At 42.6% G+C, this 144,179-nt stretch overlaps 1 protein-coding gene across 3 annotated transcripts; it reads left to right on the top strand.

Annotated features, from left to right (window-relative positions):
• Nucleotides 1-333: 333 nt before the first annotated feature.
• Nucleotides 334-59,596, top strand: LOC126470037 (steroid receptor RNA activator 1). 3 transcript variants are annotated; one of them, XM_050097529.1, is made up of 4 exons: nt 334-524; nt 9,307-9,617; nt 36,200-36,305; nt 58,641-59,593. In XM_050097529.1, the coding sequence occupies exons 1-4, from the start codon at nt 500-502 to the stop codon at nt 58,769-58,771; spliced, it is 573 nt and encodes a 190-aa protein (XP_049953486.1). In that variant the 5' UTR covers nt 334-499; the 3' UTR covers nt 58,772-59,593. The 3 variants fall into 3 exon arrangements, with proteins under 3 accessions (XP_049953486.1, XP_049953487.1, XP_049953485.1); XM_050097530.1 differs by lacking the exon at nt 334-524 and adding an exon at nt 528-648 and having other exon boundaries at nt 58,641-59,596; XM_050097528.1 differs by lacking the exon at nt 334-524 and adding an exon at nt 565-701 and having other exon boundaries at nt 58,641-59,596.
• Nucleotides 59,597-144,179: the final 84,583 nt, after the last annotated feature.

Consider the following 144,179-nt stretch of genomic DNA (forward strand, 5'->3'; position numbering starts at 1 on the left):
ACCGACACGAATTAATTTGACTTTGAAGCGGTAACTCTAGTCAAAAACGAAAATCTACACTCGCACGAAATTTACGTCTAAAAAACGTAAACAAAACTGGCGACTACCGGCCTTTTACGAAATACTTCCTTTTCGATCTAAATACGGCCAGAAAAGCGAAACCTTCAATAGACAGCCTAGAGAAGACACTAGTCTAAAATGTAATATTAACTAAATTAGCTCTTATTACAATATTAATCACTTAACTTAGCGAGAGCGTCCTTGCTGTCATGTATGTATCCAATCGCCACAACATACGTCATACAGCCTGCCTTTGGCAAAGGGCACATATTATTTTGACAACTGCGACGTAATATCTTAGCAAGATTCGAATGTTAGTAGTGGATTAGTGGTGAAAAGCGCGTGGGCTCTGGGCTGTGAGCTGCCCGTAACAATAGTCTGAAATGATAATCGCGTTAAAAAAAGTTTAAATTGTAAACTTGAGAGAGGATATAAAAACATGAACAGTAGCACTGTACCAAAAGGTATAACATGTCATGTGACACTTATGTGACAATTGCTAAAGGATAACTAAGTAGTGTCGTTGTGCTTTTAGATTTAATTTCAGACGCTTTCAGTATTTTGCTGGAGAACGCATGGTTTCAAAAAGTTAGTTTGACCAAGTCCTTCCATGACTGCAGTGGCTAAAGGAGAGACATATGGCATGTAATTTTTAGAAGTGTGTATTCAATGAGTCAAGGATGTGTTTAAGAGCGAGTAACGTACTATAGAGACAAGATTTTATTTTTCCGAAAACTCATGTTATAGTTTCCAACTTACGCTTTCGAATCCATAACATGCCCCACATATTCGTTAATCACTGTCTGATGACGTGCTAAGAATGATCATTTAGTGAGCACTGACAGTAATTTTTAATGTATGATCTTTCATGATTTGTTGTCCTTCGTTTTTCTTACAACGCACACACAGTTAGCGCTTGCTGGTTTTGGAATACCCGTGAAGGAATTAGTTGTTTGACGGCCCTAATTGCCAGATAATTTCCTCGTAATGTATTGGAATAAGGTGACATGAGTCACAATTTGAACAAGTAATTTCACATTGTTAGCCCTTGTAACTCCCTTATGCCATAAGATAAATTTTATACCAGATATTTTTTCAGTGTCGTGGGGAAAGTCTCTAGTCTTGAAGCTTAGTGGGTTTTGTGATAGTGCTTGTATTATAAGTTACGTGATAGAGCAGATTTTTTTGAAGTGCTATTGTGTGTGTATGTGTGTGCGCGAAAATTGCTTTTTGCGTTACTGAAAGAAGTGCTCTTGTAGATCTGTAGTATGTCTCTGTATGATATTTTTTTCTCTTTTTAAATATAATTGAAATGGTCTTTATTGTATTGTGAATATTCTTTTCGTTCCTGTGACGACAATGTACAAGAGCACTTTATTTGCATAGTGAGCCAGTTGTTTGATTACATCACTGTGTGTGACAGTGGAAACAGTGTCTTGATGGAATGTCGTATCATTCTACATAGAGCACACTTGAATGTGCATGTCCAGTATTCTTTCATCTAAAATTACTTCCATATGTTCCCCTTTTTGTTTATTGTTGACTTCCTTGCATCTTCATATGTTAGTTTATAAATAAAATGAACTAAGTACAATATACTGTGGCAGTTTCCTGGGAGCACAGGATTCTGAAGCCAGATGAGCAGGGACCTGTACAGATTGTACCCCTTGCCAACCTTAGCTAGCTGACAGTACAAGCATGCCATATCAGTATAGCATTGCAGTACACATTCCTCATACAATGTTGATTCCAGTGAGTTGCTTGCCCTCTGTACAAGGAGACAGTGTATCTGCCTAATGCGCATCTCTCTTAACATTATTTTAAATATGGTGATGGATGGTTGGTTGCCAGTTATGATCAATATGTGAACTAGTCACAGAAACTGGTTTCCTCTTTTTTTGGTTTTATTGTGATGATACAGAAAAATAATGTGATTTAATTACATCCTGGTTTTTGTCATAATATTCCTCATATAGAATTGTGAACCCACATCTTCATGTAATTTGAAATCGAATGCATCCACTCAACCATCCTCACTTTATATTGCTTACTGTCCACTCATCTTACCATTTTGTGGTGACTATATTCTTTATTACTGTCACTGGGTTGGTGTATGGGGGGTGAAACTAAATAATGTTGTTGTTGAAGCCAGCTTCTTTGGGAAGGTTATCACCTTTCTCATTGAATTATGCATTATACTGAACTCTTATCCACAGAAACTTTACTCTTTTTATCCTTGCTACAAGATTCTTCCACCACCTGACCAATATTTGCGATGTATCTCTTTGAAGTGTTGTTCTAGTTGTGGTTCTAAAGTGTTCTGATAATGAATTATTGTGTGTAATACAACTCAACCTCCTAAGTTTCCTCCTATAATTTTGATGGTGTAGTTCAGTATGTGAACCAACAATGTATTCTTTAAAGTTTGATGTCATATGTTACGTAGATGGTGTATGCAGTGATTTTGTTTTTATGTTTCAATTGTAGATGTCATTAGTGTGTTTTGTTTGCAATGGGTCATTTAGTTATAGTGAGTTGTGCCTTAGATTGCGTTGTTCCTTAGACTTCCTTGGATCTATTGGAAATAGTGATGCAGTGAGGGATGATAATGAGTTAGATTGCACATTGAAGATGATAATAAAGCAGTTTTCTTTGACTAGTGGTGTCGAACAGATTCGTGTGTAGCATAGGTGTAAATGTAGCTGGAGTTCTAGGTTAGCTTGGAACTGGAAAGTACTACAGCATATTAATGTTTTTGAAGCAGCAAATGTAGTGACACTACCTTTTTTTACATTTTTCATTCCACTTTTAAGTTCCTGATAAAACACTAATTTTCCCACTTTGGTATGATATTTTCAAATTACTGAATTTGAAAGTTGTTATTCGTCACTCATTACAACAGCAAACAAATGTAAAAGCACACAAAAATTTAACTCCAGAAATAGAATGAAACCAATGGGACAAACATGGGAAATAGTGCGGTTTTCGATGGAGACAAACTAAGTATATGACAATAAGAATGATGAAGTCATTTCAAAACGGATATTAACCCAAAAAACATACTCTCAGAATTTTCAACATTCATCACAACCAGAAAATGTAAAAACAAAAAAGCCCTTGGCATCATCAATTTTGCTTGGCATATATACTGAGGTGACAAAAATCTTGGCCTACCACCTCATACCATGTCGGACCTCATTTTGCCAGGTGTAGTGCAGCAGCTTGATATGGTGTGGGCTCAACAACTTATTGGACGTCCCCTGCAGAAATGTGCCATGCTGCCTCGGTAGCAATACATAATTGTGAAAGTCTTGCCAGTGCAAGATTTTGTGCACTAATTGAGCTCTGTTATGTTCATAAATGTTTGATGGCATTCATGTCAGGCAATCTGGATGGCCAAACCATGTACTCAAATTGTCCAGAATGTTCTTCAAACCAGTCACCAACAATTGTGGCCCGATGACATGGCTCATTGTCATCTATAAAAATTCCATTTTTTGGTTGGGAACAGGTAGCCAAACGTACAGAAGACCCAGTTCATTCATTGTAAATCCAGCCCACACCGTTATGAAGCCAACACCAGTTTGCATTGTGCCATGTTGAAACTAGGGTCCATGGCTTCAGGGGACTGTGTCACACTCGAACCCTATCATCAGCTCTTAACTACTGAAATTGGGACTTGTCTGACCAGGCCACAGTTTTGCAGTTATCTAGGGTCCAACTGATGTGGTCATGAGCTCAGGAGAGGCACTGCAGACAATATTGTGCTGTTAGAAAAGGCACTTGTGTCGGTTGTCTGCTGCTGTGGCCCATTAATGCCAAATTTCACCACACTGCCATAATGGATATGTTCGTCGTATGTCCCACAATGATTTCTGTGGTTACTTCATGCAGTGTTGCTTGTCTGTTACCACTGACAACTCTATGCAAATGCCATTGCTCTCTGTCATTAAGCGATGGCCATCGGCCACTCTGTTGCCTGTGGTGAGAGGTATTTGCCTGAAATTTGACATTCTCAGCATACTCTTGACACTGTGGTTCATGGAATATTGAATTCCTTAACAGTTTCCGAAATGGAATGTCAACTGCATCTAGGCCTAGCTCGAACTACTATTTTCACATGAATCACCTGAGTACAAATGACAGCTATGCCAATGCTCTACCCTATTATACCTTGTGTACACAATATTACCATCATCTGTATATGTGCATATTGCTATCCCATGACTTTTGTCACCTCAGTGTATAGCTCAAAGAAAGGTGACAATACCAGTAAACTTCACACAACTCAAAGATCTGGTACTTCAAATATCATGTGACCAATATAACTCAAATGAAACCCTCAATACCAGGAGCCCACATGCAACACAAAAAACCAGTACCGCAAATTTCACTTGACGTACATAGCTTATACAAAGCCCTCGGTACCATGAAAAATTCCGATACTGCAGATTTCACTTGACCTATATGGCAGCTAAAATGAAGCCCTCAGTACCAAAAACCAACACATGCAAACTGTCAAAACCATTATCCAAACCTTCACTTTCCCTACCTAAAACGAAGTGCACAATACAACAAACCAAAATTCACGTAACTATATAAAAAAATAACCTAACCAATGGTAGTAAACCAATATCCATGATACTTACCTACCAAAATCTAACAGACTTACCAAACACTAAAAAGAAGAACCCTGAAATTCATGAAAATTTAGATCACCACCTATTTCAATATATACATGCAACTATAAACACACATGCCATACATTCTACAAATAAACCATATACTTGTCAACCAAAGCCACTTTCAACACACACACTCCTGTGTTAAAAACAACACAAAATCGTCCACAGTAAGTGCAAATAATTGTAGTTACTTGATTTTAAACAAAGACACCCACTGCAACAAGCAATGGCTGACTTGTAAATATCTCTCACGTATCCATGACAGACAAAAGAAGGAAGGGAATAATAAATCCCCCCCCCCCCCCCCCCAACCTACTGCAATAATAATCACAAACACAAATCCATCAGTCACAATATGCAGAATTAAAGTAACTCACAAGCAATCTGGAACTAACTATTTCATCAACAACCTGACATACTCAATTCAGTGTCAAATGTCTCATTCTCATAACTAAGAAACAACTTCGAAAATAAACATTGAGCTCGAGAGTGCCACCAAATGACACAACAAACTGTGACCCAACTCAACAACACTGCACCAGTGTGACATAGCGCAAGCCAACACAGTTACATTTTGGGTCAAAGTGTGGTGAAATTGCAACTTTCTGTGGACCTTTCAAGCTTTTAACATGTTTGAGGGTGTTAACAAGAACAACATTGCCACTCAGACCCTTCTTATTCTTGTCAAGGTTTCATTAGGTCGGTCTCTCTCTCTCTCTCTCTCTCTCTCTCTCTCTCTCTCTCTCTCTCTCTCTTTTAGTGACGACATCCATCGACAGTTTCTTGAGAATCCTATCTCCACCATGTTAGTGATGTCATTGGTGTACTGCATTGTGTAGCATTGTTTACTAATTTCACTTTGGGAACCATGGTGTAGGTATCCAATGAACTGCGCTAATTTTCTTCTTTGTGATTCAAAAAGACACAAATTAAGCTGATATTAGGCTGCTGGCCTACATATAATAAACTGGAATTGTTTCAGAGAGATGTTTATACTGGCACTTGAATGTTGGTAGTTTAATAAAAGAGAATATTTTTAGACAAAAATATAGTGCCATGTAACTATTGTCTAAATAAGGATATTTATGCATGGTCTAAATTGTTGTAGATGTTTAATGCATCTATTAATAACTAAGTTTGGTTAGTAGGAAAATTGTTGAAGTTAATTTCTATGTGCAGCAACATTTCTTTTTCTCCGAACAGCATACCATTTTTTTGTGTTGATCTCATAGCTCCCAAACCAAAGCAGACAGTAGTCCATCAAATTTTTCCAAAAGTGCGTGGTTTGCCATATTATGTGAGTTACATTCTGGATGTCATTTATTATTGATGTTTTTGTCAATAACAAAGCTGGGGTATGTTCACCCCCACCAAAAAATCTATCATTAATCAAAATACATAAATGAGTTTATTACAAGTATATATTTAGTTCAAAAGTGTGGTATCTATCTCAGTTGTGATTCATATATCATACCCATACACAATAATACATTACACAAAATTTGTCATCTTCAAACATCCTATGATTCTGGATAACAAATCAACTGTGAAATGAAATGAAATGAAATGAAATGTCGTGTGGCTAGTGCTTCCCGACGGGTAGACCAGTCTCCTGGTGCAAGTCTTTTGAGTTGACGCCACTTCGGCGACTTGCACGTCGATGATGGTGGTGGTGGTGGTGATGGTGGTGGTGATGGTGATGGTGGTGGTGATGGTGGTGGTGATGGTGGTGGTGATGGTGGTGGTGATGGTGGTGGTGATGGTGGTGGTGATGATGATGATGATGATGATGATGATGATGATGATATGATGATGAGGAGGAGGAGGAGGAGGAGAGCACAACACCCAGTTCCTAAGTGGAGAAAATCTCTTACCCAGCCGGGAATCGAACCTGGGCCCCGTTGCATGGCATTCCGTCGTGCTGGCACTCAGCTATTGGGGAGGATGGTTGTCAAATGGAATTACTGTAGAGTTGGTTGTTTTTATACTAGGGCAAATTTCAAAGAGGAGTCTTTTGACTCTAGCCATAGTTGAAGTCAGTATACTCTGTTTCTAACAATGCTTGTCAGCAGTGTAGATGTAAAAGTCACTCATACTTTATGTATGTATTGTGGAGTTTGTACTTTCATTTCCAAGTCACTTACGTAAATGATACACAGTAATGGATTTAATGTAGTTCCTTATGGCAGTACCATATTGAAGATTCTCAATCCTGATTGATAATTCTTATATTTAATAAATATTTTACAGTTTGAAGTCACCATGTTAGACTTAATGAGGAACAACAGTGTGCAAGGTATTGACTGGATATATAACTTGTGATAAGACTTCATCAGCAGAGAGTAATACTAGAAAGAAAAGGATATTCATTCAATGGGCTCACCAAATGTTGAAGAGAATATTGAGTGAAAGGAACAAGTGGTATAATTAGTCAGACGGTAATACACACCGATTATTTGTAAGTTTATCCAACTGTACCACCATTAAAACAACACTAATCAGTTCTCAACACTTTCTCTTGGAATTCCTGAAAATCCTTGTGTTGCTCATGCACACTAAACTGACTGGTTAAAACTGTAGCACTACTCCTGTAAATGTCTTTGAATTCTGTCTTCAGACCATCTCTATGACAATACCAAAACCTACATGAACAGTATGCAGGAGTTGGATGGTTCTTCCTTTGCAGGTGCTGTGCACGTTCCCACAAGCTTTTGAACAACCCAGTCTTATGAATACTGCAAATAGTAGTTTCTGTACAAAACTTCCTGTCAGAATAAAACTGTGTGTCAGACCAGGACTTGAACCTGGGACGTTGTCTTTAACAGGTAGGTGCTCTGTCACCTGAGCTACCAAACTGCAACTCAAGACCCATCCTCACAGCTTTGTTTCTGCTGGTACCTCATCATCTACCTTACAAATTTACAGAAGTATTCCTGAAAAACTGCCAGGAAGTTTTGTATGAGGCATACTCTGCTGCAGAATGAAAATTCATTCTGGAAACCACACTTGGGGTCAGTGTATTTTTCTGGATACCAGACCACATAGGAATTTGGGGAAACTTATTAGCAGATGTAATAATACCATCTCAGGTAAACACTGATGTCCAATTTGCCATCCCACAATGGGTTGTGTCTCAACTGTTTACCTACAGAGTCATGTCAGTTTGATGAAGTGTTACCGGAAGTAATGGACAGTAAGCTGCAGTTGCTGAAGCTAACCTCTTCTGTGTACATGTCTATCTTCAGTCACTCAAGTGAGATGAGGTTTTACCAAACCAATTCCATTTTTGTATTGGTTTACACTGTAGTAAGAGTGCTGAAGTACTGCCAAAGACCTGTCTCCTTCCTTAAAAATTTGTTATTTCAAAGAAAATCAATCAAGAACATGGAATTAAAAAAAAAGTTTTTGTGAACATTGATAATAATGTGAGCTGGGTGTTGCATATTTCATATTTTCTCCAAATGTCCAATTTGTGGCATCTTGCTATGGGTAATATCAAATTTTAGAGATGAAAGTGATAGAAAGTTGGCCATTTTGCTGCTTTCCATTCCTTTCTGTTTTATGTTATTGCATGGCAGCTTTTCAGTGAGTAAGATACTGTCTGTGTTGTCTAGAAGTTAGTGTCACAGCCTACAGATGTGGAGAACCTGAGTTTGGTTCTGATTACCTCAGATTTTTCTTTGATGGGAAGATATGGAACAGTGGCCATTCAGTCTTGTGAGACCAAATGAAAAGGTGATTGAATAGATAACAGCTGAATTGACATGACAGTCACCAAAATTGCCTCAAAATGAAAGATTTTCACCAGTCTGGGAGCCACATGGTGATTACTTGCCTCTTCAGCCGGGGTCACTAAAATACGCTTCTATGGTGGTACTTGATTCAGAGGTTATTGGTTTTAACCCTGATTGGGTGAAAAAATTTTGATTGGCAGAGTGTAGACAGCAAAGGTAGGAGAAGTGGGGGGTATAAAATTTCTGCAAATGGATGTCGTGGTTTATATTCCAAACCTCTCCACAGTGTCTATGGATTTAGGGCACATGACTTTGTTGATAGTGGTGACGTTAAGCTCACTAGCCCCATTGCTATTAACTTACATGAATGCAAAACATTTACAGTTAAGACTCCTAGTACTCAAACTGCCCAAGTGCATCTACTAAAAAGGACTTATTTCGTGCTATTATCCTCAAGATCAGAGGGAGGGGAGAGGAATGAGGGAGTGAAAGGAAGGGGGGGGGGGGGGGGAGAGAATGAATGAGTGAGTGAATGAGTGAGTTAGTGAGTTAGTTAGGTAGTTAGTTCATTGCTCAGAAATACATAATATGGTCATCCTCAAGCTTATTCGTGATGGCTCTCTAGAGATGTTTGTCTCTCAATAACAGCTTTTAAGTGTGTGTGTGTGTGTGTGTGTGTGTGTGTGTGTGCGCGCGTGTTTAAATGGTTGATAATGCTGTAATATACAGAGTGAATTTGTTGAACTAGAGTGCAAGTTTGCTTTCAGACTGAATCATATGTGTTTGTGAAATTGTATTCACTATGGCTATTATTTTTTCATCTACAGTTGCCACTCCTGGTTGGAATGATCCACCACAGCTTTCGTATGACCCATCAAGGCCTCAACAAACAGCATCAGGAAGAGCTAAACTGACAAAGAGGGTGGCATTCCCAATACAAGGAGCAGAGCAGACATCATCACAGAGAGTTCAGACAGTACTTCCTCCTTTGTCAGCTCCACCTGTTAGCTCTGTTACGTTGGACAAAAGTAAAGAAACTGAGGCTTGCAGGCCTGAAGAATTAAGTATTTCAAATGAACAGTGTTCAAAGGTGGTCAGAAACCTCTCTGAATGCCTGGACCGCAGTGGTTGTGACAGGGTTAGTTCACTTAGCTGTTATTGGGCTTCAAAAATAGGCTTAGTGTAACATTTATGATAGTGCTTATGGGTCATTGCTTTATAGTGCCAGCTTATATTTTTGTGTAATTATTTAGTCTATAAATGACAATACATCATTAGCTACGAATTTTAAGTGTTGATTCTATTTAGTTCAGTCTTCTACTTTTATAAAACCGAATGAACATGTTAATTGAACAACCACCTTCAATCACAGGTGTGATTTTATTTCAGTTTATGATGCATTTTGAGCCCTGTGGGCTCATCTTGAGGTGTTTCAACAGTATACATCAATGTATGTGCATTTATACACTTATGGATTATGTGACAGAGTGGATACATGGTTTTCAGCATAGTATGAGTAAACATGTTTATGTGCACATATATACATAAGTGTAGTGTTTCAACAGTATACATCAATGTATGTGCATTTATACACTTATGGATTATGTGACAGAGTGGATACATGGTTTTCAGCATAGTATGAGTAAACATGTTTATGTGCACATATATACATAAGTGTATAAATGCACATAAACATGTTTCCTAATACTGTGCTTCAAAACCATGTATCCATTACTGGAAACATGAAGTTATTTTTCTATTTGTCTTAAGTTTGTAAATGGATATTTACAATCTGCCTCTTTGTAATATACCATTGTAATCTTACCACGACCAGAATTAAACTAAATCTGAGATTTAAACAAAAATTATATGGGCTGTTAAATCACCTGAAGATGAGTCGCCAGGTCTTGGAATGTATTGTGCACTGAAATAAAATCACGATTGTGGTTGAAGGCAGTTGTTCTTTATTTTATGAAAGTCACGGAAGAAATACTTAACAAAATACAGCTTAGTGTTTTAATATAAGGTTCACTATTGTGGGGAAGAAGGATCTTCGTGTTGAGTTGAATAACTTATAAAGTTAAACGGGTTCAAATATTTTTTTGGTAATAGCTATATTTCTCCTACACTCTTGTATTTGAATTTTCAACTTACCTGAAACCATGTCAGAATTTCTTGAGCAAGTAAAAACATTCGAAGTTCTTCAATTCAGCCTCAAATTTAATTAAAGTATCTTTCATTTCATTAAAATTCTTCAATTTCCTTTAGTGATCAAAAACTTTTTAATTTTTTTTTATTTAAACAGTTAACTATAGCAACCAAATTTATTTATAAATCAAAACGGGATACATAGATACTGTGAGCTGCAGTATTGGGATCTTAACACTGATTCATGCATTAATGTCAGCTTGAGTCCGAATGCATGTGACATCATAAATGTGCCTGTATTTATCCATTGTAATATGGTTATATAGTCTTTGATGCTAATAAGCTCATCTATGATGTACAAAATACATTGTTATTTATATGATTTTTATGTATGAATATATTAGTGTTGCAATGGTTGGACTCACTGTTCTGAGGATATTATGACTAAGACATTTCACAATAGAACATCATTCTTGTAGTAAAACTTGATGCATGATGTATCACTGTTCTACAAATGAGCCATCTTTATGTACAGAACATAGTACAAATCGATGATTGCTAGCCACCTTCCACTGTAAATGTGGGTTTTCGTGTCAGGAGTCTCTGAAGACATGTTCGGCTTGCCTTCGATGCATCTTTTCATTTAAACAGAGAGGCTGCATATTTAAGGGAATGTGATTCTGTCAAGAAAGAAAGGTATTCGGAAGGAAATGACTGTGGCCTATTGTAAGGGACCAACCCCAGCATTTGCCTAAACTGCAGATTGGAAACCACAGAAAACAACATTCACAGCTACTGGATGATAGATTCCAACCACCAAGTCTCTAGAATCCAGGGATTGCTAGCTCAGCACCTCAAGGCACAGAGCTACCCCAGTTGTTGAAGAATATGAAAAAGCTGGTTGTACGTTGTTTTCAAATAAAATAAAATGCATCACAGCAGAAGATCAAATTCTGATATTGCAAATTTATCCTTTGATTGTGGATGATTCATCAGTTGATAGTGCATGAATGCACACATTTTAAGATTTAATTGTGTAGGGAATTTGTGACCTCAGTTGTTATATTATTACAAGGGCGTAAATGGACTTAGGATGAAGACGGAGTGGGAGATGAAGGATACAGTCAGCTCAGATGAATTAAAGTAGCTTCTTGAAAAAAATCTTTTAGAAATGAATGAACTATAGACTTTGTTGTCATCTTGTACCCTTCTGTTCCCCACAAACACTTCCCCATCATTCCATATCAGAACCGATTTTCATAATTGGGCACTTCCCAGATGACCAGATTTGGATGAATAATGACAGAATTTTGAGCCAATTTTTTTAAAGAAATGAAACCATCACTTTTTGGTCAATATTGTTGTTGATCAACGAGATTTTTGGGTGACACAGGCAAATCCAAGTGTGGTTATATGGTCTGATTTTGATGTAATGTTATTTGCAATGATGATTACCACTCCACTGCCTGAAATATTTTGCCCCCTAAGTTCTAACAGTCTCCAAATGATGACTCCAGTGCTAACATTAAACTGTAACAGATGGGTGATTTGCCAATTATAGTCATACGGACATATTTTTAACTAATCATAACACTAGTGGAAATATTAAAATCAGTTTTTCTTTTTCGTTTTGCAATCTTATCTGTAATTAGAAGCTATCAGAACAGCATACAGCGCAAAAATAATAAATGGCAGCACATACATTAAATTAAACTGAAAGTAAGAACTGAAGAAGTGTGCAACTGCCTGCTGCACATCCTCATCTGAAAGGATTTATTGACCCTTCAAGGTGTATCTTAAGGGACTGAAGACATGATAATCGCATGAGGAGAGATCAGGACTAGAGGGGAGTGTGCTCCAATGTTCCCACTTGAGTTAGTGTAACTTACGCAGTGTGGGAATGTGCGTTATATGCTGCCCCATACACATTCTTCATTCTCCTGTGGATGTCTACCAGTATCTGTCCCTCACCAGCCAAGAAAAGAATAACAGCATGTTAACTGTGTTTGGATGTGTTTGTCGAAAAGACACGAATGCCAGACTAATCCCTTGCTGATATGTCGGTTCTTATATTCCTGTGTCGGAGTCATGCTACATTGCATATATGCCGCAGCAATGCCCCTGCACAGAAACTTTTTGATAACCTCTTATATCCATCAATTTGATTATATGGCATCTAAGTCACGTGTAATTTCGTTTAGGTTACGGGGGGTCCTGACCCCCTGGACCCCTCCTTTGGCTACGTCCTTGAGATAGTGCCCCACAATGATCTGAAACTCAGGGATATACTTTTAGGTTGTTTATTATTTCATATTTTATAAACACATTTTAAGGTAGTATTATATCATACTTTTGAGGAGTTTGACAATAACAAAATTTTTATCTGATGCTCAACTCTCTCCGTCCTGTGCCAGAGTAAGACTGAGATGGCAATAATGAACATCAATTTTTATCCTGCTGTCATAATCTGAGTGCTGCCGTATACCACCTGTAACAGGGTATTAATGACAGACTTCAGAAATACAGTGCTTTCCAAAAATGAAAGAAAAATTTTGAAGCAGCGGTAACTCAAGAAATAAATGCCATTAAAGTGGAATATATCACTAACACAGTAATACTATTCACAAAGACCACATGCTAATCAGTGATGCTTAAGTTCCTTTGCATTCTCTCTGCATATATGAGGCAAGGGGAATAAGACAGTGATTTGAGCTGTGTCAGTGATAGAAGACAGTCAACTAAGATGAAGTTGAGTCGTCATTTACCAGACAGACTGTAATTTGGGCTTTCGACAGATTGGAGCCACAGCAAACCAAAATAGAGGTGGCTAAGTGGTTAAATGTTTGCTTTTGAGTTGCTTGTAGACTGTAGATGTGATTTGAAACCGCAGATTCAGTGTCTTAGAAGTTTCAAGCGAGGCTCACTGTGTGTCAGAGATCCTGGCAAGAATCTGGATACAAGCATTCCAACAGCTCAGCCCAAATTGGGATTTCTTCCTAGGGATTTATATAAAATACAGTAGTTTGTTGATAGCAGCTGTATTGAAACAGTGGTATCTCCAAACATCTGGAGACGTTGCCCATTCAGTCGTGAGGCATGTCGCCCAGCCCAACACCTCAGCAATCCTGCAGTCAGCATCCTATCTCTACACCCCCAGGACACTCTCAACACTTTCGTGAGTACATGGATGGTGAGCACGATGCCCCAAGCCATCCTCTGACTGTATCTTTTCCCAGACTTGTCTACGACAGATTCCCTGCGGACAACGTAGCTTTGTCATAGGACATCTATTAAGGCTTTACAGATTTTTGTTTCTTTATTTTACACCACCTATTTCAGTTAACTCATGTTTGATCTCCACATCTGGGTTTGCTCTCCACCTTTCAAAATTTGTACAGAATTGTGGGCCATGGGGTGAACGTCACCCAGTACCCAACATGGGAACCAGTCCACATGGGGATTGTCAATTAACTGCATGGTGTTAGCTCCCTCTCCCCATCCGACTAAGCAGGGAATGCTCTATTTATGCCCAAGGTGTTACCTCCTCACACATATTGAGGAGTGGGTGCCTGTTGGTTTGGGGGCACTGGGCAGTGTCTATCAAGCTAGGTGGCCATTGCTCTGTGTGGGTGATGTCTGTGGGGAGATCACTTGTTTGGAGTAAGCAGTGTCAAGGCTGATGTCTAACACAGTGAAAAGACCAAAATTACCAGCTATTGGCCATGAGGCTATGACTGTCTCTTCAGACAGACCAGAATTCTTCTGTGTAGATCATAACGAGCTTAAGAACTTTCCCTACTTGGCCACACCATGAGAGAAAAGCAAAATCAAACTAATTACAAAAACTTACTTCTCTTAGTTCCTGGTTGCATCTTTACTGATGGAGTGCCCTGTTGACCTACCAAGCCAGTGTTCTTTGTGGAAAACACTGAAAATATTTTTTGAGAAATATCTTTCCTTATTAAAGTATGAAATGGTTCTGTTTTAATTAAAACAGTGAATCCTATCTCTTATAAGAAATCTTGCTAATGTACATGTTACTGTAACACCCAACAAGAACCTGAGTAATCTACAGGGTTTAATTTTTCAGTTGGACTTACCACTGCAGAAATTGAAGTAGTGAGGAGTCCACGTATCATGTACGTCGAGGCTAATCAGAGTATAAGGTTGACATCAGAGCAGTCATCCTCACTTTTGAGGGGGATGCACTTCCCGAGAAACTGAAAACTGTGGTCTTTCATTGTGACTTGAAGCCATATTTCCTATCATCGATGCGGTGTTTTAAATGCCAATAGCATGTGTTTCCCCAGTGTGTGAACAACTTGATTCGTGGAGAGTTTGGTCAACCACTTCATCCCCCCTGCGGGTCCGAGGGTTACAAAAGGCCCGAGGTATTCCTGCCTGTCGTAAGAGGCGACTAAAAGGAGTCCTCACCTTTTGGCTTTTATGTGATGGTCCCCGGTATGGTTTGACCTCCATTCTTCAAAATTTTCCCGAAGAGCGAGCCAATTGGGGAAGGGCACCTTACGTGGTGCGTCATGTCCATCTTGCATTGAGATCTTTAGCCAACTTTCTCGTTGTGGCATTGCAGTCCTGCTCATCCTTCATCTCTTGGGCGAGGACATCTTCTGGGGTGCGTTTTCATCCACCCACTATGCAGTGTCGTTTTCTGCACCGACGATGACCATGGAAATCTTTGCACCGCATATCCAGCACGGTAGCCAGTCCATTGTGGTACCATCTTGGTTGTAGCCCCCTGACTACACAGGGATCGCTCTCCTGATGACTGCGCCATTAACTCTCCACGTATGCCAGGTGGCCTTTGCTGTGGATGGGTGGCGCCCATGGGGAGGGACCCTGGTCAGAACAGGTGGCATTAGGGCACATGACGCACAATGAAGCGTACCAAGTCATCACTTGCCGGTGATCAAACTCCAGCAGTCTCTAAGCATTTGAAGTCTCAGTACAATGCAAGGAAGTATGATCATAAATCGTCCCCCTCCGTGGGCACACCATGGGAGGAACGCCAGGCTATGGATGGCAGCAAACCTTATTCACCTCGGTACCTCACATGTACGATAAGCAGGTTGCCACCGGTGCCTTCATCTTGGCATTCGAGGGTGACACATTACCCGAGTAGGTCAAGGTGATGGTCTACCACTGTGATGTCAAGCCCTATATCCCTCTCCCAATGCGGTACTTTCAGTGCAGGAAGTTCGGTCATAGGTCTTCCCACTGTACTTCCAGCATCACATGTCAAGATTGTGGGTGTCCATCCTATCTCAATACTCCATATGCCTTGCCTCCCATCTGTGTCAACTGTGGAGAGCATCATTCCCCTTGCTCACCAGACTGCACGATTTTACAGCGAGAAAGGAAAATCATGGAATACAAGACCCTGGACCAACTGACCTACATTTTGGCCAAGAGGAAATTTGAGCGCCTATGTCCTGTGGCTGTGACCTCCACTTATGCCTCCGCTACGAGAACAGTTGTACTCCCATCAGTTCTGCAAGTTTCAGTCGGCTCTCGATGAGTGCTTCCCTCCCTGTTACTCCCGTTCCACGTACCTCAGGAGCACTGTCTCCCCAACCATCGGGGACACCAGCCCCTACTTCTCAGCCGGAGAAGCGTAAGTCTTCTTTGGCTCATCTCGCTAGCAGGGGGTCCTTTGGGTCACTCCCTTCCCAGGTTTCTGCTAGTGGGAAAGATGACACCCACCAGTGGCTGAATTGCCAGAAAGCAGTTGGTCGAAGGGCTTCACGATCATCCTCAGTCCTGGAGACTGAATCAGTGAAGCCCTTCCAGCCAGAGGAACCCAAGGAACAGCATGAGAAATTCAGAAAAAAGACCCCCAAGACCAAGGGAATTGCAGTGGCACCCACCCCAACTCTGGCTACAAGTTCTGCATCAGAGGACGAGGTGAAGATTCTGGCATCCACTGAGGACCTAGCTCTTGCCAGTCACTCAGACACAATGGATATAGCCTGTTAGTAAATAAGTCGGTGGCAGCAGGTGACCCTGAGGTGTAGACTGCCTCATTGAGTGCTTCATGCCTTCCCAGTCTCACGATCATGTCGTCCTCCAGTGGAATTGTGGCAGTTTTTTCCACCACCTGGCTGAGCTGTGGCAACTGTTAAGCTTTACACTTGCTTTCTGCATTGCCCTCCAGGAAAGCTGGTTCCCGGCAATGTGGACCCCTGCCCTTCACAGTTGCTGGGGATATTACAAGAACCATAGTGAATATAATAGTGTGTCAGGTGGAGTTTGTGTTTATGTCCTGAACTCAGTATGTAGTGAACCTGTTCCCCTTCAAACTCCTCTTGAAGGTGTGGCTGCCAGGAGGATGCGGACGAGGCAGGAAATAACTGGCCACGGTAGAGATGTCGAAAATTTACTGTCCCATCTCGGCCTCTGCCTCTTAAATACTGGGGTTGCCACACATTTCACTGTGGCTCATGGTAGTTACTTGGCCATTGATTTATCAGTTTGCAGCCCAGGACTTCTCCCATCTATCCACTGGAGAGCACATGACAACCTGTGTGGTAGTGACCACTTCGCAATCTTCCTGTCACTCCCCCAGCGTCATGCCCATGGACGCCTACCCAGATGGGCTTTAAACAAGGCAGACTGGATAGCCTTCACCTCTGCTGTCACTGTTGAATCCCCCCGCCCGCCATAGTGGTGCCATTGATGTTGTGATTGAGCAGGTCACTACAACAATAGTTTCTGTGGCAGAAAATGCGATCTCTAGGGCTCCCCCAGCAAAAGACAGCCCCTTGGTGGTCGCTGGAAGTCGTTGAGGCAATTAAAGTGTGTCGGTGAGCTCTGCAGTGACATAAGCACATAACAGCACCCTTACATAGAGCACCTAATAGCCTTTAAGCAGATCCGCATCCATGTTCAGCTGCTTATAAAACAACGAAAACAGGAGTGTTGGGAGAGGTACGTGTTGATCATTGGGTACCATACATCACCTTCCCAAGTCTGGACAAAGACCGGAGGTCTTTGTAGGTATCAGACCCCAACAGGTGTCCCTGGCATTAACATCAATGGCGTGCTCCCTACCGATGCAAACGGTATTGCGAGCACTTTCCTGAGCATTATGCTTGAGCCTCTGTGTCCGAGAACTACCACCCAGCATTTCACACCCTCAAACGGTTGATGGAAAGGAAAGTCCTCACGCCACAGTGAACCATATAACTCCCCATTTACAGAGTGGGAGCGCCTCAGTGCCCTTGCACATAGCCTCGACACAGCTCCTGGGCTGGATTGGATCCACAGTCAGATGATAAAAGATCTCTAATCCCACTATAAGCGATATCTCCTTGCCATCTTCAACCGGATCTGGTGTGATGGCGTCTTTCCATCACATTGGTGGGAGAGCACCATCATTCCGGTGCTAAAACCGGGTAAAAATCAGCTTGATTTGGATAGCTATTGGCTCATCAGCCTCACAAACGCTCTCTGTAAGCTGCTGGAACGTATGGTGTGTCAGAGTTTTGGTTGGGTCCTGGGTCTCTCTACCACTGATAATCTTGTGTCCCTTGAGTCTGCCATCCGAACAGCCTTTTCCGGCGATGTCTTATCCTTGCCACATTGCATGAGTGGGGTCTCCGGGCCCTGCTCCTGATTTTTATCCAAAACTTCCTGTCGCTCCATACTTTCCATGTCCAAGTTGGTTCCTCCCATAATTCCCCCTGTATTCAGGAGAATGGCGTTCTGCAGGGCTCCGTATTGAGTGTGTCTCTATTTTTAGTGGCCATTTACAGCCTAGCAGCAGTTGTGGGGCCGTCGGTCTCCTCTGTATGCGGATGACTTATGCATTTCGTATTGCTCCTCCAGTACTGGTGTTGCTGAGCAGCGCCTACAGGGAGCCATTCACAATGTGCAGTCATGGGCTCTAGCCCACGTTTCCAGTTCTCGGCTGCGAAGTCATGTGTTCATGCACTTTTGTTGGCGTTGTACCATTCATCCAGAACCTGAACTTTGTCTTAATGACGATCCGCTCACTGTAATGGAGATGTATCAGTTCTTAGGACTGGTTTTCGATGCTCGATTCACTTGGCTACCTCACCTTCACTGGCTTAAGCGGAAGTGCTGGCAGCACCTCAATACTCTCCGCTGCCTGAGCAACACCAACTGGGGTGCAGATCGCTCTACGCTGCTGCAACTCTACAGAGCCCTTGTTCAATCCCACCTTGACTATAGGAGTCTGGTTTATGGTTCGGCGGCACCCTCAGTGTTGCATTTACTCGACCCAGTGCACCACTGTGGTGTTTGCCTAGCAACTGGAGCTTTTAAAACGAGTCCGGTGACCAGTGTCCTGGTTGTGGCCGGAGTCTCTCCATTGTGGATCCAACGTGCACAACTGCTCGCCAGTTATGTTGCACATATTCGTAGTTCCCCGAGCATCTAAATTACCGTCTCCTTTTCCCACTGACGGTAGTTCATCTCCCACATCGGCAGCCCAGGTCAGGGCTCATGATTGCAGTTTGCGTGCAGTCCCTTCTCTCTGAAGTGGAGTCCTTCTCTTTATCACCTCTATTTGAGGTCCATTCACGTACACCTCCATGGTGTAAACCTCGGCCGAAGCTTCGCCTGGACCTTTCGCATTGCCCTAAGGACTCTGTTAACCCCTCCACTCTCCGCTGTCACTTCCTCTCGATTCTTGACGTGTTCCAGGGCTCTGAAGTTGTTTACACTGAAGGCTTGATGGCTGATGGTAATATTGGCTTCGGCTATGTCCATAAAGGCCATATTGAACAGCATTCCTTGCCCACTGGCTGCAGTGTATTCACTGCAGAGCTTGTGGCCATATCTCATTCACTTCAGTACATCTGTTCCTGTTCTGGTGATTAGTTTCTTCTCTGTTCTGACTCTCTGAGCAGCTTACAAGCTATCGACCAGTGCTACCCTTGCCATCCTTTGGTAGCAAACATCCAGGAGTCCATCTCTGCCCTGGAATGGTCCAATTATTCAATGGTGTTAGTGTGGACCCCAGGGCACGTCGGAGTCCCAGGCAACAAACTTGCCAACAGGCTGGTCAAACAGGCTACGTGGAAACCGCTCCTGGAGGTGGGCATCTCTGACACTGACCTGCGTTCTGCCTTATGCCAAAGGGTTTTTATGCGTTGGGAGACGGAGTGGCACAACACTATGCACAACAAACTGCATGTCATTAAGGAGACTGCAGATGTGTGGAAGTCTTCCCTGGGGGCTTGTCGCAGTGAATCATTTGTTCTTTGTCAGCTCTGCATTGGTCATACATGGCTCACACCTGGTTACCTCCACCATCACGAGGACCCACCTTAGTGTCGCTGTGGCTCCCAATTGACAGTTGTCCACCTCTTGCTGGACTAGAGCTTTTAGGGTGGAGGTTTTAATGTGTTGCAGAGTGGCTAGCTTCTCCTTTTTTATTTTCATGGTCAGCCAGCCATGGCAATCTGCTTTCTTGTTTTTACTCTCGTCTCCCTGTTCCTTGCGTGTCTCTGTGGTTTTCTTTTCCTGATTTGTCTATTGTAGTGTTTGTTGTCCTGTCGTTCTTCTGGTTCTTCCTTTCTCCTGTTATTGTGCCGTATGTCTTCTTTTTTTTCTTCTTTCCCTTGGGTAATTGTTCTATTGGGAACAAAGGACCAATGACCTAGCAGTTTGCTCCTCCCCCCCCCCTCCCCCACCACAACTTTTAAACCAACCAAACATTTCATGAAAGCTCACCATGTGAGCTACCACAATTCTGTGTCGCCCTCACGGGCTCAGCATTCATTTGCTGGGTACAGGTTTGGCTGCACTGGGATTCCAGAGTTGTGGAGTGGTAAGCGCCGCCAGTCCCCTGTCACTGTAAGCTCTGGGCATGCTTCAGCGACCACCATCCAGTGCAGCGGTGGGACATTGTGTGTGTCAGGGAACAGGGATCAGTCTCAAGGTGTGCTGTGCGCTGATGAGATGCGTGGCTGTTGAGGTGGAACAGTCATTAGCAGGAAACCTCTGGGGAACCTGCCACACCTCAGCTGTATGAGGCTTACACAGGCACGCGAGGCTCTGTCTGAGTGGACCCTTATTTCCCTAGCTGCTTGTCGGACTGAGAGGGAACCCTCGAAATCATCTTCTCCTCCTCCCAGCGGGAGAGGTGTACCACTTGGGAGTATTCACACCCACTCATCAAAAAGGATGAGGGAGGCAAGTCATCCTGGTAATAAGAATACTTTGGACTGCAGTAACAAGGCTCATGGAGTCGTGAGTAGCAGCTTGTTTCTGGTGATAAAGAGGAAGGTGGGGACGTTTGAAAAAGTGTCCCCCTTATATATCCATAAGGGTTTGGAAGGCCGTGCTTGAACATTAAAATCTATAAAATCATTGCATAATGGCTCATTATTGGTTGAAAGTAACAGGTCAAAGCAGGTAGAACTTCTTAAGAAATCACAGACACTGTTGAGCTGCGCACACCTCTTTCAACTCCAGTAAGGGTGTTGTCACTTTCCAAGGTGTCATGGACATAGCAGAACTGAAGCAAGAATGGTTCATTGTCACATTCAATTCTCCACTACCCTTTCTGTAGTGGATTTTTAAGCCTTCCTTCTGCTTTTAGTTTCTCCAATTTTATGACTTTCGTTCCCATCGCTGCTGGTTTCCATTTTCGGTTTTTTACTGTTTCCTAAGTCATGGACCGGGCGCTAATGACCATAGCAGTTTTGCGCCCTAAAACCAAAACCAAAACCAAAATTCTCCAATACTGCCTGAACGTCTTAGACTTAATGTTCGACCTTACATTTCAAACCCTATGCGATGCTATAAATGTCAGCATTTCAGCCATACAACCATGAGTTGTGGAGGTGAAACGATCTGCGGGAACTGCAGAAAAGCCACTCATGATGCTGGGACTGACTGCCCGTCTCCAGCAATCTACCTCAACTGCTCTGGGAACCACCCAGTCTGGAGCTGAGACTGCCCTGTTTTTGCTGAAGAACGCAAAATACAGGAGGTAAAAGTGACGAAGCAGATCCCCTACGTTGAAGCCAAAAAAGAATATAAGGTGATGAAACCCCCATCTTTGCCACCTCATATTGTTCCATGGTGCAGGAACCTATTCCCAAGGCAGACACTTTGACACAGATGACACCTAGTGTGCCTGTAGCCACGACAAGCATCTGCACTAGCACGTCTACATGTCAAGGAAAAAAGAGTAAGGGCAAAGCAATCCAGGCAGCTGTACCAGGAACAGCAGTCCCGCAGCAAGCATCCAGAAGGTGCAAGAAAAACAGAGTTCCTCTCAACACCCCCTTTCCCCCTCATCCTCGAAGGGATAGGGTGCAGGGAAAGGCTTAAGACATTCAGGTCAAAAGCTGTCGCAAGTGCCCTGAGACATCATTCTTTCCTGTCTCACTGATGGGGAGAACATCATGGAGTTAGATACCTCGGATCAAGGCAGCCCCTCCACACCCCTCACTCTACGGGTGCTTCAGCTTCCCAGTGCAAAGGTAGGGGTAAGGTAAAACCGCACTGATGACATGGCTTCCATCACACCCCTTGTGCTTTTGATTACAAGAAACTCATTTTAAAGATATAGATGTCCCTTTGCTACAGGGATATACACTATACCGCAAGGATAACCAATTGGGGGAAAGGGCCAAGGGAGGTGTTGCAGTGTTTGTCAATAATGCGCACCACTCCTCTTCTCTCCCCTCGGCTACTGCCCTGCAAGCAGTTGCAGTTCAAATTCAGCGTGTTGAAGGATCACTGTTCGGTCACTGTATTTACTTCTGCAAGATGCAATAGACTCTGAGGCTCTCCCGGATCTTATTTCACAAATCCCGTGACCAGTCCTCCTCATGGGAGACTTCAATGCCCATCATGTTGTGTGGGGCTTGACCAATATGTGCCCTCGGGGTCGGGTTTTGAAGGGCCTCATCATGTCTCACGAGCTGTGCATCCTTAACACAGGTACTCGCAAACATTTCTCTACTGCTGCTGCGTCATTCTCAGCCATCAACCCCTCTTTCTGTTCTCCTGCCCTCGCTGACTGTTCAGTGAGAGGTCATTGACAAACTTCATTCCAGTGACCACTTCCAAATCCCCCGTCACCTCGTAAATAGCTCATCATGTGAAGTTAAGCCACTAAAGCGGATGGTCAGCAGGGCTAACTGGATGCATTCCAGCCAGCTGGTTGTGTTCAAACACTGCAACAGCATCAAAGGATGGGTGGACCACATCACATGAGTGATGATCCATTGTGCCGCTGACCTCTTCATGCCACAGTCCTCAGGTCGTCCTATGAGACAACCAGTATCTTGGTGGACAGATGAGTGCCGTTCTGCGATCCAGGAAAGGCATGTGCCTCTTAGACATTTTAAATGCTGGCCAACATAAGACAACTTTAGGGCCTTACGAGTCACGAAGGCCAAGGCTCGAATTAAGAAGAGTAAGAAAAGGTCATGGCCAGTGTTCCTCGACTCCATCAATCGTTCCACTTCTATAAAATTATGGGAACCCATCTGGAGGATGCAGTGCTGAAACAGGGGTGCCTCCAAACAACACCCAAGCACATTGCTCAGATGCTGGCCAAGCATTTTGCACAAACTACTGCCAATGCAAGCCTGGATCCGGCATTTTGTCGCTACTGTGTGAATATGGAGAGGAAAAAGTTGAACTTCAGGTCCAACAGTTCTGAGGCCTACAACTCCCCTTTCTCTATGTGGGAGCTCAAATTGGCACTGACTGAGATTCATGACGGTGCACCTGGTCACGACCAAATCTGGTACTGCATGCTTCAACATTTGCTAGCAGCATCGAAGGAAATTCTCTTCGAATGTTGTAATCTAATATGGCAGCCAGGCAACTTCCCAACTCGAGGGACGCAATTCTGATCCCTCTCCTCAAACCAGGAAAGGACTGCATGTGTCCCAGTAGTTATCGGAGTATCGCCTTAACGAGCTGTGTAGGAAATACCATGGGGTGAATGGTTAGCCATCGTCTGGTCTGGTTGTTAGGAACCAAGCAAATCCTTAGCCGCTATCAGTGTGGATTCCGAAGATTTCAGTCCACTGTCGACAATCTGACCCTCCTAGCTTTGATATAAGTAAGACATATGGTACTACTTTCAGATACTGTATTCTCACACAACTGCATCAATAGGGCTTTCATGGCCACCTCCCCATCTTCATTCGGTCTTTCCTGCCTCAGCGGTTTTTTAGGACTCAAGTTGGTGATTTGAACATGAGAATGGTGTTCCTCAGGGCAGTGTTTTAAGTGTTACCCTGTTTGACATAGCCACCAACAGCATCACATCTACGGTAAGGAATCCTGTATAGTGCTCCTTATTTGTAGACAATTTTGCTGTTTTTGTTCCTCCTCCAGTGGTTGTGTGTGTGTGTGTGTGTGTGTGTGTGTGTGTGTGTGTGTGTGTGGGCGCGCGTGCGCGCGCACACACATTTTAATCATTCTTGTTGTCTTATTACTTTGCCTGCCTTGGATATGGGGGACACCATCCTACATTTTAGAGACACGCAATGGTTTATGAGCCTCATTTTTGACTCCTGATTGTCATGGTTGCCACATCTGCAAGACCTGAAAGCCAGAACCCTGAAGGCACTGAACATCATCAAGTACCTTAGCCACAGGTCTTGGAGCGGACAGGGCCCGTCTCCTTCAATTTCATTGGGCTTTTGACCGTTTGCGGCTGGAATACGGGTGCACGGGGTACGGGCCAGCGAGGCCCTCTTACTTGCGGATCATTGATGCTGTCCATCATGAGGGGATTCGGCTGGCCATGGGTGCCTCTGGGACCAGTCCCATACCTAGCATCTGTGCTGAGGCGGGGGAACTGCCACTTACCATCTGGCACCAGATCCTCATGGTGTGTCAGTTCCTTGCAGCTCCAACTTCACCCACGTACCATACTGTTGCTCATCCACCTGTGGAATGCTTTGTGGTGGTACAGGAGAGGTAGCACGTCTGCTTCCATTTTTAATGTGATATTCTCTGATATTTTATCTGAGTATCATGGCCATGTAGCTCTTCTTATGGATGGATCTAAGCAGAGGGCTCTGTTGGTTTCTCTGTCATTTTCCCATATCATGTCCTCAAGGTAAGACTGCCATCATAATTTACTGTCTTAGATGCAGAATTATATGCGATCTTGCGAGCACTGGTGTAGATGAGGCGTTCTCCCGGTGTCAGATTTCTCTTCTGCTCAGGTTCTCTGAGTGCCCTTTACTCTCTCCTATGTTTGTACCCGGCAGGTACAGTACCCCAGAGTATCAAGGATGCCCTCCTCCAACAACGACAACTGGTGAAGACCATGTCTTTCTGCTGGGTACCTGGGCACATTGGAATTGTGGGGAACGAAAGGGCAGATTGGGCAACGAAGGAGGCGTGCCTTGATCAAAAATGGTTCAAATGGCTCTGAGCACTATGGCACTTAACTGCTGAGGTCATCAGTCCCCTAGAACTTAGAACTACTTAAACCTAACTAACCTAAGGACATCACACACATCCATGCCCGAGGCAGTATTCGAACCTGCGACCGTAGTGGTCGCACGGTTCCAGACTGTAGCGCCTAGAACCGCTCGGCCACTCCAGCGTGTTGTGATCCTCAGGTGTTTCGGTGTGCTGTCCCCTTGCATGCTATCACCTCACAGTTGATGTACGAAGTCATGTGTTGGTGGGAAGACAAGTGACTGTCAGTGACCGATAACAAGCTCTGTCCCATCAAGCTGACAACTCGGCCGTGGAGTACTTCCTTCTTACTCGTCTTTGCATATTCCACAGCTCTATGATGCATGGATTCTTACTATGACGAGAGGACTCTCCAATGTGTGATGCTTGTGGTGTGCAGACCACAGTGTGTCACATTTCATTGCACTGCATTTTATCTGCCGACCTGTGAACTGCGGTGGGTTTGCCGGCTGATCTCTAGTCTATTTTATGTAATAATCAAACAAATGTGGTTAAGGTTTTAAAGTTTTGTGAATTGTCCAACGTTTCTAACAAGATTTTAGGGAGATATTCTTAATGTGTCAAAGGGTGGCTGGCTCACCCTAGTTTTTTGCAAGTGCTCAGCCAGTTGCATTTTCCTGTCAATGTAGGCTTTCCCAGTGTATACTGCTGATGATATCTTCTCGGGCTTCCATTTGGGTAACTGCGTCGAAAATCTGCAGATTTTTGACGCAGTTACCCAGATGGAAGCCCGAGAAGATTTCATCATCATTTCCCTGTGCCTTTCATTTAGTTCTTCTGTGTTTTGTTTTCTCTGTGTTTTAATTTCTTGGTTGGCTATCTTCTCTCCTAATTGGTTTTAGTGCATGTGAGAGTGCATGTGATACAGAGTGACTGTGGTCATTTCGAGTGCATGCGTGTACAACACTTTTAGTTCATCTCCACATTCATTTCTTTTAAGAAGTGTAAGGGCACTGATGACTTTATTGTTGGGCACCCATTAGATCCAAATGTGCGCGTGCCCACACACACACACACACACACACACACACACACACACACACACACACACACACGAGATTCTCTGTTGGAGATGACCACCCTCCCTGATCTAAGAAATGGGCTTTCCTAATTAAGAAATCCAAAATTCAGAAACTTACTGTCCCCAATCACCTCTCATATTTTGAAACTTGGAAGTAGTCTCATTGGTATCGGCTTTTGCCACTGCCGTGGCATGGTCATCAACAGTACCTCGAGTATTTACTCCCATGGGTTCCTATAGAACCATCTTTGAAAAAACAGTATCCTCATATGGAACCGTCTGTTGTCAGGATTTCTTTTTAGGAAACCCCCTCTCCAGAAATCTACGGACCAGTGACACAACAGATGCCAATGGCTGAAGGAATCACGGACTGCTGGCCCTAGGCCAGCTCGCTACTCTTAATTTCCTACTTCCACAGCAGATAAGACCTCACAAGAGTGCTGACCCTCTAAATTAGTTAGAGATAGAGAATAATTCTTGGGAGAAGACTAATCCATTGACTCAGGAGGTGCCAGATCCTCCCACACCACTGAACACTGAAGCAATCTTTTCCGATTGTTATTCCATCCCCACAAGTGACAGACAGTGGTCTTGGGTGCAACTTGTACTCCTGGCCTCCTTAACTTGATACTTCAATGGAACAGCAATGGATATTACTGTCACGAGCCAGAACTACAATTAATGCCATCAGTGGAGCTGCAATTGATATTACTGTTACCAGCCAGAACTACAACTAGTGCCCTCTTGTTCTGTGATCTGTGTTGCTCTCCAAGGAATGTATTTCACTGATGTCAATTCTCCATCTCTTTGAGGTTACAATGCACTCCGATTGAACAGTACTGATCCCGAGAGAGCTTATGGAGGGGTCTGTTTATTGGTTAGTACAGATGTCAGTGAGTGGAGTCCCCCTAGTACCACACTGGAAACAGTTACAGTGTGAGTGATCCCAGCAATCACTGTAACATTGATTTACTCCTGGTACTTATTTACCTTGCGATGACCTCTGCCCCCACCCCCACCCCCACCACCACCACCACCACCACCACCACCACCACCACCACCACCAAAAACAACAACAACAACAACTACTACTACTACTTTCTTCTACTTGAGGGTTCTCAATGCACACCACCACCACCACCACCACCTGTGGAGGAATCCACTTCATTGTCTGATTAACAAAGTTCTTTCTGATCTCTGTCTATGCCTTGCCAATGATTGTACTCATATCCACCTATGGCATGTTTATGGCTATTGACCTTACTCTCTTTTTTCCCCAATCTTGTGGCTTCACTGCATTGGTCATTGTATGACAATCTTTATGATAGCTATGATGTTGCAGTGATCCTTTCTTGGCATTGCCCTTATGGACCAATTGCCATGTTGAGGTCTCTGAAAAGCCAACTGGCTGTTGTATATCTTTGATGTCACTTCCACCCCCCCCCCCCTCCTCCTCCCCTGTATTGGACCACTTTCACCAGTGGCCAGTACCATGGTGAATCAAAGACATTTCAACAGATCTTAAGGACTGACAAAGAGCCCTGCAATGTCTCAAGTGACATCCTTCACCAACCGCCCTCATCACTTATGTGACTCAATGCAAAGGCTCACTAATTAACTGAAGGCAGTAAGAAGAAATACAGGGAGTGCTGTGTGTCCTCCTTGGGAATATATGCCACTTCATCCCAGATATGGACCAATCTCCATAGTTAACTGTGCCACGAAAGGTAACAATGGTTCTGGGTCTCCTCATTCATGGGGGTATTTCTACTGATGAGTCAGCTCTTACTGATCACCATATCATCCACTTTGTGACAGTGTCCACATCCTCTACCTACCTGGAAGCCTTTCTAAAGCTTAAATGACAAGTTAAAGACATCCCTCTTTTCTCCCCCCCCCCTCCCTTCCACACACACACACACACACACACACACACACACACACACACACACACTGAATTATGTAATCAATCTTTCATTGATTGAGAACTGCTTTAGGTTCTTGATTTGTCACACAATATTGCCCCAGTCTCTGATCCAATTCATAATCAGACGATCCAACATTCAGCATCTGAATGTGATCCAGATTCCATCTGCTCAGGGTCTTCAACTGTATTTGGCTAGAAGATGCTTTCCTTTCTCAGTGGATAGATAGCACGATCAACCCTATTTTTAAACCAGGCAATAACCCTACTTCCATTCACACCTGATAACCGATTAATGTCGCTGGTGTGCTCTACAAACTGCTTGAAAGGATGGTAGTCCAACAATTACACTGGGTTGTCAAATCATAGAATTTTTTGTTGTGCTATCAATGTGGCTATCACAATGGATGATTCACAATCGACCATTTGGTTAGGCTGGAAATAGCAGTCCAACAGACTCTCTCCTGAATGCCAACATGTCATGTTAGTTTTTGTTAGTTTTTTTGTCCGGGCATAAAACACGGCTTGGCACTGTCATGTTTTACTTACTCTCATGACTGGGGCTTCCAAGGTTATTTACCAACTTTAGTCAGTTTTTATACCACCGATGGTTTCGAGTTAGAGTGGGTACATGGTTCAACAACTCCCCAGGAGTCCAAGAGAATGGTGTCCATCAGGGCTCCATGCTACATGTGACACACTTTCTCATTGCCATCAATGGGCAAATGACCTCCATCAGACCTATATGTCGAAGAATTTTACATTTGGTATAGTTCCCAGTGTTTAACCTTGGCTGAACGTGAGCTCCAAGGACCCATTTGAAGGGTCTCTGTGTGGAAGCGTTTACGTGGCTTCCATCTCCCTCCCACAAAAACACAAGTTTTGCATTTCTGTGGATTTACCACAGTTCATTGTGACCCAGAACTCTACTTGGGTACCCAGCTCTTGGACATTTTTGTGCAGCCTTGATTTTAGGTTCTCAGAAAAAAAAGCTAACGTGGCTTCCCCATAGTCATGAACTAAAGACTAGTGTCATGCAAAAGCTAAGCTCTCTTTACATCCTGGCCCATATACCTGCTGGGGCATGGATTGCACTACTCCACTCCATATTTACTGGGTACTGGTCTTGTCCAAACTGGACTATGGTTGACAGGTTTATGGCTCAGCACCGCCTTTGTTTTGAAATTATTCGATGTAGTACATCATTATTTAGTAAGACTGATCACCGACATGTTTTGGACTATCCCATAGACAATCTCCTGGTCACTAATGGCTGATGCACGTGCCTAGTAGGCAGGAGACCTGGGTTCGATTCCTGGCCTTGGTTCAAATTTTTGATCTTCGCTTCAAAGTTTATATAAATAAAATCATATCTGTATGAGACCAGTAAGTCACTGAAAATGTGTCATTTCGTTTGTGTAAGCCTCTACGAAATCTCTTTGTATCCCATTTAATAAGAGTTTGCTGTGTGTTTCTGCACACTGCTGCTTGGTTAGTACCCAGACCATGAGTTATGACCAATCTATTTCAGTGATTCAGGTTTTGGTGGTCCACATGATCTCTCAGCTTCTCTTGCTCTCAGTTTTTCAGGAGTATCAAGGTGCCACCATCATTCATACTGACAGCTCAAAATGCAAGGATAGTACAGGATATGTGTTTACATCTGTCACTGGTCAGGAACAATATTTGTTGCTGGGAATGTTTAGCACCTTCACAGCTGATAGTAATTAACAGAATTCTACGTTTTATGGAAAATACCACCCTCAACCACGTTTTAATTTGTAGCGACTCAGTGAGTGGTCTCCAACCTCTTGTTCAGTTGTTCTCTAGTTTCTCTGTCATCTCAGGTATTCACTTTCTGGTCTCTGACTTTTATTGCACTGCCTGATCTGTTGTCTTTCTGTGGGTCCCAAGCAATATGGGTATCCCAGGGAATGGTTAGAGGAGTAATTACTCACCCAACATTTGTTTTGATGATCCCAGGCAATGGCTTGTGGGTGCAAATAGGACCTCTACTCACTTGGAGATGGAGCAACTTCTGGTAGGCTACTGCCCCCTTTAATAAACTCCACACTTTCAGGTAGATAATAGAAGCATGGCACTTCTTCCATTCCTCCCAGAAGGAATCTACTATCCTATGCTGCTTCCATATCAGTCATACCAGATTAGCCCATAGTTTTTCTCATGAAATGAGCTGCCCCCACATTGCAGTTGAATTGAAGGGGCAGCCATAGTTGTCTTCGTACATACATATGGATTGTCCTTTCAGGATGATTTTTAAATTACTTACCTGAAGTTATGCTCGAAAATCTGGTTTAAGACAAATACTCCCTTAAGGAAGTATTTTAGGTCTAATCCTATTTTCTCTTACCATTAATAGTGTAACATCCTTCGTAATGACTCCAGCTCAATATATTCTTAATTTACTTGGCCTGCAAATGACTGGTATCATGTCAAGTTTTAAAAAAAGTTCATGAAATTTGTGGGCCTCGTATTTCATTCCTAGCTGTCATGTTTATCAAACCTAAGGCATGGAAAATCTTGAACTGCCTTATTTACATGTGTCTGAGAGCAAGTCAGACATGTCTGCTTCAGTTTTTGTCATCCTGGCTAAGTAATGGTACACTTTTGTAGGATCTGATACCAGTGTAAGCGGGGCATGTTGGCAGCCACGTGACTTCACTGCCTGTCACCAGATTCAAACCTGGGTTCTCTGCTGGGTGTGAGGAAAAGGATGGTGGGGGTATGTCCATGGATGACTCCTGATGACAGAATAACAACATTTACTGATCAACTGCAATACATTGGTTGTGGGCTCTCTGGGCGAGGTTTGCTTCCACTTGTAATATTCTTTGTGACGACTGAGGTGACTGGCGAATTTTAACGTGTTCCCACTGCTGTGCTGACATAACTCGGATCTGCTGCCTTGACGGTGGCACTCCAGCCTTGAACAGATTTACTGCAGCAGCTGGAACCATGTGCTATGGGCCTCTGTTGTGTTGACGGGTGGGAGGCATGGCAGCCGGACAGGTCACTGCTGTCTGGTGCCCGCAGGCCAGGATCCCCGGCTCCTGCCCCAGTCATGGTGTTTTGTGGTGGCAGTATTCCAGGACGATGGCGACAGTGTGTTACTACAAAGCATCCACGCGATGACTCCCATGACAGGTGGCTGCTCTTTGAGCACAGAGAACACAATTTTTCACGTAACAGTCCACATCTTGCCTATGCATCGTCCACACTCAGCTGGCCAATGAAACATCACTCCCTTCTGTTGTAGCTGCATGAGAGATCATGTAATTTCTGCAAATTTTGGAGCATACTTATGGTAAAAATTCACTAGCCCCAAATAAGATTGCAATTCCTTTAGCTTTGTGGGTGTTGGAAAATTTTGAACAGTCTCAACTAGGTTTGGATTGGTAAGAATTCCACCCTGCCCAGTAATGTGACTCAAATACCGAACTTCTTGCAATACAAAATGACATTTCTCTAAACTCGATGTTAATCGTGCTGCACGCAGACAATCAAACGCTTGGCATAACTGCTCCTGATGTTCAGGAATATTCTTTGAATACATATTTATGTCATCCAGGTATACCATGCACTGTTTTGGTTATAATTCATGTAACACACTATCCAACAGATGCTGAATGGTTGCCATGGTTATTTAAATTCAAAACAGATGGGAATAGATTATCAGGGAATAGATTTTAATGCAGCTACAAAGCGATGGAGATTGTAGATAACATGTTCTTGGCTAACTTGCAGCATCAAATTTGGATAAAATCCTGAGCTTTTTGATGATTTCCTACATGAGCATTGTCTGGGACTAAGTCTGACTCATGAAATTGGCGAGGCTCTCACTTTTGTGCCCAGAGGAAGGCATCCGATTGGCTATGTTATGTTGCGAAGATGGTGGGTGCTGATGTCATATTGTGTACGTCCATAAATTATATTTGCACTTGCTGTCCTGTGTCACTTGCAGTGTCACCGTGTACATCAGGAGGTAACTATGAGAAGTATTCCATCACACTCTTTCTTTTTCAAGTGCACACTTCAATGCCTTATAGAAATCAAGCCATAGTCTAATTTCCAATGCTTCCATTATCACAGAATACCAATAACTTATTGTGTGACTCGGAATTCTCATACATTCAAACATAATGTTGTGTTTATTTAACTTACTATGCTTGGCCACCACCGATTTTTCAAAATTCCTGTATTTAAGGTCCCATTGATATTCACCACAGTGATCAATAATAGTCTGTATTGACTGCTCTGCATAATTGCTACCACACAACAGTTTGCAACATTTCTTTAGTTTTCGAGAATGACTGGAAGACTGGTGTGATTCCTTGCCTGTTTAGGACTCGACCCATCTTCCAAGTTCTTGCACCACAGAACTTGTGTGCTGATGCTCCTGGCTTGATTGAACAATATCATATCTTGAATTCCTCGATAACACTGACCCAATATAGTGGACAAAATACCCATTACTTCTAAATATCATCATCAGAGGAATAATCTTTGAGCTGAGGTGGTCCTTGCCTGAAAAAGTCATGGCTCTGTGTATCAGGGTGTTCATCCTAGCTACTGTCTCAGCCAGCTAGTGAAAGCTACACTTATTGAGATATAGGTCCATATGCATCTGTTTTCAGTACACAGAATGGTCAACCGGACTACCTGCCTTTCATTCAACCAACACAAGGCGACTTCCCATTCTTTCATGTCCACTGTAAATTTTATGTTTGGATGTACACTGTTCATGTGGTCAATGAGCTGCTGAACTGCCTAACTGTCATGTGACCAGATTAAAATTGTATCATTAATATATCTGAAAGAGCAGAATAGATAGGCGGGGGCACTGCTCGACACTTGGTCATCAGAATCCTCCGTGAAAAGAATGCTGGTGACAGCAGCAAATCCACATTTGTTCCATTAGTTGTTTCACAGTAATTTCAACCATACAAAAAGTAGGCCTACATCATCTCAAAGTGAGTTGAAACAGTTTTAAAATTTCAGGGGAGCCATAAATAGCCAATAGTTTTAATTTATTTCTGCTTGTACCTACATAAAAAGGGAGACTACATCGTGAGTGACTGGGATTTTACATGGGGCTATCTTAATCTTCTTTATGATATCAGTGAACAGTTTTGTGTTATTAATGTGATGTCTATAGTGCTCAACTACAGGCACCAATAATTTAACCAGCCTGTATGTAGGAGAGCTGATCACTAACATTTGGTCTCACTGGTATGCCATCTTTGTGTATTTTAGGCAGTCCTTTGTGGCATGGGTTCTCTTGGTCTTAAGTTATTCATAGGTTTGTCAGAATTTTGGCTTTTCTGACAAACTTTGAATGATTTAAATCTAACTTTATGTTTGACGTGGGAAAAATTTATCAAAAAATAAAGATGATGTGACTTACCAAACGAAAGCGCTGGCAGGTCGAAAGACACACAAACAAACACAAACATACACACAAAATTCAAGCTTTCGCAACAAACTGTTGCCTCATCAGGAAAGAGGGAAGGAGAGGGAAAGACGAAAGGATATGGGTTTTTAAGGGAGAGGGTAAGGAGTCATTCCAATCCCGGGAGCGGAAAGACTTACCTTAGGGGGGAAAAAAGGACGGGTATACACTCGCACACACACATATATCCATCCACACATATACAGCCACAAGCAGACTTGGTCTTTAAATATGTCTGCTTGTGGCTGTATATGTGTGGATGGATATGTGTGTGTGTGTGTGTGTGCGCGCGCGAGTGTATACCCGTCCTTTTTTCCCCCTAAGGTAAGTCTTTCCGCTCCCGGGATTGGAATGACTGCTTACCCTCTCCCTTAAAACCCACATCCTTTCGTCTTTCCCTCTCCTTTCCTCTTTCCTGATGAGGCAACAGTTTGTTGCGAAAGCTTGAATTTTGTGTGTATGTTTGTGTTTGTTTGTTTGTGTGTCTTTCGACCTGCCAGCGCTTTCGTTTGGTAAGTCACATCATCTTTGTTTTTTGATAAATTTTTCCCACGTGGAATGTTTACCTCTATTATATTAACTTTATGTTTGAACATACGATATTGCTGGCTCGTACATAAAACTATTAGGGCTTTTTGATAAGAGAAACAGTGGAAATTAAACTACCTCTTGATTTTTACAGTGCATGGATGTGTGCTTTTGACAAAGAAAGAGCACAGAGAAAGACTTATCATAATGTACCGCTTCATGTAAGTAGAGGTACTGCAGGCGATGGTGGACAGAAAGTACAAACATAATTGATGGACACAGGTAGTGCCACCTCAGCATGCACCATCTCCATGACCTATTCTAGCCATATGTCATCCTTGGGTATACAAGTGGAAACCTTACCAGTTTCATGACAGTCAGACTTAATCCCTGACGATGATGAAGGAGGCAGTCATTGAAAACTTGGAATTTTATCCAGATTTGATGTGGCATATTAAACAAGATGTTAATGTGTTATTAAGGTGGCTGCTTCATATAGATTTTGTTTGTAACTGAGCTACAGTTTACAAGTTGTTATTTTAACCCTTAATTTGTCATTTTGTAGAGGACGTACATGACAAAACTTATTGTACTCAAACTGAAAACCCCTCGAGTTCTAAAAAAATCCATCATATCTATTTCAGATTTTATTTACCAAGAAGGTTTCAATAAAAAGTGTGATCATAATATTGTAACATCTTTATGAATGTAAATGTCAATATGTTCATAATTTTGTACAATCTCCAGTGGAAATATTTTTTGGGTGTGTATGTAAATTGCTATGGAGTGGATACTAACTAATGAATTTTTAGCTCAGGGACTGGACAGTATTTAAATTATAAAATATAATTATTCACCACAACTTTACAATTTCTATCCTGTTCTGATGAATTCTCTCAAACCAAGTGTATTACACTAGTATCATGAATTCTTCCTTGTATCAAAAGCAGCAAAGGAGTCTGTTCCCTAGCTTGTCTCTCAGACCATATTAACTTAGACAGCAAATATTGCCAGATTATTATTGTTTCCACTCATCTTTAACATGAATGACATGATTGGCTTCTGCAGCAAGATTGTGACGTTTATGCAGTGTGATCAGAAATGAGAGACATTACCCAAACTTACAGACTCATATTTTGTGCTAGTATTCCATTTCCCATTGATGCTTTATAATGTACTTGTCAGACCCTATTACAACCTGAGAATGCTAGTACTGCTGAAGGTTCCTTCCTGTGTCAGCAGTCTCCTGTAAAATGGTACCATTACCCCTGCCCCTGCTTCACAGTATCGCATATTGCAGCCCCACTACTGGAAATATGAGAGATGATTCACATCATCTAGTCTGCAAAATCTGTTTACGGAGAAAACACCTAATTTCCTGATTCTGATTATGCCTTTGTATCCTTGCCTCCCAAGATATGTTCAAACTTAATGGATTGCAGTCTGTCCTTGGATATATTTTCAGCTCCTACTATACTTGTGATTTTACATGGCAGTATTTTCTTCTCATTTTCCTCTTCACAACTCTCTTCCACTGAGCAAGGTGGTGCTGTGGTTAGCACACTGGACTCGGATTCAGGAGGACGATTGTTCAAATACCCATCTGACCATAAAGATTTGGGTTTTCCATAATTTCCCTAAATCATTCTAGGAAAATGCAGGGGCACAGCCGATTTCCTTTCATATTCTTCCCTAATCTAAGATTGTCTCTAATGACATCAGTAATGGTACATTAAATGTTGATTTTGATTGAGTCTACTGCTTCTGTTTTGGTAGTTATTATTTTTCAGTTTACCTTGCTTGGTTTCCTTCAGTCCTTGTTTGTATATATTTTTATCATTCATTGTTTTCTAAAATTAGCATTTTTTCTGTTTTTTCACTCTTTCTTATAATTCACCTGCAGTGCATTAATAATATCCTGGAAGTTGGATCTTTACTCTTACAGACCTTGATTTTAGACTCACCACCACCACCACCACCACCACCACCAACAACAACAACAACAATAATAATGGTTCAAAAAGACGGAAGAAAACGTCTTCTACATATCTGCACAAGCTGTACTTCATTTGTACTCTCTATTGTTGATAAGTAAATGATCTTATGTGTTAAACTGCATTTTTTTTTTTTTACTTTCATATTTTGAATTTAGGGTAATTTAAAATGTTTTTTCAGGATATGAAATATGACTTCAAGATGAGAATTAAATGTTTTGAGTCTCAGTGGAAAGAAAATAAATTTCCAGCAGATTTAAAAGAAAAATTGCTAAGGCTCTCTGAAGGTAAGCTGTGAAATGTATTTTTCATTTCTTTGACGCAATGTGATTAAATTTATGATGTTATGCACTGCAATATGTAGTGATGTGTGTGTAAGGGAATTTGAATATGTGTCATGCATCTGCAGAAATTGGTAAGGAAGCTTATAATATTGAGGCAACCGAAATGTAATATGAATAACTGAAATCTCTGTATGAAAATAAATAAAACTGGCCAATTTATGAAATATCTTCATTGTTGAGCCATCTGTCACAAATAGAAACAGTTAATAGTTTGCAGTGATTTAAATGTGAATTTCTTAAAAGAAATCTAATGAACTGGAAGCCTCATTCAACTGTTATAGTCAAATTTGATTAATGAATATTTCAGCTCGTGTATAGAAAGATAACAGGACCCTGATTGTTTACATTCTCATAGTGGTCAGACTGAAAAAAAATTGGTTAACACCATAGTTAATGCCCTATGCCTCTGACCATGAGGGGCAACTAGTGAAAATGAACTATGTAGCTCTGAGACATGTTAATAGAAAATTTTGAGGTTTATTAATACCAGACTACCATTATTAAAAGCCTGATAAAGGTGAAATAGGATGAGGCACCATAGGAACAGAGATGCTAACGTGAAACTTAGTCTGTTCCATATTAAAGTAATGATGTTACAATGAACTGGTGTGGATCATTGGTAACAAAAGAGGGTGTAAAGTAGTGCAGAACAATTCCTACAATGTTGGAAGTAGAGATAGTTTTGCACCTAGGTAGGAATCATGCATTCAGTCTAACAGAGTTCAGTTTTACTTCTTCTCCTATTTCTTACATATGTAATGTGTTGAGTCAGTCCAATGGTGGGTGCCGAGGAATAGGTGGGTGCCGAGACAGAAAGCAAACTGACTGGAAGCACATGTAATATTTATCTAAAATTATTTAATTAACATTCCTTGGCAAGTCCAAATAGTAACCTACAATAGTCCATTACATAGGCACATTCATATAAACAATTACAGTAACAGAGGTACTGACTGGTAACATTGCGAAGGCTCAAAGTGAACTCCACGAAGGCTCAAAGTGAACTCCACAGTTAGAGTGGCTGGCGTCAGTGCGACATCTTCTTAAGGCGGCTTGATGGTGGTGCAGCAGAGGGTGTGTCTACAAGCCAGCCATGGATTAGCAGGGCAGTCACATGTGTTAGTGCCAACCTCTGGATGTAGAATGTTAGGCATGGTGTCACTAGTGTATGACACCGCATAATGACCTACTTGACATTCATCAAGCATAATTGGTACTTTCAGCAGATGAAAAAAGTGTTATAATTTAGTCTGTTGGAGACTCCAACAGAAGACATTGTTAAGTGTCTTTCAAAGAATTAGGAACTGGCTTTCAGGGATTTGCCATTTACATTAGAAAAAAATTGCAGTTCATTAATTAATGTACAACAAATAGAATAACACCGTAAGTTGATGTTGTGCATTAATAGGGTAGAATGTTCCAGATTTTTCTTATTCGTATTGATGAAAACTGGAAGTGCGAAAAGCCTGGTATTGAGCTTCTCAACAGCTAAGTTTAGAAATGTTTTAGAAACAAATATTTAACATCTTTACATATTTCCACTCACAAATGTCTTAATTCAACACGTAAGGAGAAATTAGTGAGTGCACAAAAGCAAACAGTGAGAAAAAATTTCAAAAATAGTTCAACATATGTTAGTAATACCCACAAGCACAACACTAAATGGAAAAAAAATACTTTTCATAGCTCATTACTACAGCTAGAAGTGTTTCAGTTTAATATGCAGCCACAAAAGTATTTGATCTTGTGTCCAACAGTTGCACTGTTGCTGTCATCAGAAATTTTTTTTTCCCTTGTCTAACATTGTCTGGAAAGTCATTAATGTATATCAGATATGTTAGTAAGCACCCATCCCAGAACCTGGGGCATGGTACCCTGACCTAATTTTCATTGGGCATTGCTGATGATGGGATACTTTCGGAAATGACTGCTCAAAGTATAGTTTAAATATTGTACAGAACTTAGACAATTTTGCTTCTACATTATTTTCTTTTCACACTTCATCCCAGCTTTTGTCTAACAGTACCCTTGACAAATCTTGAATTTGGGTTTAGACAGAGCTCTTTTGTATGTTTGATGGAGACTTGAAACTGTAATGTTTACATGTGTAAAAAACTAGCTTTTGCTTAAAATGTAGCACAAATTACCCAGTTTATGTTCATCCAGTGTTTCATGATGAGAGCACTCGTTGATGTCCAACAAACTTTCAGCATAATTTGAAGCCTTTCCTAAGCTTTTTCTCACTTATTACTTAAAGCAAATATTTAACACACTAACTTATTTGTAACCAAATGTTTGAAGCTGTTTTATATGTGGGATTTAGATTCTTTAAAGAATTGGTTGTTTACTGATGGGTCCTCAAATGCTGCCATGATGGTCTCATCTGTATTAACGTGTATGGGATCTGATAAATGTTTCACTAAAAAATTCACTTTATTTGAAGCTTGTGCTGTCTGCATCCTTTGTGCTTTGTGTTTCAGATGTGATCAAAATTAGTCATGGTCAGTTCCTCGTATTCCTAATTTTTCTAGTTTCTTAATAGAATTTTATGGCCAACAGTGTCGGAGGCCTTTGACAGATCTAAAAATATACTTGTGACACATTCATCCTTGTCTAGTACACCAAGTACCACTATTTCTAACCTCTACTATAGCTGATTCTGTACTTCTGTTACTCTGGAAACTAAAGTGTGCTTCACTGAGGTGGTTATATTTATTTTACGAGGTGCATTCAAGTTCTAAGGCCTCCGATTTTTTTTTTCTAATTAACTACTCACCCGAAATCGATGAAACTGGCATTACTTCTCGACGTAATCGCCCTGCAGACGTACACATTTTTCACAATGCTGACGCCATGATTCCATGGCAGCGGCGAAGGCTTCTTTAGGAGTCTGTTTTGACCACTGGAAAAGCGCTGAGGCAATAGCAGCACAGCTGGTGAATGTGCGGCCACGGAGAGTGTCTTTCATTGTTGGAAAAAGCCAAAAGTCACTAGGAGCCAGGTCAGGTGAGTAGGGAGCATGAGGAATCACTTCAAAGTTGTTATCACGAAGAAACTGTTGCGTAACGTTAGCTCGATGTGCGGGTGCGTTGTCTTGGTGAAACAGCACATGCGCAGCCCTTCCCAGACATTTTTGTTGCAGTGCAGGAAGGAAATTGTTCTTCAAAACATTTTCATAAGATGCACCTGTTACCGTAGTGCCCTTTGGAACGCAATGGGTAAGGATTACGCCCTCGCTGTCCCAGAACATGGACACCATCATTTTTTCAGCACTGGCGGTTACCTGAAATTTTTTTGGTGGTGGTGAATCTGTGTGCTTCCATTGAGCTGACTGGCGCTTTGTTTCTGGATTGAAAAATGGCATCCACATCTCATCCATTGTCACAACGGGCGAAAAGAAAGTCCCATTCATGCTGTCGTTGCGCGTCAACATTGCTTGGCAACATGCCACACGGGCAGCCATGTGGTCGTCCGTCAGCATTCGTGGCACCCACCTAGATGACACTTTTCGCATTTTCAGGTCGTCATGCAGGATTGTGTGCACAGAACCCACAGAAATGCCAACTCTGGAGGCGATCTGTTCAACAGTCATTTGGCGATCCCCCAAAACAATTCTCTCCACTTTCTCGATCATGTCGTCAGACCGGCTTCTGCGAGCCCGAGGTTGTTTCGGTTTGTTGTCACACAATGTTCTGCCTTCATTAAACTGTCGCACCCACGAACACACTTTCGACACATCCATAACTCCATCACCACATGTCTCCTTCAACTGTCGATGAATTTCAATTGGTTTCACACCACGCAAATTCAGAAAACGAATGATTGCACGTTGTTCAAGTAAGGAAAACATCGCCATTTTAAGTATTTAAAACAGTTCTCATTCTCGCCGCTGGCGGTAAAATTCCATCTGCCGTATGGTGCTGCCATCTCTGGGACGTATTGACAATGAATGCGGCCTCATTTTAAAACAATGCGCATGTTTCTATCTCTTTCCAGTCCGGAGAAAAAAAATCGGAGGCCTTAGAACTTGAATGCAACTCGTAGTAATTCATTAGTCTGTCTTCCACAATGAATTCTAGTATTTTTAAGACTGATGATGGCAGGGAGGAGGAGGGGAAGGAGATTAGCATTTACAATGAGGTCATTAGAGACAGAGCACGAGCTTGGGTTAGGAAAGGATGGGGAAGGAAGTCGGCCATGCCCTTTTGAGGAACTATCCTGAAGTGATTTAGGGAAATCACTGGAAACCTAAATCTAGATGGCCAGACGTGGATTTGAACTGTCGTCCTCTCAAATGCAAATCCAGTGTGCTAACCATTGTGCCACCTCACTTGGTAACAGCAGAGAAATAAGCCTTTAGATTACTATATCTTCTGTGTCACCCCTCTTTAGTAGAGGCACAACTCTTCCCTGTTTCAAATACCCTGGTAAATTACATGAGCTGAAAGACTCGTGTTGTTTAATATGGCTTGTATAATGTGTACACATTCTTTAAATACACTGACCTGCACTTCATCTATGCCTGATGATGTCTTATTCTTTTTGAATTTTTGTTATGTTTCGCTGATTTCATGCTCTGCAATGCTAACATCATTGTACTTGCCACATAATGTTTTATTGGGACGACATCTTGCTGCGGGAATTTTTGTTGTTGTTTCTCTGCTGTACCTGAAAGATTTTCATTCAGAAAATTTGGTAGTTTGTGTGTATCATTTATTGACCTACCCATGTCTTTATCTGTAAATGATTGTAAAACAAGAAACAGGGAAACCAAATCCCAACCTTATAGGTCGCTTTACTTTTATTTTCAGCATTTAGTATTGTTTTGTCATTTACTGACATTTTTTGTGGCATGCAACATTTTCCTGTAAATCTTTTGTATCTTTGAGAACAATTTTTGAACTCTGACTCACTATGCGTTCTTCTTATGGAACTGAGATATTGCATGGTATGGTGAGTACTTTCTTATACTCATTTTCATTTGTCATTGCTGGTGATTAAGATACTTTTGGAAATGACTGCTCAAACTACAGTTTAAATATTGTACAGAACTTAGATAATTTTGCTTATACATAACTTTCTTTACCATAATTTTCTTTACACATTTCATCCCAGCTTTGCTCTGACAATACCACTGAAAAATCTTGAATTTTGGGTTTAGAAAGAAATTTTTTGTATGCCTGCTGTGTTGATGAGTTTATCCAATGCAAATTTTAATTTTAAGTGGTCAAAGATCATTAACATGTACTACACAGAGTTCCTTGGGTATATTTGTAACAACATATCTGATTACTGAAGTTTTTGTTACCTTTGTTGACCATCTGTCTCGTGCTAAGATTGTGAAGAATGTTAATGACTCTGCTACTGGTTTCATCCACGATATTTATGTTTATATTTGTCTCAACATAATGCTACTATGTTCTTGGTCATTGAAACTTTATCCAAACCTCAGTTAATTTTTTAGAAAAGGTTTCTCTGTTTGAACTAGGTGATTGGTACACACAAGGAATGATCATTCTATTATCTGTTAATTCAGTACCTGCTATGTTAATCACTCAAGAGGTCTTGTGATCTTGAGTCGAGGCCAAATATAAATTGGGTACTACCTCTGCTAGGAATATGCCTCCCTGACGTATAATTTACAAGTTCAACAAATTCTTTGTAGTTTTGTGGCTCAGCCCCTATGTTTTCAACTTTGAGATCTAGTTCATTTCTGAAAGCCTTCCATTTTGCTTTAACGAAGTTAAAACAGTATTTGAAAGGTTCACTTTCTACTTGGACAACTCCCGAAACTGTACAAGATACAGGGCAATGTTGTTTCTTTAACATGGTGAGCAGTGTTCTCAGTGATAAAGATGATATCAGGATTATACCCTCTCTGCAATCTGCTGCTATTAAATGATTTTCTTAGTTTAGAATAAAAAGAAAAAAAGCTTAAGTCTCCCTCTGCCTGTTCAACTTTCTAGTTCTTCCTGATTTTTATCAGTTAAGCTACATCCCCAGTACATCTCCCAGTACGGTCTTGATCTTTTGGTTATGAAAGTTATTTGGCTTATTGAAGATACGATCAGTGTTAAGTGGTTTGCACACTGATGTAATAGTACACAACTGGCACTCAGTTGTTAAAGCTTCGATGTTGTTTGTCTTTGTGATGCTTGTTGACTTAATCTTTGTATCTGGACTTACAAAGGTAGCACTACCATATTTTTCATGAGGATGTTCTAATACCTCTTCACATCTTCAATTTTTGGTGTTCAGATGTGTGGTGTCACCGCCAGGCACCACACTTGCTAGGTGGTAGATTAAATCGGCCGCGGTCCATGTAGTACATGTCGGACCCGCGTGTCGCCACTGTGTGATCGCAGACCTAGCGCCACCACAAGGCAGGTCTCGTGATACGAACAAGCACTCGCCCCAGTTGTACGACGACATTGCTAGAGACAATACGGACGAAGCCTTCCTCTCATTTGCCAAGAGACAGTTAGAATAGCCTTCTGCTAAGTCCATGGCTACGACCTAGCAAGGCGCCATTAGCCTTACCTACTTTGAGAGTTATAGTATAAATGTCTCTAGAAGAATGCTGTAGTCATCAACTAATAAAGTTAAGTATAAAGCAGCTACGTACTTTTCTTGCTACCATTCAATAGTTATCCTCTTCCAGAATTCACGCCCGTCGGCGTGTGTGTACGCGTGCCTTTCTTTCAATCGGCTACCTCAAGTGGCGTAACAGTCTTGTTACGTCACTACAAGATGTTTATCCCTTTGTGTGTTTCTTCCAATACTAAAATGTTCCATGAATTTTGTTTGCACTTGTGTGAAAGTAAGACTTTCCTCTTGCGGCAGTCCCTCAATATTTAATGAAGTAATCACAATTTTAGGTCTCGAAGAGGTCCACTTTTGTGAATTTGCCAGTTTTCTCCGATGTTTCTCGGTGGTAAGAAGATTAGCCGTTGATACTTGTTCAACTTTTCCAAGATACGCCTGATTCTGTTCTCTCTACAGCAGTCATTTGCAGAGGCTCCTTCCATGTACCGCAAGCCGGAACTTATGAGGTCTTTCCAAAAAATTCCAGAACACTTGTAATTTTGCACCATTGGTGTGTTGGAGTGAAATGTGATTGGCATCTCTGCACACACTTGTGTTTAATGTGTAACTGCTGGGCATTTCATTGTTCTATGTCTGTTAGTTATTGTTCAATGCTGTATTGACTAGAATGTTGTGTTGCACAGTTTGCGAATTTCGAGATGGCTGAGTTAGAGGAGCAATACTTCTGCATTAAATTTTGTGTGAAACTCAAGAAAGCCTTTACAAAGAGACACCAAATGAAGCAGGAAGCCTACGGTGATGAGTGCTTAAGCTGTACTCAGTGTTAAGAACAATTCACGTGGTTTAAAAATGGCCAGACAGAAGTTCCCAAAGATGACCCTCGTTGAGGACGCCCATCGATCTCTACTGACGATGCTCGTGTCAGAAATGTCAACGAAATTGTGCATGCAAATTGAAGACTAATGGTCCAAGAGATTGCAGAAGAAAACATTTCAGTCGGATCATATCATGAAATTGTTACACAGCATCTTGTAATGCATTGTGTGGCTGCCAAGTTCGTCCCACGGTTCATGAGCCAAGACCAGAAAGACTTTCGCATCGCAATCTGTGAAGAGCTTCTGGAGTGCGCAAATGAGACATGTGAGACATGAGTCTACTGTTACGATGTTGAAAGGCAAAGATTTGCGACAGTGGTCGACAGAAAAGAAAATTCTCAGACAGCACTTCCAGCAAGAGCACTGCTTTTGAAAGTGGAAACGCCATTGGGAGCAGTGTATCAATTGTGGAGGAGAGTATTTCAAAGGAGACCGTGCACAATAAGTAAAAGGTAAGCGTAGAAAAATTTTGAGGATATAGTTCCAGAAGTTTTTGAACAGACCTCATACTTGTGTCCTCCTGTTAAACACTGCCGCTGTACTTCTGCTAACAATGTTTCCCTTTGTCAGTGCAGACATCGAACTGCCGTTCTAGTCTCTACCAGTACTTCTGATACCACTTGTAGAGGCTGTGGTGTGGCATTAGCTTTCCTCACTGGGCAGCGTAGCTCTGTCAGGAGTGGGCGTGACAAATTGATACGCCTATTATGAATGTAGGCAGTGTCCCAGCTGTGCCGATTGACGAGAGCATAGACATCTGCAGTGCAAACACCACTCCAGTGTTTGGCTGGCAGCGTCTGATGGTGTCAGGCACCCATTGGCTTGGTGGCTGTGAGGGCCTCAGATCAACCCTCAGCCTATAAGTGCTGTGGCTGGATCCTCAAGTTGGCAGTCCTATCAGGGTGACAGTGTAGCAGTGGCGGCCTCACTGCTGAAGCCAACACTACAGCAGGCGCTGACTTCATGACTCATTGATTTGGTGCCCAGCCTGGCCACATAGTCAATAGTTATGTGCCAAAGCAGACTTGTTGTGTGTTGGCTGCCACTAATGTCACATATGCTGCATGCAGAATCATTGCTGGTTACAGTAAGTCTCTGGTCACAAACTGGGCAGTGTGGCATAATGCTGCACAAGCTTTCTTATAGCAACTAGCCCTTGCCTTTACCTTTCAAACAAAATTTACGTGGTTAATAGACAGATGCTGCACACAACTTCTCTCCCTTAGGTTACATTGATATCTGTAGTGTCAAAGGGGCATCCAGCACAAAGTTAAATAATAAAATAAAGTTTGCCAATTCCTGGAAAAGCAGACATGTAATAGACAGTATAAACACTGGGAAAAAGAAAGGTGTGCTTGTTAACTGGCCACTTGATCATAGCGCAATGCTGCAGCAAACTAAGGCAACATGTCCTCGTTTATCACGTGCTGAACAATGAGCCCAGTGATGTGAATGTTTAACATTGGCAGTAAAGGTTTAGATATAATTGTAACTTGGAGTACTTGCAAGACAATCATGACAGACTTGAATACATAGTTGCGGATAGTGTTCGTGAGGATTTACAGTGCTGTGATGGTATAGGGTCTGGGCTACCTCTGGAATCAATTATGTTAGTTGGTCATCTGGTTGTTTGGTTTCAGACACTTGGGTTGTCACTATTACATTGCACTGTCTGAGATATCTCGGGTTTTCTTTCAAACATCAGTTTCAAACTTTGCTGCTGCATTTTGAATCGATGTTTTGACATAAGGCAGGTTGCACAGATTTGCAACAAAGTCGCAAAATCAGTCATCTTTTCCTGATAAGAATAACATGATTGATTGACATTGATGGAGATGGTGATGTTATATGGTATTTCTGAGTGCAATAGATTTCCAGGAAATTACAGTTATCCAAGTGACATTTTTTTAGGGTCTACTTCCTAAAAAGGCGGCAAATTTTCGACTCTATGTACAACAAGAAAAAGCTGCATAGTGATCTTCTACCTTTAGAACAACTAAATGTTACTTGACATGGTATGTATAAAATTCTAAATTTTCTTTGGCATCAGTAAATGAGGCAAATCATGTTGGGGATTGTTAGCTTGTGTGTGTTGTAGCTGTAGTGCTGTATTGGCTACTGCTATTGCTGCTGCTGTTGCTGCTGCTACTTTGACTCTACAATGAAGTAGTGAAAGATGTGCATATCTCATACCTCATCATCACCAAACCCCCCCCAGGGGGTCCACAGCTCTTTTGTGGATATGTGCGTAGCGAGCACAGGACCCCGAGCTAATGTGGCCCTCCTTCCTTTCCGGGCTGCATCCCTTCCTTTTCCGCATCCTTCCCTCTCCCCCATCTTCGTCCCTCCTCCCCTGACCTCTGGCTCTTTCCTTCCCTATCTCCCCCTCTGGGAGTATGGTTTGTGCCTACGTCCGGAGACGGACACTTGTAAATGTACCGCATTCTTCGCCTTCTCTGCTTGTATGTCTTCATCCTTCCTTTGTCCTTCTCTTTTCCTTACCTCTTCTCTTTACCCTTTTCTCCACTGCGGCGTTTGAGACCTCTCTTGTTTCCTTTCCCTTGCTTTGTTTCCCCTTTCTCTTTCTTCCTCCCTGTGCGTGTCTGAAGGCCGACCCACGCATTTTTGTGCGTAGCCGGTGACGGGGTAACGCGTCATTCCCCAAGGCATGTCCCATCTACAGCACCACCTGGCAGAAATCGCCCTCGGCCGTCTTCTGTGTTGCCGAGGTGCACTGCTGGCGGCCGATCAACCGGCCAATCGCTGGTGGCAGGAGCTGCTCCTGACCAACCTATGGATCAGGATCTTCTGCCTTCGGCTGAATGCCATTCCATGCTGTCGGTCGCAAGCTCTGAGCAGTCGTTGAGTTGACAGCAACCTTGGCCACATTCCTCCATTTTCTGTTCACCCTATGTCCATTATCCACTGGAATATCCGTGGTATTCGAGCCAATCGGGATGAATTGTCGATCCTCTTACGATCCTACTCGCCGGTCATCTTCTGTCTTCAGGAAACAAAGCTGCGTCCCCGTGACCGCTTTGTTCTCCCTCATTTTCAGTCCATCCGATATGATCTCCCCTCTGTTGAAGGCACTCCAGCACATGGAGGACTCATGATTCTTCTCCACGAAACTCTCCATTATCACCCAATCCATTTAAACACTTCCTTCCAAGCTGTCGCTGTCCGTCTTTCCCTTTCCGGATACACGTTCTCTCTTTGTACTGTATACATTCCATCGTCCACACCAATGGCACGAGCTGATCTCCTTCATCTTCTTGGTCAGCTTCCACCCCCCTATTTGCTGGTTGGGGACTTCAATGCCCACCACCCGCTTTGGGGATCTCCGCATCCTTGTCCATGTGGCTCACTATTGCTAGACGTCTTCCACCAAGTGGATCTAGTTTGCCTCAACACTGGGGTCCCTACATTTTTGTCTGCCTCCACGACAAATTTATCTCATTTGGACCTTGCGGTCGGTACTGTTCTGCTAGCCCGGCGCTTCGAATGGTTCGCCCTTGACGATACACACTCGAGTGACCACTTTCCATGTGTCCTTAGACTGCAGCCTCAACTGCCATACATGCGCCCACGACGCTGGAAGTTTGCCCAAGCTGATTGGACACTTTTTTCGTCTCTAGCGACATTCGATGACCGTCACTTTCCCAGCGTCGACGATGAGGTCACACTTATTACCGACGTTATTCTTAGAGCTGCGGAACATTCAATACCATGCACCTCCGAATTGCCGTGATGCAATACGTGAGCGGCGACGTGCTCTCCGCGTTTTCCGCCACCATCCTACTTTGGCCAACTGTATCCGCTATAAGCAGTTCCGAGCGCGATGCCGTCGTGTCATCCGCGATAGCAAGAAGGCAGGCTGGAAATTCTTTATTAGCTCATTTAACACCTTCACTCCCTCCTCGGAAGTTTGGAGTCGGCTTAGACGGTTCTCAGGCACGCCTAGTTTCTCCCCAGTCTCTGGGCTCACTGTCGCGCATGATACATTAGTGGACCCCGTCGCAATTTCTAACTCGTTGGGTCAGCACTTTGCTGAGATTTCGAGCTCTTCAAATTACCCGCCAGTGTTTCTCCTGAAGAAACGTGCAGCGGAAGTGCGACCTCTTGCTTTCTCCTCTCAAAATCGCGAAAGCTACAATACTGTTTTCTCCATGCAGGAACTCCAACATGCACTCTCTTCTTCTCGCTCCTCCGCTCCAGGACCGGATGGTATCCACGTCCAAATGTTGCTGCATTTATCAACCCATAGTCTGCGTTACCTCCTTCGCCTTTATAATCGAATTTGGACCGACAGTACTTTTCCCAGACGATGGCGGGAAGCTATCGTCGTTCCTGTTCCGAATTCTGGAAAGGACAAACATCTCCCCTCTAGCTATCGCCCCATTTCTCTCACGAGTAGTGTCTGTAAGGTTTTGGAGCGTATGGTGAATTACCGTTTAGCGTGGTGGCTGGAATCCCGCAGTCTTTTAACACCTGCCCAATGCGGATTCCAAAAGCATCGTTCTGCAGTTGACCATCTTGTTGCTCTCTCCACTTATATCATGAACAATTTTCTCCGGAAACGCCAAACAGTGGCAATATTTTTTGATCTGGAGAGAGCATACGATACCTGTTGGAGGACAGGCATCCTCCGCACACTGTTCTCTTGGGGCTTTTGAGGTCGGCTGCCCCTTTTTCTTCGCGAATTTATGGCAGTGCGCACACTTAGGGTGCGGGTGAACACTACTCTCTCCCGTACTTTCTCCCAAGAAAACGGGATACCCCAGGGCTCCGTGCTGAGTATTGAACTGTTTGCCATTGCCATCAATCCAATTATGGATTGTCTCCTTCCTGATGTCTCGGGCTCCCTCTTTGTGGACGATTTTGCGATCTACTACAGCTCTCAATGGACCAGCCTTCTTGAACGACGTCTTCAAGGATGTCTCGATCGCCTCTACTCTTGGAACACCGAAACCGGCTTCCCCCGTTTTCGGACGTTGCTAAATTCTTGGGTCTTATGTTTGACAGAAAACTGTGCTGGTCCTCCCACATTTCCTATCTTTCGGCTCGCTGTCTGCGATCGCTCAACACCCTCCGTGTCCTGAATGGTACCTCCTGGGGAGCGGACCGAGTGGTCCTTCTCCGCCTCTATCGCGCCTTAGTGCACTCGAAATTGGGCTATGGAAGCATAGTTTACTCCTCTGCTCGGCCGTCTATTCTTCGTCGTCTTGACTCTATCCACCACCGTGGATTACGTTTAGTGTCTGGAGCTTTTTACACCAGCCCTGTGGAAAGCCTTTATGCTGAGACTGCTGAACCTCCGCTGTCCAATCGGCGAGCAGTCCTTCTGAGTCGTTATGCTAGCCATCTGTCTTCCATCCTTGCTAATCCAGCCCATGGCATTTTTTTCGACACCTCCTTTGATGTAGGGTATGCAGGCCGCCCCTCCTCCCTACTACCACCGGGAGTCCGCTTCCATCAACTGCTCCATTCTCTTTCCTTCCACTTTCCTAAAACCTTCTTGACAACTTGGGGTACAGCACCACCTTGGCTCCGTCTCCGGATCTGCCTGCTCCGTGACCTTTGTCAATTTCCCAAGGATGGTACCCCTTCACTTGTTTATCGTCGGGCATTTGCTGCTCTATGTGCACAAATGAAGGAAGCCACATTTATTTACACTGATGGCTCGAAAACATCGTTAGGTGTAGGGAGTGCCTATATTGTTGGCGACACCCCAAATCAATTTCGGCTTCCCGACCAGTGTTCAGTTTATACTGTGGAGCTTTACGCTGTTCTCCAGGCTGTCCACTACATCCGCCGCCATCAGCAGATACAGTATGTTATCTGCTCAGATTCTCTCAGCTCTCTCCTCAGTCTCCAAGCTCTTTACCCTGTGCACCCTCTGGTCCACCAGATTCAGGGCTGTCTGCACTTGCTCCACCTGGGGGGCGTCTCGGCGGCGTTCCTCTGGCTCCCGGGACACGTTGGTATCTGTGGAAATGAGGCGGCCGATATTGCGGCCAAGGCTGCAGTCTCTCTTCTTCGGCCAGCTATTCAATCGATTCCCTTCACTGATCTACGGAGCGTTTTATGTCGTCGTGTTGTTCTTTTATGGCACGCACGTTGGTCTACACTTCCCCATAATAAATTGCGGGACGTGAAAGCTCTTCCTTGTGCTTGGACCTCTTCCTTCCGAACGCGTCGTCGGGAGGAGGTAATTTTAACTAGACTCCGGATAGGGCACTGTCTTTTTAGCCATCGACATCTTTTAAGCGGCAATCCTCCCCCACTCTGTCCCCACTGCCCTCAGCTGTGGACGGTAAGACACCTTTTAATTGAGTGCCCCTATTTTACTCCGTTACGCGCCCGTCTACAGCTGTCGCCTGATATATCGTCAATTTTAGCAGATGACACGCGCTCGGCCGATCGCGTTCTCGAGTTTATTAGTACCAGTGAAATGACGTCAGTCATTTGAAGCTTTTTTTTTGGGGGACAACCCACCCCTTTCTGTAGTGGATTTTTAAGCCTTCCTTCTGCTTTTAGATTCTCCAATTTTTTGAGTTTCGTTCCCATTGCTGCTGGTTCCCATTTTTTGGTTTTTACCGTTTCTTAAGTCACGGCCTGGGCGCTAATGACCATAGCAGTTTTACGCCCTAAAACCAAAACCAAAAACCAAAAACCCTTGGCTGAGCTGAAACACAATTTGTTAATGAATAGTATTGTAGCTAGTGTTTAACATTAGAAAGAAAAAAACATCAAGCTCACCCAAGCTGTTGAATTTTCAGCACTAGCAGGTCAATAGAGCACAAAATCACGTTATTAAAACTTTCCACAGAAAATTGAGATCTCTTATTTAGCTGTCGGAGTAGGCACTTCATGAGTAAGAACAAGGTAGCATTTAGCAGCAGGTACTCAAGAAGACCCCACCAGTGGTTGCCTGCCATTACATACGTGCAGTGAAAATGGGCTCCATCCAAAGAATATACTGTGCCTGTGGCGGCACTTTGTGAATATGATGACCTTTGCACCTTTTGTTCCATTATTGGTTCCAAGTTACAGATCTTGGTGTCTGACTTCAACATGATACTTGACACTTCAGTTAATGACCCCAGAACACATTAGAAGAATATTCTGCAGATAGTAATACTGCTGTTACTTGGGTTGCTTTTCTGATGCTTTTAGTCTCATTCATCAATATTCTTCAGATTGATGAAATGGAAAAGATGAAGAATTACTCTGTCGTCAGTCAATGGCTGTCAGATTCTGTGTGGTTGTGCAAACTGGTAATTCTTTTATCACTGTGTCGTTTTAGCTTAGTTGCAAGAACAAGTATCTAGCTCATGAGCTGTGTGTGCATGATGGTTTACTAAGATAGCTGTTAAATATTGGTATGTATGATTTGTTTTGATGGCGATCCATTTTACTGTAGCATCTCCATAGGTGTTGCACACCATCATAATTAACATATGAATCTGCGTATACATGGTTACTGTGCAGTGCATACTTAAGTGCGTGACAGAGGGTTCATTGAAATACCTTCGCACTATCTCTCTACCATTCTTTTGTTGAATAGCATGCAAGAAAAACGAACACTTAAATCTTTGCTTGTGAACTCTGATTTTTCTTGTTTTATTGCAATGATAATTTTTCCCTCTGTAGGTGGGCATAAACAGAATATTTTCACATTTGAAGGAGAAAGCTGGTGATTGAAATTTCATAAAAAGATCTCACTACAATGAAAAACGCCTGTGTTTGAATGATTGCCACCCCAACTCACTTATCATATCCCTGACACAACCTCCCCTATTTTGCAATAATACAAAATGAGCTGTTCTTCTTCGAACTTTTTGGATGTCCTACATCAATCCTACCTGGTAAGGATCCCAAACTGTGCAGCAATACTCCAGAAGAGGATGGACAAGCATAGTGTAGGCAATCTGTTTAGTAGATCTGTTGTAGCTTCCAAGTGTCCTGCCAATAAAACACAGCCTGTAGCTTGCCCTCCCCACAGCATTCTCTGTGTGTTCATTCCATTTCAGGTTATTAATAGTCCCCAGGTATTTAGTTAAATTGACAGCCTTCCGATTTGTGTGATTTATCATGTAACCAAAGAATTACTGTTAGTAGTCATGTGGTCTGACCTCTCACTTCCTATGGTTTAGATTCAATTACCACTTTTCATGCCATACAGATATCTTGTCTAAATCATTTTGCGATTGGTTTTGATCTTCTGATGACATTGCTTGATTGTTTGCAGATGATGCTATCATTTACAATGTAGGTATGTTGTTCACATAGTCTCCCAAATTGTGAATATAGATGGGGAACATCTGAGGGTGTACAACTCTTCCCCGGGGACACCAGATAGCACTTCTGTTTTACTCAGTGGCTTTCCATCAATTACTATGAACTGTGATCTTTCTGACAGGAAATCATGAATACATTTGCACAATGGAGATGATATTCCATAGGCAGGCAGTTTGATTAGAAGCAGCTTGTGAGGAACGGTGTGAAAAACGTTCTGGAAATCTAGAAATATGGAATCAATTTGAGACCGCCTGTCGATAGTACTCAGTACTTCATGTGACTACGGAGATAGTTGTGTTTCATAAGAACAGCATTTTCTGAATCCATGCTGACTACATGTCAATAGATTGTTCTCTTCAAGGTAATTAACAATGTTTTAACGCAATACATATTCCAAAATCGTACTGCAAATTGAGGGGAGTGATATGGGTCTATAATTCAATGGATTACTTCTATTTCCTTTCTTGGGTATTCGTGTGGCATTGGCAACTTTCCAGTCTTTAGGTATGGATCTATCACTAATCGAGCAGTTGTATGTGATTACTAAGTATGGAGCTGTTATATCAACATACTCTGAAAGGAAACTTATTGGTGTACACACTGTACTGGAAGACTTTCCTATATTAAGTAATTTAAGTTTCTTTGCTACTCTGAGGGTATCCACTTCTAAATTACTTATGTTTGCAGCTGTTTTTGTTTCAAATTCTGGCATATTTATTTTGCTGTCTTTGACAAAGGAATTTTGGAAAACTGTGTTTTGTAACTCTGCTTTTGTGGCACTGTCATCGGTAATATTACCATTACTGTCGCACAGTAAAGATTTTGATTGTGTCTTGCTGCTGGTGTACTTTACATATGACTTGAATCTCGTTGCTTTTCTGCCAGATTCTGTGATAGAGTTTCATTGTGGAAACTATTAAAATCAGCTCACATTGAAGTCCACACTAAATTTTGATCTTCTGTAAAACATCATCAGTTGTGGAGATAAATCTTATAAATCTCACTTGATGTTTTTCGATGCTTCTGCAACAGAGTTCTGGCCTGTTTTATGTATCAGGAGATCTGTCCCATCGGTTATTAATTCATTTGGACTAAATCTCTCAGTTGCTGTTGATACTATTTCTTTGAATTTATACTGCATCTGGTCTGCTCATACATAGGTTCGGAAGGAATGGAGACTCTCTCTTAGGAAGCTGGTAAACAGATTTTTATCTGCTGTTTCACATAGATATAGTTTACATTTATTTTTGGTGGATTTGGTTTATACACTATGTGATCAAAAGCACCCAGACACTTGGCTGAAAAAAAAAACAAACAAACAAACCTACAAGTTCATGGTGCCCTCCATTGGTAATGCTGGAATTCAGTATGGTGTTGGCACACGCCTAGCCTTGATGATAGCTTCCATTCTCGCAGGCATACTTTGTCAGGTGCTGAAAGGTTTCTTGGAGTATGTCAGCCCATTCTTCACAGAGTGCTGCACTGAGGAGAGGAATCAATGTTGGTTGGCGAGGTCTGGCAAAAAGACGGCATTCCAAAGCTTCTCAAAGGTGTTCTATACGATTCAGATCAGGACTCTGTGCAGGCCAGTCCATTACAGGGATGTTATTGTCATGTAACCACTCCACCACAGCCCGTGCATTATGAACAGGTGCTCAATCATTTTGAAAGATGCAGTCGCCATCCCTGAAATGCACTTCAACAGTGGGAAGCAAGAAGGTGCTTAAAACATCAGTGTAAGCCTGTGCTGTGATAGTGCCATGCAAAGCAACGAAGTGTGCATGCCCCCCCCCCCCCCCCTCCATGAAAAACATGATCACACCATAACACCACCAACTCCAAATTTTACTGTTGCCCTACACACGCTGGCAGATGACATTCACTGGTCATTTGCCATACCCACACCCTGCCATCGGATCGCAACATTGCATATCGTGAATCGTCACTCCACATAAGGTTTTTCCACTGTTCAATCGTCCAATGTTTATGCTCCTTACGCCAAGCGAGGCGTCATTTGGCAATTACTGGTGTGATGTGTGGGTTATGAGCAGCTGCTCGACCACGAAATCCAAGTTTTCTCACCTGTCGCCTAACTGTCATAGTACTTGCAGTGGATCCTGATGTAGTTTGGAATTTCTGTGTGACGGTCTAGATAGATGTCTGCCTATTATACATTACGACCCTCTTCAACTGTCGGCAGTCTCTGTCCGTCAACTGACGAAATCGGCCTGTACGCTTTTGTGCTGTACATGTCCTTTTATGTTTCCACTTCACTATCACATTGGAAACAGTGGACCGAGGGATGTTTAGAGTGTGGAAATCTCACGTACATACATATGACACAAGTGACACCCAATCGGCTGACCACGTTTGAAGCCTGTGTGTTCCACGGAGTGGCGCATTCTGCTCTCTCGCGATGTCTAATGACTACTGAGGTCGCTGATATGGAGTACTTGGTGTCTGGACACCTGTGATCACATAGTTTATGCTACTCAGTCTCGCTGCAATGACCTTGTGGTCACTAATCCCTGTATCCCTCATGATACTTCCTATTTGCTCTGGATTATTTGTTGCCATGAGGGAAACGGTGTTGTCACAACCATTTACGCTTTGAGTTGGCTCCTGAACTATTCACTCAAAATAATTTTTGGAGAAAGCATTTAGCATAATTTCGGATGACATTTTATGCCTGGCACTAAATTTAAACATATATTTTCACCAACATATTGATGGTAGATTGAAGCCACCACCAATTATAATTTTATGAATAGGATACCTGTTTGAAATGAGAATCATATGCTCTTTAAACCTTTCAGCAGCTGTCTTGTTAAAGGAAGCTTTTAATATGCAGTTTCCACATTGGTTATTTTTAAATTTGTCATTTTTCTTGCTACAATATGCTTTCATAAATATCGGAATCAATTCAGAAGTACTGTCACTCCTCGCCCAAAAGTTTATAACATCTTTTTTAAAAACTCTGATAAATAAGTGTGTCTATGTCTGTGAGAGTAAAAATGATCACATATCTGTTATGGCTAATTTTTTATATATTTTGACAGGCAACCTGTGTTAGAAGTATGTGATAACAAGCATAATACTTTCGCCAAACACGGCATGAATTTGATATCACTGCAAAACTGTGAATTCTTATCAGTGAAAGAATCTTAGACTGCAAACAATATCTTTGCTGGAAATATGTTAAAGGATTTTACTTAGTATGAATGACTGAAAAGGAGTATACCTTAGGCAGGTTGATAATTTCAACCAAAACAGCAAGTTAATAAGCTTTCTTGTCTGTCTCTAACCAAAGCTAATGCCCAAATGTTCACAAAAACACAACCTATGTCCCTTGCCATACTAATGTGTTCAATGCTTGTTGCTCTGCAGGGTACAACCATCAGATAATGTGGAGATGCATTTGTGGAGACTAGGCAGATGTGAAATTTCACTGCACAGTCAAGTCTTATTTATCATGAGAAATTTTAGGCAAAATGTGTGATTTACTCAGTGGGTGTATCTTGAGGGGGAAGTGGACCTATCAGACTATTTGCTTGAGGTTGTTTAGTAGAAACCATGGAAAGGAAATCAGGATGGCCAGGCAGCAATTTCAAACACATTCCTTTGAACTATGAGTGCTATATTTTGACTACAATGATAATACACTCAGTATTATGTTGAGAATATGTGCACAGGAAGCAACAGGGTATCTAAGGTAGCCCCTGAATAAACTCATCCATGAATGCTATCACATAGTTATGCTGTTAATTTGAAATATAGTAGTAGTCTGATAGTATACTTTGAAGCAAATTTGTCTTTTGCGACAGAAAACATAAAATGAGCTCCTGGAATGGAAACTGAATTTAATTATGATTAAGGAGTGAAGTTATATGTATTTCATGACATTATACTGTGATTAAAATTATGATTTGCAGATTTCAGTGGTTTTGTGTGTGTGTGGGGGGGGATGTGGCAGTGTTTTCAGTGTACAGCCAGCCACACTAGACAAAATGCTGCTTGTACCTACATAACAGGTGACACAAGAAGCATGTGGCATTTGAGAAAGAACTGTGACTGGCTGACATCTGACCTCTACCACTCAATGCCCTAGAAAGCCAATCACAAAGTTATTTTAATCAAAGTATAGGTCGTACTACAAACTAATTCCAAAGGACCACATTGCCTGCATATGATTTATGAAAATCTTGATAAGTCAGTTAATGGGTGGGCACACAAATCTGGAGAAAGCCAGAGATTGAGTGTGTTCAAAATGTGCATTGCATAATAAAAATGCTATAAAGACAACAGATATAATTTTTTATTGAGTTTTCCATTTATTTCACTGCCACAATTTGCCAAGAAGAGCCACTATGACTACCATGAAATGGCTGTTCCAATATTTTGGGTTATTCATAAATACTTGTGGGGTTTCAGAAGATGACTGCACAAAAATTACAAGATATGCAGAAAACACACAGTGGATAGAGAATCTCTCCAAATTTTTAACTTGCATTGCAGGTACACAATATGGGCACCACATGCTACATAGCAAATGCCAGTGTGATAGTCAAACATGTGTCCTACACATCCTGACCCATTAGGGTCAATATCAGTGACCACGTTAATTATACTTCCTTGTAGCTCTTCCAAATTAAGTGGCAGTGGAGGCAGGCAGGCATGGTCTTTGTCATAACCCCTCAATAAGAAATCACATACAAGTAGACTAAGTCAGTTGACTGTGGGGCCACTGAAGAGGAGGAGAGTATGATGGGAAGCGTGTCGAATCCAGCACTGAGACATTTCGACATTGTGGTAATCATGAGTGGCTGAAAGAAAGGGTGGTGGGACACAGTCTTGTTGCAAAATGAAGTCTCCATTGTCTTTCTGTAATTGTGGCATAAGCTGTTGCTCCAGTGTGCCGAGGTACATGAAACCAGTCCAGTTTTCTCTGCACAGAAAAATGGACCATAATCTTTTTGAAGAGACTGTGGCACAAAAATTGTTAAATTTAGCTGAATGGAAAATGCGTTGCACCATCTCTTGTGGATTTCTGTGCCCCAAATGTAAACATCATGACATGCCTCTAAACACATGAAACGTAGCTTCGTCACTGAAAACCAACTTCTGTGAAAAACTGTCTTGCTCCGCTAACCACTGTGTGTTGTTGCAATAGTCAGAATGAAGCTGTTTGTCTCAAGTAGTCTGGGCCCATAATAACTTCAGTCAGTATTGCTTTATACAGAGACATCTGTGTAGGAATGAGCAGAACAGTTGACTTTAGTATTTGTAGTTATCTGCTTGTACATGTTGTATATTTCTTTGGGCCCCTGGTGAATGATTCCCACACACCCTGTACAATCTCTGCTGACAGTTCCAGCTGGCTTGTTTTCTTCACACCTCGTAAGCAGGCTTTCACATGGAATGTGTTGTACCACCTTTGGATTGTTCTGTTTGTTGAAGTTTTTACGTGATATTTGGTATAAAAGCTTTGCTGAACCATCACAACTGAATAACATTTATCAAGTTCAAGAATACAAAATGCACACATTTCTTTATAGTACACCATGTTCTGACACACCTGCCCCCAAATGATGCACTCTTCAACTACACCATGTCATGTTTTATGATTCTGAACTTGGAGAGATGCTCTGTCCACTGATACTTGTACTGTATATGTCTTTTTGTTTTTCTTTTTTTTCCATGCAGTTTTCTTATGAAACTCTGTAGGTACTTACTGTATGAATAAACCTGTATTTACAAAATAAATTTTGCGATAATCACACATTTATTTATTAAATTTAAGAATAAATAGATCTATTAAAACTTAATAAATCATGTGTACTAATAGCTAAAGACATGTTTTAACTGATTGTTTTTCATATTTTGGCAAACAAGCATTTGTTAAAAGTTTCTGATAACAAGTCTTCTATTTTTGCCAAATATGACATAACTTTGGTATTCTTTAAGCTTTTGTGTTAAGTGTTATCTCATTTGTAATCATCTAGAAATGAGTTTTTTTTGGGATGGTCTGCTCATCTTCATTACTCTAGTTCTAGTAGATGATACTGTGGCTGAATTTATCATATATTTTGTTTTAGCCATGCTCAATTACTTATTTGTATTTTAAGTCAATATCCTTGATCATATTAACAAATTTAAAATTTTTGTTGTTTTGTATGATGGTACTGCGTGACACATTGAGTTTGTGAGAGACTAAGAAAAATGTTTAAAATTTCTAACCATCTTCGTGTTTCGGTATTGAGTGACCTTAATATGGAAATAACTTGGGAGGGAACAAAATATTTAAGTACAAAAGTTTGATATTTTCTGTAAAATGATAACTGCAAATGTATATCTATTACAATTTATTCAACTGTCTGGGATCACAAACTTCATTCGTCACGTGTGAAGACAGTTTGGTTCCTAAGTTACTAGTTACTCCATAATGTGGGTAAAGCTGAAGATGAATTATGTGAATCTAAAACTGGTCATTTATAGAAAGTTTTCAGTCCCTGGCTGTTAAATAAATCTACTGTTCATGTTAATTTGCTTTCAGCACTTGTTGACAAGAATGACGAAACAGCAGAAGACCTATTGAAGTACGTGTTGGAGAATTTTGCTAGCATAGCATCTGGATGGATCCCAGTAATAAGCCATATCCTGACTGTGATGGATTCCACCACATGAAGAAGAAAAATGCAAACAGTATTTGTGTAACTGAAAATGAGTGTGGATGTTTATTGTGTTATTGAAATGAGGCATGTTGAAAGATACAATTTAACATTTTTCTTTTATGAATTTATTTATGCTGGAGTGTAAGCAAAGAATGTATTATATTGTATTCCTGAACACCATTGTTCATTGTATTTTGAGTGGAACTGGATGTTGGGTCAATTCCATCAAACTGTTTCTCACTCTTGTTTCTTTTTTATTTACAGTTAGGTAACTTTTTATGTTAAGAATAAAAACAGTAAAAATTAATTAATGTCACATAAGTGAAATAATATGAATAAAGCAGTGTAAGATAAAACAAAAAGTTAATTTGAAAGCACTGTCTCACTTTTGAATCTGAAATTGATATATTATTTTAGAAAAAAAATCAGTATTTTGTGCTCATCTATTTTCAGTTGGTAGCACTAACAAATGAAATAACCGATCCTAGCACATGGAAGTAGTTTTCTTATCATTTTTATTGTGGAAAAAGGAAATAGCTCTTTCTGCAAAAATCATGTGTAGTGTTGAATAAATCCGAGCTGCTGTACATATGTTAAGGTAACTCAATGGCAGTGTTCTAGGTTTTACTGGTAACAGCTCTAAGTCTCATACACCAGACAATATCAATATTGGTACTTAATATGAATTTCTTACTAACATTAATTATGATAGAAACAGAGGAGATGATCATTAGTACAGCCCCAATTTCATGAACTAAAAAACTGTAAAATATGCAAGTATTCATGAGCTAAAATGTATATAAATATGGCCTTAAAATGAAATATGACATTATAAGAGTTTATAAATAAACATTATTGTTGATGTTTTTAAAAATATACAATGTAAAACAAAATTCACTTCTTAACAGAGTACAGTATCTACTTTTTGCAATGTTTGAAACTGACTAGCATTTATTTTTGAAACATTTGTGTGTCTGGGAAAAAGAAGAAAACATGAAATACAGTGAAAACAGTAACACCTATCCAAACACAAAAACATGTTTTTACTATTGCACGCTCTTTATTTTAAAGTATTCCAGATTAGTTAACACATCGTGTGAATATCCCATTTCTGCAGAGTTGCACTGGATCACAAGTTGCATTTTCAGGTTTTCCATTTTCAAAGATCTACAATTGTCACTGAGGATAGTTTTGTACCTGGGAAACCTCTTCTCCACATCATAGGACATTACGAGAGCATATTTGAAGGTGAAAAGGTCACTGCAGGCCAGATTTGGTTCATTGTCTTCTAGTGTTGTGGCATTTCCAGAACGACGGTCACTAATTTTGCACATTGTAGAATATCCAGGATTCCACTTGGAGGTGTGATGGCTATTGATACTTCTGAAAAGTTGGCATTGATGCAATTGATGTACGCCAAGTTTTCTGACAAGGTATCTGTAAAGACCTTTTTCACAGTTTTGATAGCACTTAATTCATTGCTATCAGGCTGACAAAAGATTCATTATTTTGGTGTAGTTGGTGCAGTAATACACAGCAGCATTAAAACAAGGACTCATTCATGTAAGAACAGGCTGAGGGCGAAGGGCAGCAAAAGTTCTTGTTCCTAGAATTTCTGCACCCACAGCAGAGCTTTCACATAGATTTTCTTGCAACAGAAAATCGATTTGTCTACAACAGGGTAAACTGACCACACCTATACTGCAACTCTGTGTTAACAAGTGTGCAAGGTAAGTGACATGCACCATACTGGCGTAGAGAATTTGAAGCCCGTTGGCTACTTTATCCATGTATGAAGCACTGTCTGTTTTTAGCAGCTAAACATAGTTTCTGTTCACACCATCTGGCCACAGTAGCTTCACAGAATTTTCAAACAAAATGCCAATTGTAGAGTCACCATCATCATTTGCAGCATAGTGCCAACTCACATCAGTGGTTTAATGTATGGACACCCAGACTTTTTGTGAGTAACACTGATTCCTATTTTGTTGAACACCTTGTAGCACACGTATAAATAGTTCTTTCTTTCTCAGTGTAGATTCATGTGGAACTGGAAGTGCCATGTTGTCCAGCAACAGACAAGTGTGGATTCTCCAGCTTCTCCAGTGGGGTGTTTCAGGGCACCACATCTCATACAAGTACTTGAAAAATAATTGCACAGTTGAAGATGGACCTGTCTGCTCAAATAACAGTGTTTGTCTGCTGTCATTTTGAGCACTTCTCTGCACACAACTGCTGTTTTTGGCAGTATTACAATGTTGTACATTAAAGTTTACAAAAGAATATTTCCCCGTCAATTCTGAACAACTTCCCTGCATAATAATGAACAAAACCTCGCAATTTGAGGGTGTTAGAGCACTTTACTTTCGGCATGTAGAACCAGACAGCATTTGCAAAGTGAATAGTGTGACCACATGTGCACTGTTTATTACACTGGAAGCTGTCTTTCTTGGCTTTGCGTGTGTTTTGTCGAACCCATACAACAATATCTTATTGTCAGCGAACCAACTAATGTGTTATGCTTCCTGTCTATTACAGTCCTGTACGCTCCTCGTATACTACAGTCCTGATAAATGAAGTTTTGTAGTAACTGTTGTGTTTATTTGTGACCTGAAACATTCTTAAGTGACAACATTTTCATGTTTTTATTCTTGTCTTCTCAAAGATATGAAAAATATATGCATTTTTGACAGAAGTTGATCGAAATGTGACCTATTATTAAAAAGCTGTAAATACTACTGTATATGAGCAATATATTTTTCTGCACTAAAGTACATGGATTGCAAAATTCATCCTAAAGATCAGGAAAAAAATGCCTTGCCATTAAAATCCGGGCATTTGTCATTAGGACATGTCATTGTAAACAGAAGACCATCCCTTTTTAACCTACCCAGGCTGTGGATATGAACAAAGTTTATACTGCTCTGTAAGCTGCTGTCATTCCTTAAAACTGAATATTTAGTTGCTACTAACTGGTATCAGTTGTACAATGCCTGTAATTCTAGTTACAGGAGCCATCGAATTTTGAAAGCTTAATGAAGCAGTTTTTTGAATAGTCCTTGGATGCTAACTATTTCTGACAGCACTGCTCCAAAGACATCGCCTGCATTTGTCATGTTCCTGCTATCAGATTCCAGGTTCACAGATTGCTTAGATTGATTTTTTTCCACGTACTTTCCATTAAATTACTAAAAGGGCAACAAATGATGAGACTTTTTTAAGACCTATTGTATACTTTGTTCATTATATTGGTTGATTGTAAGAATTATGAGGGGTGTTCTCTAAGTGAAGCAACACTTCTTTTTCTCAGCCCAGCTCAGTTGAAAAATAGCAGAATTTGTTGTGAGACATTGTAACAGATTCTCAGTTCAGCCCCTATAGTTTCATGAAGTTTCAGTATGAGGCAGCACTATATGTAGCCTTCAAAATGGCATCTGCAACGTAGGTACATTCCAAGCAGAGAGCTGTTGTTGAGTTTCTTTTGGCGTGAAACGAGAGCATAACTGGACGTCACTGTTGGCACACTTGTCCACCAGTTGGCATACTCAAAGATACGTGCCTGCTGGGTTGCTCACCATCTAAAAGGAACTGTAAAGAGCAATGAAGGACAAACTGTGGATAATTGCTTGTGTGTTAAGAGGCTGATCGTGACAATTTTTTTGTCAAACTTTGTCACAGATGATGAAACATGGGTTCATCACTTCGAATCTGAAGCAAAATTGCAATAAATGGAGTGGAACCACACCACACCTTATCTGAAGAAAAAATTGAAAGTCAAGGCGACAGTCTTCTGGGACTCTTAAGGGGTTATTCTGCTTGATTTCCCCCTTTATAGTGCAATGATCAACTCTGAAACATATTGTGCTACCCTCAAGAAATTGAAGAAATAGCTAAAGCATGTTCGTCACCACAAAAATGTAAACAAACTTCTTCATAACAGAAAGCCTCACAAGTCTGCACACCCGGGGAGCACACTTTGTCTCTAACATCGACAACTAGAGTCCTACGATGTGGGCATATGGGCCCTACCAGTAGAGTAGCGCAAGGCTGTCGCATTGAACGGAGATTGGATCATATGAGTAAAATGGAGAATATACTTTATACTCGAAATTTCGAAGAACATTCTTAGAGTTGCATGAATAAAGCAAGTCAGAGAGTATGAATCACCCGAGAATGTCCTCAGAGTGAGTGAAAGTGTGCTCAAAACCAAAAACAGTCTCCAATTTTGTATGAATAAAACTAGAGGAGCTTCTCACAAGCAGAGAACTATTTTGTTTTTCGAAGTGAGTTCTGTTGAGTTTGTTTTACCAACTTTTTGTAGTAGTGGCAGAATTTATGTTCCTTGGAAGGCACACATGTAGCCCAAACAGATTCTGAAGAGAGAAATTGTACAAGTTAATACTGGTTTAACAATAAAAACATTATTTGCCTGGCAAACTTCCTTCAAGAAGAATATGAAACAAAAGCTCCCTTCCTATCCTTGCTCCTTCCCTGTTGCTCCCTCCTTCCCCTCTTTTGGTGTTCTGATTTACACTAAAGAGCCAAAGAAACTGTTATACCTGGCTAATACTGTTTACGGCTCCCACAAGCATACAGAAGTGCCATTACACGAGGTGGCATGGACTCAACTGATGTCTGACGCAGTGCTGAAGTGAATTGACACCATGAGTCCTGCAGGGCTGTCCATAAATCCATAAGAGTACGAGCGGGTGGAGATCCCTTCTGAACAGCATGTTGCAAGGCATTCCAGATATGCTCAATAATGTTCCTGTCTGGCGAGTTTGGTGGCCAGTGGTAGTGTCTAAACTCAGAAGAGTGTTCCTGCAGACACTTTGTAGCAATTCTGGACATGTGGGGTGTCGCATTGTCCTGCTGGAACTGCCCAAGTCGGAATGCACAATGTACATGAATGGACACACGTGATCAGGCAGGATGCTTACGTATGTGTTACCTGTCAGAGTTGTATCCCATATCACTCCAACTACATATGCGCCACACCATTACAGAGCCTCCACCTGCTTGAACAGTCCCCTGCTGACATGCAGGATCCATGGATTCATGAGGTTGCTTGCATACCCGTACACATCCATCCACTCGATACAATTTCAAATGAGAGGAGGAGGAGGAGATTAGTGTTTAACGTCCTGTCGACAACGAGGTCATTAGAGACGGAGCGCAAGCTCGGGTGAGGGAAGGATGGGGAAGGAAATCGGCCGTGCCCTTTCAAAGGAACCATCCCGGCATTTGCCTGAAGCGATTTAAGGAAATCACGGAAAACCTAAATCAGGATGGCCGGAGACGGGATTGAACCGTCGTCTTCCCGAATGCGAGTCCAGTGTGCTAACCACTGCGCCACCTCGCTCGGTTCCAAATGAGACTCGTCCGACCAGGCAACATGTTTCCAGTCATCAACAGTCCAATGTCAGTGTTGACAGGCCTAGGTGAGGCATAAAGCTTTGTGTTGTGCTGTCATCAAGGGTACACGAGTGGCCCTTCAGCTCCAGAAGCCCATATCGATGATGTTTCGTTGAATGATTTGCACGCTGACACTTGTTGATGGCCCAGCTTTGAAATCTGCAGCAATTTGTGGAAGGGTTGCACTTCTGTCACGTTGAACGAGTCTCTTCAGTCGTTGTTGGTCCCGTTCTTGTGGGACGTTTTTCCAGCCACAACGATGTCGGAGATTTGGTATTTTACCGGATTCCTGATACTGACAGTACACTTGTGAAATGGTCATATGGGAAAATTCCCACTTCATCGCTTCCTCGGAGATGCTGTGTCCCACTGCTTTTCTGCCAACTGTAACATCACATTCAAACTCACTTAAATCTTTGATACCTGACATTATAGCAGCAGTAACTAAACTAACAACTGCGCCAGACACTTGCTGTCTTATATAGGCGTTGTCAACCCCAGTGCCGTATTCTGCCTGTTTACGTATCTCTGTATTTGAATAAGCATACCTATACCAGTTTCTGTGGCGCTTACAATTTTGTTCCTTCTGCCTATTCTTTCATCGTTTTTGGAGTTGAGGTCCCTGATTGAATTTTCACCTCCACTTCCAAATTTTCTGTTTTAATTGTGAGCTATTTGAGGAACAACTCCCTCCGGGTGTGGATTCGTCTCCCCCCTTCCTTCCCCTCTTCCTTCCACACTGTAGCCCCCCCCCTCCACCGTGCTAGGTCACCAGCACATGTTGTCAATCCATGTGGTGGTGCTGTTATGTATCCATCTCGCTGAGCCCCCTGACAGCACAGGGATCATACTACTGATACCTGAGCTGCTCCCTCCCCATGTATGCCAAGAAGGGGTCGCTTGTCTTCCTGGAGCATCAGAAGTCCTGGCAATGGCCGCCGTGCCAGGCAGCACATGAAGCATATTGAGCTGAAAAAATGTGACCATTCTCAAATGGCCGTCTCTTCAATTGGTGAAGGATCATTGAATGCTGCTTCGTATGACCTGGCAGCCTTCCCTTTCCTGGTTACACCATGGGAGAAGTGCCAGACTCGCAATCTTGGGATGAAATGCTTTCCCCGCTACCTTGTCTGTACTAGGATGGATGGAGACACATCCACAGCCTCAAAACCATTGTGGAGAATATCAAGGTCAAGTTTTGTGAAGTATAGTGACTCGGTAAGATGTGGTCAGGCTCCCTGTTGATCAAAGCTGCTTCTACCACCCAGTTTGCAGCTCTTCATGCTTGTGATCATCTTGGCAATGTTCCAGTGTCTATTACCCCTCACCAATCTCTGAATATGGTCCAGGGAGTGTTTTTTAATAGGGACCTCATCCTGCAAACTGATGAGGAACTCTGGGCTAATCTGGAGCACTGCAGCCTTTATTTTGTTCTATGTGTGCAGAAGGGTTGCAAAGACAACTTCATCAATACTGGCGCCTTCATTCTGGCTTTTGAGGGGGATACCCTCCCAGAGAAGGTCAAGATTACGTGCTACAGATGTGACATGAAGCCATACAGTCCACCACCCATGAGGTGCTTTCGGTGCTTGTGTTTTGGGCATATGTCTTCCCACTGTACAGCAGATCCTCTGTGTGGTGACTGTGGGCACCCACTCCATGAGGGAAGTCCCTATGTTCCGCCATCCATGTGTGTCAGTTGTCATGACAGACACTCCCCTCACTCGCCTGATTGCCCTGCTTACAAGAGAGAAAAGAAGATCCAAGAGTACAAGTCCCTAGAGCGCCAATCTTATGCTAAGACTCGCCAAAAATATGAGACACACCATCCAGTGTCACTTTCTTCAGCTTTTGCCTCTGTTACACCCCTTTCCCCTCATTCCTCTTCCTTACTCCAGCCTTGTCCCCCTCTCCTCACCCATTCCCCTGCAGTTCCCATGCCCTCCTATCCAGGAGCTGCTCCCCCTTCTTCAGCACCTGGCAGCGATGGGGTTCCCACTCCCCCCCACCCCTCCCAGGACTCTTCTCACTGGGTCCGCAGCTCATGGTCATGCGGTAGCGTTTTTGCTTCCCACGCCCGGGTTCGATTCCCGGCGGGGTCACGGATTTTCTCTGCCTCGTGATGACTGGTTGTTGTGTGATGTCCTTAGGTTAGCTAGATTTAATCTAATGACCATAGATGTTGACTCCCATAGGGCTCAGAGCCATTTGAACCATCTTCTCACTGGTGTCTCTCAGGCTGGAAGCCTCCTACCACAATTCGGCCATGAGATGCTCCGTCTGTGTGCTCCCAGGTCGCCTGCTCTCTTTCGGTTCCAGATCTTGCAGACACCTGTACTCCCTCTGTGTCCTGCCCTCCTCCGCCTCCTAAAGTGGAGAAGAAGAAACATAAGCTGCAAGACAAGAATCTCCCCCCCCCCCCCCCCCCGGGTCCCCGATTGTGCCCTCACGCCCCTCACAACCTGAGTCTGACATGTTATTTATGTATGTCACCCCATCCTTGTCAGTGATGACCAATGACCGAGTGACATGACCTCCTGTCGACTTCTTTATGTCTAACTTTGACTCTCGCCACACGATCATCCAGTGGAATTGCAACAGATACTACTGTCACCTACCAGAAGTACATCATTTTGTTTCCTCCTATCCTGCATTCCGTTTTGCTCTTCAAGAATTGCACTTAAGTGATGACCACTCACCAACATTTCATGGCTATCGGGCATTCTGTCAGAACCGTGCCTGCCCCGGGATAACATATGGTGGGGTCTGCATTTTGATTCACTCTGATGTCATTAGTGACTGGATCCCCCTTCATACCACCCTGGAAGCAATAGTAGTTAGAGTGTAAATGACTCCGGCAATTACCGTTTACAATGTCTACCTCCCTTGAAGTTGGCCACTTCCTTATGTTGAACTGTCTACCTTAAAACAGCAACTCCCACCTCCATTTCTCCTCCTTGGGGATTTCAATGCCCACCACCCACTGTGGTGTAGTGCCACTTCCACAGATAAGAGGTCTCCTAATTGCTCAACTTATTACAGAATTCGATTTGTGTCTCGTCAATGATGGTTCCCTTACCCACTTCACTGCTGCCCACGGCACCTTCACTGCTATCAACTTCACAATCTCCTCCTCTGCTCCCATGGCTTCCCTACATGGGCCATCTCATGATGATCTTTGTGACAGTGGCCACTTTCTGGTGGTTCTATCGTTCCTGTGCTGCCAGCAGGCAGACAGCCCCTACATTGGGCATCCTGCAGGGCCATTTGGTCTTTATACAGGGTGTTACAAAAAGGTACGGGCAAACTTTCAGGAAACATTCCTCACACACAAAGAAAGAAAATATGTTATGTGGACATGTGTCCGGAAACGCTTACTTTCCATGTTACAGCTCATTTTATTACTTCTCTTCAAATCACATTAATCATGGAATGGAAACACACAGCAACAGAACGTACCAGCGTGACTTCAAACACTTTGTTACAGTAAATGTTCAAAATGTCCTCCGTTATCGAGGATACATGCATCCACCCTCCATCACATGGAATCCCTGATGCAGCCCTGGAGAATGGCATATTGTATCACAGCCGTCCACAATACGAGCACAAAGAGTCTCTACATTTAGTACCAGGGTTGCGTAGACAAGAGCTTTCAAATGCCCCCATAAATGAAAGTCAAGAGGGTTGAGGTCAGGAGAACGTGGAGGAAATGGAATTGGTCCGCCTCTACCAATCCATCGGTCACTGAATCTGTTGTTGAGAAGCGTACGAACACTTCGACTGAAATGTGCAGGAGCTCCAACGTGCATGAACCACATGTTGTGTCGTACTTGTAAAGGCACATGTTCTAGCAGCACAGGTAGATTATCCCGTATGAAATCATGATAACGTGCTCCATTGAGCGTAGGTGGAAGAACATGGGACCCAATCAAGACATCACCAACAATGCCTGCCCAAACGTTCACAGAAAATCTGTGTTGATGACGTGATTGCACAATTGCGTGCGGATTCTCGTCAGTCCACACATGCTGATTGTGAAAATTTACAATTGGATCACGTTGGAGTGAGGCCTCATCCGTAAAGAGAACATTTGCACTGAAATGAGGATTGACACAGTGTTGGATGAACCATTCACAGAAGTGTACCCGTGGAGGCCAATCAGCTGCTGATAGTGCCTGCACACGCTGTACATGGTACGGAAACAACTGGTTCTCCCGTAGCACTCTCCATACAGTGACGTGGTCAACGTTACCATGTACAGCAGAAACTTCTCTGACACTGACATTAGGGTTATCGTCAACTGCACGAAGAATTGCCTCGTCCATTGTAGGTGTCCTCGTCATTCTAGGTCTTCCCCAGTCGCGAGTCATAGGCTGGAATGTTCCGTGCTCCCTAAGAGGCCGATCAATTGCTTCGAACGTCCTCCTGTCGGGACATCTTCGTTCTGGAAATCTGTCTCGACACAAACGTACCGCGCCACGGCTATTTCCCCGTGCTAATCCATAAATCAAATGGGCATCTGCCAACTCCGCATTTGTAAACACTGCAGTGACTGCAAAACCACGTTCGTAATGAACACTAACCTGTTGATGCTACGTACTGATGTGCTTGATGGTAGTACTGTAGAGCAATGAGTCGCATGTCAACACAAGCACCGAAGTCAACATTACCTTCCTTCTATTGGGCCAACTGGCGGTGAATCGAGGAAGTGCAGTACATGTCCACATAACATCTTTTCTTTATTTGTGTGTGAGGAATATTTCCTGAAAGTTTGGCCGTACCTTTTTGTAACACCCTGTATACATCTGCCATGCACTTTGACACCCCCCTCTCGAATTGCATTGTTGCGGTCATCAAGGCATCTCTGCCACTATTGTTCATGCTGCTGGCATTGCTATCCCCCTATCCACAGCTCCCCCTCGTCGTCGACCAGCATCATGGTGGACCAAGGATGTAGCTGTCGCTGCCCAGGATCACCATCGAACGCTGCAACGATTTAAACGACATGCTTCACAGACTAATCTTCTCGCTTTTAATCATTTCCATGCTAAGGCTCATTACCTTATTAAGCAGAGTAAAAAAGAATGCTGGGAGTGCTATGTTTCCTCCCTGGGGACGAATGCCTCTTCATCGCAGGTTTGGTCCAAGCTCTGTAGACTTCTGGGCCACCAGCGACAGTCAACTGTCCAGGGTCTTAACCCCTAGATGCTCTGTGCACTGATCCATTGCTCCTAGCAGAACACATCGCGACACACTTTGCAACGGCGTCGGTGTCCTCTTTCTATGGTGCTACCTTTCACAAGCAGAAATGCCAAGTTGAAAGACCCTCCCCCCCCCCCCTCTCTGTTTTAAACCCCACCAAGCTGAACCCTATAATGAACCTTCACTGAATGGGAATTTTTGCAGGCTCTTACCTCTTCACATGACATGGCTCCAGGCCCAGATTTCATCCACAACCAGATGATCCAACACTTGGATGTTCTCCAGATGCAACATCTCTTCAGGGTCTTCAACTGTATTTGGCTCGCAGGTGTGGGGCTAGAAAGTCTGCATACTCCCATGTGCCTTTACAAGTACGACACAACATGTGGTTCATGCACGATGGAGCACCTGCACATTTCAGTCGTAGTGTTCGTACGCTTCTCAACAACAGATTCGGTGGCCAATGGATTGGTAGAGGCGGACCAATTCCATGGCCTCCACGCTCTCCTGACCTCAACCCTCTTGACTTTCATTTATGGGGGCATTTGAAAGCTCTTGTCTACGCAACCCTGGTACCAAATGTAGAGACTCTTTGTGCTCGTATTGTGGACGGCTGTGATACAATACGCCATTCTCCAGGGCTGCATCAGGGATTCCATGCGACGGAGGGTGGTTGATACAATACGCCATTCTCCAGGGCTGCATCAGGGATTCCATGCGACGGAGGGTGGATGCATGTATCCTTGCTAACGGAGGACATTTTGAACATTTCCTGTAACAAAGTGTTTGAAGTCACGCTGGTACGTTCTGTTGCTGTGTGTTTCCATTCCATGATTAATGTGATTTGAAGAGAAGTAATAAAATGAGCTGTAACATGGAAAGTAAGCGTTTCCGGACACATGTCCACATAACATATTTCCTTTCTTTGTATGTGAGGAATCTTTCCTGAAAGTTTGGCCATACCTTTTTGTAACACCCTGTATAAAGACCAAATGGCCCTGCAGGATGCCCATTGTAGGGGCTGTCTGCCTGCTGGCAGCACAGGAACGATAGAACCACCAGAAAGTGGCCACTGTCACAAAGATCATCATGAGATAGCCCATGTAGGGAAGCCATGGGAGCAGAGGAGGAGATTGTGAAGTTGATAGCAGTGAAGGTGCCGTGGGCAGCAGTGAAGTGGGTAAGGGAACCATCATTGACGAGACACAAATCGAATTCTGTAATAAGTTGAGCAATTAGGAGACCTCTTATCTGTGGAAGTGGCACTACACCACAGTGGGTGGTGGGCATTGAAATCCCCAAGGAGGAGAAATGGAGGTGGGAGTTGCTGTTTTAAGGTAGACAGTTCAACATAAGGAAGTGGCCAACTTCAAGGGAGGTAGACATTGTAAACGGTAATTGCCGGAGTCATTTACACTCTAACTACTATTGTTTCCAGGGTGGTATGAAGGGGGATCCAGTCACTAATGACATCAGAGTGAACCAAAATGCAGACCCCACCATATGTTATCCCGGGGCAGGCACGGTTCTGACAGAATGCCCGATAGCCATGAAATGTTGGTGAGTGGTCATCACTTAAGTGCATTTATTGAAGAGCAAAACAGAATGCAGATTAGGAGGAAACAAGATGATGTACTTCTGGTAGGTGACAGTAGTATCTGTTGCAATTCCACTGGATGATCGTGTGGCGAGAGTCAAAGTTAGACATAAAGAAGTCGACAGGAGGTCATGTCACTCGGTCATTGGTCATCACTGACAAGGATGGGGTGACATACATAAATAACATGTCAGACTCAGGTTGTGAGGGGTGTGATGGCACAATCGGGGACCCGGGGGGGGGGGGGGATTCTTGTCTTGGAGGTTATGTTTCTTCTTCTCCACTTTAGGAGGTGGAGGAGGGCAGGACACAGAGGGAGTACAGGTGTCTGCAAGATCTGGAACCGAAAGAGAGCAGGCGACCTGGGAGCACACAGACGGAGCATCTCATGGCCGAATTGTGGTAGGAGGCTTCCAGCCTGAGAGACACCAGGGAGAAGAGTCCTGGGGGGGGGGGGAGGGGGAACCCCATCGCTGCCAGGTGCTGAAGAAGGGGGAGCCACTCCTGGATAGGAGGGCATGGGAACTGCAGGGGAGTGGGTGAGGAGAGGCAGACAAGGCTGGGGTAAGGAAGAGGAATGAGGGGAAAGGGGTGTAACAGAGGCAAATGCTGAAGAAAGTGACACTGGATGGAGTGTCTCATATTTTTGGCGAGCCTCAGCATAAGATTGGCGCTCTAGGGACTTGTACTCTTGGATCTTCTTTTCTCTCTTGTAAGCGGGGCAATCAGGTGAGTGAGGGGAGTGTCTGTCATGACAACTGACACACGTGGATGGCGGAACATAGGGACTTCCCTCATGGAGTGGGTGCCCACAGTCACCACACAGAGGATCTGCTGTACAGTGGGAAGACATATGCCCAAAACACAAGCACCAAAAGCACCTCATGGGTGGTGGGATGTACGGCTTCATGTCACATCTGTAGCACATAATCTTGACCTTCTCTGGGAGGGTATCCCCCTCAAAAGCCAGAATGAAGGCGCCAGTATCGATGCAGTTGTCTTTGCAACCCTTCTGCACACGTAGAACAAAATAAATGCTGCAGTGCTCCAGATTAGCCCAGAGTTCCTCATCAGCTTGCAGGATGAGGTCCCTATTAAAAAACACTCCCTGGACCATATTCAGAGATTGGTGAGGGGTAATAGACACTGGAACACGGCCAAGATGATCACAAGCATGAAGAGCTGCAAACTGGGTGGTAGAAGCAGCTTTGATCAACAGGGAGCCTGACCACATCTTACCGAGTCACTATACTTCACAAAACTTGCCCTTGATATTCTCCACAATGGTTTTGAGGCTGTGGATGTGTCTCCACCCATCCTAGTACAGACAAGGTAGCGGGGAAAGCATTTCATCCCAAGATTGCGAGCCTGGCCCTTCTCCCATGATGTAATCAGGAAAGGGAAGGCTGCCAGGTCATACGAAGCAGCATTCAATGATCCTTCACCAATTGAAGAGACGGCCATTTGAGAATGGTCACATTTTTTCAGCTCAATATGCTTCATGTGCTGCCTGGCACGGCGGCCATGTTGTAACTTTCTTTTATTTAAAATCATCCAGTGTTTGTGGCATGCTATGTTAGCCACAGTAACAATATGATTTACATTGTGCGATGTCCAGTTTTCTGCGAGAGGCCATGGATCAGAACGCCTTAATGTCAGTTTAGGACCTGACATAGACATCGTAGTAGTAGCAGAAAAACAAAATGTATGACAATGTACAAAGCGTTTTAGAAAACAATGTTTCAAACAACGTCACAAGGTCACAGGGAGCGTCTCTTGCGACTTACAGTATAGTCTGTGGGATATGGCCATCCTCCTATAGCACGCGTGATGAAACCTTAAATTGCCCTCTGCAATGGATCAAAAGCTGTATATTTAATATGATCGTCCTGCATCGGAAACAGCAGCAGTTTGATAGGTAAATTCGACGATAGACGAGGTGTCCCTTTAGGAGTGCTATACTGAGAAGCATCGCAACAACTCTCTCTCTGTGCCAGACCCATATCGCAGCTACGCGTCATCGCGCTAGCAATGATGCCTAGGTGAGTTCTGTATCGGATGAAGTTAGTGGAGCTTTTATAGTTCGTAATTTTTCTCTGTTGGATGGTACAGAATAATGATGATAGCATGTTGGGGAGACAGATGTGAATGGACGCGTATCTGCTTCGTATTGTAGTATCTGTATCTAGTTTGGAGGCAAACCACAATGCCCGAATATCCACTGAATGGACAAAACACGCTCCTGTTGCACTAACTCAGGTCGTTCTTTTTCTACACGGGTTACAGAAGGTGGAAGATATGTCTTTCTCCTACCTCTGCCCAGTTCCGACTTAAATTGGAACGATCACATGCGCAAAGCTGTAGAAATGGGAGCACCTGCAAGATACATAGAGGTCTGACTAAAACCAGATTGGAATTTTACTGTAGTAGACAGGTTCCAGAAAGGTGACCCGTTTCAAGATATGAGAGTGCCAGAAATATGATTCACTTGTGGATGTGATCCGATGCAAGTATGTGGTTGAATGGAAAGACTTGATTCCAAATAATGTACATCATTTCTAACAGATAGTGTAACACTAGAGATCTGAAAAGCTAGTGTACAGTTTCTTAGGACCTCAGTCAGCACGTCATCTACTACTACTGTTTGTGTTCCTTCTCAAACAGTCACCGCCTATAACTCAGTGGCAATATCGCAGAACCTCTGATATGGTATCGAGTCAGAATACGTTACAAGCACTATAGAAATATCTAGCTGGGTTGGTGTGAAGGAGTCGTAAATACCGCTTCATAATGTAGTATCTGTATCTAGTTTGGAGGCAAACCACAATGCCCGAATATCCACATCCCTTAGCCGAATAACTTCCAAAATTTAGCGATTTTATAAAGAGGTTGCATCGTGGGCTATGTGTAACTGGAGTGCTGGTCTGATAATATACACTCCAGCGATCACCATCTCGTATTTGTCCGGATAGAAAAACTACCTCATTCAGAGGTAATGTCGTACCTCGATTTATAAAGCCAGTATAGCTTTTAACATGGATACTTGTGTGCACCTGTAGAACCTTTACCGCTTGTGACAGTAACATACTGTAGCTGTTGGGATCGAGTTTTTTGACATCTCTATTTCTAGGACATGGTGGTGGCACTTGCAAGAAAAACTTAGGAGACAAGTCCACCCTTGGTTGATTTTCTCTCAGTATTATTTCGTATAGCCAGCGATCGGTTATTGGCGAAGTGTTGTACTTAGTAGTAGGGGTTGCATAATATGTTCGCATTTTAGCATTGTTGTGACTTGGCGAGACAGCCAAGCCACTACGAGGTAGCCGAAAGGCACGCGCTTAAACTCACGCAGGCTGGCGTGAGGTCTGGAACAGTTAAAATAATTGAGACTAGCAAATAAAGTACGTAGCTGCTGGAATACTTAACTTTAATTCATAATTGGTGAACATCGGTCTGACAGTACATGCATCACAAGATAAATAGCAATTGATAATGGCGCCTTGCTAGGTCGTAGCAAATGACGTAACTGAAAGCTACGAGCGTAATTTGTCAGTGAACCATCGCTAGCAAAGTCGGCTGTACAACTGGGGCGAGTGCTAGGAAGTCTCTCTAGACCTGCCGTGTGGCGGCGCTCGGTCTGCAATCACTGATAGTGGCGACACGCGGGTCCGACGTATACTAACGGACCGTGGCCGATTTAAAGGCTACCACCTAGCAAGTGTGGTGTCTGGCGGTGACACCACAAGCATCATACGTATAAAGTGTGTATTTGTGTTCCGACATGTGCAAAGGAAATGACTATGTCCAGTCGTAAGGAAGGCATGGGTTTGACGTGGAGTACTGTGATAGCATGGGAAGAGTATGTCAAGTCATAAGAATGGTACTGATATTTCTATTTTCAGAGCCACAGCCGTCAACAGAATGTATTTCCGATACTTTGCTCATTGTCGAATGTCGTTCAACTGAGGCTGCAATCGTAGCATTTAGTTGTAAGTACAGGGATAAAATATATATTGACCGATTTCTTAGGATAAACATCCTGCCTGTGCGTGCTTGGCCTGCAGCGCTGGTGACCTGTGCAGGAGTGATTCATGTTTCCCGTTAATGGTAGGAGCTGTCAGACTGGAAATACCTGTTGGAGTGTAGGAATGTAGATGAATTAACCGTGTTATCCTCTAGACCACCGAATAGCGAACTAATACTTAGTATGTGTCACATAGCTTTCGTGATTGCGTGGAAATTTGAGAAGATTGAATATGGAGGAGCGTTTGCACTGGACTGTTATTCCCTCCCATGTAATTTGTTTAGTTGACTGCTTCTGCACATTTCGTTCCTGTATGTAGTTAAGAGAAATCTGTTGCGGTGTGTGCATCTTGCATGTGGAAGACACGTTTGCCAGTTCTCTAGACATGAGAAACACTTTAGTTGACCTTGTAAATTATAGGGATGATTTGGACTCTACTACATCACTGACATCGGTATTCGAGAGTGGAAATATATGTTTCCTCTATTTGTTTCGAGTTTCAGAGTAAATGTCTTGGGAGACGTGACAAGTTTCTAGTTAGTCAGTGGTTTACAGCACACCCCATCTAGCTAAAGTTTCGGGTATGTAGAGAAATAATTTCCAGTCTATATCTTGGGAATTATGTTCCACTAGCGATCGGTAGGATGCTGCCTAGTGCTTGATATCGAGAAGTACCGTGAAAATGGCGAACCCAGTGAAAATACATGTGTTCTTGTAATCCCCAAGTCTAGAGATGTGTGTAGAAAAGCGAGCAAGCAAGGAAGCAGGTTCGAAGCAGAAACATTAACGTGTTTGTACCGAGGGGAAACGAGCCCGAATTTGTAGAACGGCTCTGAGAGTGACCTCAGTCTGCTGAGGGTGCTCTGGTCACGCATTGGCGGTGGATGACTTGTGGTCGTCATCTGCGGGAAAATATCTAGTGCTGTGAGGAGTGTATACGGTACTGTCCGTCTTCGCAGTATATGTATGAATGATGTAAAAGGGATGATTTTGTTTGGCACAGGATACGAATTGTATGTGTACTACATCAACACGGTATGTGGTGATATTTGCTGGGTTGGAGATCGGTTTCATGCACTAATATTCAAGCTACTGTCCTCAGTGGGAGAGCAGTGTAATTGAGTAGGAGTCTATCTATATTTGGCATTATGTAGGGTATGCGGTGATATATTGATGGGTCATAGGTCAGTTTCACGTTCTAATATTCAAGCTCCTGTCCTCGGTGGGAGAGCAGTATAAATGAGTAAGAGTCGTTCCGTATTTGAAGTTGTTTAGCGGGCACTTTGCAGGGTTTAATTTTTGGTGCAATATGGTTATATGTGCAAAATAGTTTTACTGATGAAAGTCTCATCTACAGAAAGAAAGAAAAGGTGGATGTTGCTTCGATACAAGGGGCATCAGTAATTTGGCGGGTAAATTCGATAAGAGCCAATCATAATGCTCGATTCATCAACAAGACATCGTTTGTGCTGGGATATTGGAGTCTTTACATAGCAGTGGGAACGTTTGTGTGCGTTGGAAGCAGGAAAGGTAACACCCGATGGGTGGGGTATCACGTTAGGACTGCTGGGAAGAGTGCATTCGATGTTATTCTGCGCTATTTTCGTAAACAGATTCTGTTAGGGCAAGAATTTCCTTGCATACAAGTTGAGACATCACGAAAACTCCTACAAAAGAGCACATTAAGTATTTCTGGGACACTATGCAATTTCCGAGAGGTCGACTCAGGGCATCTGTGGTAGGTTTGACAGCTGATGGCCGCATCACTTTGCGGTGCTGCAGGTAGTCTCCTGTACAGTCTACTGGACAGGGGGTGGCAGACGGTGTCTGCGTATGTTGTTTGCATGTCTGTTGCATTATTTTGCGAGCAGGTCTGTAAGCTGTGCTATGCATTATTTGGACAATTTCCGAGTACTGAGTGTGTCTACACATCAGTGTACTGCATTATTTAGGAGGAGTCTGCATTTCTGTACTGAAATTATTTCGGTAAATTAGGAGTAGGGCTGGTCCCGGCGGAGGTTTGTGTCCTCCCTCGAGCTTGGGTGTGTGTGTTTGTCCTTAGGATAATTTAGGTTAAGTAGTGTGTAAGCTTATGGACTGATGACCTTAGTAGTTCAGTCCCATAAGAAAAAAAAATTAGGAGTTGTTTGCATGTCCGCAGGTCATTATTTAGGAGTAGTTTACAGTTTTGTGGGCTGTGTGGCGTGACACCAAGCATTTGTTTTGTATCAATATGATAAATATACTCCATTCCTAAATAAATTGTTCCAAAATAAATAAAGTGCACTCCTTCCTTACTCTCTCCAGCAGCCCAGCGCAGGCTGAGTCATTTTCGCGCCATTTTCCACCTCCAGACCACCATCTTCGAATATGTTGCAGGAGGGATGACAGAACCCCCTTGTGACAGTATAGTGTACTAGGTCAGATGGAGTCTAGATCTCGTGGTGGAGACAATGCCTGCAAAATAAAAACTTACGTCCAACACAGGCAGAGTCGTTTTCCCGCCATTTCCCCCCACCATCTTGGATTACATTATGAAACAGACGACAGTGCTCTCTGGTGGTGGAACTGTGTACTTGCTCCAAAGCTCGTGGTGAACACACTGTTTGCCGCTATCTTGGATAACGGTGGTTGCATCTTGAACTGACGTCATGGCTGCCATCTTGGATTACGTCACGGAACGGACGACAGCACCCTCTGGTGGTGATCCTGTGTTTTAGGTCAGTTGGAGTGTGGACCTCGTGGCGAATACACTGGATGGTGTTGCTGCCTCTAATTACTTAAATAAAGACTGGCACATGATTTTGACAGTTGACGATTATCAAGCATGTTTGCAGAGTCTTTTAGATGGATTGTTATTTTGACAATTTATGACATACATGTATTGCTTTAATTACGAGTGATCTGCATGTCTGTAGGCTGTGCAATGCATTGTTGTGACAGTTTATAACTAGCAAGTGCGAGTGCAGAGCACTATACATGAGTTATTTAGTAGTAGTTTGCAGGCCTGTATGCTGTGTGGCATGTCAGAGCGTGTGTTCTGTATCACGTTGATAAATATAATCCATTCCTAAATAAATTGTTCCAAAATAAATAAAGTACACTCCTACTTCTCTTCAGCAGCCAGTGCAGGCTGAGTCCTTTTGCCAACAATCCCTAGGAAAAGGTGGCGGTTGGGTGACTCAGGTTGGTGGAGGTGAGCTTTGTTTCCCACAACTTTCCTAGGTTGGTAGAGAAACCCTAAGTGACCTTTCTTTACAGGCAAAATTAAAACTAGGCGCCAGTTCCAAGGAAGACATGTCGGTCGGGTTACTTAGTTTAGTGGAGGTAGTCCAAGTGACCTATCTTCCCACAATTTTCTTAGGATAGTAGAGATAACAGTGGTGTGATGAATTATCCTGTTGGAATTTCAACTTCCCGCCATTTTTCTGTGGAAGGTGAGGGGATGGGGGTTGTGGGGGTTAGGTTGGAGGAGGTAGCCCAATTTTCCTATATTCCCGCCAAAATTCAAACCTCTAGCCAAAATCCGCCATCTTGGATGATGTCACAGTCGCTGTCTTGGATGACGTCATCGCCGCCATCTTTGATAAGGGTACTTTGAGGTAGAACACACTGGGGAGGTTCTAATTTCTTGCTTTTTTCTTATGCACCAACGTATACATCACTCATGACTCTGCTGCGGTGCCTTTTGCGGAATTTTTCTGCAATGGAGAGCTTTTTGTACAGGTTGTGCCAGGAGTTAAGTGTTATTAAGTACATGTCTGTAGGGTAATGGTGGTGGGTCATCGCATGGTCAGCATATGTGTGATGTTGGGTGTTATTTTTTGAGGTGTGTTTTCATGATATACTACAAAACCACAGCACAAGTAGTACCAATCAAACAACCAAGTGACGTGCAGACAAACAATTTTCAGACCCCTACTTCACAGGTTAAAAAAAAAAAAAAAAAAAAAAAAAAAAACACTCCGGCAGAAACACAAAGTACATACAGGGATTAAACACACAAGGAGAGGCCACTATGTTCGGTCAAGAATTTACTTCAGACTTTGTACACCTTCGGTAGTCCATTAGGAACAACATACTGTGCAAGTAGTGAGGCAAACGTCGTTGGCGATTTGGAGAAAATGAGGAGTGAAATTTCATGCATCATTTACGTGCCGATGCTTTGCGACCGTGATTATGAAATGGCGTAGGTCATGTGGTTAGCGTTGACGCTCCGTAATCGGTGGATCGAGTCCCAGTCATGGCTTTTTTTTTATTTATATTTTTTCAATGCTAGTCGTATTATTTCATACATGTTACATTTGAAAGGTAATATGATGAAAAGACATGTGTATTTGCATGAAAGTTTATTCAATTTTCAATGTCAATAATAAAGGGAGGATCAGCATTGTTCGTTTAAGTAGAAATTTTTATTTCTGTTGCAAATCGATTTCAGCTTCTGCGTAACCACCATCAATCCTAGTATTAAAGCACTACGGACTTATAAATACAAGCAGTAAAACTACAAGATCTACACATATCAATGAAGAGTACTTGTCACAACGAAGGCACAAATGCAACTGATGATGGTCACGCAGTAATTGACATCGATTTTCGACAGAAATAAAGATTCCTACTTCAACGACCATCGCTGACCATCTTTTTGCTATTAATACCTGCATGAGGATAAGGGTGCACGCAGCTCCTGGCGGTGCCCCCATTCAAAAAAAGTTTGTGTTGTTCGGTTGGTCGGTAATTTTTTTTTTTTATCACAACAAATATTATATATTTTTAAGTATAGACAACGACCAAAAGCATAAAGTTTTCTGAAAATGCATACCTATCGTGATTTCCGAAATCCTTTATACAGTATGTGATCAAAAGTATCAGGACACCTGGCTGAAAATGACTTGCAAGTTCGTGACGCCCTCCAGCGGTAATGCTGGAATTCGGCCGCCGTATTGCAAGTCCTTTTTAGTTGACGCCACTTCGGCGATTTGCGAGTCAATGATGATGGACACGAGGCAGAGAAAATCCCTGACCCCGCCGGGAATCGAACTCGGGAACCCGTGCGCGGGAAGCGAGAACGCTACCGCAAGACCACAAGCTGCGAACTATTTCACTGTTTAACAATTTTGTTATTACACTACAACAAGTGTTATGCGACTTTTTATTACGGTAAACAAGTTGAAAACTTTATATAAAGTGTCTTCAGACTTGTTAATATTTGACTGACAACGAACATGAAACTGCTTCTCATGAGGTACTATTAAAGCACATTCAGTCGTACATCACCGATTTTTAGCACTGACATTTACGAAAATGCTGCGTTACGCATGGTTTACATCCTAATTGTCGGAAGAAAGAGAAATTTTTCAAATGTCAACGAGCTTTGTTTCTCCTTAGAAGCTCTCAAGATTCCTTGTGTATGTGGGACAACTGCATTCATTCAATGTGGTAGATGCCGTTTTAATGTAGATTTTCTCTGTCTGTATGAAAAATATCATCTTGCAGCTCGTAATCTCGAAAGCGCATCCGACGATTAATCGCACATTACTCTCGTATTCTGGCATCTTGTTGAATGAAGTTAATTAGATCTTAATTTAGCGATGTTTGACCTGCCCTTTCCAAGCTTGTCCCTCGTCCTCGAAACTTGTGTCTGCAGATCGAAGCGTCCTGGTACAAAGCACCAATCGTACCTGACTGCAGGTACACTATGAGATCAAAAGTATCCGGACACCCCCAAAACATACGTTTTTCATATTAGGGCTGAACGGAAGGCCTCTCAAGTTTGTTTGAAGAACCGGTTTCAGGCTCTGTCTCAGGCTGATACTGATCTTCGGCCTGACATGGCTGCTTGTCCTGTTCCAGAGGTTGCCCCTCAGTCTGCAAGATCCGGGCGGTCGCAGAGGGTGGGCTTACTGGTAGTTGGGAGCTCCAACGTCAGGCGCGTAATGGGGCCCCTTAGGGATATGGCAGCAAGAGAGGGGAAGAAAACCAATGTGCACTCCGTGTGCATACCGGGGGGAGTCATTCCAGATGTGGAAAGGGTCCTTCCGGATGCCATGAAGGGTACAGGGTGCACCCATCTGCAGGTGGTCGCTCATGTCGGCACCAATGATGTGTGTCGCTATGGATTTGCGCCATAGGGTGGTGGGGTTTCGGGTTCCGCTGGATAGGTCAGGAGTCCACTACACGCAACAAGCGGCTACACGGGTAGCAGGGATTGTGTGGCGTGGGCTGGGCGGTTTTTTAGGTTAGATGGCCTTGGACAAGTACAGAAAGGGCAACAGCCTCAACGGGTGCAGGGCAAAGTCAGGACATGCGGGGACCAAGCAGCAATCGGTATTGTAATTGTAAACTGTCGAAGCTGCGTTGGTAAAGTACCGGAACTTCAAGCGCTGATAGAAAGCACCGAAGCCGAAATCGTTATAGGTACAGAAAGCTGGTTGAAGCCAGAGATAAATTCTGCCGAAATTTTTACAAAGGTACAGACGGTGTTTAGAAAGGATAGATTGCATGCAACCGGTGGTGGAGTGTTCGTCGCTGTTAGTAGTAGTTTATCCTGTAGTGAAATAGAAGTGGATAGTTCCTGTGAATTATTATGGGTGGAGGTTACACTCAACAACCGAGCTAGGTTAATAATTGGCTCCTTTTACCGACCTCCCGACTCAGCAGCATTAGTGGCAGAACAACTGAGAGAAAATTTGGAATACATTTCACATAAATTTTCTCAGCATATTATAGTCTTAGGTGGAGATTTCAATTTACCAGATATAGACTGGGACACTCAGATGTTTAGGACGGGTGGTAGGGACAGAGCATCGAGTGACATTATACTGAGTGCACTATCCGAAAATTACCTCGAGCAATTAAACAGAGAACCGACTCGTGGAGATAACATCTTGGACCTACTGATAACAAACAGACCCGAACTTTTCCACTCTGTATGTACAGAACAGGGAATCAGTGATCATAAGGCCGTTGCAGCATCCCTGAATATGGAAGTTAGTAGGAATATAAAAAAAGGGAGGAAGGTTTATCTGTTTAGCAAGAGTAATAGAAGGCAGATTTCAGAATACCTAACAGATCAAAACGAAAATTTCTGTTCCGACACTGACAATGTTGAGTGTTTATGGAAAAAGTTCAAGGCAATCGTAAAATGCGTTTTAGACAGGTATACGTCGTTCTTAGTAGGATATGTTATGATTAAATGTCAAGCAAACATATTGGCGATTGAGGCCTTGAGAATGCCATAACATAAAATACAGGGTGTTTCAAAAATGACCGGTATATTTGAAACGGCAATAAAACCTAAACGAGCAGCGATAGAAATACACCGTTTGTTGCAATATGCTTGGGACAACAGTACATTTTCAGGCGGACAAACTTTCGAAATTACAGTAGTTACAATTTTCAACAACAGATGGCGCTGCAAGTGATGTGAAAGATATAGAAGACAACGCAGTCTGTGGGTGCGCCATTCTGTACGTCGTCTTTCTGCTGTAAGCGTGTGCTGTTCACAACGTGCAAGTGTGCTGTAGACAACATGGTTTATTCCTTAGAACAGAGGATTTTTCTGGTGTTGGAATTCCACCGCCTAGAACACAGTGTTGTTGCAACAAGACGAAGTTTTCAACGGAGGTTTAATGTAACCAAAGGACCGAAAAGCGATACAATAAAGGATCTGTTTGAAAAATTTCAACGGACTGGGAATGTGACGGATGAACGTGCTGGAAAGGTAGGGCGACCGCGTACGGAAACCACAGAGGGCAATGCGCAGCTAGTGCAGCAGGTGATCCAACAGCGGCCTCGAGTTTCCGTTCGCCGTGTTGCAGCTGCGGTCCAAATGACGCCAACGTCCACGTATCGTCTCATGCGCCAGAGTTTACACCTCTATCCATACAAAATTCAAACGCGGCAACCCCTCAGTGCCACTACCATTGCTGCACGAGAGACATTCGCTAACGATATATTGCACAGGATTGATGACGGCGATATGCATGTGGGCAGCATTTGGTTTACTGACGAAGCTTATTTTTACCTGGACGGCTTCGTCAATAAACATATGGGGAACCGAAAAGCCCCATGTTGCAGTCCCATCGTCCCTGCATCCTCAAAAAGCACTGGTCTGGGCCGCCATTTCTTCCAAAGGAATCATTGGCCCATTTTTCAAATCCGAAACGATTACTGCATCACGCTATCTGGACTTTCTTCGTGAATTTGTGGCGGTACAAACTGCCTTAGACGACACTGCGAACACCTCGTGGTTTATGCAAGATGGTGCCCGACCACATCGCACGGCCGACGTCTTTAATTTCCTGAATGAATATTTCGATGATCGTGTGATTGCTTTGGGCTATCCGAAACATACAGGAGGCGGCGTGGATTGGCCTCCCTATTCGCCAGACATGAACCCCTGTGACTTCTTTCTGTGGGGACACTTGAAAGACCAGGTGCACCGCCAGAATCCAGAAACAATTGAACAGCTGAAGCAGTACATCTCATCTGCATGTGAAGCCATTCCGCCAGACACGTTGTCAAAGGTTTCGGGTAATTTCATTCAGAGACTACGCCATATTATTGCTACGCATGGTGGGTATGTGGAAAATATCGTACTATAGTGTTTCCCACACCGCAGCGCCATCTGTTGTTGAAAATTGTAACTACTGTAATTTCGAAAGTTTGTCTGCCTGAAAATGTACTGTTGTCCCAAGCATATTGCAACAAACGGTGTATTTCTATCGCTGCTCGTTTAGTTTTTATTGCCGTTTCAAATATACCGGTCATTTTTGAAACACCCTGTATAAGGTCGTTCACTGCATACGTTAAGTGCGGTGTAGTAGGTACAGCCGCCGAGTTATGAAACAATGTGTTTCGTATTCGGGTCCCACTCTATCCAGATTTGTTTTCACCTTCGGGTTTTCTAAAGGCTGTGGGGCTTCCTTGTTAAATTAACCCTTTCGTGAGCCGTCTGAAACATGCTTCCCACTACAATGAACTCGCTCCTAGTCCCGTGGGATTCACAGTTCCCACCTCTGAACGGTGTTACCACCTAGCGAATAGTATAGGGTACTACCTTTAATCAGAAGTTCCCGCCGTTTTTGCTGTACCTTCGCGCAGAGGCATTGTACAGCTGAGTGTTGCTCTGTAGAGGAGCCTTTCAGTGCTGTTTGCGCGATATTTTGCGATTTTTTCCTCAAAGCTATAGTATAACGTAAATACTTTCGATTTACCCAAATTTGTGAAGGAGCAGGTAAAATTGGAACGAGGAGAATTCCAGTTTGAAACAAAAGGAGCCATTACTGCAGTAACATGCATGTATAACCATCCAGTCACTTTCTTGTCCTCAATTCATGACCCGTGAGAAACAGGCACAGTGAAAAGGAAACACAAGGATGGTACTAGTACAGAGATTTCTTGTCCTGAAGTTGTGGCAGAATACAACAAAATAATGGGTGGTGTCGATAAGTTTGATCAATTACGAGAAATGTATGCTATTGGCAGACGTTCTGTAAAATGGTGGCACAGAATATTTTATTTCCTGGTGGATGTTGCTGCAGTGAACAGTTTTATCCTGTGGAAAATTAGTAAAAGAGAAAGTGGACAGCATGATCAGCTCACGTACAGGATCCATCTAGCTGGCTTCTCATCCCAAAGAAGGCGTGGACAAAAACCTGTCTTTCTGGCAAAAAGGGGTAAAGTACCTGAAGATTTTCGTCATGTGGCTGTAGGGGAGCATCAATCCATTTTAGGAGAAACCTACTGGACGTGCCGTCATTGTAGTACCAAAGCTGCGGAAAAGAGCACTCGCTGTGTTTGTACATACTGTCAAATACCACTTTGCGTAGACCCATGTTTCAGAAAATTTCATGGCAAGTAATTGTGAACAATCATTGTAACAAGAGAAGTAAATTTATTAAATAAATATGACATATATTGAGCAAGTTGTTTTTGTCATTTAACTCCAAGGAAGGGCAGTGGGCAGGATACTTCCCACCTTGTTGTGTGACCTCACTTTCACAGTTGGAGCAAATTTGATATTCTGTTGAAACGTCCCCTTAGAACAATTTATACAGGACTGTGCTTAAACTGACATACAATATTTTTTTAGCGCAACGCAATCTGACTTTCAATAATCCCTACAAAAGAATGGCCCTGACTCACATTAACCTATACCTTTCACAAATCACTTACCTCACAAAAATCTTCGCTACTCAATCTACTGCAATACAGTGAGCGCCACTACTGCCAGCTAAATAAAAGATTCAAACTACTGAAGGCACTAACTACTGATAGGGATAGTTAGCAAATGAAAGATATTAATAGAGAACAAACAATGTATTTACCTCAATAGTCATAATATATATAGCAGTTCATGACAAATTTCAAAACTCCGCCATCTCTCTCCCCACATCCACCACTGCTGGCGGCTCACCTCCAACTGCGCAACGCTACGCGCTGTTCACATCCAGCTGCCGCTGCCCAACACTACAATGGCAGACAACAATGCAAACTAGCCACAGACTGCACACAGCACAGCCAGTGATTTTCATATTGAGCGCTACGTAACGTTGCCAATAAGAAAACATAAACAGCCTACTTACATAGAGAAAACATAAACAGCCTACTTACATAGCCCCCATGCTCCCCACAAAAAATTTTACAAATTGGTTTGGGCAGTGGCCAATACAGATTTGAAAAAAATTTTCATGATTACAATAACAAAGAAATCAAATGCACACACTTATTGATACAATGTTGGTCAAAAGCTAAAATTTTGTCACAGTCCATAAAGACAGTCCTGATCATTCATCATAATAGTAATTACAGTTATTTTTCGCAAAGTCTCATTAGTAAAAGAAATTGCACACAGAAGTAGTGGATTTCCATGCAGTCTTGAAGAAGTAGTGTTGTCCTTCCAACGGAAAGACAGCGCTGACTCTCGACATGCACACAGGTAATGGGCTACAACAGAGCAAACCCACAGCAGAGTCATTCGACGTTTTGAAGAATATTGGTAGGTAGGTCATCACAGAGCAGACCCACTGGAGTCCTGGTAGAGATTGTGGTACTGGTGGGCCACCAGAGGTGCAGACCCACTGCAGTCCTTGTAGAAATAATGGTATTGATGGATCATCAAAGATGTAGACCCACTGTAGTCCTTGAAGAGATGGCCAGCAGCCATCTGTTGTGACTGTGCAGGTGCACAATCACCACTGAAGAGTCTTGCGGATAATATAGCAAGTCCATAAACCACTACTTGTGCACTCACAAAGTTTTTGGAATTGTCCTTAGAACCAGCAATGCTGTTATCCAGTCCCTTGCTGAATTATTAACACACGTGCAAACACTATCAGTCCCTACTTCTCACATATTGTCCATATACTATGACCAACAGAAACGTGTGCAGTGAAATGGAACTTACATGTTAATAATATGATGAACTGGTGTCAAGTACAATTTTATAACATAAGAATACAATAACAAAGGTACAAAATACATCATTAAAGAACATAACAATACAGATAACATTTGTAGTACAGGCTTTACAAAAGAATCGAACTAACATATACATCAGTGGAATTATGACATGAGTACATACATAAAAGATAACAATAACTTTTGAAACATCAACTTCACACATGAGCATTAAACAGAACAGAATTAATAATGTCTAACATCTTTACAAAGTAAATAACATATTATTAATGCCAATTATATTCGAGGATAACAGTATTCCTCATCATAGTGAATGTAGCTTAATATTAAAAGAAGAAAAATTCTATGAAACTACACAGAGACAGGAAGAAAACAAATACACAAGGGTACACAAACACATAGTGGGATAACACCAATAGGAAAGGACAGGGTTCGTTTTCAGTGTAACATTTGGTACTGCAGTCCAACCCAAAACTTCATATATCTTTCCTCTTATTTCATCCTTTGTTTCCACCAAAAAAATTCTATCTAAGCATGCTTTCTGTATTTATATGTTCACACATTTCTTACCTCAACATTTATTTCCAAGAAAATCCTACCTAAACCTGTTTTCTGTACTTTTTTTCGTATAACTTCTCAATGCATTTCTTCCAATTCATCGCAACTCATTCTCTTAGAGGCTACCCCCTCTTAAGCTAACTTAAATCTACTGAGCTCAGATGCTAAACTAAGGGACGAGGCAATGCAGCACCACAAAATAAGTAACACAAACAGCAATGACCAAAAAAATGGAAAAATGTAAGTAGGCTGTTTATGTTTTCTCTATGTAAGTAGGCTGTTTATGTTTTCTTATTGGCAACGTTACGTAGCGCTCAATATGAAAATCACTGGCTGTGCTGTGTGCAGTCTGTGGTTTTCATATTGAGCGCTACGTAACGTTGCCAATAAGAAAACATAAACAGCCTACTTACATAGAGAAAACATAAACAGCCTACTTACACTGTATGATAAATATACCTATCTGTTAACTACTATCTGATCTCCATTCATTAAAAAAAACTACTCAATAATTTTGCCCACGAAAGGGTTAATAGAAATAGCTCTGTAATATTAGATGTTATATGAATATATGTGCACCGTCTCTCAGGAGCAAGTTTGATTTTGTGAAGTTCTGTAAGCTGATGTCCTCAGTGACTAGACATGAACTTTGCAAGATGTCCTCGCTTCTAAACTGATACTGTTATTACTCAGCTTAGCCGCGAGTCCGTAGAGGGTGGTATATGTGACGTACAGTATAACTGGTAAGCATTTCCACCCGGAATTTGCGAGTGTAAGTCGGACCTTCCTTGATCCGCCTTGGTGGGTCGTGTCGTTGGATTTCCTCCTACATGTGCGCGGTGCAGCTCTCGTAAATGTCGTCCCGTGCAGATTCTTCATTGGTGCACTGGATGTCTGTCGGTGGAAGCTAATTATCTGAAATTGCTGTCGATAAACTTTGGGGTATCTATTTACTCGAAGTTAACATTCAGAATGCCGTAATATCACTTTTATTCCTATTAGATCAATAATGAAACACTCATGTCACAAACTGCTCGTAACCGAGAGCATGGCTACCATCGAACAAGACAGGAAGAGCTCTTAACGCCGACTGCCGACTTTGGCGTGCAGTCCGTGTCTCTTACTAGTTTCGTCACAGTTAGTGGAGTTCCGATCAAGTTCGTACTTACTAACAAGGGAACCTCCCCATCGCACCCCCCTCAGATTTAGTTATAAGTTGCCACAGTGGATAGACCTTGAAAAACTGAACACAGATCAATCGAGAAAACAGGAAGAAGTTGTGTGGAACTACGAAAAAATAAGCATAATAGTCCATGCGCCAAGATATACAACTTCAAGGATAGAAAGGACTCAGCAGCGCCGTGGTCCCGTGGGTAGCGTTAGCAGCTGTGAAACGAGAGGTCCTTGGTTCAAGTCTTTCTTCGAGCGAAAAGTTTAATTTTTTAATTTCAGACAATTATCAAAGTTCAGGTACTCACACATAATCAACTTCGCTCTCCAAAATTCCAGGACATGTTCAGATTTGCTTGCACATATGCAGGATCTGACGGTCTACACACGGATAAATTTGAAAACGTTAAAAACATATGTTTTGACAGAGCACAGGGAAAAGTGTGCGGCTGTGAGACTTTTGGATTTATTTGTTGCAGTTTATGTGACAAACTCTTATGTTTTCACCACTTTTTCGGGAGTAATTATCACATCCACAAGAAAACCTAAATCGGGCAACGTAGAAGTATCTTTTTACCCATTCGCCAAGTGTACAAGTTAGGTGGGTCGACAACATATTCCTGTCATGTGAAGCACATGCCGTCACCAGTGTTGTATAGAATATATCAAACGTGTTTTCCTGTGGAGGAATAGGTTGACCTATGACCTTGCGATCAAATGTTTTCGGTTCTCATTGGAGTGGCACGTCCTTTCGTCTACTAATCGCACGGTTTTGCGGTGCGGTCGCAAAACACAGACACTAAACTTATTACAGTGAACAGAGACGTCAATGAACGAATGGACAGATCATAACTTTGCGGAAATAAAGAAAAGTTTTTCGCTCTAGGGCAGACTAGAACCAAGGACCTCTCGTTCCGCAGCTGCTCACGCTAACCCTGGGACCAGGCGCTCCTGAGCTCAGTTTGTCCTTGATGTTGCCTATCTTCGCGTGGACTACTCAGTTTGTATATTTTGCTTATTTTTTTATAGTTCCACACAACTTCTTCCTGTTTTCTCTATTGATCTGTGTTCAGTTTTTCAAGGCTTATCCACTGTGCCAACTTATAACTAAATCTGAGGGGGGTGCGATGGGGAGGTTCCCTTGTAAGATAGGCATTTGTTAATGAACGGGTGTGAATTTTAACGAGGCAAAATTATGATAAATAGTTTTAAACATCCAGAGGCTCCTCCTATGTTGTCATAAATGACTTTAATTATTAAATATAAATAAACAAAATCGGTGACTTTGGCGCCAAGATGGCGGTACTTCCCATTATGTATATTTCCCAGGCTGACGCTTGTTGCTACGGTCCAGTGCCGAGCCCCACTCCACTACGCGCGACGTATGGTCGCATCGTCACCTAGCCAACCAGCGTGGGAAATGCTCTCCGACTCATGGCCGGCTACGGACTACAGCACTTCCTAACTATCGTCAATACATCAATGAGAGACAATAATTTATTAAAACTGGTAAAAATGTCTTCCTCACGTAAAGGGCACCTTACAACTTTTAACATGTTAATCGACACTGAACTTTTTATTTTTGTATACTAGACAGGCTAGTACGAGTTGCAGACGGACAAGGAATGAAATGAGCGACTTAATGAAGCTAACGCAGGAACTTTACGTGTGTCAATTTTCGTAAAAGAATTGTGATGTTTGCGAGCCAAATAAAGTCGATAGCTGCCACTGCACGGCACGAATCACGTTAACAAGGTTGTCACGTGTGCTGACGACGCTGTCTCTCGTGAGGTTGGATTTCCCGTCCACATCAACGTTAACTGCCTCGTCCGGTGTGAGGGAGGACGACGTAATAGCCCGCAGCTCCCCCTTCTCGCACTTCACACTCTGCCAGTTACGAGTTCCGCCGTAACTGTTGTCGCCCCACTCGTTTGAAACCGACGCGGGAGCGGCAACAGGGCCTGTTGACCTAGTGTCGCTAACTTTGTCTATGTTAATGAAGGCTGTAGTGCGCTAAAAATCCAGAATTAGTTAGAAAAAAATTGCTGATGAGAAGTTATAGTCTGCAAAGCTCGTGTAATCCCTAAGCTTCAATCCACAGTGTGAAGGAGATTACTCGTTTGATAAAACGCAAAGCGGCGCTTAGTGTTTTATAATATAACGTTATCGGCGACAAAGACGTATAATGTTGAGCAACATTTCCAATTGCTTCCTGAGAAATTAGTCGTCGGAATACAGTAGAAGCCCGATATTCTGGCACGTTCGAGACCAACCTGGTGCCGGATTACCGAAAATGCCACGATATCGGGTAGTACCTCTTACTACTGGTGTAGGCTAAGCCGTACCGCGAAAACAGCAGTAATATGGTGTTTTGCAGTGAAATTCACATCTTTAGTTTACATACAGTGAGTCCAAAAAGTATTCGCCTAGCTGCATATCTTTTAGAAAACAAAGTCTGTGTAACATGAAAAGAAATGTATACAAAATCTAAAGAGCCAATCATCTAGGAAGTACGCCGGAAAAACAAAGTCTGTGTAACATGAAAAGAAATGTATACAAAATCTAAAGAGCCAATCATCTCGGAAGTACGCCGGTAAGTCATTTTTGCTGAAAAGCAAGGAAAGAAATACATTCAAATCGACAGCATGGTTAACAAAATAGAAAATTTAATACAAGAGCTAGTTCGTAAAGTATTCGTCCACATTCTGAACATGCCGAAATTCTACGCGCAGTGATTAAACCATAACGCTGACACACGGCACACATTAGAGTCAACCGTGCGCGGCCCCACTCTATCGCTTTTGTGGTTTTTGTGGTTCTGAACGGCGCCGACACAGTGCAATTAGCGCCATGGGGCGTAAGGGTAGTGAGACGACGCTGATCGAAAGGAAACTTATTCGACGCTTACATATGAGTGCAAATCTTTTTACGAGATTGCTAAAGTAGTCGGTAGACCTAGCTCGACAATTCAGTCAATAATAGATCGCTTTTGTGCAACAAAATCATTAAGAAACCAACCATGTACCGGACGCCCTCACACTTTGACTGATGCAGACGTGAGATTTGTCATGAGGGAAATGAACTAGAAGCCTAAAATCAACGCTCCTAAGTTGGCTGGGGAGTTTAGAGTCTAGGGGAAAGAAAGTATGTGCCAACGCTATCAGAAATAGCTTCAAAACGTGTAGGTATCACGGCCGGGTAGCGGGCAAGAAATTTTGGGTCAGTAAACAGAATCGAAAGAAACGTCTTCATTTAGCGATGGAACATAGATTCAAAAAAGAAGACTTCTGGAACAGAGTAATGTTTTCTGATGAAAGTAAATGTAACGTATTCGGGTCGGATGGCGGGCGAATGGTGTAGCGTAAGAAGAATGCGAAGATATTGCCATGCAGTCTTGTGCCAACGGTTAAACACAGTGGTAGCTACCTGTTGGTGTGGGGCTGTATGAGTGCTGCATGTGTTGGAAAATTACATTTCATAGAAGGTAAAATGGATCACTATATGTATATCAACATTTTAAAGGACAATCTGAATCCTAGCGCCAAAAAATTAGGTCTGCAAGGAAATTACATTTTTCAACAAGATAACGACCCAAAGCATATGGCTCTAAATACAAGGCTGTGGATCCTGTACAATACCCCAAAACAAATTAACACCCGTCCTCAGAGCCCAGGCATTAATCCTACTGAACACTTTTGGAAAATACTGGGAGATAGCATCAGGAGAAGACACATTTCTAACAAGAGAGACCTAAAAGAAGCACTTCAAGACGAATGAGACAAAATTTCAGCCTTTCTGACTGCAAACTTGGTCAAGTCGATGACCAGACGATTACAAGCAGTAATAGCTGCAAAGGGAAACCCCACTAAATATTAATTTTTTAAATTGAAATCATATATTCAGACTGTAAATTTTAAAAAAAAATGAGTGGACGAATACTTTTTGAAGTAGCCCTTGAATAAATTCATCATTTAGTCAAATTTGTTATCACTATGGATGTATTTATTTCTATGTCCATCAATAAAAATGACTTACCAAGGTTCGTTGCATGTGACTGGTTGTTCACATTTTATGTTCCTTTCCTTTCACGTGACACATATTTAGTTTTTTAAAAACATTACAGCTAGACGATTACTTTTTGGACTCACTATACATGTACCCGTACAATATTTTAATTTTGCAGTAGCATAAAATGGGCAAAAAAGGGTCTTCACGTCCCTATAAAGAACTTAAAACGACTGGCAAAAACTGTGTAATACTGGAAAGACTGCAAATTCAGTAAAATATTTCTAATAACATTTTTACTCTTTTTGCTTAAAATATATTTTTGTTTTCGAGATCGTTGTCGCTTGGCACCAAAGTTGTTTCTAGTGATATGTGTAAATCAATAAGTTAAGAGGTATAATAACTCGCATTATGCTCAGAAAAAACGATATACTGGGTGTTACAAAAAATGTTCAGGAAACATTCCTCACACACAAAGAAAGAAAATATGTTATGTGGACATGTGTCCGGAAACGCGTACTTTCCATGTTACAGCTCATTTTATTACTTCTCTTCAAATCACATTTATCATGGAATGGAAACACACAGCAACAGAACGTACCAGCTTGACTTCAAACACTTTGTTACAGGAAATGTTCAAAATGTCCTCCGTTAGCGAGGATACATGCATCCACCCCCCGTCGCATGGAATCCCTGATGCAGCCCTGGAGAATGGCGTATTGTATCACAGCCGTCCACAATACGAGCACGAAGAGTCTCTACATTTGGTACCGGAGTTGCGTAGACAAGAGCTTTCAAATGCCCCCATAAATGAAAGTCAAGAAGGTTGAGGTCAGGAGAGCGTGGAGGCCATGGAATTGGTCCGCCTCTACCAATCCATCGGTTACCGAATCTGTTGTTGAGAAGCGTACTAACACTTCGACTGAAATGTGCAGGAGCTCCATCGTGCATGAACCACATGTTGTGTCGTACTTGTAAAGGCACATGTTCTAGCAGCACAGGTAGAATATCCCGTATGAAATCATGGCGGTGAATCGAGGAAGTGCAGTACATACTGACGAAACTAAAATGAGCTCTAACATGGAAATTAAGCGTTTCTGGACACATGTCCATATAACATCTTTTCTTTATTTGTGTGTGAGGAATGTTTCCTGAAAGTTTGGCCTTACCTTTTTGTAACACCCTGTATTTATTTATGGACTGCAGATTCTTCCTTTTCCTCATTTGAGTAGGGCCACTGAGAGCCAGCATATTTGGAAATTTGTGGTAAGCTCCTATGGGACCAAACTGCTGAGTTCATCGGTCCCTAAGTTTACACACTACTTAATCTAACTAACGCGACACGACAACGCGAGGCCGGACTCGACACGGGGAAGGGGGAGGGGGGGGGGGGGGGGGGAGCCCCGCGCGCGAACCGTGACAATGCACCTCATCCGCGCGCGCGGCTATCCTGCGCTGCAAGTAGAGCCAGGACTAGGCCCGGTACAAAATGTGTGATTGGGCCCCTTCTCCAAATATAGCAATCCAGTTTTATTTATTGTTATTTTAAAGAAGGTTTGACATGATTTAAACATAACACAATTTGGGGGAATTGTGTACACCCCCGCCCCCCGCCCCCCCCCACACACACACACACAATGGGAGGAAAAATAGAATAAACGTAATTTCTTAATAAACACTAAACATATCTTCACAGGCCGGCCAATGTGGCCGAGCGGCTCTAGGCGCTTCTGCCTGGAACCGCGCGACCGCTGCGGACGCAGGTTCGAATCCTGCCTCGGGCATGGATGTGTGTGATGTCCTTAGGTTAGTTAGGTTTAAGTAGTTCTAAGTTCTAGGGGACTGATGACCTCAGATGTTAAGTCCCACAGTGCTCAGAGCCATTTGAACAATTTTTTATCTTCACAAATACAATCGGTCCGTGCACGACAGTGTGCGGTGATGATGATGATGTTTGGTTTGTAGGGCGCTCAACTGCGCGGTCATCAGCGCCCGTACGAAGTCCCAATTTTGACACTGTCCAATTTTTTACACAATTCAATTTAGCAATTGTCACGAATGATGATGATGATGATGATGAAATGATGACAATACAAACACCCAGTCCCCTGGAAGAGATCCCGTCTCCGGCCATCCTGATTTAGGTTTTCCGTGATTTCCCTAAATCGCTTCAGGCAAATGCCGGGATGGTTCCTTTGAAAGGGCACGGCCGATTTCCGTCCTCATCCTTCCCTCACCCGAGCTTGCGCTCCGTCTCTAATGACCTCGTTGTCGACGGGACGTTAAACGCTAATATCCTCCTCCTCCCTGGAAGAGAAAATCCCCAACCCGGCCGGGGCAGTGCGCGGTGCTTATATGTTCCAAAAAAAAAAAAGTTGCGCGCGAAAGTACGATTTTTCAGGGGTCATATCTCGGGTTCTATTGATCACACTATTTTGGACAGCCCTCAGCCTAGCGAACATTTGTGTAACTATTGGAAGAACTAGTATACTGCAGCTCTCACACAGTACAGGGTCAAGATTTAAACATTACAAACTTTCTCTGGCACAGGTACACTGAGCAAATCGGTTGGTTCTTTTGCATTAGGTGTATTCCAGGATGGACGTTTGGCGGCTTATAAAAGCAACATTTGTTCATGAGCGATTCCTGATAAAATCCCAAAAAAAACACAATTTTTTACTGCGAAAAGTACCATTTCTGGGGATGACCACTTCTACAACTTCTATTAACGCAGGTCGTCGAAAATTTTCTGGTATGTTCTTAAGATGTCTTGTGAAACTTTGAAACTTTTTTCGATATCATTGATCGTTACCAAGGACCAGAGGTTCAAATTTGTCGGACTTATGTAGTAGCCGGCAGAGGTGGCCGAGCAGTTCTCGGCGCTTCAGTTCGGAACCGCGCGACTGCTGCGGCCGCAGGTTCGAATCCTGCCTCGGGCATGGATGTGTGTGATGTCCTTAGGTTAATTAGGTTTAAGTAGTTCTAAGTTCTAGGGTACTGATGGCCTCAGATGTTAAGTCCCATAGTGCTCAGAGCCATTTGAACAATGTTTTTTAGCGCAATAGTTGCTCACTGAACATTCAGCTACGTAGCTCTTTAAAGCATCACCGTCCATTGGTGACACATCAGGAGGGTAACAAATCGCCATTTGAACTTATGTAGTAAAGTTCTGCGTAATATCCAGTCTGAGGCTTCCACGTAGTCTTAACTGACGTTCTGAACACATGGCAAGGTTGGTTGGTCATCGGTCCCACACGGCAAGGATTCTCTGGTCATCACAATGGATCTGAGGTCACCAAACTGTGTATTTGGTCAGCATTTTTTCACCAATAAAACTTTATGACACACTGTCTCTGTGTAATGGGCACTTCACACCTATACAAATATGCCCAAAGTCGTACTGCAGTAACATAAAATGGGCAAAAAAGGGTCTTAACATCCCTATAAAGAACTTAACATGACTGGCACAAATTGTGTAGAACTGAAAAGACTGCTAATTCAGTAAAATATTTCTGATAACATTTTTACTCTTTTAAAAAATCATAAGCTGGGAGTTTTGAATGATCTGCGATCGCTGAATAAAGTATACAGATGAATGTAAAGCAAACAACTTTGTGTTAACCTTATTTTATGCGTACTTATCTTTTGTTTATGTGTTTCGAAGTATATAAATGCGTCAAAGTTTATAAATAAACTGTCAAAACTGTACTGACCTATAGGATTTGTTTTATAGAAGCAGCTCACACTGTTTTCACGGGGAAAAGAAGAAAAGGAGAGGAAGAATGCTCCTGTTGCAGCATAAAAAAGGCGAATTTGTACCTCTTTAAAAGACACTGGCAGACAAGTGGGGGAACCAGCTGCCTCGATCCTCATACCGCTTTCCTCGCCAAAAGGACTTGCATACAACATAATCGTGCTTTTTTGTGCTGAAAGAGTATAGTAAAGAGACAATGACGGTGGAATAGAAAGGAGACAGAGCCAATGAGAGAGAAAGAGAGAGGAGACAGGAAGTTTCATATTGGCGCACACTCCGCTGCAGAGTGAAAATTTCAGTCTGGAAACATCCCCTAGGCTGTGGCTAAGTCATGTTTCTGCAATATCCTGCCGGCCGGTGTGGCCGTGCGGTTCTAGGAGCTTCAGTCTGGAACCACGTGACCGCTACGGTCGCAGGTTCGAATCCGGCCTCGGGCATGGATGTGTGTGATGTCCTTAGGTTAGTTAGGTTTAAGTAGTTCTAAGTTCTAGGGGACTGATGAGCACAGATGTTAAGTCCCATAGTGTTCAGAGCCATTTGAACCATTTTTTGCAAGATCCTGTCTTACAGGAGTGCTAGTTCTGCAAGGTTCACAGGTGAGCTTCTGTGATGTTAGAAAGGTAGGAGGCGAGGTGCTGGTAGAACTGAAGCTGTGACGCGGAGTCCTGAGTCGTACTTGGGTAATTCAGTCGGTAGTCGACTTCCCCGCACAAGGCAAGGGTCTCGAGATCGAGTCGCAGTTCCGGCAAACACTTGTAATCTGCCAGGAAGTTTCACTTGTTAACACTTTCCAGCTTCTTGTCGGTCTCTGACCAAGCTAATGGGTTTTGAAAGAAGTGGATCATACTTACTCAACAGCTCTAATATTCCGAAGAAATTTCATGGGTCTTGAATTTTTTGAGCTGAATCTCTGAAGGCGGAGCATCTTTGACTAAGGAATAATGCCACATCAAGTAACGTGAGAGTTCGCTCGGACGTTGGTTATTCTACGGACGAACAAAAGAAGAACGTTACCTCTTTACTTCCGTACATCAGCATGGCCACAGTGTTTCTTTCATGTTATTTCATTTCAAAAATGGTTCAAATGGCTCTGAGCACTATGGGACTTAACTTGTGAGGTCATCAGTACCCTAGAACTTAGAACTACTTAAACCTAACTAACCTAAGGACATCACAGACATCCATGCCCGAGGCAGGATTCGAACCTGCGACCGTAGCGGTCACGCGGTTCCAGACCGAAGCGCCTAGAACCGCTGGGCCACCCCTGCCGGCTGTCATTTCATTTCTTCACTTTTACACTCCTTCCACGGCAGTCGTATACAAATACAAATACTTTATTTTGTATGAATATATGAAGACGGTATCTGTTCTTTCGGACATATCCGAAACAATAGATACCGGCCGGCCGAAGTGGCCGTGCGGTTAAAGGCGCTGCAGTCTGGAACCGCAAGACCGCTACGGTCGCTGGTTCGAATCCTGCCTCGGGCATGGATGTTTGTGATGTCCTTAGGTTAGTTAGGTTTAACTAGTTCTAAGTTCTAGGGGACTAATAACCTCAGCAGTTGAGTCCCATAGTGCTCAGAGCCATTTGAACCAACAGATACCATCTTCATATAGATAAGGCTTACCGGCCAATGATCTTCTTCAGTGCGGATGCACTCACATTGCTCAAACTCTTACGGGAATCGGTAGATTCTGCGCTGCGAGTAAGGAGTATAGTGGATAGGGGGCAGTACAAATGTAGTGTGTCGACAGTAAGCTGGAAGTATGGGTCACACGGGGAGCATGCCACAGATAAGTCCCTGTAGTCGCATTATCACCTGTTTCATCGATGGCTCAGTCGAACAGAGCGTCTGCCATGTAAAGCAGGAGATCCTGGGTTCGAGTCCCTGTCGGCGAGCACCTTTTGAACTCTCCCAGTTCATATTTATCAACGCCCGTAAGCATTTAATGGTCTGGATTTCACTGTAAATTCACTTTATTTTGTGGTTAGTCTTGAATGCAAAATATTTTCTGTAAAATCACCTTGTGATGGAACCAGAAGTCCCTTATCTTTTAATGTTGTTGACAAACCTACCATATTGTAACAACATTTCACAGTTGTTGTGGTGTACATTTGTTGAGTAAATGTTTTGAAAGGATTTCCAACAACATTTAAAGACAGTGCATTTTCGACACCATCACAACTCGGCTTTAGCGCACGAAATCTAAAGAAAATATTGTGCATTCAGTATGAAACACGAAATAGAATTTGGTCTGTATGATTCATAAAACTGAAGAACTGAAGTGGAAAGGAAGAGCTAGTTATGCTGGTGCTGGGATACTGTTCTTTTATTTATTGTATGATACAAAATTTGTTTTACGGTAGCAGTCTGATATTCAGCAACTTGACACACTGGGGGTACCGAACCTTGAGACTTGGGTCCCCATGAGACTTTGGTTACAGAGATGTTGCCCCTTCCCCCTGCTCCTCCCCCCCCCCCCCCCACCCCCACCCCTCCCCCTCGACGGACCCACATCTGAGTCACTCTCTTCAGATACGTTTTCGAAAGGATTGTTGTTGGTTACACTTCTTACAACATCCAAAACTTCAAACACTGATTCTGGATGTTTTTCCTACTCAACAGTCTGTGGTTCAAAATGGTTCAAATGGCTCTGAGCACTATGGGACTCAACATCTTAGGTCGTAAGTCCCCTAGAAATTAGAACTACTTAAACCTAACTAACCTAAGGACATCACACACACCCATGCCCGAGGCAGGATTCGAACCTGCGACCGTAGCAGTCCCGCGGTTCCGGACTGCAGCGCCAGAACCGCACGGCCACCGCGGCCGGCAACAGTCTGTGGTGTTGAAGCAACTATAGGATCTGTAGTTCGCCACAGTTTTCTTCAGCACCGTTGTAAAATAACTCTTTATACATGAGCCCAAGACAGTGCGACAGCATAGACGGCATCTTGTACATTAAACTTTTTTTGAAAGTCAGTTACACCACACGGGCGTTTAACAGGCCGTGAACGAAAGAGCTCCTACACAAACAGTTAAAGTTCTGGATTATCCCTTGATCCATTGGTTGAATGGGTGAAGTAACATTAGGTGGAAGAAGCGTAGAAAATAGTTTCTATAAACTAACTCAGCTACTGGCGGATCTGCTTTACAGTAATCCAAAACTAGGATGGATTTGCTATCTTCTGGCAGACCAAAGTTTTTGAAGCTTTCTTTGACTTGTGGAACAAAATGATGAAACATCCAGTTTTTTAAAATTGTGGCAGTCATCCACGCATTTGACTGAGCGTGACAATGAACAAGCAAGTTCGTAACAAAATGTTAAAATGTGTGTGAAATCTTATGGGACTTAACTGCTAAGGTCATCAGTCCATAAGCTTACACACTACGTAATCTAAATTATCCTAAGGACAAACACACACATCCATGCCCGAGGGAGGACTCGAACCTCCGCCGGGGCCAGCCGCACAGTCCATGACTGCAGCGCCTAAGACCGCTTTTTTTTTAAAAAAAAAAAAAAATAACCTCATTTTGTTCGCTTTCGTTAGTTGTATCTGCTCGGGGTGGACGTCGTAAGACATCCGTTTAAGTTCGTTGTTGATCGATTAACTCAGTTTTTTTATTACAGAGGGCAGATAACCCTCTGACCGAACACGCTGAGCTACCGTGCCGACAACAGCTCGGCTAATCCCGCGCGGCAAGTTCGTAACATTCTTAAATGTCTGAAGTTTTCTAGATTTACAAATTACAAAAGGAGTTATTCGGTGGTTTCCAGACGCATTAGCACATAGCAAAACCGTCAACCTGTCTTTGTTTGTTTGTTTGTTTTTAACCCTATACCCGCCTCTTCACCTACCCCAGCTAGAGCAGATGTTGGTTAGCACCGCCATGGTGAGTCTGTTTCATAGGCATTGTAAATCTGATCAGCTGTTACATTATCAACTGCGATTATTTCTTCAAACTCGTCTTTGTATTTTCTGCTGAGAAGGGGAACGTACGAACGTCCCCTCACCGATATGATTCATAAAATTTTCCGATTCGATTGATACTGACAGGATGTGTAGGACACGACTAGGAGTTCAACATATGCAAACAGGAAGACGCAACACCCAACCGTTTTCGAAAAAAATCGACCTTGAAAATTTTAGGCGTCTTCTTTGTATGGTCGTTAGTGATCCAGGAGTCCGCAGCCAAGCGAGTAAGTGCTTAGTTTCAGAATCGCAAGGTCTTTGGGTCGAATCTACATGCTGTCACTTATTTTCTTTTTCATTTCCACAAGATTCGAACAACAGATTTATTGTGACTCGGTCTGCCTTCGGCGTGGCTGCGGCACGGACGTCTGTTTACGTCCCTGCCGTGGAAGTTCGGGCGCGCGCGGTTGTTTACCTATTCGGCGCACTCGCACGTTTCGAAGACTCGATATACAGGGTGGTCCATTGATCGTGAACGGGCCAAATATCTCACGAAATAAGAATCAAACGAAAAAACTACAAAGAACGAAACTTGTCTTGCTTGAAGGGGGAAACCAGATGGCGCTATGATTGGCCCGCTGGATGGCGCTGCCATAGGTCAAACTGATATCAACTGCGTTTTTTTTTAAAATAGGAACCCCCCAAAAAAAATGATTGAAATGGCTCTGAGCACTATGGGACTTAACATCTTAGGTCACCAGTCCCCTAGAACTTAGAACTACTTAAACCTAACTAACCTAAGGACATCACTCACATCCATGCCCGAGGCAGGATTCGAACCTGCGACCGTAGCAGTCCCGCGGTTCCGGACTGCAGCGCCTAGAACCGCAAGACCACCGCGGCCGGCTAGGAACCCCCATTTTTATTACATATTCGTGTAGTACGTAAAGTAATATGAATGTTTTAGTTGGACCACTTTTTTCGCTTTGTGATAGATGGCGCTGTAATAGTCACAAACATATGGCTCACAATTTTAGACGAACAGTTGGTAACAGGTAGGTTTTTTAAATTAAAATACAGAACGTAGGTATGTTTGAACATTTTATTTCGGCTGTTCCAGTGTGATACATGTACTTTTGTGAACTTATCATTTCTGAGAACGCGTTACAGCGTGATTTCCTGTGAATACCACATTAATGTAATAAATGCTCAAAATGATGTCTGTCAACCTCAATGCATTTGGCAATACGTGTAACGACATTCCTCTCAACAGCGAGTAGTTCGCCTTCCGTAATATTCGCACATGCATTGACAATGCGCTGACGCATGTTGTCAGACGTTGTCGGTGGATTACGACAGCAAATATCCTTCAACTTTCCCCACAGAAAGAAATCCGGGTACGTCAGATCCAGTGAATGTGCGAACCATGGTATGGTGCTTCGACGACCAATCCGCCTGTCATGAAATATGCTATTCAATACCGCTTCAACCGCACGCGAGCTATTTGCCGGACATCCATAATGTTGGAAGTACATCGCCATTCGGTCATGCAGTGAAACATCTTGTAGTAACATCGGTAGAACATTACGTAGGAAATCAGCATACACTGCACCATTTAGATTGCCATCGATAAAATGGGGGCCAATTATCCTTACTCCCATAATGCCGCACCATACATTAACCCGCCAAGGTCGCTGATGTTCCACTTGTCGCAGCCGTCGTGGATTTTCCGTTGCCCAATAGTGCATATTATGCCGGTTTAAGTTACCGCTGTTGGTGAATGACGCTTCGTCGCTAAATAGAACGCGTGCAAAAACTCTGTCATCGTCCCGTAATTTCTCTTGTGCCCAGTGGCAGAACTGTATACGACGTTCAAAGTCGTCGCCATGCAATTCCTGGTGCACAGAAATATGGTACGGGTGCAATCGATATTGATGTAGCATTCTCAACACCGACGTTTTTGAGATTCCCGATTCTCGCGCAGTTTGTCTTTTACTGATGTGCGGATTAGCAGCGACAGCAGCTAAAGCACGTACTTAGGCATCATCATTTGTTGCAGGTCGTGGTTGACGTTTCACATGTGGCTGAACACTTCCTGTTTCCTTAAATAACGTAATTATCCGGCGAACGGTCCGGAAACTTGGATGATGTCGTCCAGGATACCGAGCAGCATACATAGCACACGCCCGTTGGGAATTTTGATCACAATAGCCATACATTAGCGCGATATCGACCTTTTCCGCAATTGGTAAACGGTGCATTTTAACATGGGTAATGTATCACGAAGCAAATACCGTCCGCACTGGCGAATACCACGTACTTATCGTTTGTGACTATTACAGCGCTATCTATCACAAAGCGATAAAGTGGTCCAACCAAAACATTCATATTTCTTTACATACTACACGAATATGTAATAAAAATGGGGATTCCTATTTAAAAAAAAACGCAGTTGACATCCGTTTGACCTATGGCAGCGCCATCTAGCGGGCCAACCATAGCGCCATCTGGTTTCCCCCTTCAAGCTAGACGAGTTTCGTTCTTTGTAGTTTTTTCGTTTGATGTTATTTCGTGAGATATTTGGCCCGGTCCCTATCAATGGACCACCCTGTAGAATGGCACATGCATACTGGAAGTCGACTCTCAAAATTAGTTTTTCGAATGAATATGCGAGATCGAAAGTCTATGAAATTGAAAGGTTCCTACGAGACGAAGTTCAACTTGACTACAACGAACTTATTGGAATACACCTCTCCATAGTGAGCAGTGTCCTCTACGTCAAACTGATTAACGATGCAATGTGTGACAGAATCATTCGAGATACTAAACATGGACTCAAATTTCGTCACTCTGATGGACATGTTGAAGAGGTAACTATTGATCACGCAGGACTGGGATTACGAAGCACACGTATTTTCGAATTTCCCTTCGAGGTTCCGTCTGAGTTGGTGATTGACCCCACATGGAAGAGTGCTTAGTCACGTGGAGGAAGAATGGTCCAACTTCACTACCTTCCCCGTTCTCAACGGCTTGCGGCTAATCAGAACTGACACACCATGTACCCTCATACTTGTTCATCGGCGGATCCAGAGCAATAGTCATACGATGGACAACCCAAAACATGCTCTGGATGCGGGAAAGAGGGCCATGTCCGTTCAGAATGTATGCAGCGGAGGCTTGTGCAAGTTCCAATTGGCGAACCCGTACCTACGTTCACGCTAACGCCGCTGACACTGACGTATGCGGACCCATTTCGAACAGATCCCATCCCGAAGAATGACCAGCACCAACATCCTGACAGTTTATGGCAACCGACTGCAGCAGAGACCGCCTCCTGTGACGAAACGACGCACACTTCTGCCACTCCGGCGCCGACGATGCCGTTAACCGACCGGAAAGGATCGGTAGGAGGTATGGAAATTGATCCTACGGTTGAGCCGACAGCTGCTTTCGTCCCTGAGCAAAGGGAGTCACTTTCGCACTCGGACACGGAGGCGCACACGTGCAAACAACGATCGCCGAAGCGCCACAAGAAACGACGGCTAGCGCCGCCGGACACCTGCTTAATGCATTCCACGTCAGACGGAATTGCGTTTAACGACGATACAGTGAATCCGGATGCGCAAAGGGAGGACCTACTTCCCACACAGCAGTACGACGCGAATCACATGAGACAGGGGTTGAATGCAGACCCACCGGACGGAGAGCCGCCGGTAGAAGACCGTCCGCCCACGAGAGATGGACCTCCAGCACAGGAACTGGGCCGATGAATCCAATATTGATCCACAGATCGACGACGCAGCCGCAATGGCGAATGCGGTGTCCGCCGGATGTTAACCACGCAGAAGACGCAGACTGTCGCACAGACAGCATGTCGCCGAGCAACAGCACACAAATTAACATAAGCGTTCATGTTTCCTTTACGCACCAAGGAACGGCCACAGGCGTATAGAACAGCCTTCATTAATATTAATACAGTTAGAACGCTGGTCAAATTGCACTTATCATGTTTGCGATACATACATTACATCCACTACAGACGGCGGCAGCGGAACAGCGATGCTTCTACGTGGCAGCATAGTAGCCGAGGACGTTGAGTATCTGCCGTCAGCGCGAGGACTGGCGCTCACAGTGCTAGGAGTACGGATTGTTAACATCTACGTACCGTCGGCGTCCGACAGACGGCGCGATCGATCCCGATTTTACGCAGACGACATTGCACCGCTATTCTTAGGCCGGTATGAACATGTATTATTTGGAGGCGACTTCAACTGCGTGCTCGCATTAAAGAATCAGCACCCACGCTCTAATTCATGCCAGGAGCTGCCGTAATTGATACAGGACATGAATCTCATCGATACATGGGAGACGATACACGGCGACAGACGCGGATATACCTATGTCACAAGTCACTCTGCAAGTAGCCTCGATTGAAATTACGTAAAACGTCGTCTCGAATCTGCGATCCTTGATGCGGAATTGTGGCCCGTCGCCTTTTCAGATCACATAGCATACATATGCACGGTCTCCCTAAGTCGTCAACGAGTGTGGAGGAATCGTGGTGTTTGCAAATTGAATACAACGCACCTCTGGGAACCTGAGTGTAGTTGTTTAATGAAAGACACTCGGCACATCTGTGAACGACGCCTCCCGACATTTCCGACGACGTTGCAGTGGTGGTTGGAATGCGTTAAGCCTGCATTGCGCCTAGCGTTAATTGCATGCGGATGAGAGCAGATGATATGGAGGCGCCACACGACGGAATTTTATTTCACGATGCTCCGCGAACTTTCTGTACAAGCGCCTTCACAGGACCGGAGTGCTACTATAAAACGAGCGCAGGCCCAAATGATTTCCCCAGTCTCCTGTTTAAACTCCAGACCTACGCCCTTCCTAATAACTATGTCCGTCTGATTGCCTCCTACATCTCCCGCAGCGCTGCGCGTAGTGGTCGCACGGTTTGAGGCGCCATGACACGGATTGTGCGGGCCCTCCCGCCGGAAGTTCGAGTCCTCCCTCGCGCATGGGTGTGCGTGTGTTCTTCTTCGCATAAGTTAGTTTAACTAGTGTGTAAGTCTAGGGACCGATGACCTCAGCAGTTTGGTCCCTTAGGAATTCACACACATTTGACATCACACATATTTCTCCCACCACACTTCCTACATTACCATCCATAACACCGATTCCAGCACCTTCGACCCCTCCGCGGGTGTGCCCCAGGGCTCTGCCCTCTCACCTCTCTTCTACCTCCTATACACAGCAGATATGCAGTATGCCGATGACACCGCCTTCCTAGCCCTCTGCTCCTAACCTTCAACGGTCCCAACGCCTTCTCCAGAATCACCTTGACCTTTATGTCACATGGTGTAACCAGTGGCTCCTAAAAATCAATCCTTCCAAGATGCAGGCAATCATCGTAGGTCGTTCCACTCGCTCCTTCCAGCTTTTTGATTTTTCTCTTACCACCTGCGCCCGACCTGTCTGCCTCCCCCCACCTTCACCTACCTTGGACTCACCATTGACCGTCATCTTACCTGGATCCCTCATTTCCACTCTATCCAATCCAAAGCTCGCAATCGCCTCCATCTCCTTAAACTCCTCTCTGGCCGGACATGGGGGTTGCACCCCTCTGCCATCCTCCACACCCACAAATCCTTGACCCATCCCATTCTCTACTATGCCAGTCCTGCCTGGATCTCCGTCCACCTCCCCCCAAATTCTATAAGTCCCTCCAGATCCTCGAGCGCCATGCACTCTGCCTCACCTTCCGTATATGCCTGTCATCCCCCATGCGGATTCTCTATGACCTGATTCCTTTCCCCCATCTGCTCCTTTTCCTCGAACATATCCGAGTCCTCTACACCTCCCTCTGACTTGATTTCCCCCATCCCCTGGTTGCTCCTCTCCTCTCCAACCCCCGCCCGCTGCCGCGCCTTCACCGTTGTGTCCCACCTACCCTCCACCTCTACACCCTTCATCTCCTTTCCCAAGGTGGCTTCCGTCAACTCCCCCTCCCAGATGATGCCCTCTCTCCCTCTACTTATCCCTCATATGAACTCTGATCCTCACCTACCGCTCCTTACCTCTGTCCTTTTCCTAGGCTCCCTCTTCCCCCCCCCCCTCCTTCCATTCTGTTTTTCCCCGCCTACCCTCTCTTTGACTGCCTTCTCTCCCCTGAGTCTTTTTGAATTCCCCTCCTCTACCTTCCCCACTACTTCTCGCATCTGCCCTGACCCCCCACCCCATTTTTATGTGTCCTCTCCCTCCATTGGCTCCTCTCCCCTTTGCTTTTTCCTCTCCTCCCCCTTTTTTCCGCCCCTTCCCCCCCCCCCCACCCCGCATCTGTCTGGGTCCTCCCCTACCCCCCCATCTGCCTTAGGCTGTGGTGTGTCATCTTCATGTCTACTCTTTAGTGCAGTGTTTACATGAGTGTTAAATGTTGTCCTATTATTTTTTTAAGTTTTGCGAACAGAAACCATACTGTCGCTAGGTGTGATTTTTTTATGTCTTGCAAACAGAAACCAGACTGTCGCCATGTTTTTTAATTGTCTGTCTACTATTCTACCTGTCTACTTACTGTGTGTCTTAATTAGCATCATCAACCCTTTGTTTTTATATTTTAACTTTCCACCGTTTTACAGTTTTAAAAAGTCACCGTTTTTATCGCCTGTTTTTATTGGTTATTATATTATGTTTTAAACTATTCTGTACGCTGGAATGAGATTTTCACTCTGCACCAGAGTGTGCGCTGTTATGAAACTTCCTGGCAGATTAAAACTGTGTGCCGGACCGAGACTCGAACTCGGGACCTTTGCCTTTCGCGGGCAAGCGCTCGACCATTTGAGCTATCCAAGCACGACTCACGACCCGTCCTCACAGCTTCAAGTCTGCTAGCATTCTGTAGGCTCAAGTCCGGCGTACTAAGCTGCTGCCAGCCTGCCCCCTCTGGGGGGGGGAATCGAAATTCAATAAAGGAAAAAAAAATACTTTCCATAACGCGACGCCGTCTGGACGGCGTCGCAGTCCACGCAAGGGTCTTTGAACGAGTCCTTGGAGAATCATCGTCGATGTATCACGTTATCAGAGAAAAACAACGTAGCCGCCGAACCTTAATACAGGCGGTCATACTGCCGGACGGTCGCCGTATGTCAACGCAAAAAGACATCGCCAACGCCTTTGTGCAACAATACGGTCATCTCTACAAAGAAGCGGAACACGATCAGCCAGCCCTTCATGAGGTCCCACGAACGCTATCCGCGTGCCACGACGCGACGGCCGACCGAGAGTTAACGGGGGAAGTCACAGATGAAGACGTACTAGAAGCGCTCGATAAGGGAGCATCGAACAAGTCGCCGGGGCCCGGCGGGTTACCGTCAGAGTTTTATCGTACATTTAAAGATCTCATAACTCCGCGATAGACTGCCATGTAACGCGAATTGATGTCGCCCAATGTGCATTTGCCACCCTCCTTCGTGGAAGGAATGATCATCCCTATCCACAAACCATCCGGCGGCATAGGGATACAGGCCTACCGGCCACTGACCCTTCTTAATTGCGACTACAAGATCTTCACCAGGATACTTGCAGCACGCTTTAAACGCGTACTGCGCCAAGTGATATCACTCGTCCAAACCAAAGCATAATCCGTTCATCATAAGAATAAATACGATGTAAACTTTGCACTATGTATTCTTCAGCGTTTGCTGGAACCTTATTGGATTTCAGTTTCACGTGGGATTGCAGCCAAGCTGTATCGAGTACTGTCAAGTACCATAATACGAGTACGTTTTGAGCTGTGCGTTACGCGCACATCGACTTAGTGATAATACGGGACAACAGCTTTACCGGTGCATTTAACTTAGCACTGGCCGGTCAGCTGGTACAGCTAGCCTGCAGTGACATGGCCAGCTGCAGTTCACACGTAAAACGAGACGAGCAGAGGAGCAATACAGCTTCGAATGTCATTTAATTTTTAAGCAGTATGGAATTATACACTGCAAATCTCCCACAATACGCTCCTTAGACGACTAGACGAAAACCGTAACACGTTATCGTTTTTAGCTAAAGTACTATTGTAACTAAAAACAAGAATCATGAAAATTCCTGACTTAACCACGGGGTATTTTTTCTACATAAGCTGTGTGTAACGTAAGAGAGTACTCAAGGATTTCGCCGTGTAGTTAAATACTGAAGCCACTGAAGTTATTACTTACAATCAGTCGTCTGGTAATCTCTTAGCTCTTTCGTTATCCGAATCCGAAATACATTTCAACTCTGGAAGTGTCGCCTGCTACGTGGATAACGAGCCTATCAACAATAAAATCCACGAAGCCAACGAGGTGCAGCATTTTCTCTTCTTCTATTATGACGAGCCGTTCTATATTCCGCAAGCGTTCGGCAGTGACATGTGAGAAAGCTGCATGCGTTAGTTCCAGTACGTATGGCAGCTTAACAATCTTGTTATTTCTCGGGTCAAATCCTGCACCTTGGTTCCAGATCAGTTCTGCTGGGCTCATATTGTAATGGTACAGTAGCAAATGTAAAAATGCAGCATTTGTATGATGTCCTCGATGCTGTGAAAATGATTGTTTTTCATGTTTCTACGATACTTATCTACCTCCGTGTTATAAAACGATGGCCATAGTCCAAATAAAGAGGATTTGGTTTTTAATTTTTCCCTTAGAAATTTCTTAATTTAAACAACTTTTATGAACAGTCTTTCATAAAACATCGATAATTAACAACTTGTATTTGAAATGGAAAAAGGAATTTCGCGTCCAATATGTAATTATAAATAAGTAGACGTGCATTATTCATAAAAAATGAAGATGAGTTTCATAATTACGAGATGTATGTGTTTCAAATTGAACGAGAAAAAAAAAATGATACTTCGGAAATTTGAACTTACGCACGAATAACTGCATTTGCTTCACATTCCATTACGCTACCGACTGCGTTACATGATCTACATGAGTGTCTTTATCAACTGCATTATATACAACGCTGGGAAAACTTCAGAGCCGATTATCTCTGTAAACGTCCGCAGCTCGTGGTCGTGCGGTAGCGTTCTCCCTTCCCGCGCCCGGGTTCGATTCCCGGCGGGGTCAGGGATTTTCTCTGCCTCGTGATGACTGGGTGTTGTGTGATGTCCTTAGGTTAGTTAGGTTTAAGTTGTTCTAAGTTCTAGGGGACTGATGATCATAGAAGTTAAGTCCCATAGTGCTCAGAGCCATTTGAACCATTTTATCTCTGTAAACATTAAGAATAGCCTATTTCTCGGCACTTTTTAACCGTGTTGGTTGGTTGGTTGTTTCGGGGAAGGAGACCAGACAGCGAGGTCATCGGTCTCATCGGATTAGGGAAGGACGGGGAAGGAAGTCGGCCGTGAAACCAAAATAAAATAAAATAAAATAATAGAACTCTACATTCACATTCCACTCAACAACACACGCATTAATGTTATATAAATGCACTATGTGATCAAAAGTATCCGGACACTTGGCTGAAAATAGCTTTCGAGTTCGTGGCGTCCTCCATCGGTAATGCTGGAATTCAGTATGGTGTTGGCCCACCTTAACCTTAATGACAGCTTCCAGTCTCGCAGGCATAAGTACAGTCAGTTGCTGGAAGGTTTCTTGGCGAATGACAGCCCATTCTTCACGGAGTGCTGCATTGAGGAGAGCTATCGATGTCGGTCGGTGAGGCCCGGCTCGAAATCGGCGTTCCAAAACATCCCAAAGGTGTTCTGTAGGATTCAGGTCAGGATTCTGTGCAGGTCAGTCCATTGCAGGAATGTTATTGTCGAGTAACCACTCCGCCACAGGCCGTGTATTATGAACAGGTGCTCGATCGTGTTGAAAGATGCAATCGCCATCCCCGAATTGCTCTTCAACAGTGGGAAGCAAGAAGGTGTTTAAAACATCAATGTATGCCTGTGCCGTGATAGTGCCACACAAAGCAACGAGGGATGCATGCCCCCCATCCATGAAAAACACGACCACACCATAACAACACCACAGCCGAATTTTATTGTTGCCCTGCACACGCTGGCAGAGGACTTTCACCGGGCATTCGCCATACCCACACCCTGCCATCGGATCGTCACATTGTGTACTGTGATTCTTCACTCCACACAACATTTTTCCACGGTTCAATCGTCCAATGTTTACACTCCTTACACCAAGCCAGTTCTCGTTTGGCATTTAACGGCGTGATGTGTGGCTTATGAGCAGCCTTTCGACCATGAAATCCAAGTTTTCTCACCTCCCGCCTAACTGTTATAGTACTTGCAGTGGATCCTGAAGCAGTTTGAAATTTCTGTGTAATGGTCTGGATAGATGTCTATCTATTACACATTATGACCGTCTTCAACAGTCGGCGATCTATGTCGGTCAACAGACGAGGTCGGCCTCTACGCTTTTGTGCTGTACGTGTCCCTTCACGTTTCCACTTCACTGTCACATCGGAAACAGTGGACCTAGGGATGTTTAGGAGTGTGGAAATCTCACGTACAGATGTATGACACAAGTGACACCCAGTCACCTGACCGCGTTCGATGTCCGTGAGTTCCGCGGAGCGCTCCATTCTGCTCTCTCACGATGTCTAGTGACTACAGAGGTCGCTCCCAACGTGGGGCCAGAATAATAGAAAACATACACGATTTAAAGTATAATTTCTTAGTAATATTTGTATTTTTGTGATTTTATGTGTGTATATTTTATCTGTAATTTGTATACTAACCAGAACCCAAAATTCTTTTACATAGAAATTACGTGCATCTAGGGTATGTTATATAGATTTGAAGAAAACCGACCCTGAGATATATGAAAAAGATAGCTGCCAAGCTGAAAATAAAGACAAATAAACCAGTACAGAACACAGTAGTAAGGGTAAGGATTACCATGCATACTATCCCGTTTTTTGCACTAAAGTTTGACATGCACTGCTGAAGTGATGACTCATGGCAAGGCAGAAATTCATTTCAAGTTGCAATTTTAGAACAATTACTGATATAAAGACAGTGTAATGTTATTGAGTTTAACTTTCACTTTGCCACCACAAATAAGGTTAGCATTTTAATAGCATTGTAATAGCATTGTAATAGTAAATGCTTTTAACGTGTGTGATTATATGTGTACAGTGTCGAAGCGTGTGCAGACTTTTATAACAGCAAAATCAAGTTATGGGCAAAGTGGGTAGAATTATGATTTTGTACAGCATGATAATGTGCAGAACATGAGTAGATTTGCTGATGATAGTAAAGCCACTGCCTCAGCAAGCGAGATGTTGGGGGCAGCTGTCAGTATTTCTCAGGTGGAACAATTGACACCAAAAAATATGTTGGATGTAGAGGATGTCAGACTGTTAACAGAAAATGTTTTGATACCGAACAGGTCAGTGGAGAGAATTTTTATGTCACTTGCGTGCTCTCCACTGCCTGATCTATTTGCGGCTTTACTACGCAAATTGGGAGAACGTGATAAGCAACGTGATCGGTTACAGGTTGAAAGAGATGAAAAGTTAAAACGAGAATTAGAAGAACGTAATCGATTACAAGCTGAGAGGGATAGGCAATTGTTATCTCAGTTATCTGAGCGAGAACAAACGAATGAAAAAATGCTATCAGATTACCTTGAGAAAATTTCCTCAGAGGTAACTGAATTAAAGCATTCCTGTCAGGGGCTGCCTGAACTAGTCATCAGCTTAGCTTTGGAGGTAAAGATTATACAGACAACACAAACGACTTTGAAGGAGGAGGTAGATTCGATCACAACCGAGAGTATGTTGAAAATAATTTAGCCGATCAGGCTGACAGAATCGAGGATGAAATCCAGGAATGGCTGGAATCGAAAGAACAAACAAAAGTACAACAGGTAGACGAAAAAGTAAACACTGCGATACAGCTGTGTCTGGGGGCGTTGACCTTGCTAACAATCGAGTAACGGAAACGCTGTAAACAGAAGTCGCACAGCTGAGGGATAAGTTACGCGCAGAGCTGCCACACTGGCAGCGCGAAGTGACAGAGCATATTGCTAACTTACAGCGCGAGGCGCTTGGCTGTCAAAACATTAGAGAAATTATCATGCCTACTCATAAAGTGTATGGTAACGCACCGAGTATGGCTATTAATTATGATCAACAACATGATAGTGGCCGGAACAGCCGCAATCCTAATAGTGTACCGACAATGCTACCTAGCATTCCGGGGACGGCAGTACTGGCACCGAGCATGATGGGAGAGGAAAGCCTATTTAAACATAGGCAATTCCAAATTTCTAATAACGGAAAGAAATCGGATCACCGAGTCATTTTCATTAAAACTTTTAGGAATATCTTGTCCAACATGTGGACAGAAAAACAAGAAGTTCAGTTTATTGTATCTCATATACAGGCAGATGCTGGACTTTGGGAAAATGAGGCAATAGATAGCTGTCACAATACTCAGCAGTTCGAAAAGGCTTTCTTAGGCAAGTATTGGTCACCGAATATTCAGGAGAGATTAAGAAATGGAGTCTATTGTCCAGAAATGTATAATCCCAGACAAGGTAGTCTAAGACCAATTATTGGGATGAGCCAATGGCTAGTAAAGGTGTGATCCGGCTGCTGAAGTTGCGGCTGCTTGGACATATCAAATAAAATTAATGTTGATGAGGAAAATTTAGACAAATACCTGTCATCATTAGACAAGATTGATTTGGCAGAAAAAAGTGATACAAATCATTCGTCTTCTCCTCAGAAAAATGGCAATCGAAATAACAAACAAGGACACAACAATAACAGTGGTAAAGGTTATGATCAGCCAACCAGTAATGGAAGGCAAGCGAATGGCGATGGTTATCTGTAACCAAATCGAAAAAGAAAGTGGGATGACAGACCCAACACCGGATACCAAAGCAATTCGAAGGGGCCGAATAACAATAGTAACAACCGAATCGAGTGGCAGAGTAATTTCTCGCCACAGTGGAATCAAAGCACAGGTCCCCCATTAGGACTGAACAGTGAACAAAAAAATGAAAATCGCGGAGGAAACGTAAATCAGCAAGATTGGCCATTACAGCAATCCAGTGTTAGGATAGTGGAGATGTCAGACGAAAACCGTCCAGGCCCCTACCGGACAACAAAATCAAATGGCTCCAAGCACTATGGGACTTAACATCTGAGGTCATCAGTCCCCTAGACTCAGAACTACTTAAACGGGCCAAACCTAAGGACATCACACACATCTATGCCCGAGGCAGGATTCGAACCTGTGACCGGAGCAGCAGCGCGGTTCCGGACTGAAGTGTCTAGAACCGCTTGGCCACAGCGGCCGGCCTGACGGATGACATCGAAAAGGTACAAAGAAGGGAAGGTCGTCTTGTATTATCGCAAAGTAGGGGAGATAGTCCCACAGATATGACACGTGAATTGGAGTGGCAATCATTACAACAAAGGCGTTTTTCGTTGCGACGGGATCTTCTCATGAAATTTCAATCACCAGTTTTCTCCTCCGATTGCGAAAACATTATATTGACGCCCACCTACATAGGGAGAAATGATCATCCCGATAAAATAAGAGAAATCAGGGCTCGCACAGAAAAATTTAAGTCTCGTTTTTTCCCACGCGCCGTTCTAAAGTGGAACGATAGAGACACAGCTTGAAGGTGGCTCATTGAACCCTCTGCCAGGCGCTTAATTATGAATAGCAGAGTAATCACGCACATGTCGATCCAGATGCCCAATTAGCGAGGTGGTCACTTGCATTACAACAATATGCATTGCAAATAATGTATATTAATGGAAAAGACAATGTAATGACAGATGCATTATCCAGGCTATCTCACGGTTTGCCTGAATTTACCGAGCTGATAGAGCAAGCATCCGAGTTTAAGGTATTACTGGTCAAAGGTATAGCACACACAAATCAATTCCTGAGAATGTTTAAAAACATGACACAGATCCAAGACTCAGAATTGCTGTGGGAAAGAATCAAACAATCCTTACAGTAGAATTCAGACCCTGAGCTAATTCAAAAATATAAGATAGAAAATGACATTCTTTTCCATAAGAAGGATAGTAATTCCGACAGTTGGTGTGTTTGTATACAATGTGTAGAAAGCCTTGTGTGGCACACTCATCTCTTATGGGACCACATAGGCATAGAAAAATGTAAGGATATTATTGATAAATACTGTTATTTCCGCCGGCCGGGGTGGTCGAGCGACTCTAGACGCTACAGTCTGGAAGCGCACGACCGCTACGGTCGCAGGTTCGAATCATGCCTCGGGCATGGATGTGTGTGATGTTCTTAGGTTAGTTAGGTTTAAGTAGTTCTAGGGGACTGATGACCTCAGAAGTTAAGTCCCATAGTGCTCAGAGCCATTTGAACCATATGAATTGTTATTTCCCAGGCATGAAACGTTCAAAATCTTAAGAGCTTGTACTGTTCGTCAAAAGGCAAAACATGCCAACAGAGTCACTAAAAATGTGCTTCACCCTATTTTATCCATGGGATCGCATCATTTGGTATCTGTGGATGTAGTGGGACCCTATCCCACAGCACGTGGTGGGGGCGAATATCTATTTGCAGTTTACGATACATTCTCCAAATATTTGAAATTATATCCATTAAAGACATCCACAGCGAAACCCATGACCCAGAGAATCTTGAATGATTACGTTCCCAATGTAAGCAATCGGAGAGCAATTATATCTGATAATGCTAAATACTTCACAGGGCATGCATGGAAAGCTTTTTTATCTGAGATTGGTATAAAGTGCATTATGATAGCCGTGTACCATCCATCTACACCTACATCCATACTCCGCAAGCCACCTGACGGTGTGTGGCGGACGGTACCTTGAGTATCTCTATCGTTTCTCCCTTCTATTCCAGTCTCGTATTGTTCTCGGAAAGAAAGATTGTCGGTACGCCTCCGTGTGGGCTTTAATCTCTCTGATTTTATCCTCATGATCTCTTCGCGAGATATACGTAGGCGGGAGCAATATACTGCTTGACTCCTCGGTGAAGGTATGTTCTCGAAACTTCAGCAAAAGCCCGTACAAAGCTACTGAGCGTCTCTCTTGCAGAGTCTTTCACTGGGGTTTATCTATCATCTCCGTAACGCTTTCGCGATTACTAAATGATCCTGTAACGAAGCGCGCTGCTCTCCGTTGGATCTTCTCTATCTCTTCTACAAACCGTATCTGGTAAGGATCCCACACCGGTGAGCAGTATTCAAGCAGTGGGCGAACAAGTGTACTTTAACCTACTTCCTTTGTTCCTTTGTTTTCGGACTGCATTTCCTTAGGATTCTTCCAATGAATCTCAGTCTGGCATCTGCTTTACGATTAATTTTATATGGTCATTCCATTTTAAATCACTCCTAATGCCTACTCCCAGGTAATTTATGGAATTAACTGCTTCTACCTGGGAACCCGTGTCTATGGCCCGCTGAGTCTTGTGGACGAATAGCGCGAGATCGGTTGCACATGATCGTCTTTTTCGAAACCCATGCTGATTCCTACAGAGTAGATTTCTAGTCTCCACCGAGCGAGGTGGCGTAGTGGTTAAACACTGGACTCGCATTTGGGAGGACGACGGTTCAATCCCGCGTCCGGCCATCCTGATTTAGGTTTTCCGTGATTTCCCTAAATCACTCCAGGCAAATGCCGGGATGGTTCCTTTGAAGGGGCACGGCCGACTTCCTTCCCAGTCCTTCCCTAATCCGATGAGACCGATGACCTCGCTGTCTGGTCTCCTTCCCAAACAACCCCCCCCCCCCCTCTAGTCTCCATAAAAGTCATTATACTCGAACGTAATACGTGTTCCAAAATTCTTCAACTGATCGACGTTAGAGGTATAGGTCTATAGTTCTGCACATGTGTTCGACGTCCCTTCTTGAAAACGGGGATGACCTGTGCCCTTTTCCAATCTTTTGGAACGCTACGCTCTTCTAGAGACCTACGGTACACTGCAGCAAGAAGGAAGACAAGTTCCTTCGCGTACTCTGTGTAAAATCGAACTGGTATCCCATCAAGTCCAGCAGCCTTTCCTCTTTTGAGCGATTTCAATTGTTTTTCTATCCCTCTGCCATCTATTTCGATATCTACCAGACGCAAGTCCCGTGGAAAGGGCTTTTCGTGGACTCATTAGATTTATTAGAACATATGCAACAAAGCAACACACGAAGTGGGTGGAATTGGTACCTCTATTCGAAAATATTCATAATAACCTGCCCCATTCGGCTACTGGTTATACACCGCATGAAATAATGTTTTATAAAATAGAAAAGAATGAATGGATAAATCCTTTACCCAGGTTGCCAAGGGCATCTATGCCTCGGGAAGTAATAATTACTGAGGTGGAAAACAACCTTACAAAATGTGTAGAAGGAAGAAAGAAAAAAAATATGACGAAAATATAAAAAAGATACTGCAATATAAAATTGGAGACTTGGTTTTAGTGAAAAGTCACCCCAAGTCATCGCTATTGAAAAAGAATGGCAGATGTTATACATTGGACCATACAAAATCATTGACATACCACATAATCGTAGCTTTCTCTTGTCTAACATAGGCTGAGAAAAGATTAAAGGACTGTACCCTTATGAAGACATCAAACTGTATATAACATGATTTATAATGACAATGTAGATATTAGATTTTCTTTCAGTTTTTGGTTTATTTTTCACGTAAGTAGTAGTATAGAAGTGTTTTCCATGGTATATTTTTCTGTATTTAGGACATAGAAAGTGTCATTCCTGTGAGTGTACTTGATAAAAGAACAATATTACTTGCTTTTAAAAGATGCATAGGAAAGACATTAGTTACCGAACAGTGTAATGAAGGAGTACAAATTCGTGAAACTGAAGTAGAATAGTGATATCTATTTTAATGAGAACGTTTGATTTATTTCTATACTGTAATGTAAAGGTAGGACTATTATTTCATTGGGAGGTTCAGCTTGTGAAAGATTTAGTAGCTAGAGATGTAAGTTTAATTTTCTTGAATATATAATACTCATTTATTTGGTAATATTTCAACTACTAGAATAAAAAGAAAGATGACCATGAGTAAAACCCATGTTGAAGGGAAATATCATGGGTCATCAGCAAAGCAGACTTCTATCAAACAATTGTATCTTAGTTGTTTTTGAGGGATTTAATTACTTCTTCAATTTCTTCTGCAGTTGGTGGTAAATCTTCTTCCACATTTTCATTAATATCTGAGAATTCCAATTTATGACTTGGTTCAGGACAGTTGAGAAGCTGATGAAAATATCTTGCTAGTATTTCACAATTTTCAGAATTGCTTAACCCAATTTTGCTGTTTTCATTTTTGAAACAGATGTTGGGAGTTTGGTACCCCTTTTATTCGTTCTTAAAAGTTTGATGAAAGTCACAGGTATTACTTTTTACAAAGTTTTTGTCTATTTCCATAAGTTTCCCTGTTCATATGCTCGTTTGGTATTTCTACCAGTTTTTTTTTAATGTTTGTCTGGAAGCCAATTTTTCAGTTGTTACCGACTGAGAAGCAAACTGCATTAGTCCATCTTTTTGTTTTTTTATGTCATGAATGGTTGATGAGCCAATGTTAAATTCATTCATCAAAATATTTCTGTTCTCACTTTTCTTCAGGCGTTTGATGATTTCCAGTTTCTGGTTGACGGTCAGAGTTACGTGCTTATGTTTCTCTCTTGATTTAGAACTTGAAGAAGGTTTCGGTTTCGAGAACACTGTCACTGCTTCAATGTCAATAAAACTGCCACAGGTCATTTTGACATTTACGTTCACTGCTGTAATACGGAACCTAGGTCGGAAGGAAAAATGGCGAAAACCGCTCGCGATCAAAACAGAGAATTGAACCGTTGTGTGGTGACAGCCAGGATCATCCGAGTAAAGTCTGAACGCTTCCGAATGATTCCGAACAATGCCGACTGCGTCTAACAGTAGCAGACGCGCAGTAGCGAAATCCGAGTGGTTCCGAACCTACGACGGCACCGGACCATCGGGCATTCCGGACCGCTCGATGTCGAACTAATGGAAGTCTGCTATACTAAAGAAAGGAACCCAAACTTGTCGAGCTGAGGCAGAATAGAGAGAAAGAAGTAAGTGCACGTGTAGGTATATATATGTAATTTTTTATTAAAATTATTGCCGTTATTAGTAAGGCATTGCGTTATTTTACCTCGTCCAGGGATGCCGCGGCGCGCCATTCAGAATTTTCTGTGCAGAGGAAATTCCTATTTTAAAAACAAATCCTCATTCATCTCTTTAATGTAGAGTGGTTTCCAGGCGCATTGAAGAATTAGCGTACTACATGGCAGCACAGTTGAAAGAAGGGAATATTCTCTTTCTCTCTGGCTTTGGATGAAAGCATTGATGTAACTGACGTTGCTAGACTGGCCATATTTCTGATGAGTGTTGTTGCTTTGTTGAGCGTCATGGAGGAACTCCTTGTTTTTGTCTGAGTACATGACACAACTACAGACAATGACATTTTCTTGCTTAGAAATAATCCACGAGCGTGCCCTTGACCTGTGTCGTTGCCTCGGTGAAAAAAAAAAAAAAATCTGAATGATGAAGTGAATTGACAAAATGCGAATACGGTACCACAACAGCTATGGTACATCGGGACTATGCCATTCATTTCGTGGTCTAGTGGTTAGCGTTGCTGCCTGTGGATCATGGGGTCCCGGGTTCGATTCCCGGTCGAGTCGGGGATTTTCTCTGCCCGGGGACTGGTTGTTTGTATTGTTCTTATCATTTCATCATCATCATTTGTGACAGTGACTAGATTGGATTGTGAAAAAAAATGAACTGTGTAAAAATTGGGACTTTGTACGGGCGCTGATGACCGCGCAGTTGAGCGCCCCACAAACCAAACATCATCATTATCCGTTCATTTCAACTGTAAGCCGTATGTAATATGAAAAAAATCAGTGAGTGTGATACAATATGGCAGTTACATTGCGAATACATTCCAGTGTATAAAAGGCGGAAATTCGTTCATAAGAACAAAATATTAAACGAACAGGTGAAGAAGGCAGAAATCACAATATACCAAAATGTGGGCCTATTTTGCCCAATCACGGGATTATTCCGCCCAGTACATTTCAGTGTCCAGATTATAAACATTTACCACAAGTAATCATTTTTCGTCCTTTTGTACCCACACACACTTCGTGAAACCATGTAGCACATTACTGGCACTGTACCCAGTCTTCCTTCTTGACCTATTCTGACGAAAAATATTTCAGACCGCAAAAGCCGCAAGGAGTGCTCTGATGATCGTCTTCAGTCACAGTTGGCTGTAAGTCATCATCTGACTCATTCAGTTGACAACGACGTTTCTTACTTGCGTTACCTTTGCTTTCCTTCTATATTTTTAGTCTGCGTGTAGCCTTTGTCGCATCGTAACTCGTTACTGAGTTCAAATGCCTTGGTTCTGTTCCTACCTTGTTTGATCCCCTTTGGGACATTCCTTTTGCTGGGTAGGAAATGATTGCATTGAAAGAAGAACCCTTCTGATGAACGGAGAAAGAGGGTCCCAGCGAAGAGGACTCAGGTCGCAAGTGGGAACACAAGAATCTGCGGAAGGGGACATGATGGCACATTGGAAATATGTGCCTGGAAACAAACTGAGGAGAGAAATTTGTCTTCGTAAAAACTAACGGATTTAACGGAACAATCCAGTGCATTTAAATCCTTTAACGCCATTTCCAACGGTGGCAGCTTTATTCCAAACTGCGGAAAACAGTTCTCCTACGTTAAACTTGTTGATTGCACCTCCTGATGTCGAATGGATGTAATTTGTTCCAGCAGTTTGAACACTGATCTGTCCAGAGCCTGAAAGGCATGTGTGGTGTGAGGTGGAAGGCAGAGCATCTCTATGTCGTTCTGACGAGAACACTCCAGACACTGGAGAGAACAGTGAGAGCTATGGCCTTCCAAAATTAGAAGACACTTTCTAGGTGAGCGGTGCTTCTGAAAGTGTTCGAGCCACTTTAGAAAAAGATCTTCGTTCACATACCCAGAATCGGACATGTTGTTTTCTGAACCTACTGGTAGGGGGTGTTTGTACACTTCTCTAAATTGAACACCTTTGAAGATAGCAAAGGGAGGAATAAAAACGCCACTAGCACTACAGCAATCTGTAATAGTGACGTTTTCCCTCCTCTTCTCTTTTTTTATCCTCACTACTTCCCTGGTGCCTTTTGCTGTCACTATTTTAGGTGGGAAATTATTAAGGGGCAAACCCGTCTCGTCAACATTGAAAATGAGACGAGGCTTACACAAACTCCAGTCTGATCAGACAAATTCCGATACTTATCGAAAAATGCAGTCACAGCCTGATTATTCATCCCCTTTGCTCCAGCTTTTAACAAACCTTGTGGGTTTCGGAGTGATGAATCAAATGGTTCAAATGGCTCTGAGCACTATGCGACTTAACTTCTGAGGTCATCAGTCGCCTAGAACTTAGAACTAATTAAACCTAACTAACCTAAGAACATCACACACATCCATGCCCGAGGCAGGATTCGAACCTGCGACCGTAGCGGTCGCTCGGCTCCAGACTGTAGCGCTTAGAACCGCACGGCCACTCCGGCCGGCAGTGATGAATCACTATGCCTCTTCATAAACACAGTAAACCTGCTTTACCTGCAATCATGTGTGTCATGCCCCAGGGATGCTTGACGTTATTCGTCGTTGCATAAGTTAATGATGCTCTTCGAGTCTGTTCAGGAGTGAAGCCAAAGCCCCTTACAGCTGTCTTTCAACCGAGAACTTTAAATCATCCTCTTCTTCTGGGTTGAATACAGTAAGATGACCAGCTGGTATATGAGGTTTCCTTTCTCCCATTGCCGAATCACGTTTTAAAACAGTTACCCTAGCCTTAAGTGTCGAATAAGGAACTTTGAACAACGCAGCAGCTCCTCTCATACTCCATCCCAGTCTGTAACACTTGTTACAGCGTGTTTCATTTCCTTGGACCATGAAGCCCTTGGCTGTGCCTTTTGTATGGGCGGACCATCTGAGAAGAAAGCAAGAAATCATGTTATTTAGAATCCCGTATTAAACATCGATTAACCCAATAATATGACCGAGTGGAAAGGGTCCCTTTTGTGCAGGGCGAAGTAGCCTCATGTGCAGACATTTCGAAAGACGCGCCAAATCAGATGTTTGTGGAAAAACCCAGCAATTTTTGTTGACCCACATACAAGCTGCAGAACTTGTATTCTGATACAAGTAACATAAAGAGTTTAATGGGGTTTATAACGGAAAATGTAAACGTTTATATAAAAAATCATTACAGCCATATTTATTAATGTACAAATGTAAAGTTTTGCATGTGTAAAGCAAAAGATCTGTGTTTTAACATAAAAATATAATAAAATATGCAGGATTAATATTTTACCAGAAATTTGATTTTTTAATTTTTTATATTTTTAATAAAAAGCAACAACTCAGAGTCTAATTATGCAGTTAATTTGAAAATTTTAATGTAGTGTTCTGAGAAGGCTATAAGACCACTGAACTACAGTTATTAATTTATGGTACAAATTGTATCATTAACAGAATTTTTCATTTTGCACATCCAAAATTAACTTTTTCTACATACAGTCGCCTAAAAATAAGAATGTAATTGCAAAATCTTATATTTTTTAGTCCCAGGGAGACAGCGACATGTTGCAAACAGTTCCTGAAAATTTCATACCATTAGCCCATATACTTTTTGAGATAAGGCTTCTAATAACGTAAAACATGTAAAACAGAGAAAATGAGGTTCAAAGATTTTTTCTTCTCATACTTCTTCCTTCAATTTTAAAATCCTCCATACTGATACTCCTCATCCTCCAGGTTTCTCTTCTCTCCTCCTCAAATCTGCCAGGCCTGTATTTGCAGGTCAGACAATGATCTGTTAGCTTTCTTGACCCTGCTGTCGTCGATGGTGTAAAATGCTTTTGTTGTAAACACAGCAGGATTTGTCCAACTCTTTTTAACAGTTCAATTCTGTCATTACTTCCGTTATTGTAACATATAACTGCATCATAGACACCTACTTTGAGTACTTCAAGTCCACAGAGTGTCCTTTTCGAGCATCTAATCCAAATTAAATTATTGAAGCCTTCAATTGCATTTTGTGTCTTTCCGTGAAGACACTTCCTCAATAAATCAGGGTTTGCAAGAAACCTGAATGTGGGCTTAATTGCATTCATAAAAGATTCTGGTAATGAGTGTTTATGTGAATTCATACATCTCATTTCTGTTGCTGAACTTACACCAATTGTCTTTCGAACATAGATTGTGCATTGGTGTTTGGTAAGTGGACTGCTGTGGAAAAAAATTGCCCACACAGCACGCGTCATTGCCTCCAAATTATGTGTGTTTTCCTTATAGCTCTCCCATAAAATAACTGAAGAGAATCAGTTTCTTTCAGGGTAAGCCTGCCTTTTCTTCCTAGTGGTTTTCAATTCTCAAGTACTTCGTCTTTTTTCTCTTTCAACAAGCAATGAAGCCTACCACCAAGCCTCTTTTCGATGTGACCAACACATTCGAACTTTTCTATTGTTGTATTGTACGGATTTTTATTTGTTATAGCTTTGAACGAAGAGGAGCCCCATCACCAAGGTATTTATTATATCTAACATCGTAATGGTCCTCAGGTCTGGAGAACATCTTCACAACTGCGACAGTCTCCATGCCCCCACTTGAACCACTATAATTTTTAGAGCTTGCTACTGCATGTTTTTCCTGCCACAGTTTCTCACTGTCTTCATTGTTGGACATTTTCCGTGTTCGACAGTGGTGGCAGTATTTAGATATAAGTTCTACATCTAAAGCTTTATCTGAGTCAATACCAATAACAGATGCAACTCCATACAGAGATGTCTGCCCCTTTTCATCCAGGTCCTATCTACAGACACACACACAGGTCAGTTAACATTTGTAGGAGATTCACTGTCATGAATATCTACCTCAGGATTAATTTTTTTTTGGTTTATTTCCACCAATTCCTAATCAGCATTCTTTATACAAACTTTGGCAGTATCGTATACAGCATCAGACATTTCTTTATTTATGTTTTCAAACCTTGCACAAGATGGAGACATGTTCAGAAAACCACACAATAAATTACCTCCTTCCCTGCCCTGTCCAAGGCATCTCAGAGCATATGCTAACCTAAAACTGCTTTCATAGGTACCAGTGTCTGTTTTTCTGGAGGCGTAAAATAAAAATTCATAGCCACACGAGTTAAAAGTTAATTTAAAGTCACAAGCGCTTCCCACTCTTCTTTCTTCAACAACAATCATGCATTCCGTATTTTTACAGCTAACACATGAACATGAAAACTTTATAGCCTGGCAGAGAAGCTCTAAATGAATAAGTCTGAATCCAGTGGCATCCACATCAACATCATTCACACACCTGTATAATTCTCCTGTCCCAAGTTTCGATGCTGAAGCTGAGAGCATATGTTCATCATTTCCATAAACACAGTTTTTCCACCATCCATTATGCATAAATCTTGACTTTCACGTAAAGGTTTGCAAATTCAACCCTCCACCTACTAATATGTGTCAGTATTGTCAAAACGTAAATAAATCACATGCAAGAAAGTTTTCAGGCAAAGATGTAGATGTCAGCCAGAGACATAGATGTCAGCCACAGATATCGAAAGAAAAAAGCCTTAAAGCTGACAAAAATTCCGCTGAAGCAAGCACTTTCCCAAATGTCAGATAAGGTGGGGGAGGCCACCAGTGCAGAGTTACTCAGTTTAACAATTTAAAGGAATTTCTAAAGCTGCTATCACGATAAAATCATGGAGGTAGAATAAGGGGAGATGGCGCTACAGACTTACGTTGATTTGAAGCCAGTGGGCGGGGCCTGCCGCCATCTTGGATCCCTCCAAAACATTAGCAGATGAGTGTTTACAAATGCTTCTTGTTCGTTATTTCTGTCGTATGCACGCGATATTCGTTTTATATAGTAAATGTTACACTGTTTTAGTGAACAACAAAGCATAAGGAACGCAACTTCAAACGTTTTTCTGCTTTTAAATGCGTATTTGATACAGTAATACGACACGAAAATATGACGCTTCTTGCCTGAGTACTGTAATTCCTTTTTGTTTATACACGTAGAATAACCGAGAAAAGAAGTATGTGCTATGAAAAGCGTGCTTTAGCAATCCATTTCTACTCACTTTCTTTGTGTTTGTGTCGATAATTGATAAAGCCAGAACTCCAAAAGCAATGATTGGTAGTTTAGAGGCACCAATTTGTATTCGTTTTATTTTCAAGTCAAATGCAAATTTTAAATGTTCCAGTTTGCAAGAAATTTACCTCATTTCCTTTGGTGTCCCATAGTATGAAATAAACAAGCCAGCTGTCATGTCAACAAAGTGGAAGATTAGTTAAATTACAAAGGAAAAGAAGTGAATTTAGATTGTCAGGCCCATTGTAGTTTACACATCAGCTTCGTTTTTAAATTGTACCAACAAAATGACATTCAGTGTGACAAATAACAGCAATTTACAGGGTAACACGACAACACAGTGATTAATGTAATGATCTAGGACTGGTCTTAGATAGGGAACTTTTCTTTAACAAATACGTAACCCTTTAAGTACTTATAATTTAACCACTGTAACAGGTGTTCCACACATTTTACTGAAGGTTTACTTAACTAAATGTAGTTACATTACTTTTATATTGAATTACTGCATTTTAAAACATTAGTCCCCATTTCCAGGATATTTCTTGGCAGGACTTTTCAGTTACTTGGGGATAACCAAACAATGAAAACCAAGTGTATTGCTCACCTCCAGAGAGCTCTTCACGTTGGCTTGATAGGAAATCTAAAATCAAATCACAGAAATAAGACCATACTGTAAAACTTTACAATGCATCAGGATTTCAAGTATATATAGCGCTTAAATAAGCCCACTTACGAGTGAAATGTGATTTGTTTAAACTTTAGACTACAATCACAACGATTAGTACACCCGTAAGCGACGCAAGCCGACAATTTTTATCAAAACACTTCACGATTACACGGAATCAAATCACCAGAAGCGAATGTTGTGGGGTAGCTAACATGGCGGATCTTCACTTGGGTCGGCTTCAAGTTTGTGACGTCATGACAACTCCTCTTATTTTCACATCCATGGATAAAATTCACACACAACATAGATTAAACTGTGTAGATCAAGAAAATAATATTTTTGAAAAATCGGTTTTTTGTACCAAAATTCTTTACATCCGTCCTTAAAATTTCACGTTATTGTGCATGGAACACCTTCATTTCCTACGTTGTATTCTTTAACTACGGCAATAATCCATTACAATGTGCTTACCTCAAAAGTTTGTTTTCCTGTACTGTCAATACAGCCATACTACAAACACATGCGGTGACACAGATACTGGCGCACGCTGATGGCAAAATGGCCTTGACTCTGTCAGGAACTAGCCCCACTGTATCCGATACAATTTACTAGAAACACATGAAATTCAGTGCCGGACCCGGATTATGATGCAGATTTTCCACTTAATGTGGGCGGTCACCTGAACAAATTTGGTTATCCGAGCGCACTTCCAGGACCAACCCAAATCTCTTATATGTCTTAGTATCCTGGAAGTGTGCTCAAATACCCGAAGTTGTTAAGGTGGCCGCTTACAACAAGTGGCAAATCAAGGTTTGAGTCCCGGTCCAGTGCAGATTCTCATATGTTTCCAGTAAATTTTATAGCAATTATGGTAGCATATTTGCAGTTCGCAAATACATGATTTAATACAGCTTTCGATCTTGAGCAGTGAACATTGCATCGAACTATACATACACTGTCAAATACAGTCACTGGACTAATGTAAAAAAAAAATTGAAAGAAGTTGATATCCAGTGGGAGACGCCAGCAATAAGCTGTGTTCTAAATCATGTTCATCTGCTAACAAAACGTACTAAAATAAACGGCGTCATAGACATAATTGTAAAGACAATTAAAATACTCATATCGTAGAATCTAGCGATATGTCTTATTTCTGTGAAGCATGATGACTGAATAGAAGTATTTAGAACGTTTTTTTTTCATTTCGCTGAAGAATGTATTGCTGATTTTTGGTTATGAAAGGAAATCCAGTAATATTGTAGACTTTCAGTGGGTATCAGATCTTTTTAAATGTCCTTACGAAGCACATGAATGTCTTGAACACAACTTCACAGGACAAACATAGTTACCAACCAATCTGACACAATTCTGGTAACCGGTATCAACTGAAAATTTCTCTTGTGGGTAAAGCAAATTTCAGAGAGTTCATACATACGTGGTCTAAACGTTAGACATTTTAATGTACTACAGGCTCTTAGAGAGAACTTTGACAATGTTTTTAGTAATTTAAATCGGTTTTAATCTGGCTATTCATATTTTTTCAACACGTTTTGAAATTGACATTAGAAAGTCGCCTCCTGAAGTTTAACTGGAACTAACTGATTTCCAGTGTAATCGTCTTGAAGGAGCGACGGTTTGCACTGCAAAAAATTAAGAAATATTCTACAAGAAATTTCTTTATCAACAATTTCAACATTTGTATGAAATACCCCTTGAATCTGCAGTATGCGTGATACAACATACTTATGAGCAAATATTTTTTCAATAATGAAATTAATGAAATCTAAGCTTAGGAATAATTTCACTGATTTCATCTCACAGGAGCAATCCACTTGATGATAATCTCTTACAAAAACTCAAATTTTATGTAACTGATGGTTTTACACACAGCTGGTTTGACTTTTATTCAACAGACAGAATGCAAAAGGCTGTGCTGAATAATTAAAACAAGTAGGAAAAGTAGAAAATTTTAGTGACTGGGGTAAAAAAAAAAAAATCACAAAGGGAGTCCCACAGGGTTCAATTTCGGGATCACTCCTCCGTATCTGTGTGAACAATCTTCCACCTAACATCAACAAGCAAAACTGGTACTGTTTTGCAGACAGTACTAGTGTTGCAATAAATCCCATTAGAGAGAAAGCAACGGAAGAGTTGGTAAATGATATTTTCCAAAGAATTATTAAGTGGTTCTCTGAAAATGAACACTCCATAATTTCTTAAAAGCATACTACACCCAGTTCAGTACAACAAATAGAGCCATACCAACAACTGCAGTAGAACATGAGCAGGGGCAGTAAGTAGGGTAGAATGCTCCAAATTTTTGGGTGTGTATATTGATGAAAATTTAAACCGGAAGGAGCATACTTATGAGCTTCTCAAACAATTAAGTTCAGCTGATTTTGCTCTTTGTATAATTGCTAATCTTGGAAGCTCATGTATCAGTCTCCTAACATATGTAGCATATTTCCACTCGATAATTTCGTATGAAATATTTCTGATGTATCTCATCAGTTAGAAAGAAAATGTTGATCGCACAAAAGCGAGCAGTCGTATTCACCCACAGATGCCATGAGAGAACCTGTTCAAGGAGCTAGGCGTTTTAGTTGTACCGTAACAATATATATTCCGATAATGAAATTCGTCATAAATAATCCACCACAATTCCAGAAGAACTGTGATGTACTTACGCATAACACTAGAGGGAAAAATGGCCTTTTTATTCATTGTTAAAGCTGTCAGTGGCTCAGAGAGGAGTTCAACATGCAGCAATAAAAATTTTCGATCATTTACCCAGTAACATCAAATGTCTGACAGGTAGCAAAGCAAGTTTTTAAATCTAATTCAAAATCATTAGTCCTGGATAATTCTTTCTATTCCACTGACGAATTTCTACCACTGGTATCCAGTAAAAAAAAAACCTTGTTTTTAAGTGTAATGTTTCAAATGATGTATAAAACATGTATATCTATCCTGTAAATTAGCTTGTTCAGAATCATTTTGATAAAATAATCATTCAAATGGTCTATGGAATATGTAACTAAGTTACTAACGAACATCAAAGTGTTACGGAAAAGAATTTTATTGACACTGTTGAGTGGTGTAAATTTTTCTCTCTTTTTCGCAAACAGTAGGCCTGTGTGAACATCGCGTTTCAGTGTAAGATTAGAGAAAACATGTTAATAGATGTTTAAGAAATAGCACTTGAGCTTTCTTTGCTGCCTGATGTGTATCGTCTATTTGTGACGATAAAATTAAAAATATAAAGTATTTTAATGTTTTGAAAGTGACTGTACTAAAACTATGGACCGAAATAGATGCATGTTTTCCACCTGTGATGAGTAGGACAGCCACTGCAGAACGTCTCTTACAGGCAGGCTGCATGCGCATTTTGCATTGTTCTATCACGGCGTCTCACTTGCCCACAAGCCGCCAGGTGGGCATCTCTACACACAAGTTCGTAAGTTAAAGGATCCTCGATATACATAAAACAGTATCAGCCACAGCAATAAATGTGCAATTAAAAAGTACTCTGACAACACTAGTCACTGCTAATGAAGATATTTCTCATTGCAACTTTTGTGGCTTCGAAAAGAGTAGTTTTAATAAAATAAGTTGATGACCCATTTTTCCTGCTTCATGCTGGAGGTTCATGAATTATGAAACATGAGGCGGTAATCGAGGATGCAATGTGTACTGTAAAGTAATGTTCCCCTAGTGCCATGACATACAGAATGTCAGCATGGGCTGTGATACTCTGACATGCTAATGCAGTTTTGCCTAATGGAGTCATAACTATTTCATGGCACGTAGTAGTATCTTGTATTGCTGGACAAGCCTCCTGCAGAGAGCGTGACCTGGAACAGTCCATGTTCAATTAGATTTAACCCTGGGGCGCAAGCTAACACTTGATGTCATGTTCCAGTTCTCTGTCACTGGCGACAGTCCATTGTGGTCAGTAGTGCAGAAGGGTGGGTTCAAGTGCAGGGGTAAGGGGGACAGGCGACTCACATGTCTGGTGATATGATAACACCACAGCTGATAAGTGTTAGGTTATTAGTGTAGGTACAAGAACTGAGAACGATCTTATCTAAAGACCACTGACTTGTGGTGTCAGGTTGACTTGTGATATTCACTGAAGAGTCAAAGAAACTGGTAGAGCCCCCACAAGCACGCAGAAGTGCCGCAACACGATGTGGCATGGATTCGACTAATGTCTGAAGTAGTGTTGGAGGGAAATGATACCATGAATCCTGCAGGGCTTTCCATAAATCCGTAAGAGTACAAGGGGGTGGAGATCTCTTCTGAACAGCACGTTGCAAGGCATTCCAGATATGCTCAATAATGTTCATGTATGGGGAGTTTGGTGACCAGCGGAAGTATGTAAACTCAGAAGGATGTTCCTGGAGCCACTCTGTAGCAATTATCGACGTGTGGGTGTCTCGTTGTCCTGCTGGACTTGCCAAAGTCCATTGGAATTCACAATTTACGTGAATGGATGCAAGTGATCAGACAGGATGCTTAAGTACGTGTCACCTGCCACGATCGTATCTAGACGTATCATGGGCCCCATATCACACCAGCTGCACACACCCCACACTATTACAGAGCCTCCACCAGCTTGAACACTCCCCTACTAACATGTAGGGTCCATGGATTCATGACGTTGTCTCCATACCTGCACACGTCCATCCCCTCGATACAATTTGAAACGAGACTCGTCCAACCAGGCAACATATTTCCAGTCATCAACAGTGCAATGTCGGTGTTGACAGGCCAAGGCCAGGTGTAAAGCTTTGTACCATGCAGTCATCAAGGGCACATGAATAGGCCTACAGCTCCATAAGCCTATATCAATGATGTTTTGTTGCATGATTTGCATGATGGCCCAGCATTGAAATCTGCAGCAATTTGCAGAAGGGTTGCACTTCTGCCACGTTGGACGCTTCTCTTCAGTCGTCATTCGTACCATTATTGCACGATCTTTTCCCAGCCGCAGTGATGTCGGAGATTTGATGTTTTCCGGATTATTCCTGATATTCACGGTACACTCGGGAAATGGTCGTATGGGAAATCCACATATCATCGTTACCTTGGAGACGCTGTGTCCCAACGCTCGTGCGCCGACTATAACACGACGTTTAAAATCACTTAAATCTTGATAACCTACCATTGTAGCAGTAGTAACTGATCTAAAATTGCGCCAGATACTTGTTGTCTTATATAGGCTTTGCCACCCACAACGCCATATTCTACATGTTTACATATCTCTGTATTTGAATATACATGCCTATACAACTTTATTTGTCGCTTCAGTATATATATATCACGCCCAGTCCCTTCCCCTCACAGGAAGTGTTTAAGGTCACTTAGGGAACCACCACCATCTCCCCTCACCCCACCAAATCACTGGCATGTGTATGTGGTACATTCAAGGTCATGCAGGGGAACCCCTATCCTACACATGCATCTTAAGCAAGTGATATAACTCGATACTGGTCACATGATAAAAAAATTTGTGGGAAACCACTAGATCAATGGGAGCACAATAAAATTTTAGGAAACTCCTCTCCATTGACCAATAATATTCAAACTTCTCTTCCACTTTACCAACCTTTATAACTAGTTTAGTTGTGTAGGCGTCTTCATACGAGGTCTGTGCATCATGGGGAGAGGTTCAAGTTAGTTATACACAAATTATTATTAACAACAGTTCTATAATGGGTAAAATAACAGTACTATAACAAATGAACTAATGGTTTATTATTAAACCTTAAGGAGTTGCATGATATTTTGATATGGACACACTCAGATTGAGTTCATTTCACCTGAAACAAAAACACAAAGAAGTACATAATACTTCATCATACCATGAGATAATTATTTAAAATATACCTTTTTATCCCTTTTTAAGAGAATAATAACGATTTCAGTACTTTTAAGACAGTGGTATAATACTTCACATTACATGGAATAAAAATTCATTCTTTTTCATCTTTACATGATGTACTGGGTGATCAAAAAGTCAGTATAAATTTTAAAACTTAATAAATCATGGAATAATGTAGATAGAGAGGTAAAAATTGACACACATTCTTGGAATGACATGGGGTTTTATTAGAACAAAAGAAAAAACAAAGTTCACAAAATGTCCGACAGATAGCGCTGGACAGCAAAAGGTCAGTGACTGTGCATGACAATCATGTATGTTCAAATGTTCAAATGTGTGTGAAATCCTATAGGACTTAACTGCTAAGGTCATCAGTCCCTAAGCTTACACACTACGTAACCTAAATTATCCTAAGGACAAACACACACACCCATGCCCGAGGGAGGACTCGAACCTCCGCCGGGACCAGCCGCACAGTCCATGACTGCAGCGCCCAAGACTGCTTGGCTAATCCCGTGCGGCCAATCGTGTATAAAAGGAGCTGTAATGAGAGAGAGAATCAGATGCCCCAGCAGTTGCAGCATGTTGACGTTACTTGAAAAGGCGCTTTTAGTGAAGCTGTATTATCAGAATGGGGAATGTGCTAGTTCAGCGTTACGATCCTATCGCCATAGGAAGAGGATTCTAACAGGTAAAGGTCCGTTGACAAATGCAGCTGTGGCGAGAATGGTTTCGAAGTTCGAAGCCACGGGTTGTTTAGACGATAGACGCCTTAGTGGCCGACCGAGCACAAGGCGTAATGCTGCTGAGACAGTTCAGGAAGAAATGGAGACTGCAGCGGGTTCATCTATGCAATGGGGAGTCAGCGCTCGTGCAGTCGCACGTCGCACCGGCATTCCATACACTACTGTTTGGTTGGCACTGAGACGTACCCTCCGATGCTATCCATACAAAATCCATCGGCATCATGAACTGTTACCTGGCGATTTAGTGAAGCGGAGGGCATTTGCGGTGTGGGCGTTTCAAAAGATGGCGGAAGATGACGATTGGTTGAGTAACGTGTTGTGGACCGACGAAGCTCATTTCACGCTCCGAGGGTCTGTCAACGCCCACAACTGCAGAATTTGGGCTACCGAAAACCCTGGAGCTGGCGTGGAAACTCCATTGCACGACGAGAAAGGCACGGTATGGGTTGGATTTACCACATCTACCGTTATCGGGCCTTTCTTCTTCGAGGAAATGCGTGATTCTAGTTTCGTAATTGCTACCGTGACGGGTGAGAGGTACGCCGATATGTTACAGAATTGCATCATCCCCAGCCTGGCTGATAAACACCTGCTGGAACGTACGATGTTTATGCAGGATGGTGCTCCACCCAATACTACTAGACGCGTGAAAGATCTCTTGCGCGCTTCGTTTGGTGAAGATCGTGTGCTCAGCCGCCACTTTCGTCATGCTTGGCCTCCCAGGTCCCCAGACCTCAGTCCGTGCGATTATTGGCTTTGGGGTTACCTGAAGTCGCAAGTGTATCGTGATCGACCAACATCTCTTGGGATGCTGAAACACAACATGCATTACAGTGCTGTTCACAACATTATTCCTCGACTACAGCTATTGTTGAGGAATGATGGTGGACATATTGAGCATTTCCTATAAAGGACATCATCTTTGCTTTGTCTTACTTTGTTATGCTAATTATTGCTATTCTGATCAGATGAAGCGCCATCTGTCGGACATTTTTTGAACTTTTTTATTTTTTTGGTTCTAATAAAACCATATGTCATTCCAAATATGTGTGTCAATTTGTACCTCTCTATCTACATTATTCCGTGATTTATTCAGTTTTCAAATTTATACTGACTTTTTGATCACCCAATACATATCCCTTTAGTATGTGTTTTACATACATATTTGCACAAATCAAACACACCATGGAATGCTTACTGTCATTCGTACTTGGGCACTTGTGTCACTTTCTGCTCTTGTTAGGCAGTAGTAGTTGGCCTTGTTCTTCACATCTTTGCAAGTTGGCAGCAAGTCCTCTCTCTGCTACATAAAGCTTTACTCTTTGTCATAGATTTGGATGTATGTAATAACTCTTCAGCCTTTGGACAATATAATCGATTAGTATGTCCTTAGCTACATTCTTCAGAAATTCACGTCTTGTACCTTTATTAGAAGAGGTCAGTTTGTACAGAAGATATGAATTCAGAGAAGACACGTTTACCAGATGGAAAAACACTGTTAATGGCCATCTTCCCGTTCTTATGGCATCGTTGTAATTAGTACATAACTGATCACAAGTGTCTACTACATCTTTCATATGGTTGTAAGACTTTATAACTTCCAGCTTTTTCTGAGGGACTATCTTCATCGATCTTTTGATCATTATGCATCGTGGGGATGAGCACAACAGATCGCGATTTGGCTGGAACGTGTGACACCATTGTCATATGTGGTGTCACCGCCAGACACCACACTGCTAGGTGGTAGCCTTTAAATCGGCCGCGGTCCTTTAGTATACGTCGGACTCGCGTGTCGCCACTGTCAGTGATTGCAGACCGAGCGCCACCACACGGCAGGTGTAGAGAGACTTCCTAGCACTCGCCCCAGTTGTACAGCCGATGTTAATAGCAATGGTTCACTGACAAATACGCTCTCATTTGCCGAGACGATAGTTAGCATAGCCTTCAGCTACGTCATTTGCTACGACCTAGCAAGGCGCCATTATCAATAGATATTTAACTTGTGATGCCTGTACCGTCAGACCGATGTACACCACTTATGGATTAAAGTTAAGTATTACATCAACTACGTACTTTGTTTGCTACTATTAATTCCCTTAACTGTTCCAGACCTCGCGCCAGCCTGCGTGAGCTTAAGCGCGTGCCTTTCGGCTTCCTCTCATAGTGACTTGGCTGTCTTGCCAAGTCACAACGTTTTGGCGACGAGGATGGGATCCAAATTGGCGTGACCACTCCGTCCAGCTTTCCAGTGCCGCATCAAAAGACGAAAAGGTGGTGCAACTGCGTGTTGTGTTCTGATAATGATCAGTCCAGGGTCGTGGTCCCACGTTCGTTACAGTCCTCTGTCTTACGGCTTCTCCACCAAGGACATTGGGGTATAGTGCGCACGAAACAGCTTGCTCGTCAGCACTGTACTTGGTTCGGAATCGATGCTGCGATTACGAATATGTGCTCTTCTTGTATGGCGTGTGCCGAACAACAATCCGCCCCGCCGCGTAAATTCTTTGCATGGCCGAAAACCACTTACCCTTGGCAACACTTACACATAGATTTTGCTGGTCCATTCTGGAATGCTCGATGGTTGGTTGTGGTAGATTAATTCAGTAATTTTCCTTTTGTTGTCCGGATGTCTTCCACGACGTCTTCTGCCACCATCCAAGCGTTAACCGCTATCTTTGTATTGAAGGTCTTCCACTGACTATTGTTTCCGACAATGGCCCACAATTCATGTCCGCAGAATTTCAGTCATTCTGCAAGGCCAATGGTATTCAACATCTGACATCCGCGCCGTTTTCGCCTCAGTCAAACGGTGCCGCTGAACGATTGGTCCGGACTTTCAAGTCACAGATGTTGAAGCTGAAAGAGTCGCATTCTCGGGAGGACGCGTTATTGCTCTTTTTGTCCTCGTATCGCTCTCAGCCCCGAGATGGTCTCTCGCCGGCTGAGTTGCTCCACGGTCGTCCTCATCGAACCTTGGTGTCTTTGCTGCATCCGCCGCATCAGGTTCCTGTGCAGCGGCAGCCACCTGTTTTTGCTCCAGGCGACGTTGTATACTATCGCAACTATCGAGGTTCGCGGCGTTGGCTTGCAGGGCGCATTCTTCGCTGCCTCGGCCGCGCTATGTATCTGGTTTTGGGGGCCTCTGGTGAGGTGCGTCGGCATCTCAATCTGCTGCACCTCTGTCGTCGCCTGGGTTCTGCCGCTCCCCGTCTGCTTTCAGCGACGGTGCCGTCCGGTCAGCGCCCTGGGGACCCATCTACTGCCTCGCCTCATCCCCAGGCGTTACCGACGCTGCCTTCCCTTTTGCCCCATGGCGACGCGCCGCCGCCGCCGCCGCCTGTTCTCCCGCCGGCGACGCCCGCAGTGGACGCTTCGCTGCAGCCGCCAAGCGCCTCCCTGGGTCCCTGGGTCACGCTCCGTCGATCGCTTCCCGTGATCAGCTGTCCTCCGACATGGAACTCTTGCCCGCTCCGGACCAGATGTCGTCTACGCCCGTCGGGTACCCCGACGCGATGGAGGTCGACCCTTCGGCCCCTCCTGTCTCTCTCCGGGCGCATACATCGCATGCTGGCGTGCACCCTGGACTAGGTTTTCAGGCGTTTCCTAGCTCCCCTCGGACCGAATGGCCGGGTGCGGGTGGCACAGCCTCGCCTGTTGTTAGGCTCCCCACCTCGTCGCATACGTCAACATGGGGTCCTCCCCACGGCGGACGGAAGCCTTATACCGAAACCGTTCGCCGATTTGCGGGGGAGGAATGTGGTGTCACAGCCAGACACCACACTTGCTAGGTGGTAGCCTATAAATCGGCCGCGGTCCGTTAGTATACGTCGGACCCGCGTGTCGCCACTGTCAGTGATTGCAGACCGAGCGCCACCACACGGCAGGTCTAGAGAGACTTCCTAGCACTCGCCCCAGTTGTTCAGCCGACGTTAATAGCAATAGTTCACTGACAAATACGCTCTCATTTGCTGAGACGATAGTTAGCATAGCCTTCAGCTACGTCATTTGCTACGACCTAGCAAGGCGCCATTATCAATAGATATTTAACTTGTGATGCCTGTACCGTCAGACCGATGTACACCACTTACGGATTAAAGTTAAGTATTACATCAACTACGTACTTTATTTGCTACTATTAATTCCCTTAACTGTTCCAGACCTCGCGCCAGCCTGCATGAGCTTAAGCGCGTGCCTTTCGGCTTCCTCTCATAGTGACTTGGCTGTCTTGCCAAGTTACAACATCATATCTTTTACAAATCCGAACACGCTTGAAGCTACAGTTCTTTCATTATTGGGCAAAAATTGTGGGGGAGGTCTGGTTTGTTCTTTCGTGATGTTTCTGCAAATAGCAACTTTTTTTAAATATAATTCTTGTAAGAGGCATGTTGGTGTACCAGTTGCCAGTAGTTATATTGCTGCCAGAACCTTCTTAAGGAATAACAAGACGTTGCACGATTTCTGAAGAATTCTTTGGTTTTTATAAAGGACCATCATACTGTATTCCTACACATATTTGAAAATTCGAAAGATAAAATGCCCTGGAGTATACCAAAGCAAAACCCTTTATGCCCTATTTATTTGGGTTTTTTGGCAGATATTGTTGGAAGGAGCGCCGTTCACGAAATAGAATAAGTTGCTCATCAAATGTCACATATGTATTCTCCAGGGGTATATAGCTTCAAATATTTATCTTACTACAATGCAATAAGTTCCTGCACCACAGCTAACTTGTCAGTTCTTTTCCTCTCATCTCTAGTGTTTTTGTCATTGAAGCGAATACAGCAAAGCAAAAATAGCAATCTTCTATATGGTATAATAACTGCAAATACATCAGCCCCACATCGATCCCACATGTCTTTGAAATGGAGGTGGGAAGCTCCACACATTCTGTATCTTGTGCATCCTGAGATCTGTCAAACTGTCCACGAATATTCATTATATGCATGTTAGTGTATGTACATGACGATGTCAGCCATCAGTTTATCACCAAAATAAAGAAAAATGATATTCGTTGGAATCTCTGCTGCTATAGCCAGCTCTAAAGCACCTGGCTTAAGAGAAATGATGTTATGGTGTTTGGGTCTTTCCCTACGATTGACTGGTTTCATATCCCATTTAGTCTGTCCATCTTTACTCATATAGCAATAATTAGTACTAAATGAATTCGAAGAATTGTCATTTAAAGAGGTAACCACATCAGAATCCGTATCGTGCTCACTTATTTCAATGTTGTCCTCTCCACCTTCTGAGCTATCCTCAGAGACTGTTCCTCTTCATTTCGTAGCTGCTCTGAAATAATTTCCTCATCTGTGATAAATCTGGAAAATTTCTAAAATGACGTGAGAAACAACGTTCAAACCTTTTATATATTCAATGGACAATTCCTGAAACATGTTCAAAAGTTCAAATGGCTCTGAGCACTATGGGACTTAACATCTGGGGTCATCAGTCCCCTAGAAGTTAGAACTATTTAAACCTAACTAACCTAAAGACATCACACACATCCATGCCCGAGGCAGGATTCGAACCTGCGACCGGAGCGGCCACACCGGCCAGCCTGAAACATGTAACTGGACAGAAAAGTGATAGCAAATTTACTTACGTGTTGATGCACGTGACAGGCAATGATGGTGATAATGCATTAACATTCACATCGGGTCACTCCAGTGAAATGGTAAATAGCACAAGTGATTGCGTTGGTTCCCTTCGCTGAAAATCGGAATGAGTCTGGTAGTCACACATAACAATGAAATAATAAGGGTGATAATGATAATAAACAGAGCTCAAGAGAAAATCACGCAGTAGAGGAATTTAAATGGCCCTGGCTACCTTTGTTTCTCACCATGTCAAAGATAAGCTACATAAACAAAAAACCTTTGGGTCATACTGACCTGATGTGAGCACTTAACGGTTAAAATTTTTGATTTTTGCAATACTTCTTTACAATATTTTTTGTTGTCCATTTACAAAACTACTTGTTTTTGATAACATACATGCAGTGCTTTTTTTACTAAGCTACTTTCTTCTTATAAACAATGATTCACAAATTTTTTGTTGGTGTGTTTACACAGCCATTTTTTTCTTACATATATGCAGTGGTTTTCTTTACAGAGGCATTATTATTTTTTGTGAAGTCTTTAATAATAATGGCTACATTCATTTATACGAAAGCCAGTATAGAGAAAAAGAACTCAAATACTATGTTTCCCATTTTGTTTCTATATATAATATTTATATTTTCTATCTAGTTATTCTATATACAGTATTTACATATACTAAAACTAGTATAGAGAAAAGAACTCAAGTACTATGTCTCCCATTTTGTTTCTATAACTCTGCCCCCGAGTGGCACCTGCATCTATGTGGTGGCATGGATTTTCGATCTGAGCTCCGTAAACTTCACAATCTGCGATCCATTCACCTCGTCTTTCATCAGGCTGATGAACTTCCTGTTTTGTGGTGTTATACCAAAAGGATTATCGGGTGCATATCAAACATGTTGAATCCTGTGTGATTGTACCTTATTGCTTCATATGGATCGTAATCTTTTACCCAGTGGATGAAACTGTCTGTATCCATATAAAGTAATGTAGGATCAGTGAACTTTGGCTTTGCAAACTTGTAGTGGAATCAGTACATATGGAGTTTGGAGAGGTCCACAACCTACATAACCATATAGACAGGTTCTATGAACTGCACTGATACCTTGGCCATCTGTACAGCGACTAGTCCTCCATTGATAATGGTGGCCTTCCTGAAATTGGTCTGACAGCGTCACATGTTGCAGCATAATGTTCCACAGGTAAACTAAATGAATTTCACGATATTCGATAACATTTTTCATTGTTTTTCCGAAATTTGAGTTATTTATTAAATCGTAAAAATCTTTTTCAAATCCCCATGTTGTGAGAACCCACTGTTGTGTGTTTAGACCTATGTACTCCAACTAGCAACACTGCTAGAAGAAAATATCCCCGACTGATACTAAAAAGTTCGATTTCCAACCTGAGACACTGCTGGAGGTTTCTGTGGTGCATAATGTATCACAACTTATTCCACAGGGTTGTGAATAGCTTCAGGATGAAACCATTTCGCGGAACTACGTGCTTGGGACACAGTAGTAAGTCACTGTACACGTTTAGCAAATGGGTGTGATATGGCAGTTATACCTTCAGAACATATCCCTGACCAACATCCGCAACCAAATCATGGATCTCTTCCTTCAGTCTGACGACTTCCTCCTCATGCAGCCATTGGAACTCTCCAAATGGTAGACTTTCTTGCATGGTGTACTCCTGACATCCAAGTAAAGGATGTAACTTAAATCATTCATGACAATATGATATACTCACTGCACCTCCAAACATCACCACACACCACTCTGTCATCATCACCGTGGTATGGACTGCATTTGCCAATGCAGTCTCACTGTGGATCATCTCGTAATAGTCACGGACTTGCATCGGATGTGGAATGAGACTGGACATTGCTTCAGCATAACTTTGGGCCTGGCAGCAGCAGTAGTACCCCTGTTGGCTTTGTTACAAACAATCAAGTAAGACCTGCAGGAGTACTGGACTGCTCTGTGGATACCATCGCTTTTGGGGCGAGGATCTCACAAATCAATATTGACAACACGAATGTAGGCTTCTGAGATCCTACAACTTTTCTCAGTGCCTGCCAATTTGTTGTAGAAAGGAAGCTATCCAAAATTGTCAAAGACCTGCAGAATCCTGCCATTAAGTGTAATGCAGTTCTATACTGAGAGCTCACACAACCCCGAAAGAGGCCAGCGCAAAGAGTATTGTGCAAATCTGGGAGAGGAGTGGTGTGGTATTGTGGAGCAATTGGATCACAGAGTGGTATGGTACTTTTGTCAAGAGTGTCATACTCGACTGTTATTCCAACATGCAGTAAGGTAGTCAGCTGTGTACACCACCTCGACGTATATTCGCAAGTCTATGATCCACTTACTGGTGGGTCCAGTTTCATCCCTCTTCTGGAAAATGTTGCTGTTAGAAAAGCATGCATTACTATCTAGAAGCTTGATGAGGGGGATGAATATCGCTTTTCACACAGTCACTTCTGGCTAGCGATAGAAATTACCCTAAAAATGCCCAGTGTACAAGTAAATACGAAACAGTTGATGCCCATGAGTGCTGTAAGTTCGAAGGTATCTCATGTGCCATAAAACTCCAGGACCTACCAAAATTCGAGAGGCAGAATCCTGATTATTCAATTCATGTATATACCCAGGGTGTTCATGATAGCATACTAGAATGTCAAAAAGATGAGCATGATTACACTGTACAGAACAAAAGATGTTAAGCATAAAGTAGTTGGACTATACTTCTCAAAATTAGCCTGTCAGTGCCCCAAACATGTAGATCTGTTGCTGTTCTCCAAGGGCGCGTCTACAGCTCATGGTCTCGCCGTCGCGTTCTCGCTTCCCGAGCACTGGGTCCCAGGTTCAATTCCTGGCGGGGTCAGGGATTTTCAACTTCCTCGAGATGACTGGGTGTTTGTGTTGTCCTTATCATTTCATCTTCATTCACGAAAGTGGCGATATTGGACTGATAACCGAGCAGTTGAGCGCGCCACAAACCAAACATCATCATGATCATCATCATCCATGGGCGAGAAGCAACACTATGTGTGGACTGAAAGCATGTCCTACCCACTTTCCTCCTAGTTGAGTACAAAAATATTATAACGTATTTTTCCTGTAGATGTCTCAAGTCGTTTACTATGAGTATCTTGAAAGGCACCTCATTTATTGCTTGAATCAGGAATTGGTACATGCGGAAATGCTACTAAGGATAAAAATTTTATAAATTTTGAGAATGTCCACCACCAGGAGTGATGTCCACTCATTGTATACGCCAACTCTGAGCGGCGTTCTAGCTCCTGTAGCTTCACATAACGACACGAACTGTATGTGGCATCATGTCAAGTTGTCTGCTTGTATGACTCCAGTCACAACAAACTCAAATCGTACGTCAGGGGTAATCCTATGATATCTTTGCTCGCTGAGCTCAAAAACCTTGTGTGGGAAGTTGACAGGAAGTATCCTAAGAATGTCCTATGACCAACTCGCAAGGCAGTTGACTATTATATCTGAGAGCTAACATTGGATAGAGAACTGGAAACTTCATGTAAAGACAACTGTCATTTAACGGGGAAGTTCCATAGCACAGCTCACAATGCATGATAATTGAAGGACCAACTTCAATGCAAAGACCCATCTTCTTTCACGCCTTGAGTGGGTATGATGCCCACTTTTTCATTAAGCATTTTGATGAGATTGGCAAGAAAGATGATGTCATCAGTGTCATTCCTGATACTGTTGAGAAGTACATTTCATTTTCCAAGCGAATCACGCCAAAAAAACTCTCTGCTCCCTGGATTCGCTTTGTTTTCATGTCTCTAGAGAAACTTGCTGAGATGATGCGGTAGGAGGACATGCACATCACCAGAGCCACATATCCCGATGATTCAGAGTTTCAGCTTGTGACAAAGAAGTGGGTCTTTCCCTACTAATACCTGGATTCGATGGGGAGACGCCACAAAACCACATGGTCCGACATAACAACTTTCTCCAGTAAATTGACAAGCATTGCCGTAATGGATGTGGAACATGAACACATGATCAATGTTTGGTAGGAATTCGGCATCCCTGATTTAGAAGAATATGCTAGATTATACATGAACACCGATGTCCACCCACTCGTGGACATTTTCAAGAAATTTTGGTGTGTATGAATGAGCATATATTTGTTTCGATACCACCTTCTATTACCTCGTGCCAGGGCTTCTGTGGGATGCAAACTTTTGACCAATCTTGGCATACTGCGCTTCTTCGAATGTGGGATTCAGGGGGGCCTTTGAGAATGCACGCCATCTGACGATATAAGTTACTGAAACCCGAAACGTTATAGGTACGGAAAGCTATATAAAGCTAAAAAATAAGTTCAGCCAAAAGTCTTTCAGAAGACCTAACTGTGTTCAGAAAGGACAGATTAAATACAGTTGGTGGTGGAGTGTTCATTGCTGTCAGAAGCAGCTTACCTTGAAGTGAAATGGTTGTTGATAGTTCCTGTTAGTATGGGTAGAGTTTATACTCAACACTTGAAATGAATTAATAATTGCTTACTTTTACTGATCCCAAATCAGACGATTCAGTTGGTGAACAATTCAAAGAAAACTTGAGCCTCCTTTCAAATACGTACCCCATTCACACATTTAGAGTTAGTGATGACTCCAGTCTGCCTTCGATATTCGATTAAAACACATTTTTCAAGCCAGTAGTAGGCTTAAAACATCATCCGAAATTGTACTGAATTCTTTCTCAAAAAATTATTTTGAGCAATTAGTTGAGGAGCCCATTCGAAATGTAAATCGTTGCAAAAACAAATTGGATCTCTTAGCAACAAATAATTCAGAGCAGAAAGCGAGCATTGTGATGGGCACAGGGATTAGTGACCACAAAGTCATTGTAGTATGACTAAATACTGTAACATCGAAATCCAACAAAAATAAAGGAAATATTCCTGTTTAAAAAGACAGAGAAAAATTCGCTTGAATAGTATTGACAGCAATTTGAGAGATATGTATGAAATAAATTAATAAGAGATGATACTGATCTCCCGTGATAGACAAAATAGGTCAGAACACTGTTACAGAAGCAACCAAAAGAGCATGCCAAATTTAAAAGAACACAAAATCTGTGCAACTGATGATGTTTTACTGAAGCTCGTAACTTTGCTCGTACTTAATGTGAGATACTTTTGATAGTTTACACAACGAAACTCTGTCTAGAAATATGGCAGAAAATCCAAAGAGATTCTGGTCATACATAAAGTGCACTAGTGACAAGATGCAATCAATACCTTCACTGTGTGATAGCAATGGTGATGTTGCTGGTGAGAGTGCCACTAAAGCTGAGTTACTGAACATGGTTTTCCAAATTCCTTCAGCAAAGAAGGTGATGTACATATTCCAGAATTCGAATCAAGTACAATTGCCAACATGACTAAGTTAGTCGTAGATACCCTCGATGTAGTGATTGATTGATTGATCGATCGATTGATTGAGGGGTTTATAGGACTAATGGCGAGGTAATCTGTCCCTTAAATCTCTTAATAGAGGCAAAAGCTCTGATCCGAATTGTATACCAGTCAGGTTCCTTTCAGAGTGTGCTGATATAATAGCTCAGTACTTAGCGATCCTGTAGAACTGCTCCCTAGACAAAAGATCTGTACCTAAAGAACTGGAAGTTGCATATTTTACATCAGTATACAAGAAAGGATATAAAGGTAATCAGTTGAATTATAGACCAATATCACTGACCTCAATTGAAGACCATTTCTGCAAAACACGCTTTATGTAAAAACATAAAATTTTGCAGGATACACATTTATTTAGTCAAGAATGAAGTTGAGAGATAAAAGTTCTTTACAGTTTTGAATGTGTTTTAAGAGATTATTTGCATATATACAAAAATTTTTATAGTTTATCAACTGCTGGGAGTAGAAAAACAACTTTGTTTTTCAAAACTCGATTTATGCTCAAACTAGATCAGTGGCACAAGAATATTAAATGCAAAAAATATTTCTTTGCTCTCTTCTACACATCTTCAGGAAACCCTTATACTCAAAAATTCTCCATCAGTTATCATGATCTCGATAGTAGAAACTTGCTGCATCCTTAGGAACGGTAAAGAAACTCATGAGCGTCGTTACATTTTAATCTTTTCTGCACTCACATGGTTTATCTTGAAAATAATCCCAGCACGTGTCATGTCTTTGAATGAAGAATGTTCTTCTCGATACATAACAACATACTTCTGATCCAGATAAAGATGTCGTTTTAACAGTAAATTGAATCTTAACAGTCTCTGTGAGTTATTGCTTGTACATGTATCATTTTGAAAGGCAAGGTAGACTTTGATATTTTCTTAGAAATCCGCTAGAAGTCGTATGAAAACCAGTCTTTTCCCTACATCAGTACTTTTTCAAACTTCACTAGAATACTCCTTTATTCCAAATCTGATATGATCTCTTCTTTCTTCTGATATCCCTTCTCAAATGATCTGAAAACATAATCTGTTAGCAAATCTCAAGTTCCATCTTCTCTTACTGATACCTCTGGATCTCTCTTCTAAATAATGAAAGAGAAAATTTTACAGTGGAGTTGGAATTTCATTTGCACCTCTTCCAGCTTCTGTTTCACACCAAGTATATTGAGAAATGTTATCAGTACCTTGTTTTGGTTCATGTATCACCACAGTCAGGTTATAGAACCGCACCTGTCGTGCATAAAAGACTTCTCCAAAAGAGAACTTTGGCAACGATCGACTTGTTGTATGTCGAAGATAACTATTACAGTCTCTTCAGAGCATCATATATTCAGGAATACCTCTAAAGACTTCAACAAGCTGAGAAGCGTAAAGTGAGTTTTGAAAATACCCCTACATATGCCTGGGACAAGTTTTGCAAAAACGGGCTGTATCCTCGGTTCTGTAAGTGATGAATACATTTAGTTAGTTTTGCTAAAGCCGACTGCATAAGCTTGTAGAAGAAACTGAACAGTGTGTGTCAAAAAAACTATTTTCCAAAAAATGCATGAAGCGAGTTTTGTGAAAACAGTCCTCAATTTGCAATAAGATTTTGGAATGTATAGTGTGTCTAAACATTACGAATTAACTTGAACAAAACGATGTATTGAAAAGTAGTCAATACGGATATTGTTCTTATGAAACACAACAATCTCTTTTTTCTCACGAAATAATGAGTAGTATATCTTAAGATTTCCAGAAATCTTTTGAAACCGTTCCCTCATGAGCGACTTTAAT

The sequence above is a fragment of the Schistocerca serialis genome, chromosome 3, assembly GCF_023864345.2.
Source record: "Schistocerca serialis cubense isolate TAMUIC-IGC-003099 chromosome 3, iqSchSeri2.2, whole genome shotgun sequence".
Classification (NCBI taxonomy): domain Eukaryota; kingdom Metazoa; phylum Arthropoda; class Insecta; order Orthoptera; family Acrididae; genus Schistocerca; species Schistocerca serialis.

What these genes read in the sequence shown, in the direction of transcription:
- LOC126470037 (XM_050097528.1), top strand. Translation starts at nt 671, where the DNA reads ATGACTGCAGTGGCTAAAGGAGAGACATATG. An exon ending in GGCTAAAGGAGAGACATATG is followed by an intron (nt 702 to 9,306) that starts GCATGTAATTTT and finishes TTTCATCTACAG; the next exon opens with TTGCCACTCCTGGTTGGAAT. An exon ending in ACCGCAGTGGTTGTGACAGG is followed by an intron (nt 9,618 to 36,199) that starts GTTAGTTCACTT and finishes ATGTTTTTTCAG; the next exon opens with GATATGAAATATGACTTCAA.